Below are 144,179 nucleotides of genomic sequence, written 5' to 3' on the forward strand. Positions count from 1 at the left end.
GTGGCATTGTTTACTTCTTTGTGCCATAAAAAACCGTTTGGTAAATGATTTCACTCTTTCAAGTGCTGAGCACATGGTTAATATGCAGTTTTCGAGAAGCTGCAAGCTATAATTCTTTATTTCTTCTACTTTTTGGTAAGTGGCCTTGTCTTTCAGAAGCAAAGCATTGTGTTTCAAGTGAGAATTCTAACTGATGGTAGAAATTTGCGATGATAGGTGAATGGTCAATTATGTAAGATTCGAGTTTGTTAAAATCATTTGTGTTTTATGCTACAATAACTGATGGAAGTGTGTAAACCAGTATTCCCTTCAACATTTATTGTCAAAGTTGTGGCCGGAACAATTTGTGCACCAAAAAGAGCTAAATAATTAAGTGAAAAATTTACTTTTCAGAGATACTTTATTTGCTGAAATTGGAGTTAACTTTTGTAAAAAATATGATAATTCAAAATTTCCTAGATATAAATTTTTTTTCCCTATTGCAGCTCCATATTTAAACAATTTAGTTGCAAAATTAAATAGATTTAGATTATACCAAATTTAATGAAATTCTAAGAAGATATAATATGAGGATCCTTCATATGGAATGATATCAAGTCAAGCCTAAAAATACTTATATTTGTTCTATATAAAAATAGAGAATGACAAAACTAGAAATATATATTTATTATCCGTAAGGTGGCTTCAAAGCCAGTTGCTTTTTTTTAAAAAGAACCTGTAATATGATTTGGAGGGAGAAGATGTATATTTCATTTTTGTTCATGAAATCACTTAACGTTATTATTTAATTCTAGAGAAGGGAATCTCTGTATAAAGTAATTATAAACGTATGCTCATGAATGACGGAGATAATCATAGTAAATTTGCTCCTTGACAGTTTTATGTGTATGTCTATATTGGACTCGGAGTAGAATTGAGGATATATATCCTTCCTATATTCGGAGTGGAATTTTTGTTTTTTTCCTTCCTCTCACAGATGCTTGCAGCTAATCTAATAGCTCATCATGACAGCTAAGCTACTGTCCTCCCAAACATTCACCAAATTGTCAGGATTACCACGTTTATTTTCGGATTCTTTTATTTTTACATTACGGAAGGACATGTTTTATGCATCGCTAGAAATACACCTATATTTTATATTGAATAGCTATATTAGTTTACCAAAAGATGGTGCCACTCTTTTTCGATTTGTTTACAAAATAATATTAGTAAAAAACTTTTATGTCCCATTAGAATTAGCAATATATAGAAAGTGACACTGTTTTAGTGGACGTTATTTGTAAAAAGTTATTATATTTTATTAAAAGCTAAAAATTTATCCTTATTAGAGTTTTCAATTTACTTCTTCTTACACAGAAAAAATAAATCTAAGTTAGAAAGCCTATTTATGATCATTAGAGACGTAGATTTAAGTATAAAAAGTAGGCATTGTATTTCTGCTATTGCAACATACAAAACATATTGGTTCGTCATTATTATTTTTTCTTATCTATGACAAATTATCTGATGAGTAAATAGAGTGATATATATATATATCAGTCCATCAAAAATATAGTTTATTTAATCCAGAATAATTTTGTAATTATGTATAATGTTAATATCTAAAATATACATATATATAGGGTGGAAACAATATTATGCCCAAAGATCAAACGTTACAAAAACCCATATATTTTGGTCAAAAATAAAAATAAGTCCAAAAATTATTTGGAATTCAAAGCAGCCTCGGGCTCGACTGTATGCCTTTATAAAGTCCTATTTAACTGCTTCACGAACACGTCCATGGTGGAGCTGGTGAGGGAGTGTTTGGTATGGGGGGGATCTGGTGGTGTCTCTTTCAGCAACAAACCAGTCCTGTGAGATTATGGGAGCCCATATTTCCTTTTCACAGAAGTAGATTAGCTTATCCTGGCACTATTTCGGAGTTGTACAAGAGTTGTGCAATGGTGCACCGTCATTTTTCTTCCTTCAGCAACCCTATCCATCATCTATGGCTTGAATGTAGTCTCCAGTACGTTTTTGTACACCTCTGTGTTGACTTTCAAGGCCCTTCTCAGACACTATTGTTAACCTCTACTTGTTCTTTCTGCTGACTTTTTGATCTTGGGCGAATTTTTTCTCATCTGAGTAAAAGATTAGAAAGCCTTGAGTGACAAGGGGTGTGCTTTATCCATGCCAACAGGGCGTCCACTTTAGTAAACTATCTCTCCTTGGTTACAGTGTTCATAGGATGACCTCTATGGAGGTGGCAACTCTTGTAGCAAGTGTCCTTCTTCACTATTTTTTTACACGAGTGTGAGAGACTCCTGCCTCTTATGGAATCTTCCTCAGGGACTGCCCAGGGTCTTCATCAATGAGGTCCTGAATAGTTTCGACCATCTTACAGTTGTGGGCGTGATGTTGGAAGTCACTGTTGACTTAATAGTTCTAATGGTGTATTGTACTATATTTTGAATGCTCTAATCATAGCAATGATAATTCAGGAGACAGAAACATTATGGATAATTTATTTCGTATCAAGCTTTGAAATGTTTTGTTAATTGCAGGAAGCAACAAGATTTCAACTCAATTATAATCAAGAATTATCACATATGGAACACCATTTCATTATCAAAATATGACAAATGAGAAGGCAGTGAAAGATATTGGGCACTCATCAGTGATAGAAAAAGTGATAAAAGAAAGAAGTTTATAAGTGTGGCTCAGGCCTGCAGAAGATTCCATAATCCCTTTCCGACTCCTCCTGAAGAATGCACAAGGTCTTTGAAAGATCATGTTTTTCTGATACCTAGCCCTTATCTATCAAGACCTTAAATGTAAGTTGGAGGGAAAAATTGGATAGAGAAGTCTTTTTCGTGATTCCATCAAGGGAAAAGAGGAAACAATACGCAGTGATAGCCAAGGCATAATATTTTATATACCTAATTAAAGTTAATGAGAATAAAAACAATGGCTTGATTTTAAACATAGCTACAAATTACATAGGAAATTTAATGGATGGTTTATTTCAATACTTTTTATTTGTAAACAAGGTATGCAGTGTTTTAATTTATTATTTCTACTCTTTTAACTAAAATATTTTATTAATTCTGAGTATAATTAATGTGAAAGGATGTGTCTTAGTCAAATTTATTCGTTTTTCAGAAATACAAGGTGTTGCAACAAAACTTCATTTTCTTAAGCTGTAAGAATCAGGCTATAGAAGAAGTTTTTTCAAAATTATTTGAGTGGAAATAACTCCAATAAAAATATATTTAGAAAGATAAAATTAAAACTATTAGATACGATGCCATACAAAAATTTAAATTAGTACGATTGTTTCAAATCGAGTATTTGAAGCCTGATTTATTTGGGAAAAACAAAAATTTGAAGACTTTTCTAAAATAGCTTATAAGTAATTATTTTATCTAGAAATTATCTGCAGCTATTAAACGAGATATAGTTTTTATTACATTTTGTTTCCCTCTAAAACCTCGCAATGAAACGTTCTTTATAGACAAATAAAAAAACCACCCGGTATTCAAATACTGATGTCCAATTTATTCAAAGGGGGTATCCCTTATGTGATTATATTTTGTTTAAATTGTTTTTAAACAAAACATTAAATGTGCACTATCATTATGAATTTAAAAAAATTGATAAATAAAACTTCTTTTATTGCCTTTAAAAAAAAAAGAATTTATGTTATCGCACACTGTACAAATTAGTTATTAAAAAAAGACAAGGCCAGACTACTTTTAGGACTAAAATTGACGTCAGTTTTTGTACTGTTGTTTTTTTACTTTAAAGACATTAAGTTTTTTTATATATATTGTGTATATGTATAATACCTAATACACGTATCTACTAACTTATAATTATTACATGCAAAAAATGCTTGAAAAATATATGTAAGCTAAGAGAGGCGCTCACTCGTTCCCCACTCACTTCTGTTATATATGTTACATATATGTACATTCATTAGATATCCATACATTTTATGATGTTCTAAGATTCTTCTTTGTGTGAGTGTGTGTAAAAATGCCAAAAATATAGAATGCGCATAGTTCAGTTATGTTTTGAAACGGGGGATTGTGAAAGATAAATTATTTTGAGTCTATTACTTTTTGTATTAATCCTTTTTTTATCATTGAGCTATATCAATAAGTGTTTAGATGGATTGATTTGAGTATTTTGAGTTGTAATAGTAAAAGAGGTGAGTAAAATATATTTAGTTTTAATACAGAGCCATTGCTTAAGGTACAAAAAAAAGATTCGTTTATCAATTTACAAATTGATATATATTTTTCAACATTTATAAAAAAATGAATTGTCTGCTAATTATGTAATTTTCATCACGGGGGCAAAATTAACATAATGTATTCTGATTAAAAAAGTTTTAACGCCCAAACAAATGTTGGCATGTAAATATTACATATTTTCTCTTATTTTATGAAACATCAAAAAGTTACACCTGCATAATAAATTAATTAATTAAGGGAAAATAATGAAATGCCTCAACTGAATAACTTTCAAAAGAAAAGTAAAAATCAAAAAGTAATGAATTATTAAAAAATTATTTAACTAAAAAAATGTATGGAACAGTTTTACAAAATCTTCTGTATCCCCATAAAGTGTGAATATTTTAAAATACTAACCATACTTTGAAGGATTACTCATTCTATTTAATTTTAAATTAAAGAAGTTAAAAAAGGAAATGTTCAATTACTTACAAAGTTTGAATGCAAATTAGAAAGAAAAAAATTCTAGTAAAGAATGGTTTTGATTCTTCCTAATTAAAATCCAAGTTTTTCCTTATATCTATGTAAGATATATATAAAAAATGAGCTGATTAATTAGGTTTCTCATAATCAAGATTTGTAGTTCATTAGGAACTATTTTACGTATCATGATTGACCATATCAAAAATAAGGAATAAAAATTATAGCTATAAGGAAGAGTTACATATATCATGAGAATAACAGGAGAACATCTTAAGAGCAAATGATTATTTTCAAACATTGTATTAAAATTTTTTGAGTGCGTTTGTGATATACACTTTAAATTATCCATACAACAAAAAAGTATCTCGTGAAAGGTCTAAAAATTAATGATAAATCGTTTAAGACTTTTTCATATGTAAACGATCTTACAATTTTTACAACAGAATCACAAAGTGAAATCAAAATCTCATTAATAAACGTTGTGGATGAACTTACCAAGTTTGAAGTTACATCAGGATTGTAATTAAATATAACTAAAACAGAAGTACTCGCCACTATAAAAAGCGAGCTTAAAACGTAATTTCCCAACTTTCGGCACGCAGCCTCAAGCACTCTCCTTGACGTTGTGGGTTGGTCAATATCCAAGAACATGCCATTAGAGAGAATTAAGAAAAAATTGTGGAGACAGTGACAAAGGAAGTTAACAAATATATTTAGTTGAATATCACAAAATTAGAAAAACTCCGAATCTGGCATAAATTGGTGGTTCTCAAAAATGTCCATCTCTTAATATACACAAAAAAATTCAAAACACATCAAGAAAATAAACTCTTCTAAGAAATAGCTTGTCTGGGGATACAAACTACAGTGTATCTCCAATGACCACCTTATTACTTCACTTAATAGCTGGGATCGGAGTTCCCAGTTTTTCCCAGAGTTTTGGAAAAATTGAAACCTTAGTTGGCTAAAAAGACTCATGAAAAGTGAAGACATTTGGGAATAAGAAACAAATACGTGTTCGAAAGATCAACTGGATACAAATTCTCAACAGAATATTTTCTGAGCCGAACGAAGTTTTTAAAGTAATAAAGACCTTGGGCAATTATTGGTTAGAATGGCAGTTTCTTGAGAAGGTTCAATCGTTGGTACTTTCATTGCCTTAGGTCCACATGAAATACTCAGCTAACCCACGCCTTAGGACTGCCGATCAGTTCTTATAAGAAACGAACATGCCCTAACTTCGACAGGGTAGCTGAAAAGATTCTCAGGAAACATTGCAGATTGAAATCTTCACGTGTGGGGCACTTCCATCACTCATGCTGCTAATTTCCTATAACAAGGCCTGCCAATCCCCTTCTTTATAAGAATTGGTTTAGTGGAAAGGAAAAAATGGAAAAAAGCATTCCCAAAAAAATTCAGCACCAAGCTTGTTGGTGGCAAAGCACTGGAAGAAACTTAATATGGAAGAAGAAGCAATCAATCCAAGAATAATACACTCAAACCCCTATACAGTATTATCACAGAAGTGGTTTCCGTACAGGCTGGCAACATTCTCGATATACAACAACAAGTCAAATAAAACAGACCTTGGATGTTCTTTTCTGTATAGAAGGTGGAGCCTTCGTACCACCTATTTTGTTTCTGTGATTGAGTGAGACCTCTACTGTTGATGGTTTTTTTACTGTTTTTTGTATTTTAAATTATTGATCTTTAGTGGAAGTTTTGTTTATGCGAAAGAATAATGAAAAAACAAAGTGAGAGACAGGGATTTCATTATTTATATTTCGTTAGTTCAAATAAATATAAGACATGAAAAACGAAGCGTTACCTTTTTTTTCTATAGTTCATGTTATGAAGTATTTAAAAAGTTAGAGAAAGGGGATGACTATAGTTATATAAAATATCGGGGTGTGTGTGTTTTTTGTTTGATGGTTTTTTATACAAGGAACCTGTAAAATAGCAAGGTAATGCTGGAAGTATGAAGAATTTTTGGAAGGAGAGTAACTTAGCTGTCATGACGTTATATTAGATCAGCAGCTATGAGAGAGGAAATAAATGCAAATCCTACTCCACCTTTTAACATTGAAATAGGTCAATGTTATTAGAAGAAGGTTATGCAACAAGAAAATTGTAGGACAAACATAGCAGATTTATAAAATGCCTCTCTCTCTCTCTCTTCAGGTGACGTCATTAAGACCTTTGTTTGGGTAAATGTCATAAATAAAAAGTAAAAAATATAGTCATTTCATTTTTTTTTATTGATTCCTTATTTATTAACGCTATATTTAGGATTTTCAATTATTCTATATAGTTATACTCCTGTATTTGGGGTTCCAATAACGTCATCGGTTATGCTAGTAAATTTTCAGTAAGAACTGAAAATATTTGCTGACCAGCTTTGTTATAATAACATTAATAGGGAGGAACTAATCCTTTCTCAATTCTACTTTTACTCTAATAAGGACTAACCCTTATAACTTATGATGAAAATCGTGTGTATTTTGGTCATGTTAAAAAAAAGAAATCGAAATCAGCATGGACACCGCGACAATTTGAATTTTTTTAATGGAGCAGCTTAGCTGTCACGGTCTTTAATTAGATGACCTACAACTAGCTGTGACAAAAAAGGAGGGACTAAAGAAATAAACAAGGGCAATAACCAGATGACGGATGCCGCTCCTCAATTCTACTGTATGACTCTGCAATAAATCCTCAAGCTTACTATCCGTCTTTTATGACCACACACAAATGTTCAATCAGGTTTTGAATATAATTGAATCTAGTAGAAAAATGAGTTCACTACTTAGTAATTAAATAATAATGACAGCAGTTGAGGAATAGAAGATGCATTCTTCGGATTATCAAAAAAAAACTGTGCCAGATTAAAAATATAGACAATTTACACATTTGTCTAATGATAAGAGCTTTGCAAAATATAAAAGCACTATTAAAAAATGTACAACTGGGTAGGAATAACTACTCAGGTAAGGCTACATCTTTATCTACATGTACAGAGCAGTGTAGAACAATTTGGACCAAGTTCATGGCTGTCAAGAGCAACAACAATTATATTTAAAAGTAGTTTCTTTTTATTTGGAGAGGTTCTGTATTTAACTTTCCGAGAAAAAAAAAGACAAAATTTCACTTCATGAGGATGTAGCATCAAAAAAAGTGCGCTATGATAGAACTCCGTTCCGCAGGACACTTTGCCCCTGACATCATCAGACTCCTGATATACCCAAATGCACCGTCTACAGTCTACACCATCATCAAGAAGTATAAAAACACGGGTATGTCCAGCAGGTCCAAGCACAGTCCCCAGAGTAACATAATGAGGACGCCCACGTTCCTGGATAGGCTCAAGAGGTCCATCAAAGCTCACCCAGACAAATCCATTTCCATCCTTACCAAAAATCGCTTCGTTCGCCGCAGGACCATCTCTAGGGCCATCAATAAAAACTTATTTCTCAAGCCCAAGCAGAATGTGAATAAAGAGAAGACTACTTGGAGGTGGTCAAACCCTGGATGGACAAAGTGGCTGGAGGCAGAAGGTACATTTTTGAGACTTAAAGACATGGCTCTCCAACTTTCCTAATCTTAATCCTTGTGATTTTTATCTGTAGGGAAAGTTGGGGGGGGGGAGAGAGAAACCTGTAAAACCTGCCATAACTCTGTGGAGGCCCTGAACTCGTCTATCAAGTCTGTCGCAAGCTCCATAGACGCTGAGGCTGTCTCAAAGTTTGATAAAGCTTTCAGGTCCGTGTGGAGGCATAAAGTATTATCCAGAACTATTCATTATGGATCTTGGTGCCCTAAAACTTGATCCAAAATTTATCTGCAAGACCTTTAAAAGGAGAACACAGTCGACAAAAATTTATTTTAGATTCCATAACTAATTCTAGTTATTATTTGGTACTTTCTACCACAACCACGATTCGATAATTAGATTCTCCTATAAATAGAGTTCGATTTTAATAACTTCAATATTCTTACACTTTTTATAAAATTTGAACCAACTTTTGACTTACAAAAATTAGTTAGGAAAGAACATGTAAATAAACTTGCTTCCTTTTAAATTAGAAGAAAATTTCAATAATGTTATTCAATTCTATTTGAGGCATTCAAATTTAGGGACAAGCAATCCAAATGTCAAATAATACTAATTTAATTAAGGGTTTCATCCAGAGATAATTAATAGCTCGGTTTTAAATTTGTATCTAGATAAACAAAGCTTATTTAAAGCATGAGTAATTTATTTTTTATTTATAAAAAACAATTTATAGATTAAATAGAGGTAGAATATTATATATATAATTTCATAGTTGAATAATTTACCTAAATTGATATTTATTTACATTTTTTTATATATATAAATATTATTAAAAAACTTCAACTCCTTATTTTGAGTTATTTTGTGTCAATTTAATTACAAATATTTTGGTTTTGTTATAACAAACCCTTATATTTTTCCATATGCCCCTTGAAAAACTGCATGTGTGTAAAACGGAAGGAATTACAAAGAGACTCTTGCATAAATTAATAGTGGACTCTCTTATGTGATTACATGTATTATTATAAAGATTAAAGACATTACATATGGCTTATGTAAAAAAGATAATTTAAATGCACTATTAGTGATTACTTGAAGAAATAATTTTTCGGTATGAATAAAAAACACGGAAAATTAACATCATAACCCTGAAAATTTGAAGAATCTGTGAGGATTCATAGTTTAGAAATTAAATTAATTCAAATTTATATTTCAAAGGAAGAACCTCATTTCCCAGTCATGTATAGTCGTGACAATTGTGTGTATTCTGGGCATGCTAGATAAAGAAAACGAAAATCAACATTGACACCCTGATAATTTGAAGAATGTTTGAAAAGAGAGCAGCTTAGTTGTCATGACGTTTCATTATATCAGCTGCAAGTAGCTGTGGCAAGAAGGGACGAGAAGTAGGAAATAAATAAGGATATTGTCAAGAATTACTCTGAAGTAGATCTTCAATTCTACTCTGAGTTTTGAATGCAGTAGGAAATGAAGTTTACTTCGCTGGAGTTAAACAATAATCACAACAACTAAAGAAAAGGAACTTCTTTTTTCAGATTACTAATTTAAAAAAAAAAATAGCTGAGCTAAAAATTACAACAAGTTTTCACCACTAGTCATCATATACCATTGAATATGGATTTTGGCGGCCTAAAACTTGATCCAAATTTATCTGCAAGACTCTGTATTGCTTCTTTAAAAGGAGGACACAGTCCAAACAAAAAAATAATTCCATTCCATATCTAATTCTAGATATTATTTGGTGTATCCATTTCTTCTAGTTTATTTCTATAAATAGCAAATAATTGTATTGTTGTTCTTCTATTTATTGTGTAAAAGGGTGAACTTGACTTTAAATCAATTTGGATTAATTTAGGATTTAAATAGTAAGTTGTGTTACTAAAAGTATGGACTATTCTTCTCAATAAGCAATAAAAACAACTTTCAAAATCAACAGTTGTCAACAAAGAGGCGAAAAGGCAAAGGAACTGTGATTTGCTCCACGCCCAATTGATTGTTGAGGAGATTAGGAAGGTCCAAGGGTGCTCCCAGAATCTTTTTTTATTGTTATTTAACACCAACACAAATGATGAATGATTATTGGAGAAAAATAGAACATTTACTTAATACAATCAATATTATATACACATAAATTAATTAATTTCCGTTAAAACAAATAAAAACCACACAAGCAGTAATAAAATATTTCTAATTACAATTCATAGCTTCGAGGTTTCGTCGATTTCTAAAAAATATTACGAGAAACTAATGGTATAAATAAACAATATCTAAGCTTATATAAACAAACACCTCCATGAATCTCAATACTTTCGCCGACAAAAGACTTCTTTAAAAATATATTCACCTATTGCGACCAGTTCGTGCTGTGTTGGTGCTCTCCCAATATTTTAGAGAATACCCTCCAACAGGACTCCCACCTCTTTCCCTATCCTTTTGCACTCCCTGAAGTTGTTCTTCAATGTCCGCGTTTCATTACTGTCAAGCACGGATTAATGCACAGGCTTTCCTAGGCTACTGTCTTGGGGCCCAACGGTTGAAGGGGCCCTTGAATTGGCCAGACTATTTTTAAGAAATGTAATAGTATGAAAAGAATGGACCTTTGTTCGTCCGTAGGGTTATAAACAAGCAAAAAAGTACTGATTCGGCAAACATGGGTCACTTCTATCAAATCAGCTCATTGATTTTATTTACCATTCTTCCATCACAATACTGTCACCTGTTGTTGGAATCTGGCTACAAGCATATCCGAACATGCATGTAATCATGAATAGAATTACATCACGTGGATTTTCCCTTCACAAGAACTTATTCTTTTTGCCTGCACTGCGTAGGTGAGTTTTTCCCTTTTGTTTCCCCTACCTCACGCAGGAGGGTTTTTTACGTTTTATTCATTCGAAATATACATTGTAATTTACATTGTAATCAACAACAACCACGTGTTTGCGAATCATTGCGTAAGTAATCAATTACGGTCCAGTTTATATTTGTCATCCTTGCTTATTGAGAGAGACTTTAATCCTAACAATATGTCAGGTACTTACAGTGGCTTTCAGTCACTCATTAAACAGATTAACTCTTTGGATGACCGTACGCTGCACACACACTTAGTTTAGTCGGGGTTAAGATTGTTAACTGCTGCCTTGAGACGGAGGATTTTTTTAACTTCGTAGATACTTTTTAATTTGTCCTCCAAAAATAGGCAGGTTATTAAAGTGGGTTAACGGCCCAATGAATAGAATAGAAACTTTAGAAAGTATGTCTAACGCGAGAGGGTCAGCTCACGCACAATTGAGAAAAGCATTGCACCGATGCGAGGATGTACGGGTCCTTGCTGATGTTAAGTTATGACTCCAGCCAAAATCCCATAACTCAAAATGAAGTAAGGGCACTCTACAGTAAAACGGTCAAGATAGAGAATGCATTCCTGTCAAACATGTGGAACCTAACACTGCAACTTTTCCATAAGACCAGTACTGCATGCAAACTGTGGATCTGGATTTATGTAATGCTATCAATTTGATCAGCTCATTGAGGAATTATGTGGCCAACCTACGTGATAATTTTGACAACTTTGAGAACGCAGCAAAAAAATATGTCTCCGACGGCGACAGTGTCCAAGCAATATACAGCGGGCACACACAGATACGGAAGAAGAAAAAAACAAGCAGATGAGGCAACTGAACCGTGAACAGTCGGGCCGTGACAGGTTTAGAGCGACAGTGTTCATTGCTGCCATAGATCGTCTCCTTGCTGAAATGGATCGGAAGTATCACTCCTACACACATGTTCAGCACACATTTGGATTTCTGAACCACATTTCATCTATCTCCACACAAGACCTCTATTCAGGAGCAGCTGATCTCCAGAGGAAATATTCAGGTGTTCTAGAAGAAGGTTTTGTGGATAAAATTGGACAGTTCAGAGAATTCCTTAGGGGGTAGGATGACACCTCACTGCTGAGTCATATAAGAGGACGGAGACTACAGTCAGTGTTTCCGAATGTTGGTATATTACTGAGACTCTTTTTGACTTTACCTGTTACCAATGCCACTGAGGAGCGTTCATTTTCAAAACTTGGACTTGTGAAGAATAAACTGGGATCCACAATGGACCAAAAGAGACTCAATCACCTGTCTTTGATGAGCATTGAGAGTGATGTTCATACAAAACTGGATTTTAACAGCCTCATTATAGACTTCTCATCCAGGAAAACAAGAAAGAGATCCCTGGGAAAATGAGTTGTGTGTATTTACTAGGCTGCAGTTCTGTTACATTACTGCCACACACACACACTGGTTTTCTGCTGCTGTATTATGTTTTTTCTTGAAATTATATCACTCTACCCCACTGCTTGATTTGTGTAAGGGGGTCTGTGATGCTGCTGCAGCAGATGTGTTTTGTTTCCGAAAGCTTAATGTTTGTTAAGCTTGCTAATATACATACTTTAAATGGCTTTCTGAAGTATTTTTTGTTACAAATAAAGGCTGTTATACTAAATGAGTGTTAAATTAATTTTTTCTGGGAGAACATGATACATAAGGGGGCTCCAGAGAAAAAATAGCCTAGGGTCCCATGACGGCCTTAATCCTCCCCTGATTACAGTGACTACATACAGAGGCTCCGCGCATCGGGAAGTATTGTCGGCGTGAAGTAGACGCCCGATGCTATTCTGTACTTTGTAAACCTTTGTTTTATTGTGGTTATAGTCTCTTGTCTTCTCTTTTTTTCATCGCAATCCTCATAAAAGTGAGTCTAAAAATGACTCTCAGAGTCTTGTTTATAAGATTAACGGCATAGCGGGCTCTACTCTGAGTCTAACAAGGACTTATAGTTGTAATATAGCGATACTCTCCGTCAGCCATAAACACAACCACTCGTGGTTGTGTTTTATACTTAGATATTATCTTCTCCGTAAAAGAAAATGATAAAGGCATTATAAAGTATAAAACTCGGTTCTGACGGCAAACAAAAGAAAACCCGCAGCCTAAAAAATACTTAGGATTTACAAGTCTACTTATGAATAAAAATATGTATCTCTCAACTACTAATCTAAATCATTCATTAATCAAATTAATTTATTTCTTATATATAAATTAGTGTTGAACTATAATCCTGGTGAAAAATATAACTTTTAATTAAATTAATTACTTTTTGTGAAAAAAAACTTATTTAAATAATTTTATACAATATATGTATTTTTCCTACTTGTGTTCATAATTTGAGTAAATATTATATTATAGATATATACATATAATATATTAAAAAGTTCAAGGATATTGATAAATTTGAATAATAATTTAATTTTCTTTCTTTTTTCCATCATTCTTAAAAGAAAAAAAAGGAATTAATTAATACGTATTTTTAGGTAGATACAAATAGCTGAAAAAAAATTAATTTAAAAAGTAAATAAATGTTCCAATTTTAGAATAAATAAGGATAGTTTATGTACATACATATCTATGTATTTATTCATGACGTATGAAATATTATTTCAACAGAGAAAAAAAAAATGGATTTCAAACATGATGTACGCATTTATTGTATTCAACTTTTTTTTATGTTATTTTTAATATACTTTTCTTTAAATGTCAAAATATACATAGATACTTACTCTTCTTTGAGATTACCCGACACTCGGTCCTCAAATAGTTCACGATGAATCGACTAAAAAGATGTGTTTTATTCTATATCAGATGTAGATACAATCGTCGACACTACCGTATGATGGAAGTTTCTCAGATGTTTTTTTAAGAAAACTACCTTATGGCTAAAGTCCCCAAGTCCTCCTTCAGCAACTCCCTCATAAGCTTTCTGGTTCACGTTTTTAGGGTTGCCTTCAATCAGATCAAGGGGCACCTTCATCTTCGGAGATACTCTTGGCCTCTTTGTTCTCTTTTTATCTCAGAAAATGGTACCACTTCCTCCACGTTCCCCCTAACCTTGATACAGTCTTGACGTGCACTCTGAATGGCTTAGTGATTTCCTTGAGCGTATCACCTCCCTCGATGCTCTGTGCTATCTTCGTATGAAAGGGCTCCATTTTCAATCGTTACAGCAAAGGGCTTGTAACTTTTGTTTACATTAGGTCAGTGTCTTAGAAAAAGAGTGTCTGGTATTCATGCACGCCCTCTAAAGATAAAAATATGAACTAATAACGTAAAACCCTTAAGCTACTATAAATGAATAATTTAAAACTGAATCAAATACTTAATTAGTTACAAACTAAAATATATTCATGGAAAACAAACAATGAAATTGAAGAATCGCCTCAATAAATTAAAGAGTTTTCCGAAATAGCTTTTCTTTATAAAGTAATTTTAAAGAAGAGTAATTATTATATACTAAAAACATTGAAGACATGACGATTTGATAGTTCTGCGAATGCAATATTCCAGCAAGTGATTAATGACAATTTTTCGAGATATTCGAGTTTGGGCAAACAAATTTAATTTTTTTGGTTAGAGTTAACATTGACTTTCCTAAGAAGCTGTTGAGATATATCCTCCAGATGAGTTGAGGAACTTTCACCTTAAAATATGAAAGGACTGTAAAATAAATATATTATATATTAATTTAAAACAACCATCAACAAAGTAATTACGTCCTGTAAAGTACCACGATTGAAATCCAAAACTTCCAAACGTCTTCTTAATGTCCTTGGACTTGGTATAGGAAATATTTGTCGAAGTAGCAGCTCTTATCCTGTGGTACCATAAGCAATTGTTAGATGCGATCCTTTTTTTATGGCGAAAGGAGACCAAGGGGCGATATTTTTTGTATAAATGCAAAGATAGCTGGTCATCATTCAATATACGATGAATTGCCTTATTCATATCTGAATATGTATATATATATATAGCTATGTCCAAAAAAAATCAATTCTACCTAAACAGTCGATTTGGCATACTCAACCTGGGTTGGGGTGGATTTAATCAGTTTGTGTGGAACACTCTTGTACATTAATCTTGAATTCAATAGTTGGAGTACCCGTCATTTTGTAAAATAGTTCAAAGACAGACAAGTGGGATTGGACTAGATAGGACTGGACCACAGTCTTGTGTATTTAATGATGTCCGATATATTACTAATTCCATATTCAGTTTTTTTGTTTGTTTTTTTGACCGTCCGGTAACAATACTTCAGTCCAGACTTAGACCGTAGAAAGAAATTTAATCGTTTAAAAATTGTAGACCGTTTTTTTTGTTTTGTTTTTGTACTAATGTATGGACGAACAATTTTCTCCCTATTCTTCTGATTTTTAAGTTGTCAATTTTGATGATTTATGTAACACATTTAACTTCATGTGATGTTATTGTGCCAATGTTCACACATGTCATCATCATCAACAAATTCTTTATAGAATCTTTCTATACAGAATTTGAAATGAGACTCAATCCAGACCAATTTTTCACAGGACGAATCAGGACCTATTTTTTATTATTGTTCTTTAAGGGACTGAATTAGTTCGGCCACCTCAAAATGATAACCAGGAGCGAGCTGGAGGAGTTGTAGTCTCCCTCCCCCTATCCTTCAAACGAAAGAGTGTTGTATTTATGCGACAAAAATTATCGTTTTGTGAAAAAGATTTTAAATAGAAGAACATTTTTTACGTGATATCTCTTCAATAGGTTATTTGATCTAATTCAAGGTCGGCCCGAAAAGTTGATACTTAATTTTTATTACAGAAAATTAAGCCTCCCTCCCCCCAAAAGAAAAAAAATAAGAATTTTCGAAAACTTATTTATTTATTTGTCTTTAATCAAAAAAAAATTTGAAGGTATTTTTTTTCAGTTGAAAAATAAAGTATATTCTATAAGTTCAGTTAAGATCACACATATAATTAATATGTCAGCCCGATCATTAAAAAATAAACAAATTGATTAATTTATGAGGATAGATTTAATGTGCCATAATTAATTTTAATTTACACGGGTTGATACGGAAAAACTTATCATTTCCATATCTAATTCTCATAGTACTATGTATTTATATATATATATTTACTTCAATTCAAATCACTATTCCTACTAATCTACACTTTTTAGAAGCAATAAAATCACTTGAATAGAAACAGAAAAATATATGATTCTAATTTTACTCGATTTTTTGGAGGTTAAATATATTTTTCATTAATTGTAATCAAGATAAATAAATATATAATTCATTTTTCAACTGTGAAAATTTTTGAATCAATTTATATTTACTTTTATTTTCATCTATTCAGTTCTTTCATACTGAAATATGGCACTGAATCGTAACTATACCCTAAAAGCTTGATTTAAAAAAATAATTTAAAGGCCAAACCAATATATATTTAAGTGATTATATATATGTACTACAGCTTAAATAACAATCATAAATGTGGAATTCAGCCTGTGGGGAAAAATGTTGTTGCATTTTGTAATATGTCAGCTCCAATCATTAACAAATAAACTAATTAATTAATTTATGATGATATATTTAATATTCATGATTATGAACCATCAATTATAAATGTTTAATGTTGATTAGTCAAAAAATATATGTGTTCTGGTTGAAGAAATATTTGTATATTTACGTACGTACGTACATACATTTATATGTTGATATGAATAGAGTATTGAAAATTAAAGATAGGTTAAAGCAAAGCAATTTTTTTTTTTTCATAAATAATATATGATAGTGATTATTTATACAGGTCGATACGGAAAAACATATCATTTCCATATTTAATTATCGTAGTACTATGTATTTATATATATATATATATAATTTCCACTTCAGTTCAAATAACTATTCCTCCTAATCTACACTTTTTAGAAGCAATAAAATGTACTTATTTGTCTTAAAAACAAATAAAAATTTCAGGCGTTATTTATTTCGACACAAAATCCTATAAAAGTGAAGTTTTTACTTTCAAATAAATTTTTTTTGAGAATTGTAAGGTATTACATAAGACATTTATAAGCCCATATTTGAAAATAATAAATGGTTTTGTACAGAATCGATATAATTTCATGTACATTACTGATTTTTTATCAAATAAAAAGTTATTTCAAACTTTTAAAAATGGCAAAAATTATTTTAATAACTTATGTACCAGTAAATGTGGATTATTAATTTGGATTCTCGCCCATTTAGGTGAGTGATATTTGAAATATACTAGTCCAGACATAATATCACTTGTTCTAGAAAAGGTTTACTTGAATTTGTGAGAGGGCAAATGTTGAATTTTCTTTCTCTGTGTACAATGCGTTTAGGAAACTCTGAAAGATTACCTATCTACGACAATTGACCATTTTTTGAGAACCATATCGTCTTCAAGCCCAATGCATAATTAGAGTTTAAATAAATCTTTGAAATGATGCCATGTTATTTGGGATTTTAGTTCTAGATGATACTCCAGGCCATATCAGATTTTATGTTCTCCGGCTACGCCAGCTACTTTATGTGACAAACAAGCAATCATTTCTTAAATTGTGTTTTAAACGTATTAGGGAAAAATACTTTTTGGGTCCGTGGGTCATTAGAGTTAGACACCCGGGTCCAAGAATGTTGAAATTAATAGTATTTTACAGCTTTCCTCTTGACTAAAGTTTTAACCGAATTTATCTTAGAATAAGGTCACAGCGTATATTTGAACTTTTAGCCCGGTAATAATACAAAACGAACTTCATTCAAATCTCAAAAACCGGCCAGAAGTTTGATCTTACCTACTTGGGCGTCATATTAAGATCTATTTAGTTTCCTTTAAATGAAATATGATTGGGCTTTGTAGGTCTTCGGGTTTTTAGTAAATGGTCAATTTTCCACATTTTGTAAACGTACCGTAGAGGATGGGCTTTTTAAATCCGGAACATTGGAAGATAATGTCATATTGCAATCTATTTCCGTAAATAAATTGAGTAATTCATAAATATTTCACTCTCACACAAAGGGATCCATAGTGAAGTCAATCACTCAAACCAACCCCCTCCAGCTTCAACCATAGCCTCCAACATAACACAGCCTTTGATGAGGATCTGTTTGTACCCATGTTGGATACTGCCTCGAGAATGTACGTCTGCAAGGAGTCAACAGGGTTATGTGCACGTTTATTGGACTCTTTCTCCAAGACACCCAACCTATAATTGTCGAAGGGGAGAGAAAGGAGGTCACATAAAGGTATTTAAAATATTAGGTTTGCCGGAATAAATCCAGTTTCAATTACCCAATTTGGACAAATCGCACGAATTTAAAATTCTAACATAACACCAGATCTTTTAAAATCAAGTTAAGTTCTCCACATGTAGTTATTTGTATCTTTGGGCGTGCATCCGGTAAGGAAGCATACAATAATGGTAACGCAGTATTCGTATATTGTAGACATCTCAAGCATGTTATATTTTTTTCTCACAGAGTTTCGTCAGCTAGATCTAATGAGCACATTTTTAAAAACATAGATCTTGAGTTTGCCAAAATATTTAGCTTTATACTTGTTCTTTATTAAAATTCCCGCCCTGTATATATATGTATATTCAATATGAATTATTTGACTTATATTTATTACACTTTTGTCTCTTTAATATGTTCATACAATGTGCTATATATTATCTATAATATTAATAAAGTGTTGTTATAAATAGTAAGACATTTAAAAAAAAAATTAAACTTTCTTGATTTATATGTGAAAATATATTCTTTTTAATTAAATACCGTACGTACATAAATTATATCCTACATATTAATTAACAAGATTAATTCATCTTATATATTGAGAAATGCCTCATGATTTTAATTATAGGATTGTTATTTGAAAGAAAGATTTATAATATGAACGGAATTGTGTGGGACTGGGGACATTTTATTTATATACATACTTTTAAGCATGGTTATAAATATACATAGTTTATAAACCGATTAATTCTTTCATGTTGTGTCAATGAATATATACAATTAAATAACTTATTTTTGTTATTTTTTTTTTAAATGGGGGTTGGGGGGCGAATAGAGGTATATTTATTCTTTGTAGCTTTTATTCTATTTTCCAGTGCAGTTATTTATACCGGGCCCGGAAGTGAAAAGTAGAGATATTAAAACTGGAATTTTAATAAGCTTAAAATCAGAAACTACTTTAACTAAGCTTTCTACAGATGTTTGAACATGTGTTACAATTTACCATCTTTAACGTAGGCTCCATCTTATTTCATATGACCACGCTTTGCCAGTGCAAGCTCTGATAGGTAGATTTAATATAATTGGGGATCATGGTGTTCTAATGCTCATCAACGGAAGTTTTCAGAGATTGAAGATTTGCTGATTTGACTGACAAGCTCTGTGCTCAATAGGTGGAGAGAAAGAAAAGTCGAAAAAGTTGGCATCTGGGGATTATGGTGGCCACAATGTTTTTGGCTATTATGAAATCTTGATTTCCAAAAAGTATTGTCTTTATGTAACCCTTGCTGTGCGTGCAGGTACACCATCTTTTTTAAGGTCTTTTTGATGGCAGAACCGTCATTAATGGCCTTCTTGGCATTGTAATTAGTCAAGTTTCGAATCTATATTGTTGAGCGTTCAACACAGGTAAAGCAGCAATCTCAATTAGTTTCTCTCTTTGTTAGGCCAGATTTCGATGGACTGTGTTAAATTTTTTTGGAGGGGGACGCCAATACACTTAGTTTTTCAGCAGATGTTTTTATCCCATGTGTTTTTTTTATTCTTCTTTTATAAATGTCCAAATATCATCTATGCACCCGATAGTCAGATTTTTTTTTCTTAGAATACAAGAAATATATTCATTTAATATTTATGTAAATGATAACTCAATTTACCTTCATTAAATTTCCATTATTTTAAATCAGTTATTTGTCGTACAAAAATAAACTTCATATTAATACATTGTGTAAAAAATAAAACACATTCATTGCATTGAAAATTTCTGTTAACTTTCTCAATTGGGCAAAAAAAAAGTTATGTTAAGAACTATTCACTAACGCAATAGTATTGTCATGATGTTTCACATTTAAAATAAAAATACATTTATTTAAATCTTAGAGACAAGTACATACAATATACATAATATTGTCATTAAGGCTTTCTATAGCTGTATAAATTTAAGAAAGCATTTTTTAAGTAAGATATATGTATTGTAACAAAAATGTTTAGTTATACCTACATAGTTGTGAGAATGAATTATGAAAAAAACAAAATTTAAAGAAACTATTATTGGAAAATATTGTTCATTATGAATGTATTTTTTTTTTAATTAGCATTAGCATTATTTATGAAAATAAATCAAACATATGTTATCAACATCTGGTAAATATTTAATTAAATTTACATAAATATACTTTTGTATCAGTAGACATAACGTATTTAAACGAATGTTGGTTATTTTTTGTTTCTATTTAAATAAGATTTTCGTAGACTTAATCAGAATTCAACGTTATCGATAATTTAAAAACATCGATCTAAGATTTCTCGGATAGTATGAGTATACTGCATAACGTATAATGAAGTATCTTTGAGAGATTGCATCTTCAAAAAATTGGATAACATTTGTCTTAAAGTAATAAAAAAATTTATTTGATCTTTTCTTTTGTTCATTCTTTATTAGATCGTTGTGGTGGAAGCATCTCCTTTTAAAAGAAAAATGGAAAAAGGAAAGTTTCTTAAGTGTTCCATCAAGTTATCAGCATTCATAACCTAAAATACATACAGGGCATAATAACAAAATCCGGTGCTTTTGATCTTTCTACTTTAAATTGACACAAAATGAACATCTTTTAAAATTAACTATAAAGAAACTGAGCAGCATATACAATCATTGGAATTTATAATACTCAATATATCCTCCATTGGGCTCAATAACGACTTTGATTCGGGTCTTGAACCGTGCACAGGCCCCGGAAACTAGAGCCTGATATAAATTCTTGTATTTCAGGATGATGAATTCGATCAAGGACTTTTTGATGGTGTGAGGATCTCTGTTGATCTTTGACTCAAGGTAGCTCTAGATAAAATAATCCATTATATTTAGGTGGTGATGGTAGGATAGGAGGCCAAATATACTTGAACACCCAGCCGTAGCATTGCTTATGGAGCCAATCGTGAATCATTTTGATATTGAAAGGATTAAAGAATTGAGTCAATAAATGATAGTGAATCTAGCATATGAACAAGTGAATAATATTTAAAAAAGTAAGGTAATTAATTACAAAATATTATTCCAGGGTTTGAAAACCAATATACGTAAATATAGGACAGACTAAAAATAAATATGAATAGGTATTAAGCTACTTCAAACTAGCAATCATTTGGTCTATCTATTGATAATACATGAACAGCTCTTAAAAATATTTTTTAATTCTCAAACTTGTCCATACAATAACATTCTAATGCCCTAATTATAATTACTGATCAAAATATGATTTTAACATTAATTTAAATTAACTTTTTAAATAAATAAAATCTGTCAACATCTACAATTCAGAAGACACATACAAGGATATAACATGAACTGAAAAAAGAGCCAATAAGAATAAAATATAATAACTAATTCATTATTAAAAATACCAACAGTACCATAGTATTCAATATACTAGGTATGCCCCTATGAAATGAGACTTTCAGCTATTGGTCCATATGTGTAGCCAGCAGTTAGACATTATAAACCGGTCCAAAAACTATATGCTTATTTCGGCATGTGTTAACAATATTTAATTCATTGTTTGTATAGTTTCACTCAAAAACGCACTGTTTTCGCTCGTAAAAATGTCTAATTTTGTACCTACAAACTACGATGTGCAGACATCATTGATTTTCTGTTACCAATTGAAGAAAAACGCTTCTCAAGCCCATGAAATGCTTGTGTAAGCTTATAGTGGACATGCTTTAAGTAAAGCACAGTGTTTCAGGGGGTTTCAAAAATTCCAAAGTGGTGATTTTGACGTGAAAAATGAAGAGCGCAGCCGGCCACCGAAAAAGTTTGAAGACGCCGAATTGCAAGCATTTATAGATACAGAGGATGGCACCTTCCGGTTATCACTTGTTTGCATCGATGAGCCACGCACTAAATGATTTACGCTTCGACTCTCACGCTGAAGCCAAAAAATGGATCGATGTCAGGATTGCAGGCAAAGACAAACAATATTTTTGTAAAGGCATCCATAAATTGCCTGAAAGATAGGAAAAATGTGTGGCTAGCGAAGGCGCATATTTTGAAAATTAAATTTTTAACCATATTTTCACAAAAAACGTTCCAAATTTTTTTTAAAGTCTCATTTCATAGGCGCAATCCTGGTAGGCCCCTTTTACGTCAATAATATTGCAAACGGGAGTAGGTCTTGATGACAGTCTCCTTTCCACACAAAGAAGTCTAACGGTTTGAGGTTCAGGGAGGTTGGAGGCCAAACACAGAGTCTAACCAAGTCAAAAAAATTCTGCCAACATATTTTCTTAGCAGTGTTGCATGAAGCAGAGTCATAATCATTTCCAGACTCTTCCAGTTCCATGTTGGCTTTACATACAAAGGACTTGTCAAGGTTTAATAATTTTGTAATTTCAACATTGTCTCCTGCGGTACAAATCACAATAAGGACAGTTTGCCTTTTCCAGGATTGTGGAATAAATACTTTGTTGATTGATGCCATTTTTTAACTGACGCAAGTTAACTTGTGGCTATAGACCAAAGGAACAAATAGCGTCCTACTGGTGCATGCGCAGCTGTTTCAGGCGCTCAAAGTTAGTTGTTAAACGACAGCTGGACTTTGTATAGCTACACATTAAAATGGGGGATTCTAGTTTTTATAGTACACTTATTAAATTTTCTAACTATAAAAACATTGTATAAATCCACATATTTATGTGTAAGTCTACATATGTAGATCTTATGAATACTCTTGAAGTATATATACGTTTCCTCTTATATAACAGGATTGAATAATATACTATATGTTATTTTGCTGAAAAGTGGTAGATTATTTTGTAGATTACTCTTTTATATATTCCAAAATACATAAAAGAAAATGGAAAGTAAGTTAAATAGTTAATTATTACAATAAACTGATATTTTAAAAAATGCATCAGGAGCCTATGCCTCACCATTTAACTCTAATATGATCCGCCTCATAAGAAAAAAAGACTTACTATAGCATATAAATAAAAGAAAAAGAGAGGAAAAAAACAGAAAGTGAGGGGAAAAGAATTGTCTATTTCTTTGTATTTATTTTCTAATTAAAAACAGTCAAAAGCATTTTTAAGACACTTTGGATGTTGTTGTTTTTTCTCTTATGCTTTTTAGAGCCTACGCATTTAGAAAACAGTCTTGTCAAATAATTGAAGAAAAAGAAGAAAATGAAAAAAAAGGATGGAGGATTTATATTTACGTACATACAGAATAGAAATTTGGAACAAAACTATCATTTGATACCAGGTGTTGCATGTAAATTAAAACACTTATATTAACTCTTATAAGTCGAATTTATGTGAACCCATTTCAAACCTTAACATTGTGACAGAAGCTGAGGAGTTTATGTTTGATTTCCTGGATCGTACGTCACTTCCTTGGTGTAAGAATGTGTTGAGAAAGAAAATTTTGGATTCAGATCCGAGAATGTCTTTGTACGGGAATAATTCCTCCAGAGATTTCTGATCAGCTAATGCAGTCCAGGAACATAGTCTAACTTATAAAGCAGTCAGCTGTAATAGTCTAGAGGAACCGCTTAGACACAAAACCGGAAGTGGGGTTTTGGAAAAAGACTTCTGGACCCAAGTCGATGTGGTATAGAGATATAAATTTTGTGTATTTCGGGCATGTAAAAAAACGAAAATCAACATGATAACCCTGAGAATTTGAAGAATGCTTTAGAAGAGAGAAGCTACAATCAGCTGTGACAATGGAGGAAAAGGGCTAAAGGAAATAAACTAGGATATTAGGAATAATTACTCCGTTGTCGATCCTCCATTCTACTCTTAGTCCAACAAGGACTTACAATTATAACTCTACAACAACTCTTCAAAGGTACTCTCTGTATTTTATGAGGGGAGATGAATGCTCAATCATATTTTGAAAATAATGGAATCTTATAGGAAAGGAAGTTCACTAAACAGGAATTAAATAATAACGAAAACTGTTAAGGAAAGGAATATTCATTCTGGAGACCAACTCAAAAAAAAAAACACAAGACTTCCTTCACCATCCACCACCCGGAAATTGTATCCCTGAGGTCATCCGTCATAGAGTACAGAGAGGGTATAGGAGAAAAAACTATTTGCAACGGGTATGTCGCCTTTAGACGCCACCTGAAGGCCATCAGTTTCACCATGGGTGACTCCATTGAGAATTAATTATTCTCAAGGAGTCTGTGAATATAATTGAAAAAAATAAAACTGTAGCTCATTTTTGTTATTAAAAAGTTTCCTAATACCCATGCAACACCCGCTACAAATTCCGACAAGGCGTGTCTAATCCTTTGTGTTATTATAGATCATATAATATGTATGAACATATATAGGTATATAATATATGCTTAAAAGTGTTTATAATTTTTTGATGTGAAAGATTTTTTAAGGACTAAAGAAAAATCAAATTAGAAAGTAGGTGAAATATGTGTCACAATATCTTATAATGACTTAGTAAATACTTTTATGTAAATCCCAATATTAAAATTACATCCATGCATTATTGAATTTATTATTCAGGGTGTATCTAAACGCAAGGTTTCATTGTATACCATATATATATATATATGTATAAGAACCATGATTGAAAATACAAATTGACAATGATAGATGAGTTCAAATAAAGAAGCATTAGTTTCCATTAATAATAATAATAATATTTGTTTGGATACATTATTTCACTCATTCGTCAAAATATGCTACATATTACAAACTCATCAATGCAAGTAAATAACGCAAGAATTGAAATTTCAAAGGTACTACACCAATATAAGTAAAAGCTTATATTTATGCTATTTGTGTATTCATATAATAATTAATAAAATCTTTTACAAATAAATATGATATTTAGAAATCTGGAAGTTGTTTATCTTGTAAAGAAGATTATCAAAATAATAATCCATTAAGTATATTTTATGAGTTAATTTGTTTCTATAATTACAATGATTATACAATAATTGAAATCTATTTACTCACTTATCACAAGCTAAAAAAACAAAAAACAAATTGGTGCCACTTTTTTTTATCTTATAGGTTTTAGTACTTGACCTGTTTATAAGAATTTTTACTTATTTTTTGTAGGTATCCTATTTATGCAGTTTTATCAGCATTTTTTTTAGTAATTTCAATTTTTAAATGTGGCCTGTTAACACAAAATTAAGTTGAAATAGTTTTTCTTTGAAATGGAGTGTATTTACATTTTTATTCATTGATAAATTATCCTTAACTTATAAACTTAAAATTATTCTTATTAATTATTACAGTCGGTAAAATTGATTTTCACAATATACCAAGGATATATTCTTATATTTTACATAAAACACCATATCCAGGCCAATATAAGTCTCCTAAATAGACAAAAAGTTTTAAATTATATTGAAGGAATTTATGTCTCCTATCTCATCCTGCAAACTTAAAAAAAGCTTATTGTTGGGTAAAATATATCTATGACAAATTTGGCTATTATTATACAGTGTGCGAGCTAAAATCGTGGACTTGACTTTAAATCAATCTGGATTTCTTTAGGGTAAATATGTAAAACTACTTGGCTGCGTTTTTAAAAGTAGTGACTATTTAGGTTAATAAGAAATAAATAAAAAACTTTCAAACATCAACAATTGTCAGCATGGAGGCGAAAGGCAAAGGGTGTCTGATTTTCTCAACGCCCAAGGGAGTCTAGAGGAGATCAGAAAGGTCGTAAAGTAGTCTAGGAATCTTGCTAACAAGATTAAAGACATTGGCAGGTTCAGGGCAGAGCTTGAACGGTTCCCTGGCAGCGGTAAATTCCAGAAAATTGAGTTCAGGGAGGACATGTACACCAAAATTACCAGAAGTCCGGCCAAGTCGATGGTGCAGCATCCCAAGACTCTTAATGTCAGTGATTGGATCCTGATAGTGTATGTGAAGGATTTGGAGAAGGCTTCTTACGTAGGATGACATTTGCAACCACTTTCAACTGCGACCAAGGCCAACTGTGTACAAAGAGGTAAGAAATTGTTGACTAAGTTAAAGCATAATGGGTCAACAGCTCACCCAGCCCCAAGTTGGAGGCCTTGGTTGTAGCCAAAGAAAATCACTTAGAAAAATAGAAAGACACATCAATAAAGAAGTATGCCTCAATGCTATACTCCTTGTCATTCTTTCAAAAGTTTAGCCTATACGTATGTTCATTATAAAAAAAGTTCACGAATTTACCTCACACAAAGTACATGGAAATTAAAAAAAATCATTGAGACTTTCTCATTTTCTTAATATTTGCTCAAGATTGTTTCTATGATGAAATACATTTCACTACATTTTTAGTCACTTTTTAGTTATAGAGAAATAAAGAATACACGATACCTTTTTTTTAAATTTTATACTGAAATAATGAAATTATACAAATAAATATATTTCATGTAAGATCATCAATCTCGAGATGGTAATTTTTTTTTTCCTCGGTTTTTTATTTCATTAAATATCACAAAAAAGTATTTTTATAATTGAATATTCTCGACTAATCATACTTTTTTTAAATTATTAGAAAGAATGTTCAATTTGAAAGACTTTGTTGTGTGTATATTTCATACTCCTATTAAAATGCTTCCAAAATTTAGAAAAACGTGACTTTTGTAAAAAGAAAAAGTTATTGGCGTCAAAGACAGTGGCATTCCTAGTCTGTAATTTTTAGGGGAGCTCATGTATATTCTTTGCAGGTGTCCATCTCTGACACATTCTCAAGCAATATTGAGTCAAACAATCACAAAACTGTAGAAAAAGTATTTTTAGTAGGACATCTTATCTTTCTAATACCATCTAGGGTAAGCCGATTGTACTACCATATACATAGTGATATAAATCGAGTGTATTTTTTACCTGGCCCGTTTTTTTGGAATTGGTATTATGAAGAGTGAAATTTCTATTCTTAGCCTGCTGTCATTATTTATTAATTCCTGGGTAGTGAACTTCTTTTTTTACTACATTCAATTATGTTAAAAATTGGATCGAACATAGTCATGTGCACATAAAAGACAGAGATAAACATTGAGAATTTGTTGTAGAGTTATAAGTCCTTGTAGGACTCAGAGTAGAATTGGGGATCGACCCTGGAGTAATTCTATCAAATGTCCCTGTTTACATCATTTTCTCTTTTCTATCATGTCACAACTGATTTGAGCTGATATAATTAAACGTCATGACAGCTAAACTGCTTTCCTTCAGAACATTCATCCAATTGTCAGGATTGTGATGTTGATCGTCAGTTTCTTTTTTTAACATCCCCAAAATACGCACGATATGCATTACTAATTATAGAAAGCGTCATATACATTACTAAAGGCATCTATTAGAAAAATAATGGATTTATTTTTGCTATATCTAATGTATTTTAAATTCTAAATGGATTGATGTGGTATCACATTTTGACAATTATAATAATGACTAATTTTTTTGATTTTGAAATGGAGTAATATTACATAAGTAAGAGAAATTGAAAATTAAACAATCAAAAATTTTATTTAGGTAACACGGGCTCAATAATATAAACATATCTTTTTAGTGTTACTGTATCAAAAAATAATTTTAAAGGTGCCCTAATCTATCAATTTGCAATTTGATTACCTTAAACTCAACTCCTGATAAATCTTATAAATAATAAAAAGAATTAACATAAAAATTCTACATTTAGTCATCATGCATCTTTACATGAAGCACTTTACAATGAAGGAAAGACACGCTCCCAAATGAACCGGACCCTAAGCGACTTGATAAGTCTTAGAACCATTGAATATACGATCCAGAAGCTTGTTAAAATTGGTAGCTGAAATAGCATGCCAAGAAGTGGTCGTCCAAGTTCAGCGAGCATCCAAAGGAGCATCTAAATTGTTCGATTATGAATTTATTGGAAACGTAAAGGATCCATGTCCAAAATAGCTACAATTTTTCAACCATCAATGCATGGGTTAGTCCGAAATGACTTTAAAATGAAATTTTTTAGACTATGTTAGGGTCAGAAACTCACAAAGGCTATATACCAGTCAAAAGAATGGACAGGTACGATACATTAAAATCAGAAATAAAATGATCGAGTAATGGTTAAAACTTCCCAACAATTACCTTGGTACAAAAAAAGTAATCAATTGCCGAGTCAACAACTTATTTTTGATTGTCTAAACAAGAGTTGCAATTTCTAGTTATATGATGCCTTTAGTCTTTCCATTGGAGAGTCATCGTATTAAGCAGGAAGACTACATCTCGAAAATTTTGGAGTCTGTTGTCCTTCTTTAGCTTAAAAAATATTCCTTAGATAGTAAGAAAAACATTTTCACCAAGATAGACCTCCTATTCATACTTATCGAAAATTTAATGGCTGGCTAGAAAAAAAAAAAAAGAATTCAGTTTGTGGAAAAATTTATACGGTCTCATTCACGTCCAGGTCTCAACCCTCTCGATTCTTTTGTATAGAGTTATTTAGAGTCAAAGGATATCCCTTTATGACTCAATGTGCCAAATTTGGTACATTTGGAAAATTACAAATAAGTCAAATTACTGTGGATGTATCTGTTGGAAACTTATCATACCAGTTAAGTACACGTTTACAACAACACTGATATTATGTATTACACAAAAACACGCATGGTATTTCAGTTACATCTAAAAATTAATAGGTGTGCCTGTATTTTTATTGCTCATCATCCTCTCTAACAATTTTGTGGGACAAATCTCGTGAGTTATGTACTCATACAATCATTATTTTAAGTATTATCGACTATTAAATACTTAATATGACATTTTGCATTTGTATGAACAATGTGATATATATGACCATTTCATTATACATTTCTGTGTGCCTGATGTGCCAAATTTGGGATATATCAATTAAATACAGGTTCATTTTAAAATATTTTATTTTATGCTGAATATGAGTTAGTTATACAGAATATACTTCATATATGCGAGAAAAATTTAAAAATATAATTTGGGTCACAAAGGGATAAGGTTCATTCCTATCATAACGTAGTTTCTTTCCAAACTGTCATCGAAGAAGTGTGAGTGGAACTTCCGCAAAAATGCATTCATACAGCATCCAACTCTTTTAAATTTATTTTGTATTTGTAAATTTTATTATATATCAGCCAAATTGTATCACTGTGATATACTAACAAACAGATAGATTGCCGGAATAATACATTTCATTTACATACAATTATCGCTCTTTTAGAAAGGTAAAAACTTAATGTTTTTTTATAAATCTATAAAAAAAAATCGATAGCCGTTTAGTTTAAATATATTGATTATTTGAACCAAAAAGATTTAATGTAGATGTAATTTATAGTAAAATATAATTATATTTTTTTCTTTGTAAAAATGTATGAAATTTCAAGTATTCATCAATATTGTTCAAACATTGACATTTGTATTTTTTACTAGAAGGATCATTTTTAGTGTAAATTTTTATTTTTAACAAAAAGTATAGTGAATGACACCCGATTGAGTATCCTGCAAATACATGTATTAACACAGTATTTTATTGCCTTATTTAGAAAGATTTCTTTAACATTTTTTCAATTAAATTTTCACGACTTTTAAGCTCAATTTGTCCTCAACTATTGAATAAAAATTAGTTACAAATTACATACACTTTGTTTATATAGTAAATATGTACATACAGAGTGGGGACCCAAAATTTCCAGTCACATTTAATTACAATTTTGTGCTGTTATTTTTTATGACAAAGTTTCATTACGCACTCAAACGAGAACTGAAATAAGTCAATAGGTAATTTTTCTTGTTTTCTTTTTTTTTGTACAAATATGTTTAAACCTGAGCGTTAAATAGTTGATAATGTATGAAGCTTTATTTCCAAAAATATCTCCTTTGAACGTTGGACATATGTGACTCCTCAACACAAAAACAAACTAGAATTATTTTTCTCAAAATTGAGATTGGATTTGATTGGTATTCTTCGAGGAATTATCATCAATTTCTATCAATAAGTTATTCTTATCAACCCTATGGGTGTGTTTCAAATTTCACTTTAAGGAAGTCAAAAATTATCGTTACAATAAAAAATAATAAATTGATAGATATTATTTAAAAGAACTTATCGGGGACAATATAAGTTTATTAAATCTTTTTGAGTGTAGCCAAACTTTTAGGGTATCTTAACTCATCCTGCAAGTTTGAAAACTAAACCTATAATTTATTCAAATATTTTTATAAAATATTGGGGTGTTTTGTACTCGTATATATGAAGTAAAAAATGGACTTTTCTCTTTTACTTGATTTTTGTTGAAGATTGTTTTGATGTTGATGTATATTTGTTTGGTATTGTTTGGTATAAAAAATAATTTCAATTTGAAAATTTATGTTTTTGTGTATACAACGTGCCCCAGCGAATTGGAATGATTTCATTGACTTACTAAATACGTTATCGATCTTTTTCCATAATATCTACTACTAGAGAAATAAAAACAAACAATTATTATGAAACAAATTTATTCATCAGACAAAGGGCAACTGTGATGAAGTCCTAAATAAATCGTGTATCAGGGTTTCTTGATAAAGACATGAGTTATGGCGAAATCTCCCGCATCGTTTCCTGCTCCAAGAGCCTTATTACCAGGATGAATAGGGAAAAGATGTCAAAAAGTGCCTTCAGAGGAGGCTTGGAAGCGTTGGATAAAACTGGAAAGGGACAGCAGATTTCCTGGTTTCCAAAGAGCCTCAAGATCACTGAGGATGTGTAGCTGCAAGTAATAAAGACAGTAGTATGCCCCTAGTTGAAGTCCAACTAACCAAAGGGATATCATTTTTTCCAGCAAAACTTAGCCCCGGCCTCATGGCTAAAAAAACCTCAAAGTGTTGTGACTACAACTTGGCGAATATCTCTCCCTAGTCAATGTTACCTCTGTTCTCACCAGACTGCAGAAAAATGAATTTGTTCTTGAGCTCTGTACATCTCTATTAGTAAATTATAATCAATTTTTTTTATATCTTTACTACTACATATCTTTTATAACAAGTAAAGAAAAAATACTTGCATTTAGATATATTTTTCGCAATATATATCTAGTCTCATGGAGATTTACCCATGAACAATATACATCTGTCAACCTTTTGTCGAAAAAGGGAAGGGGGAAAAGCCTAAATTAGATGGTAGTTGGTCAATTATATCATTCTTTCTAACTGCTCATTAGGTATTAGATCAATGATCAGAATAGTAATAAATAATAAAAGTAAATAATCAATAGTTGACGTAAAAATTAGCAGGAGTCGAGATTTTACCACTTTGTTTTATTCTACTCATTTTATTGTCAATTATTGTTACCTAAACTTTATCAATTTCATATTTATTTTGATTTGTAAATATTCAAATTTTATCAAATGTAACATACCTGCAGTCTCCAAATAGGTAAATAAAACATTCTATGAAGTGCTTAAATTTAGAGCCAACTCATTCTTCAAATAGACTATGCACTTCACTATTTTAAACGACATTTGAATTGTTCATTAAAAATAAATAGAATTCTATGGACTGACTGTTCGTAAATATCTGTTTTTTTATACAAAAGACTATTCCTACCTGTTGTAGAAAATATAAACTAATTTTTTTCGACAAATTTGCAGTATGCTAGGAAAACTGTCAAGAAGTTTCAAAATGATTTTTTTTTTTTTTTCGAAAGTAAATGTTGCTTATTATGCTGATGCAAAATTTGATGACTATGCACGTACTAATAGAGTTATTAAAATATTTTAATGTTCCAAACTTATATCGCATTATTACTAATTGAAAATGGATGCATTATTGTCTTTTGCTTCTAATTGGATTTTTAAATATATTAGTAATATTTTAATGGAAATGATATGAAGCATCACGAAACCTCTTATACTTATTCCTACTTGCAACATAAATAAATCACATGATTTATGATTTTGAAAAAATAGTTGATGTGATAAACCTTATATGAACCCCTTTCATCCATTATTAATATGAATTCATATCTATTCATAAAACTTGGATATCTTAACCACACACTTGTGTTTAACTTGAATTTTAAGGGCCTACTCTCTTATGAAGTTTTCCTCGCGTTTCACTTCCTGAATAAAATTCCTTTCACGGAGGAATAAATTATTGATCGTGCAGATCCCCTTTCAAAAAGCATTGAATTCAAACATTGTGGATCATCATTTATTGGGTCTCAAATACATCAATTGCTTCGGAATACTTCTATAAAAAATGATAATTAAGATAAATAGTAATTATTTTAAGACCCAATTATGAACACAAAAAGAAAGGCAAAGCTCTTATCCTTGATGTACTTGGCAAAAAAATAAGTCAACTGTATTACAATAAATCCATTTATGAGTCTAAATTCTTGCTGTCATTCCTGACACTTCAAGCTTCTTTTCTAATCTCCTGATTATTGTTAACTAGTAACTAGTTGGCGTAATTTTAATAATATTATATTTACTTAAACTTAATTTGTGCAACTCCATCTAACCAATAAAAGGAACATTAAATAAATAAAAAACTATTCCCTTTTTGGAAGGCATAGATGAACGATACTTATTTATTCTGTTGTTGTAGACCATGTATCCGTTCCCATATTTGGAGTTTTTAGTGATAAGGCTACATATCTCGTGGATGCGGCTAAAATTATAGTTTCTCTCTTCTTCAACTACAATAAGTTCATATGACGTCAGTCTGCTCGTAATAATGGTTTTTGATTTTAACAGAGCGAAGGCAGAGGTTTCGTCTTCGGGGTAACACTTTTTTTTTTCATCGTTAAAGTCTAAAAAGTACAAGCGCTTTATTAAATTCTATCACCACCTATCAAACATTTGACATATTATTAACTAATTGCTGTATAATAGCAATATTCACAACAAAAAAAAATATAATTAAACAAGATAAATGTAGTAATTTTTACAAGAATGCTTCTAATAGAAAATAATGTTACAAATAAAATATTGAAAAAAACATAATTATTATTGTAAATATTAGTAAATACCTTTAAATAAGAACAATAAATAACTTTAAATCATAAAAGACTAGATATGGGAAACAGAATTAAATATATTTATGAATGAAAAAATTAGCATCATATAAAGGTAAAATAAGTCATTATTTTCGCCGACTAACCCATTTCACAATACAGTATCAAAATAAAGAATAAAGACCATACTCAAAAAATTAAACATCAAAAATATCGTTGAACAAATCAGCGTTTGTGTGTGTATTCGTCGTCGTGAAATTTGCTTCTAAATGTTGAATAAAATTATCTGGTATTAAAGTTCGAGTACTTATAAGTTTATACAAAATGATGAAAATTTTTATAATAAAGGCATTAATTTATTCTTGATGGAGACCCATGTAAATAAAATAAAAGTGTCTGGAATGTAAAATAACGCTATACGTATGGAAAACCATGAGAGATATCTTGTTTCTTATATCTCTTGTTCCTCCACATTCGGACAAAAAATGAACAAGTGTCTTTAAACAGGTGTTATAGTAAAAGTAAGGTTTTGGATCTTTCCATAAATACTTCCCGTCCTATATGTGTGTGGTTTACAATCCTATATTTAAACCAATAAATGAAATATTCCAATTTTCCATTCGATAGACTTTTAAAGATTTTGTGGGTCGGTGAATCTTTTTTCATTGCATCTCTCTCTTGCAATGAATCTGTTATATTCATTGAGTTTTGATGTGTTTATCAATTTGTAGAATGCGAATTGTAAGATTTTTAACCCCTTTTATAAAGTTGAAAAAGGTGTCTCTGGGACATATTTCTAATCTCTGAAACATATATTTTTTTATAATTCTTCACCTTTCCAATTTTTGAGTTAAAAATATATTGAAATCTCACCAAGGTACTCTAGCTTCCCTTTGATGGGCGTCCCATTTTAACAGCAACTATTCTAATAAAAAAATTGTGAATTATGTATAATTGTGGTAACACTTTCTGGATCCTTTCAGTTAATATTCAACTGAATATTTTGAAAGGAGTCTTCAACATTGTGAGTGATCTTAAATTTTCAATATGTTTGGAGTCTTTGCCCTTTTTTGAATTCAAAATTAAACTTCCCATGGTACAGTGATCCTCAGAAATCCCTTTCGAAAATGCTTCCCTGTAGACCTGCTCTAAAAATAACACAGTATTGACCAATAATTTTGATCAAATTTCATTGGAACTTAGTCAGAGCTTGGCAATTTGTAGTCACAAATATGAAAGTTAATCTCATTCATAGATATTTTCTCTTCTTATGACAGCTTCAAAGTATTAGACAGCTTTGGAGATACTGAGATTTTATATTATTTTGTCAACAAAATCTACTGCACAACATCTGCATTTCCAACAAACATACATCTGCCTTCATATTGATATATGTACTTAGATCTTGATAGTAGCTCGTTATTTCTTGGTGAATAACCATTAGGTTTTCTATGTATTAGCATTCCATCTTTACTGTATAGTACACACCTGTTTATTTATTTGATATTTGACTATTTTCAAATTTCTTTATTACGTTTAAAATTACATATTCTTTGGGTATTTTAGGTAGGTCAGTTCTTATTATTTATTCCTTGTTAAAAATATAAGATGTATTTCGTCATACTTTGTCCATAACAGCTCCTGTGCCTTCTAAACCTCTCCTTTCAATTATGTCTCCCTCCAACAGTTCTTCTTCCCATTTTTCTTAACAACCAATTTGATAAATTCTCTCCTGGGGCAGTCTACTATTAATTTCAGAGCATGTAAAGCGAGTTTCAATTGATCTGGATTCCAATTTAGAGCAGATATCTGTTATTATGATAGCAACTCTGTTTTCCGTATCTTTATCTTCCAATAAGATTATATTTAGTTCCCAATTTTTTGCTTTCAAATTATTGGGACTCTTTATACTCGAGGTTAATGAATTTGGGTGATGATAAGAGTAAATTTTGGGAAGTATAGAGTATTTTCTAACATTGCACCTCAAATCCTCTGAGACAAGAAATATGTCTAGTCTTGACTATTTTATCACTTTGTTACTAGATTTTACTTCAAAAGTGTGTAGTAGTACATTGTGCCAGTGATTTTTATTATCAAAAATAACAAAATTTACAGTAATTTACTCTATAATTTGCATTCGATACCTTTTCTAATTAATAACACTGCACCTCTTGATGGATGTTTTTCTCTCAGGGTGCAGTAGGAGGGAACTGCATTATATTTGTTACTAATAGAAAAAAAATTAATATTTTCCTTGATACTTGTGTCAACAAGTCCCACTATGTCAGCGTCCGCATAATATTCTACATATTTCAATATTTTTCTTGTTTACTCATAACTGACTATAAGATTCACAATTAGGGATATAATATTCATATTATATTTACAAAACAGGCTGATGGCCCCTTTCCATTAAATCTTAAGAGACACTGTTTTATTTGGATCTATTTTCAGTTGAGTATTCACTAGTGTTTGATGTTTTTAGTGGTTTTCGACTTGGGGGATTTCGGTTTCTTAATACACTTTTCTAATCATCTCTAAGACGCATGACGTTCTTAGATTTGAAATTGGAATCAGTTACTTCCTCTTGTATATTTCAATGGGATTTTTAACATCCTTTAACCCTTCTATTGAGATTTGACTTTCTATATTTGTTGAGACCTGCTCAGCGTTCTGTACCGAGCATTCAAGTTCAGCTTCATAGCTGGTATTCTATGTAATGCAACTGACAATAGACGATTTAGGATTCTGATGTTAAGAGTCTTAACACTCTACCATCATTCGACACTGCGAAATTGAGAGTCACATTCTCATTGGCATCAGAATTCGCATCCGTTGCTGTCTTATTGGAAATAAGTCGCTCTTTGATTTTTAATTTTTAGGATAAGTAAAGGACTGCAAAAGTCTTGCATTACAGGTTAGTTTAATATGGCCCAGGCTAAAACATTAATGACACTGCCTTTTATCACCGCCAAATTTTAGGATGAAAGTTTACCTCCAATTGATATAATTTGAAGAAAAGCATTTGAATCTGCTTGGATGCTAATCAGATCATTTGGACCTCTGATTTTATCATAGAACTGCAAATTAGCAGCTTTTTTGTAGGTGGACACTTAGATACACCATAGTCTATAATCTTTCCGAATTGATATGGTCATGTAGTTATATTTAATTTCCCCTATTATATTTACCGCTTCAATGTTAATACTTTTTGACTCTCGTCTCGTTCAGTAGCTCAAAGCCTTTAATCCTTATTTTTAGCATAGTGTCACAACCATTTATTGATGGATAAAGTTTTAATATACCTGCTTGAGAATTAGAGCCCCATTTATCACATCAACTAGATTGTATTTGTAAAAACTTGCTTGACCAAAAGAGTGTTTATGATTCACACCGTATATTTCTTTCAATTTGAATCCAAAGAATATTGCAGCTTTTACACAATCCACAAAGTCAAGATAGCTCTGTCTAAAGGAACTATCATTATCATCTGTTAATACAAGGACAAAGATGTTTTATTTAAAATCAACATTTAAATTTAATTTTTTCCGACGCATCTTTCATCATTTTCTTGCGTGTTGCAGCAATACTAGCGTCACTCAGCTTTTAAAGGGGATTGTATTGGATGAACCTTTTTCCGAGATGACACCTTATCAGAAATAGGAATAATATTAAAATAGAAACAAAGAATATTTGTTCATCAACTCAGGATTTAATTGACTAAGGAAAAACAAGAGCACTCGGTTAAGGATGAAGAAAGATAGCGGTGTTCAGATAAAGGGAAAATGAGATTAATATATTAAATACGGAGTCCTGGGTGAAGATAAACCCCTATAAATTATAGATTTAGCACAAACAGTAGACTGCTCAAAAGAACACCCAATTTAACACTAAAACTTTACTGTTATAACTATTAACTCTAGAAAAAATCTCCAAAACACAGTAAACGAATTTTTATGCAATGCCGTAGACTCACGTGTCTTCACTCTAACAAAACATTACATAAAAACACTTATTACGAATAATTATCGATTTTAATAATAAAATATGGACAAAAACATAATTATCATTATAAATAGCTTTAAATAAAAACAAAAGTACCTTTAATTCATAAAAAGACTAGATACAGGTATTCAGAAGGAAACATATTTCAAAATGGAAAAATTTGCAACATATAAAGGTAAAATAAGTCATCATATATAATAAAATTAATTAAAGTCGTCTACTTGATTGATACATTTGATCTAAATCCTTTTGATAAAATTCTTGAATAGGTCTGCGTTTAATTTTAAAGGCCGCGGTGACAAGTCCGGTTTCAGGGCTCCAATTTTCTTTGCATAAATATACTGCAACTGGTATTTCAAACCTTTGCAATTTATTTTTTGAACAATGCAATCTCACTTCCTCAAGAACCATGGTGATTACCCTTTCATCTTGACAGCACTTTGAAAATGCATCACTATTATGTTCAATTTCTGTTTGAGAATACATTCCAAGTTTTTGATCGGCCCATTTTCCAAGAACAGTTTTATTGGGAACAATGAGAGCGACACAATTTGATTTGAATGAATCTCCATAGATGCATATATTGTCTACGACTGGACACGTTGTTAGAGCAGACTCTACTTTGCCTAAGGATATGTATTCTCCGTACTGGAGCTTAACTAAATCTTTTTTCCGATCAATGATTTTTATGGTCCCCAACTCTGTAACTTCTCCAATATCACCGGTCCTAAACCATTGTTTACCCTTTTCTTCAAAGAAGTCTTCTTTTGTCTTCTCATGTATTTTGTAGTAACTGTAACAGAAAAAGAAAAACTTGCAAAAAACTGATGGAAATTGTCAGAGTTGGCTTATAGTTACCCATTGGAGACGCAATCTCCTCCAATAAGAATTTCTCCTCTTGGGCGTGGCTGATCTGTGACTTTATAATTACCGTCTTCCCAGTTAACAAGCTTAATATCAATACACTGATTGGGAGCACCTGCCGTTCCCGTTGAAATGTCGCTGCTATCCATCAGCGTAGCAGATGCAGTAGTTTCCGTAAGTCCATATCCTTGAATAATATCCACTCCCAAACAAACCCGTATAAAATCATGCACTTCATCAGAAAGAGGAGCTCCACCCGCAAATATAAATTTAACCTTACCTCCTATAAGCTTATGAAATTTCCCAAACAAAATTTTATTTAGTACAGGAGTTGGTAAACCATTACGAATAGACTTTAAGCGATAGTCATAAAAAAAACGGAAAATACTTTTGAAAAGTTTTCCACGAGTATCCATCTTCTGATTAATGCCGTTATAAATTCTAGTCAGAACAAGTGGGACACAAGTCATCAAAGTAGGTTGTAATACTGTAGCATCTCCATGAGTACCAGATTTAATCATTGTTGAGGTATCCAAAAGAGTATTTGGACTTGAATACCCAATTCTTATCCCCCTTATAACCATCATCATTTCACACAGTAGTTCTAACACATGGGCTAAAGGCAAAAACGCTATATACTTGTCATTGCTACTAGTTTTAATGTCGATTGTGGAATTTATAGATATCAGGGTAGAAACGAGATTTCTGTGTGTCAGAAGAACTCCTTTGGGGACTCCAGTAGAACCTGAAGTGTACATAATAATAGCAATATCTTCTGGTTGTGGAGGCTCACTCTTGACAGGCTTCCAATTTGAGCCAGCGTCAACCAATTCATCGAACATATAGATTTTTACTTCCACTTCAGGTACTTGGCTATTACTTATTGATGTATGATCAGGTATAACAATTACTTTATTAACATTAGGTAATTGAGGCAATAGATTTAATAATTTTGGCAAAAGTTCATTAGAGGAAATAACACATTTAGCTTCAGTTTGATTAATTCCATGAGTAATACCCTCAGGTCCAAGGTTTGTATAAAGAGTAACGATTGAAATATTCTGCGAAAATGCACCTAGGGTAGCTAAAAGACCTTGAGCACGAGTTTCTGCGTATACTGCCACCTTGTCTTTTGGACACAAACCAATATGTCTAAGTCCTCTTCCAAAATTCTCCACAATTATGTCACAGTCACGAAAGCTCTTCCAGTGATAGCTCCCTAATTCCAGCTTTTTGAACACCTTACCGTTAGATTGTGTCTCGTCTTCCATGGATAGGACACTACGACTTCCTAAAATTGGGCGTTCTCCATAGACTTGCAAAGCCCATTTCCAAACTTTATCCATTGTCATGATCCCTTCCAGTCCTATGGTTAGCTTATTTTCTTTCTCAGGACTCCGAATCAAGACATAGGAATCAGTTTTTTCAATAATTTCGGATCGAAGCTTTCCAAAGTTATTGCGTTTTTTCCAAGGTTTATATATCACCTGATATATTGGATAAGTAAAAAAGTCCCATAACCGGACCACAAACTTCAGAATACCCAAAACTATTCGAACCATGACGCCGACGAAGTTGACCCGTGGGAGATAAAAAGGATACTAAACTTATCTATTTAACACATAGTATTCTTCTAAGATGTCTTTTAAGGTACTTAATTCCCATTATCACGACGAGTTAAGAATCCAGTCACAAAAATATCCTTATCTCATCAGGGCATGCCCGAAAAAATTTATTTCATAATTTTCATGAAACTGAAGAAATTTGAAGACTTGTATGAAGATTAATATTAAAGTAAATATTGATATTATTTGCGTAATTTAATAGAAGAACACAAATCACATTATTTATCTTTGAGTTACTCTGATCAACTTTTAATCATTTTTTATACATAAATGACTAACCAAAAATTACAATATTATCAAAAATATATTATCCCTCTGAAGTACAAATTACAAACTCTAGGAAATGTAAAAATGAAAAGCCCTCCTTATGAGTTTCATCTGTCATTGCAAAAAAAAAATATATATCCTCTTTTTAGAAAATTTTATATACAAAGCATATTCTACATTTCCAATCCATAGACAAATATTTCTTAGGAACTTTTTCAAGATTAATAGGATGCCCATTAAATCATTTTTTGTAAAGAAGTAAAATAATTAAGGTTCAAATGCGTTCCTTTTGATAAAAAATACGATTTACAAGTTTGAAGATTTTCTATCAACATTTAGAGGTAGCTCAACGGCCATAAAGTTTTGAAATTTTCAACGTTGTTGAAAAAAAACGAGATTTTTTCATCCGTATACTACACACTACAGCTTGTTAGTAAATTTAACAAATTTAGTTAAGTTAAACTGCTATCAAAAGTTTTTTTCAAATGTTTATTTTAAATTTTTTTGTTCGCCTTAAAGAACGATAAAAATATTTAAATGAAAGGTAGTCTTTTTACCTATCTGTCAGTTCACAAGCGTATCACAGACAATGAGCGGCTACTGATATCTAAAAAAATTGCAAATATGTTTTTTTCTTTACTTATATTAATAATAAAAAAGTACCAATTTTGATGACCTTAACCTTGATTACCTTTTTTATCACCTTTTTTGAGGAAAACTTCTATATAGCCAAGTTTTATTTTTTGGGTTATTTGTTATTTTTTTAAATTCTTTATTGCTCAGAAATTATATATATGACAAGAATAATAAATGAAATCATAAGGGAAATATAATTTTAAAAATTCAAGCAAGATTGAGGCAAGACTTGGGATGAAATGATCTTTCATGGAACTTACGATTCAAGTAAAAGTTATAATTCCTAAATTATTATTATAGACAGTAGGATTTATGACTATCCACAAATATAAGTTGTGAACCCACTCTTATAAGAGTTGTATACTTCTTTTTTTTATCATTCGTATAAAAGATATGTTTAAGAGAGCTTATATTTATACAATATTTATTCTGAATATTTGTTAACGAATTGAAAATAAATAATCAAGAAACGAATACACAGTCCCGAGTTTTCGTTTTTTTCTTCTTTATCATCGAATACATAAGCTAAGTAGGTTGTAAAATTATTTTATTCATAAGAAAATATAATATTAGCATATTATAATTTTTAAGATTATGATTTTTTTTTTTTATATTAAGTTCCTTGATATTAATATAAATATAATAATAAAGTCAAATGATAAATAAAAAAACATCATATTTTATATATATTGTCCCAGAGTAGAACTATATCAACTATAAATATACAAGTCAAACAAATTCATTAAAATAAACTAAAAACTTTAAATTAAAAACAACACATAAAAGTGAAATGATTAAAAAAATACAGCATGTCAAGCTTTTCCTACAATTCTTTATAATTATGTTAGAAACTATTCCCTTGTTGGAATATATATCTCGTGGATACAGTCAAAATTACAGCTCTTACTTTTTCCACTACAATAGGTTGATACAACGTCAGTCTGCTCATAATAAGAACTTTTGAGTTTAACAGAGCAAAGTCAACTACTTTGGTTTTCGAGGTAGCTCTTTTTTTCTATCGTGAAAGTCTAAAAAACAAAACCACTTTATTAAATTTTTCATCACCACCCATTAAACTTTTTACATTTAATTTTACTAATTGTTTCAGAATGGTTAGAGACGAGCAATATACAAAGGCATGAATTGTGTCGTTACATGGAATCGAGAAAAAAATACAATTATCGAAATCTGGAATTAGACTGTTAAAAAAATTGTCCTTTATTCCTCTCAACGATGATCTAATTCCGCTCTTTCAGTTTTCAAGGAGACTGAAGTATGTTAGTATATCCAACTCATCTTTAAAATTAGAAAATACTGTTTTCAAATTCCATGGGCATGGCATAATGTAGAGACGAGAAGTCTTACCAAAAGAAAACTTGAGTCTCCCGTCATTGAAGAGATCTGATGCTCAATTGTCCAGATAACTCATTGAGCAGTACCCCATACTTAAGACAATGTCGTTTTTACATTATTAGTGAGATTGATTGCCATCATAAACCTTATATATATTCTGAACGGAGTAATGTACTCTCTCCTTTCAAGCAAGGGTTTGCCCGACATGTCTGCAAAAATTTAACGTTATATTCGCTGAAAGATAACTGATAACTGGGCTATTCCATCCCCCAGATGAGATTTAATTATTTTAATTACATTAAAGTAGTTTCTAAGGAAAAGTATACCAAGCCAAAATTATTATTCTTCTAAAGCTTTATATATTACTGCCGGAATTACATGAGTATTGTAGAGGTCTATTGTTTTTTGTTTATTTTATCTCCTCCAGACGTTTATTTTTTGATGTACTGTTTGGTTTCAGTTATCTTCATGGATACCATTACTCTCCTATGGGATCTCTAAAATATCTACCTCCCTTTTTATATTGTACCTCCAAACTCTGCAGGATTCCATAAGATAATAGGTAAAATATCTGTTTCACATAAATTCGACTCCTGTTCGGAACGTTCCTTAAATTTTTCAAATAATTTAAATAGTACTTCAAGCCTCTTTATTTGTTGAACCTCTGAATTTTCTTACACTGTCAGAGTAACAACATCTACATTTCAGTCAATAAATAATTATCTCTCTCAAAACATAATCCTAATCCACTTTTAAAGCAGATCCCGAACTGAATTCAAAAACTGCCTAGGAAGCAAACCCCTGACAGCTCTTAGAATTTCTTGCTAATAATTCGAATCAAAACATTTATAAAAATCAAGTGCTAAAATCGCACCAAACTTTTCTTTTTTCTTTACAGAGTCAATAGCAGCCTGAATACTGCAAGAAGCATAAAATATTTTCCAATGCTTTTATAAATGTTTTGGACAATTCCAATACTTTTATTCAACGAGTTAGTAGTCAGGAGAGAATTCTGTAAGGTTTAGTAAAAAGAAATACATGATCTTTTCATTAATTTCAATGTTTTATTTAGCATAGTCATTTTGAAGGCCTCTCGTTCCTATTATCAAAAAACTGGGAGAGCCGATTTTCACAAGCCCCTATTGAGCAATTTTTCCACCAACAAAATCATTTGCCATAGAAAAAAACAGTTTGTAATCATTTGGTGCCAGGACCGGATTATAAGGTGGATGCATAAGAGCCTCCCAACCAAGCTCCCAGAGCTTCTGGCGAGTCCATATTGATGTGTGTGACCTGGTGTTGTCCTGATGAAACACAATTCATCTTCTTTTGGCCAAAGATAGCCACTTTTGAGAGATGGCTTCCTTCAGAAAGTCCAATTTTTGACAAAACAACTATGAATAGGGAAGTCGCTGATAGTAGATGTTTCCCTGCCAATCTCACCAAATACACAGCAAAACCTTTCTGGACGTTAATTCGAGCTTGGCCACCCCTTGAACCGACTCACCACGATTTTGTAGTAAGTGACTCACTTTTCATCACTAGTAACCATCTGCTTAAGAAATGGATCGATTTTGTTTCGATAAAGCAGGGATTCGCAGACGGAAATTCGGTCCATGAGATTGTTTGAGTTTACTCATTTGACACCCATACATCGGGCTTCTTTTTGAATTCAACTTTATTTAAGTTGTTCCAAACGAATTTTTGTGGAAAGTTTAGCTCTTGGCCAATTGAAACAGTGCTTACATGACTGTAGGATTCGACTATTTCCATAATTTTATTGATAGTTTCGATAATTGGTATTCCGGTGTGTGGCGCATCTTTGACATGAAAATTGCTGGAACCAAAATATCACATGATAGGTTGTTACAGTATATGGATCATAAACATTATTTACGTTTTTAGCTCCTGGCTTGCTTTTTCGCCTTTATCAAAGAAAAACTGTAAAAAATAGCGTATTATCTCTTTACTTGTGTCCATCTTTCATGCTCGATTAAACAATAATGAGGTTAGCAATATTAAAATTGTATAGGAAATAATTTTAATACACCATCATTTCTTTCTAATGCCATCTAGCTTAACACAATTTGACATATACAACGTGAGATCTAGATCACTAAAGAAGATATAACAGATTATTTTTTACTATACCTATTACAAGATGCAGAGGGAATTTTAATTATCCTCGAGTGATTAAAGTTTGTTCTACTTCGTTTTTTAGAAATTAATGCAATCCTTTCTTTTGTCTGAGTTTTGTATTTTCCTCTGTAGAAGGTTTGGTTCTTTTTATCTCTATGGGCTGTAATGGACTTATTGATGTTGAAAACAGTGCGGATCGAGATGTAAACGGTGTCTTCAGGATTCTTGGCACTGACACTGTTGCGGAGAAGAGCACAAATGAGTTCCCTTTTTTGTTTTTTCTCAGACAGTAAGAGACATAGACAAAACTTCTTTTTTTTTTTTGCTGTTATTTGATTGTGTAATGAAACCTTCTAATTAAAAATAACTGGAGTAAATCGTAATTAAATTCTATTGTATGATTTGAATCTCTTCCTTCTAATGTATATATATCAAATCAATAAATATTGTTAATTATTTATTGACGACTTAAAGTATCACCTTTTGCACGTCTGCAATAGCACTTATGTTATTGAATGAATGAATTTTTGAGTTAGGAATCATTCAATCTCTCTTTTTTTGCATTGTTTTTAGACTATGAACCAAAGTTCAAACGTTCTCATACTGTATATCTTTATTTAATCGTTCTCAAACTTATGAGCAAAAATATTCTGGTCTCACAACAAAATTATTCATTTTAAGTCATTGTAAAACGTCGTTGATGTCACTATTGCTCATCTGAATATTTGTCCATACTGAAGTTTTTTTTATAAGAATATTCCAGAAGGAGATCAACCCTCACCAAACTTGTTTGCAGGATTGGCCCAAAAAAAAATTATAACAGTATTAGCCCGGCCCAAAATTTTCATATGGAATTGCAACGCTAAAACATATGTACAGCTTACAATGGGAAAGTATTGTTGTGAGTTTTCAGTTGCTTATTACATATATTTTCTCACAACCCACGTATGAATTTATAAAATATTTACATCCTTTTGAAATGATTCTAAAAGCCTCTCTTTTCCTTTCCCAGTTTTTTTCTCCACTTTAAAAATAAAAAAAACTTAGTGTAACAATGTCCTTTAAAACGTCGTAAACCTTTTTATTTAAATATCATTATAATCTTTTTTTGACAGCTGCTTCATTCATTTTTATTTGAATAGTAGTGTAAATATATGTAGTAGGGTTTCTCATTTCCCGGGAAATTTTCTTTGATTCGGATACCGGGTTTTTATTATTATTATTTTTCTCTTATTCATATCACATGTACATGAGATATACAGGATCATTCAGATACTCGTTGACGAAGTTCATTTTTGCCACCATAAACCATCCCACCGACTATATAAGTCAAAATCAGTTTTCATTCAATTAAGATGGAGGCTCGAAGAGAAATAGTTATTGAGTTCCCTAAAAAACGAATGAAGTCACCAGAAATTAGAAACGCCCTTAACATTTTCCAGCCAATTCATCCACAAGGCTATCAAATTGTATGAAGAGACTGTTAGTATTCAAGATCGGCTGCGAGCACCAAATCATAGGACTGCAAGATTTATAGGAACCCAAAAAGATCAGATCCGAAATTGCAGCTGATTTTTTTTTAGAGGGGGGAAAGGCGGTGTCTGTAGTCCAGAAAAGAAGAAATTTTTAGTTTAACTGTAATTTTCCTGTTTGTCAGTGTTAAAAAAAAAGAGAAACCCACAATTTCGATCCAAAAGCAAAGTTGAAATTTCGTTTACGAGCATAATCTTTAAAACCTAGTTTGACAAACATCTTTGGGGAAAATGCCTTACAGCCTCTTTGTTCGATTGTGCACCTTAATCCAGAATCCAATATTCAAAACTCAATTTAGTAACCTCGGTTTTAATTATCTAATTGTATCACGTAGTTTTATATTAGAATCAATATTCATAGTATGATATCACTTGCAGTAAGTAGATTAAAATAGTTGGTTATCGTAAGAGAAATATAGGATCTGCGTAAGTTTTGTTAAATGTTTATTGAAGTGCTAATTACATATAATTCGTATACTTATAGAACTAGGTCGACACCAAAAACATGTGGCATAACTTTCATTCGAAATGGTCACCCTTAGCCTTGAACACACCCAGAAGACTCTCTGGAAAGGACTTGCACCCTGTCCACGGGGATGGAGTCCCAGACAGTCAGCAGTTTGGCCTTCAGGTCGTCCAAGTTCTTGCTGGGGATGGTGAATTTACTTAAATAGTAGAGAGAGCAGGCTATCCAGTGTGTCTAATATGCAAGATAAAATTACATTGACGAAATGGTAAAATATAATGTGGCACTTCGACATATGCCATACTACATTTACATCGAAATATCTAGCAGGGTACAGCAGGAAAAAATCATGTCAATAGCTAAAGTACAGAGTACAAGCTACTCAAACATCTTTTCAAGTTCATCTCACATCTACACAAGTGGACAGTGCCAAGCTGAGTTACATTCTTACTATCTCCGTCAGAGATTTTGAGCAAGAAGTTACTGATCTCAAGGTATCATACATGTGGGTGAATAAGTTCAAGTCATTGAATGAAAATTTGGAAATACTTTCACGACAGCAAGCAGAGTTGACAAGCAAAAACAGGTGGGGAGAAATGAAAAAACTTCAAACCGTAGACTAGCTGATTGTCAACGTATGCATGTGAGCATTTTTTCTCACATATAAAGATTATTCAGACCAACCTACGGGTGGCAGTCTCAACGACTGCATTAAGCTTAACCTTACGACATATCAACCAGTCTATAAAACCATCAGCACCAGAAGTCGCAATAACGGTAAGAAGCACTTTATTAAAAAGAATTCCGATACTTATTATACTTTATTGTGTTGGTCTTCCAAAAAATGCATACATTTACTTGCATTTAATGATAATCATATTGTAAGGCTCACGCGGAAATACATTTTAAAATATGTTGTGTTTATGGCTCCTTCCCCTAAAAAGGTTCTTGATCCTTTCTCTAGAGACTGGACACACCTGTGATGAGTAGGACACACCCTCTTCTCTAGACGCATAGTCCAAGGGGTTCGCTTCTGGAGACTAGGGCGGCCACATGTTGAGGTACTAATAGTCCGGAAAGTTGTCTCTAAGGAAGACCTGGGGCTATGTGGTCAATGAAACGGATCTCTGTCTTGACTTAAAACAAAATTGTTCTAGAACTTTTCTGGCCCAAGGTAGCACTTTCTAATACAGTAGTTCGATGTAAGCATCTGCATGGAGCTGCTCCTACCTTTCCACAAAATAAGAGGGCAGAAAAGCGGGAGTTCTGCTTATGCACAGTGGCATCAAAGGTGAATTTTTTTTTAACCAGAAAAGAGTTAAGCTTTTTCCAAATTTTTGTGGGCCTTGAGAAAATTTGGAATCTTCTCTTTCCAACCGTTTCAGCTGGCTCTGTTCAGAGATAAGATGTCTTGTTGTCCTCTTTTGTGATTTTGCACCAATTTCAATCCGAATTGAGGATAACAAAATGTCTACCAGTAGATGAGAACAACCCTGTATATATTTTAAAATCGGGCCTCTCCATTGATTTTATAATTAATTGCTATCTACAAATAAATATTCCTAATAAAACTACTATGATTTGATTTTATTGGGTTCTTCATGAGAGTTACACTTTTTTTTTAATCACACTCATTAAATGAAGAGTTATTTTTTTCCCAAGATATTATGTAGTCTGATGTATGTGTATAAAAATATTGTATGGAATGAGGAATTAATATTATTATTTAGTAGTTTCCTTGTACTTTCTTCTTCTCTATATGTATATGCTTACATATATGCAATATATTTCCCTAATCCATCTTTATTTCATGTACCATAGGAGCATAAGCACATCAATTATTGTCAAAGTAATTTATTCTCCATTTTGATAAGTGTATACAAGTATACAAACATACATATAGTTCCAATAAATATATAATATAAACTATCTATCTATATACTCCTTTTTTTTAAACTTACAATCATTTGCCTATGTTTTTTTATTTAGGTAGTAGATATTTTCCAGCAGAGCACGTGCGGGATTGATTTATTTAGAAAATTCTCAAATATAATTTGTCAAAACTTGTTATTCTTTTTTTTTAAAGAACAAATCTTTCAAAAATACTTTAGTAGCAGTTTTTTATTCGTTTATCTTAATATACAAATAGTAAGTAGATAATAGTGAATATACACAAAGTGTTGAAATCTTAGACTTGTTGATGTATATATACGTCTATTTTATTATGTAAACGAAATAGTGAGGGCACCTTGAATACGTATATTGTTTATATAAGTACACTTAGTATTTGTTGCCATTCCATATTTGGCTAGACATCATTATATTATACAGTGTGTGCAAGCTATATATGCTCCCACTTTGGGACGTGCTCTCTTGGGCAAACACGGGCAGTTATGCAGGCACGGAGCCCTCCTAGTAATCTACTCCGGGAGCGATAGTATAACAATTGTTCGAACTGTGGGACAGTGAGACATTCGTTCGCAAGATTAGGAGGGAATTTGAGGGCTCTAACGAACTCAGCTCCTTGCCACACAGCGAAGAAAAAGTATGAAATGGTTACATCACAATTTTAACGACTTCATCTCGCCGGACTTTTGCACTCCAAACTCGCCGGATCTGAAACCGATATATTTTTTTGTGTCGATTGAATAACAAACCCACCAAATCTCCTGCAACACCAAAGTCAAACTTATCAGTAGGATCAAGAAGGAACTCCAGGATTTGCCAAGGAACCATCTGGCGAAGGCCTGCTCAAACTTTTGGCTCGTAAAGAGACTGTAATTGAGTCTGGGGGTGATTTCATTAATTGAAATAAATCAGAATCCATCAAGCTCTTAGAATTTGTTTTTACTTTTTTTAATATGGTTACTGGTAGGAGAGAAAATTGCGTTACAAAATTTTTTTTGAAGCACCACTTACTTGTGCACCCTGTATACTAGCGGTAAAATCGGGCATTTCATGGAGTAATTTGGCGTCGAGGAATGTACAAATTTGATTAAGTAATGTACAAGATACCGCCCCCCAAGAAATTATCAGTATTACTCTCTGTTTTTCAATAGCACACTCACACGTAGCTACTCACTTTTTACGTAGACATCCTCTCCAGAAGAATAAAATATAATAATAACAGATACAGGGGGGAAAAATTAATATGATTTGATGAGCCAGGGAGTACTCGTTGGTAATTTTTTTAATTTTATATAGAGTACTTTCGACTTTTTCTTTTTCAATAATATTTGAACTCAACACCAGCAAGATTTAATTCATTTTATACAGTGCTCTATGTATTATATACTCCCTTTTGTATACTGTATTGCTATATGATATATATCGGGAAACACTATAGATAGATAGTGCAACCGGTGACTTCTTTTCAGACATACATTCTTTATTTTTTTTACTCACTAGATGGCCATAAAGTAGAATTACTGTTACTTTTTAACGATTTTTCACTACAATTAACAAGAATTTTAGCAAAAGAACTGATGTTTCACTTAACTCTGTCTAATTGCATCAACTCATTGAACCCTCAAATTGTATCTCATGGTTACACAATGAAATACCCTAAATCCCTTAATGAAACATCCTTTTAGATTTAAGGAAGCAGGAGTAGATGTTTTATCAATACCTAGGGGTGAAACTATATGTCATTAACATAGAAGAAGATATTAGATTGAGTCTTAAATTATTTGTATGTATCATAAAAACTCCAATTTTGATAAAAATGCAAAAATAACTATGTTACGTAGTCATCCTGGGATGCTATTACGTCGTTGTAGTTGTCACGTAACTTTTTAAGTTGGTCCAAGAACTCATCTTCGGTCACCTTCATCATCCCCCACTGCATGCTAGATAAAACCTCTCCATGACCGTCTAAATCGTCCTGAAGCCTGAAACGGTCATTCAGGCTTAGGTCGGGGATGTATACCTTTTTTTCACATTCCGGGCACTCCTAGAAAAGTTCATTCCAGTACTTCACTCGTATATCTCTGGCAGTTAGTAGGGTATCCAGATACTCAAGAGATGTTCGTACCCTATATTTTCTGTTAGGATCCGAAAACAATTTTTAGAGTAGATAAACGTCTTTTGCATCTTGTCGAGTCCTCAACCGAGTGTGGGAGTTGACCATGTAACGAAAACGGACGATGTTGTCCAGGCTCTGATCCTCTCGAGGACTTCCTGGAGTATCCTTATTCTTCAGAGCAAAATTACCATTCCCATGGTTCTAGTTTAAAACAGGTTGTCGAGTAGAAGAGTTTTCTATCTGGGTATTGAAGCATTAGGGGTAGATCTACGGGACTGATTTTCCCATCTTCTATCGAAGGTAGACATAGCTGTAAAAAAAAATCTCCATCGTCCAGCGGTGAAATGAATAACTAATACATTTCACGCTCATGTACCTTGATACTTGAAACCCCAATGAATCAAATATTAATTTCATTTCACTTAAGGCATAAGAAAAACAATCATGACATAATTTTTCATCTACTTTTATAAGTATAAAGTGATGGTACTTGCAAATTATTTATGGACCCAAAATCTAATATGTAGGGTAATATTTATTTATATCGTTGATAAACTTATTCCAAAAATAGAACCTTTTGGAAAATACCAAAAAAGAAAAATCATTATCAAATAGTAAGTACATCAATGATTTATGAGAAAAAGTTTTTTTGTTTTTTTTTATACTAAGAGGAAATCTCTCTCTCTTATAGTTATAGGTAAGCTTAATAAATATTTTTTGTAAAAAATTATATACCATTCTTTTATAGAGAAAAACATGAGGAAAATAAGAATTTGAACTTTTTTTTATTAGTGGTACTTAAGTGAAGTAGAATCTGCTGTTGAAAAAGAAGGAATTACACAAGTTAAACAAATTTTACTTTTTCGATAATCTTTTAAATTGCATATTCAGTTATTGTTGTAGTACATGGTGCACTAATTACAAATCTATCATCAGTCTTTTTGTTTCAAATCTGGTTTTTCTCCATTTTTAAATTGAATTTTTGGAGTACTTTTACAGGTTTGAGCCAACTTTTTTGACAGAAAAACATCCTTAATCCTTATTGCAAAATTTTGAGTAAATTTGAATATCTGCTCACACTAGTACTAGAATAATTGCCAGAGGCAGAACACTTTTTTTTCAAAGAGGGCTATGGAACAAAATAACAATTGAGACACATGTATACTCAGCTCAGTTTTTTTGTTTTTTTTTCATTCTACGTATTCTTTAAGTATCCAAAATATAATAGGAAACTTGTCTTTTCTATGAACTTCTGAATGAGCATAAAGATGCAATTGTTTTTGTCAAATGTTAAATATAAGTATGAATTTGAAAGATCCTCCTTTATTTTAAATCAAATTTTATTCAAAAGTGTAAAAGAATAGTACAATTAGAAGCTTCTATTGTAAATTAAGACTTTTAATTATAAAATCAAGAGAAGCAAATACATTTTCCAAAAACTAAATTGTCTGTTAGACAAAACTTTATTGATTTCAGGCAATTCAAGAGTTTTATATGTTTAGTTCTTATGTTCGACCCTTACTAAATTTAAGGCATTTTGATGGCAATATTCCGCCACAGTCAATTTTCTTAATACAGCTCATATTTTATATAGAAGCATACAATCTTTTTTTTTTTAAGTTAAAGATTAAAAACCGCCATTTCTTATAGGTTTTGTTAGAAAAGGAATAACACCTTTGTCTTTCAATTATTTTTACACCAAAGGAGTTTATTTGAAGCATCAATAACTAAGGTTTCATTTACATGAGAGCATTTGGTTCTTAGTAAAAAGGTTCAACTCAACTGCACTATAGTTTTGTTTTCAATTTCATTAATGAAATAATCAATAAGAGGTTGAAAAAAAAAACTATCTATAAAAAATCAATTTTTTACCTATTTCTATTTGGATATATTTTTTTACTTTTTTATACAATATAAATAATTATTTCGGAGTTTATAAAATTCCAAAAATCGAAAAAAATTCTGCTTTAAAAAAATAAAAATCAATTCCGTATTGTTACTGAACTAGACCATTTAGAGGAATTTACCGAGTTGTCTATTAAAATCTGAACTTTGAATTTTATTCTTCTACGAGATATAAGTTTATCAATTAACGATAGAATTTAAAATAATAATAATAAAATAAATAGATGTGTGTCTGAGCTCTCTTAAAAATTAATGTAGCCACCCTCAGCAGGAATGATGGCATACGAGTGGTTATGAAAGGTCTGACATCCGCTGCAGATGTAGTCCCAGAGCTGGCTGATAGTGGCTATGAAGGGCTCAGTGTTTGGATGACGGACACTGCAGGACTTCCCCTCGACATGCGGCCAAAAGATGTAGTTGAAGGAGTTAGTATCAGGGCTGTAGGCCGGTCAAAAAAGAGTTCAAAAAAACTCTAAAAACTCATTCAAAAGAATCTTGCAAGGAGGAGATGGGTTCTTTTATGGAATTTAAAGGATTTTTGTTACCTTGTGTTATTAATCATTTTTTTTTTTTTTTTTTTTTTTTTTTTTAAGTCTAACTCACCTTATTTTTATCTACAAAGAGGTTTTTGATAGAGTAGTAACTGTCCTTAATATGTGGCATGAATTGATGTTGTCCCTTATATTGTTCATTTAATACAGCCCAAAGTTGTAAAGAGCTCTCTGCAAAGTATCATATTCACTAGTAAAATTGTTGTAAAGTACCTTAGGTAGCCTATTGAATGCGTTTAGTAAAACTTAAAGTATATTTCATGCTGAAGAAAAGATAGGCATTATTCTTCATTTAAGTATTCATTATTCTTATAAACATTGGATTATTGATGGTTGAAATTGATTCATGATGGTGATACTGATTGACATCTATGATGACGTCTTTTAGCAAAGTTTACTTTTCTAGGACGGCTTTTCCATTCAATTTGAACTGTTCCTTAAGATTAAGGAAGAAACTGTACGTCAAAATTTTGGGACCAATACATCCCTAGTTCTCAAAAAAAAAAAATGGAGGAACAGCAACCTTGAATTCATGATTCGTTAGATATTAGCTTTCACTAAAGCCTATATTAGATCAATTCCGGAAAAGCAAGGAATGATATGAGAAACGTTTATTGGATCTTCTTTTTAATATTTTTTTAATTGTACTTCTAGTTAGGTATGTTTCTCTGTTGTTGTTTTTTATGGATTTTGTGATTTTAGAAAATTATTATAGACCCTTACGTGGTCCTTATATGGGATCGTGCAAAAGTTGTGAGAAGATTTTTAGAACTTAATATCTTAATATGCTAATTAATTTTTTTTCCCTTCTACAGAGAGTCCGGAGTCTCTTCTTTTTATTTACGTTAAATTCAAAACATTAAAGTTTATAAGCATGTTGTAAGAAAGATTATAACCTTGCTTGCTGCACAGAATGCCCATAAAATCAGTTATTGTGGCCAAATAAGACTCAGAGGCAGACGACCACTGTGTCTAGATAAAGATGAGGACCCCGGAGAAGCCAAAAGGAGTGGCCGTCCAAAAAATGACTACTGAAGCTGTAGTCAAAGCCTTTAAAGAGGAGCCGAATCTCTTTATGACCGAGATGTCCATGGACATCAATTTATCAATGTCCACCTTGTAAAGGTGCAACAAAGAAACTAGCTCCAAAAATGACATTCCTGACAGCAGAGATGGTTTAGTGCAGTTTTAGTTGTTTTTTATGAACTTTTGGCCCTCCCAATCATCATATTGTTATCTCCTTGATAATAGTATCTGATGGGAAGTAGAGTCCTAGGCCTGCAGAATCCAACACCCAAATATTGAAACCTAAGAGGATTATCTCAATGAGTAGTGGTATGTCATATCAAAGGTATAAATCCAAAGCAACTTCAGCAAATTCTACTGCCACTTGAAGGACCTTATTGTTGTCATATTAAAGATTAATTATACTTGATATCATTTTTTTTAATTATATTAATAAATTGTTTTGGATATTAAATATAGATTTTATTTTAAATCCGGAAAATTTCAGGCTAATGTATTATACAATTTATTTCGCAAAATTAAGGCAGCAATTCAAAAAATCTTTTGTTCATACATGACGGGATCCATAGTGAACACTTTGGCACTCTTTGGGGCCTGTCTGAGATCCTATCCAGGTGGTCTTTGATACGGTAGACGGCTGCCTTTGAGTCACATTCGGCCACTATAACTCCTTTTAGGGGCATTCTGGTGGTAAAATTACACATGATTGTTTAATTTGTTCATTTTAGTTTCAAAACGTTTGCTCGACCCCTTAATGTATTTTAGCTCTCTCAATTTTGAGAAAATTGTTTTTCACTTGTTATAAGTTTCAAAGGAATAAAATTGATATACTAAATTATGATGGAGAATTTTAAATTACAATGTTTAGAAATGATATTGTGCTTCGTAGTTACTCTTAATTATTAAACACCTCCCCCCTTCTTATTGTTCAGATAAAGTTGCATTGATTCGGTATTAGTGAACACTGTCGTACCTCAAGTAAACCATTGGATCTAGTAAATATTTTGAAGTGAAAATACAAATCACATGTATATTTTCTTCTCAATGAGCAATCGGGAAAGAAACTCACAAACATTGACTTCAAGAGAATATTATTTCATAATTTATTTAATCATGATATGTAATAATTGTTATGTATTTTTGTGAATCCCCTGGCAAAAAATCATATGCATGTAATTTATTTATTTTGTTAAAATCATTGCTTTATAGCTACCCTCACATTGATTCAATAAGGTCATTATTTATCCATTACTTCTTTATTAAATTCAATAAATATAGGCCAAAAATATACAGGATAGGGTTTTTAATCTGGTAAAAGTTTAAACCTAAAATCTATGTTTGTAAAACTGAGCTTTTAAGATTTAATTGACAAAAAAAAATTCAAACTCCTTGAGATGTCTTCCAAAAACAAACGCCGTGTAGTCATCATTGTGTGCCTCTGTGTCAGTTGCATGCCCAAGGAGATTATTGATTTACCAAGCTGCATAAATCAACTGTTTACGATGTTGTCAAGGTCTCAAAAAGTTTGGTGGTTGGAAATGTTTGCAAAGAAGAAGCATGATCGTTCTGTGCTCAAAAAAAAGCACTTCTGACTTCCTGAAGCAAAAGGGTAACGGAAATGCAGCCTCATTTATAGCAGTAAATGAACTTATTAGCTACTATGTGTGAGGTGTCTTTGAGAGACTCAAATAAACGTTCACATAACAGTGTTGACTCCTTAAGGGCTTCCATTTTTGAGGAAGTGGCCTAAATAGACACAGAGTTCCTCATCAAAGCATGTTTAAGAATCCGCACTCCGTTTATGAATGTTATACATTATCCAGTTATGAAAGAATAACAAAATATTTTGCTTCTCAAAATGGAAAATGGATGTAGGTAATCATTGGAAAACCTTTGTATAGACCTATTACATTTATAAACATATTTGTAATAAAATACGTATTTTATACGACTACTGTTATCACCACAATATGAAAAAATAGATGTCCAATAAGAGCTAAGTAACAATGATACATTTCTTGCTCTTAAATGCAATATGATATTTTTCATGAGGGGCAGGGGGCATCTTGTCTTATAGAAGATAATTAAGATTTATAGATAGAATAGCTTATTTTAGAAGAAAATTGACTTCTTTGCATATGTTTTGAATCAAAGACATACTATTGATTATTCCATCATTATATTGAGGATGAATTTAAAGCTGAACAAAAAGTATAGACAAATAACTGTTAGAAAAGGAAAAAGGTTGTTGCGGCTGATCTTTTTTTTTTCTTTTAATTTTATTCTTTGTCAAATCATTGTTGTGATAACATCACCCTCTAAAAAATAATTTATAGCTTGCCGCTTTCCTTTGTGCAACATAACTAATATTAAAGATTTTAACATTAAGAGCACTTCAACTTTTTTAATAAATACACACACGGTTAAAGATTTTCCCAAATTTATTTTTTCAGTAAAAATTATAAACATATACACTTATGTATTAAAATCAATTTCTCTAGCATGATCACTACAAGAAAGTCTCCAAATTCCAATAGTTGAACCCAATTTTCTACCACTTTTTCAAATAAATTAACCGATATTGTATAAAACTTTGCATTCAATATTTTCACGGAGCTCTTTTAACGTCGCCAGCTTATAGGTGTAGACCAATAACTTCACGTAACATCAAAGAAAATTATCTAAAGGCGTTAATTACACGATTGAGGTAGCCAATCAACTAGTCCATTTCTCAAAATTACACGCTCACCCAAAAATATTTTTTTTGGGATGCAATGATGTCTTGTGGAGCACTTGTGGACTGCTGCCTGACCAATAACACATATTTTGCTTATTAACAAAGACATTGAGCCAAAAATGAGTTTCATCACTGTAAATGATTTTGTAATGAAAATCAGCATTGAACGGTTATTTGATAATAATTTTGGATAATTTGCAATCCCTGATCAAGTGTATATCGTTCCATTATGAAATATGTGTATATTTATGAAGTGTCTAAATGTCAAAGGAAGAAAAAAAATATGGCGTAGTTTTTTCCCTAACAAAGATCCCTTTATTTTTGAAATGCCTAAAAAAAAAAAACTATTTTTATAGTGATTCTCCCCTAGTGTAATTTGAAATATAGAATATTCTCATTTCTTAAGCAGAAACACGTCATATGCCATCCTCCAAAATCATAACATCATAGGCGTCTGATTATTAAAAATAAATTTTAATCAATAGTACCGCTCCCTCCTCGCCCATACACCCAAACCAAAGAATGATGTAACGACTAATAAAAAACGAATGCTTTGTTAAACTCTTGTTGGTTACATATGATGAGTCTTGTCAGTAAAAAAGTAAGATAGAAAGATTTCTCCTAAAATTGGTTTAAATTACATTAATTATGTTTTTCAACTTGTTATTATTTTTATTTTATTTATATAAGAAATTATTCTGGTGAATTCCTTGGAGGGGTCTCAAATAAAGTTTAAGGTCGCAAAAATTATCGAATATAATTATAGAAACATAAATTATTAGATTCAATGCTTGAAATGTTATTTTGAGGGCAGTTAAAGTATCTATAATCAAATGAAGGCTCTAGACCTTTGGTTTACAACCAAGGGGGGAGAGAATTGGGATATTTAAATTTAGAAACTTTTATTAGAAATCAAGTGGCAATCTATCAAGAGGTCAAATAAATACTTTCAGTCATAACAAAATATTGACAATAGTTTTGGTTTAGGGAGATGACTCTATTGAGATTCTGATATTGAAATTTGACTATATCTATATAAATAAAGCAAAGCAAAAAGAAAACAGTCACGGGATACCCTGTACATGTATAGTGTCCCATATACAGGGAGCGGGGATCAGATTGTCGCCTACTTTAAACCTTGATAACTTGAAGACAACATTATCAAATAAAAAACCGGTTACCAAATAGGAAAGCTATTCTCGTCAGCTGACGATAGGTAGTTCAGTTAGCATCATGTCGTCATCATATGAGGAGATAAAGAGCTATAAGTGGAACGAGGAGCTTTCGAGGTCCGCCGTAGTCATGGCATTGGTCATAATGGAGGTTAAATCTCCAATTCAACGATTGCTTCAACCTTAGGAGTGAATTTACGGACTGTTCAGCGTATCCATAAGAAGCTAGAGGACACCTGGGATGTAGATGTCACCATAAAGAGGGCACCCAAGGAGGAGGGCGCCGACAGAAAGGTCAGGGACACCGAATTTGTCGACAAGGTGAAGAAGATGGTTGAGGATGACCCTACCAGGTCCAAGAAGGGCGGAGACAGGTGTGGCAACAGGACTCAGCACCCTGCCATGTGTCCAAAATCTCCATGCTTTGGTTAACCGACAACTTTTATGACGTCGTAACCAAGGATTTGTGGCCTCCTAACTCTCCCGACCTTAATCCTTTGGACTATTTTGTCTGGGGCTATGTCGAGACACATACCAACAGACATCCCCATAGTACCAAAGCCAGCCTGATGGACTCCATCAAGAAGGTATTCGGCAACATGGACAATGAGATGGTCAGAAGAGCCTGCGGCCGGTTCAGAGGCCGTATTGAGGCCGTTATCGATGCCAACGGTGATTATATCGAATGAATAGCAACTCTATACCATATGCTCGTCATAGTTTTGATTTTCAATAAAAAAGTTAAAAAATGTATATTTTGTGTTGTTTTTTGTAGAAAAATATTTTGGCGACAATTTGATCCCCGCTCCCTGTATATATTTAGTATACTAATGCAGAATTACAGAGGGGAGTATACTATTGAGGGAACTCACTTTGTTAAATCTTGCAGGCGTTTATTCTAGCTCATATTAAAAAAGGGAATTACTTTATATAAAATTCTAAAAAATGAATATGACTTTAAATGAGGTTTTAGCAACGAGTTAAAGAGCTACCTGGATCATCAGTCATAACGTCATATTTTTGTTCCCAATCTTTCATTATTATTATTTTATTTTTGATGAGAGAAAGTCCAAGTATTGAGTAAATAGCTGGTTGGGAGTGTGCTAATAAAAATGGAGAGTAACATTTTTTTAAAATTCGGGAGTTATCTTGTATATTGTTAAAGCAAAATTTATATGTTCGTCGACACATTATGAAAATGAATTGAAAAACATATTTTTGTATATTATAAATTGAAGCAATTAATTGATTTTTATAAATCATACTAATGAAACATCAGGCGCTAAATTGCAATAAATTTAATTTATAAAATATTATCTCAACCCATTTTTAAGGAAATAATTACTTTCTAAAGCAAAATCAAGTTCTTCACTATTTCAACGCATGATAACAACGGTCTGTAGTTCAAAAGAAAGCTTTAGAATCTGGTCTTTAGAATAAAACCACCCTTACCCCGATGCTACTTATACAGCCTGATTGTATTGCATTATAAAAAAGAAGTTATGTTACTGCGTCCTATAAATTCAATGAGTAATTATAGCCTTTTATGAAGTAAATAAATGTGGAAGTAAATTATAGGATCATTACAAATTCGCTTACTACAAATAAATAGCTGAAAAAGAACGGTACAAAGCTGTTAGAAGAGGATGATATTCATTTATTCCTGAAGTGTCCTTATTTACAAAATGGAAAAATGAGACTTGGAAAATGTTTGGGGATCGTTGAGGAGGGGAACATCTACTTGTCGTCGGACTTAATAAGAGCTAATATAACAGTTGATGGACTAAAAGCTCTGTATAGAATTTTTACCAACTATATTGCTTCATTTTAAATGATAAACTTATTTTAGATATATAAATACTTTATTTTGGGATTTTAACACTGCATTTTAATTATTTTAAATGTTTAGTTGTATATTTTATTAGGTAATTATGTTGTTGTTACTTTAACGTGTTAACTTTGAGGATAATAAATCACTCGAACTCCCGCCCAAAAATAAATAAATTGGTAATTTATCATTTTCATGATTATTGTTCAAGATTGTTCTTGCATTGAATCCTTATATAATTTGGAGAACTTTCATTATATATAAAAAAGGAAGAAGTATGCAATAATATGTAGTTGAATAATTATTTTCTTTTCATTCTATTGATAAAAGAAATTATTCAAGCATGCCATATCAGTCATATACAATTATTATGAGAAATATGACTAAAGAATATTTATTCAATGCTCCTATGTATTTGTATGTCATTATGCCTATATCTGTAATTATAATAATACTTTGTTTCCATTTAATTGACAGACAATCAATTTGATAGCAAGAACATAACATTTAATAAGAATAAATATGTTTTTCAGTGAATTTACAGGGAGAAGACTCAAATTTTAAAAGTCTTTTTCACTTCTACATATTTTTACTTTGTACCATTTTTACGGCAAATTTTTGAACTAAAAGTTATGGGTTCAACAATTTTCTACACTTTTTATTCAATATGTCCCCCTCCATTCTGAATAATAGCTTCAATACAGTGACGAAAAGATGCAAAGCTGGTCTTCATTGAAGTCCGAGGACAAGTTGTTTCACTTCTCCGTGATCACGGCCTTCAGGGCATTGGCATTCACGTGAGAAACTTTGTTCATCTTCCCCTCCAAAACACACCAAACGGTAAAGTCCAGGGGTTCACGTCGGATTAGGAAGGCATCTTTCTGCCGTAGGAGCATGAACTGAGCTGAGCTGGATGTAGAGTCCTGAAGTTTCCCTCGACCTGAGTTCTTGATTCAGCCAAGATGCGATCATTTCTCCTTTTCAGAACAGCGTTCACTGAGAAGATCTTCTTGTCAAAGTTCGACTGAACTTTTTCTCAGTTCTTTCGGCGTAAGGTCAGTATTGTCTGACTTTTAGAACGGAAGCTAGACGGCCTCGAAGAGGATTCTAATTTTTGAGTCATCACCCTGTATAGTAAAGGATATTTGTAAAGTCTCAGGGTTCATTCAAAAAGAACAGACAAGAATATGATTTTTTTGCTCAGCTAGGGTTTTTATTGAACGACTTAAATATATTCCTATAACTTGGAAGGGAGGGGGGTAAATCAAATTTAATTTTAGCCTAAATTTATAAATATCAGCCAAAGAAAAAAAAAGTACAACTTATGAAATTCAACATCATAGCTTTAAAATTGGAATCTATGAATATCTTTAAATATAGAGAATGTCGTAAAAACATCATTTTCAAATGGCTATAAAGGTTCAAAAACGGCTTTTGAAGACTTTAAATTTTTCAAAAAAAAACTTTTTCAAAATATAACATTAGGAGATCGAATTTAAAGATAACCCTAAAAAAGGGACGCCGTAGAAGACATGCTAAAATAAAAATTTGGTTAAGTTGATCTTTTTTGTGACCAGTGACTTTTAATATGAGCTTCAAACTATACTTGATTATATTGAAGATATTGCTATTGATCACAACTTTCGCGGTTTTTTTTCTTAATGCATTGAAAATAGGTAAAAAACAGATAATCGAGACCGAAAAAGTAATTTACGGGTTAGGGGGAGGGAAAAGATTCAGCAACCGATTTTAGTTTTTTTTTTTGTTTTTTTTTTCATAATTACTACCAAGATCATACAAAAAATTGTCACACTAAAGTCAGGCCATGCATTTGGCTTTGTTCAGAGTCAACGCTCTCATTGCATCAAAGCTAAATATGTGTGAAAATATTTGCAATGATATATTCTGTTCTTTATCTCAAAATCCCGGATTGGGATGGTAGCTCCTGGGGCTTCCCCCTTGAGGTGATTCGGTATCGTATTTCTGATTCCCTCCGATACTATTCGGATCGTCCGACGGTATGAACATATTATGAAGAGATCAAAGTTTTGAATTGAGGAATTTTTCACCAGTCTTACGTTGTTTTATCTTTGTTATTATTATTTAGTTAGTCAAAATCTTTATTGTTGTTAGGTCTTGGTTAGGTAGTCTTATTTTAAGCTATAATGCTATTTATATTTTTTTAGTATTGCAATTATTCCTAACATTTTATATTGTTTTAATTCTGTATGTACATTATGAGCAATTTAAATAAGGACCTTATTAAAAAAAAATATTTCATATATGATGTTTTTTTTTATTGGTATTTCCTTTTTTCAATTGTTAGTTTTTAACATGACGGGCGCGTACCAAGATTCAAGCATTTTCAGTATGTAAAAAACAAAAAAGAAACCGAAAATTAACAAGATAATTGTGAAAGTGACCGCTAAAAGAATGTTTGAGGGTAGAGTAGCTTAGCTGTCTTTACGTTCCATTAAATTTGCTGCTAGCAACTGTGAAATTTAAATATGTGACATTCAAAATACAGCCATTTAAAATAGGATAGATGGCGTCGAGCCCACAACTTTAGAAGCCTCTAAATCCTGTACCAGAGGACAAAAATACTAAAATTTTGGATTTTTAAGTCTTTCAATAATATTAAAATATGTGCCAAAATGGAAGATGGTGCTGTAAAAAAGTTCTTTTTTTGATTAATTTCACTTGAAATGACTCAAAAATATTTTATTTATTTTTAAAAAATGTACTTTAAAGAGCTGTTAGGATTATTTTCGACTAATAATACAAACAAAAATCTCGTCAAGGGCAAGGTTAATAGGAATACAATATTAGACCATTTTGTAGTTGGGTTTCGTAGAATTTTCAATTTGTTGTACAGTACCGAGTGCTGGGCAAGACAGACAGATTTTGACGTCATAGAGTATTACAACGATATATTAACAGCAAATAATAATAGAAATTATATGATTAACAGTCACAGTATATCCTCATTGGCATCACTATCAAAAAGCAAGGTGGAAGTTAAACATCAGTCAGAAAAGTATTATGGTATAACCTTGGTTAAGCGCAAATTTTATGCCCTTAATGGTCTGTCAGCAGGATTTTGGTTTCCAATGGGGGTTTTGGTTGCCTCAGAAATTTGATGGCATTATTTAAGAAAATTATCATTATTGATAAAAGAACCGGGGAAAACCGGTATATCAAACAATCTCTACAATACGGAATAAAAATCTCTTTGGTTCTAGTTAATTAGTTATGGGTTCTTTTAAACACAACTAATGAAGGAGTGTCGTCAAAACCTCCAACTATGCAAAGCTCATTAAATATAATATTATTGTAAGGGTATGAAAGAACAACTCATTTTTTAGCCAATAATAAAGGCATTGAACATTAATACATAGATAGATAATTGACAGAAGAAAAACAAAAGACAAGACATATTCTTTCATTTTAGATTATTATAGGAGTGAGACTTCATGTAAATCCATAGCTTCTATTATTTCATTATTTTCTTTGTTAAATTTATTAAAACAAAATGGGCAATGTCATCCTTCTTTGCTTTTATTTATTTTGAAAGGGGGGGGGATGAATAATTAATGTTGAATTTTTCCTCTTTTTCTTAAAGTTATATTATGATAAATGTTTTGCATATATTTCATTAATGGAATAGATGAGTTTGGTTATATGCAAAGCCCAAAATATAAATAGTTATGTACAATGTTACTTATTTTGAATTTTTGAGTAAACTTCTACAATAAATATACATACTCAGAGACGTCAGGAAAAAAATATTTTGTGATTGATTTAATAACTCTCCATCCCAAAAAAAAATGTTTATTATAAGAAATTAGATTGCGTCCTAAAATGTTGGGTGTCTCGAATCTAATGTTCTTTCTGGGATGTTATCGTCAGTTGTCGTAACTTTAACCTTGACTGTGTTGTTATATACTTTGATTTCAGCAAGGCCTTCGACAAAGCCCCTCATGGGGAACTTCTCTTTAAATTGTCTAACATCGGTATAAAGGGTCAGTTGTTACAGTGGCTCAGTTCCTGGCTGACGAATAGGATATAGAGTGTAGTGATCAATTCCACTATTTCTGAGCCTATTGACGCTACTTCATCTGTTCCACAAGGTAGTGTACTTGGACCCTTCCTCTTTGACATTAACGACTTAGTAGAAATTTCCCAGAAAATACATTATTATACATAGATAATACGAAAATCATATGTTCAGATTTAAACTCTGTCGACGATGTCTATATCACATTTATTAAATGGAGTATAAGTTGGAAAATGCCTATAAATATGAATAAATGTTTCTTGCTTCGTTTCTCCAAAACCAGAGTTCATCCCCACAAGTCTTAAGGTGCTTTATTACTGCTTGGATTTAGGAATCTACATCTCTCGTGATTTCAAATTTAAGAGGGATATTCAATACATTATAAAGAAGGTCAATCGTAACCTGGGAATTATTAAAAGAAGCTTCAAACTCGTAGCCCTTTGTCTATGGTAAACCCATATAAACTTTATGTCTTCCCAATTTTAATGTACGGATCTGAGATCTGGAATCCTTTAAGAAACTACTTGATTGATTCCTTAGAAAAGGTGAAGCCAGGTTTGTCTCGTTTTTTCCTTTATTGGAGAATAACGAAAACTACGAATGCAAAATCAAATCAAAAGACTTGGCCTCATCACTTAGTCTCGTAAACGGGCAATTAAAGATAAGACTATACTACACCGAATTGTAAGCAAAAAGATTAACTTATCTCTCCCAACCTGGATACTAAATAAAGGCTATCTGTTCCAAAACCAAAGATTGATATTCTTAAGAATGGTTTATATTACAGATCTATTATTCTTTGGAACAAAATACCTTTTTGCTTTCGCCAGGGGAGTGAGGCTGACCTCAAGGGATTTGTAATAAATTATTTTTTTGTGTGACACTTGTTTGTTTTTTTTCTCTGCTTTTTTCCTCTGCGCTGTCACTTTTTGTATGTTTTTGTCTTTTATATTTTAATATTTGTATTATAAATGCATCATTATTATTAAGAACGATAACTTTTATATTTTATAAAATACGTCGACCTTTATAGGCTTTGTTTATCGCCGTAAATAGGAATTTCTACGATATTCATGATTGTTGAAGTTGTTTATACGTCAATTTATATCAGAGCAAGAGGTTACTCTCAACAGGCAGCCCACAAAAAATTTGGATGACAATAATAAAGTTATAATAAAAAATCTAGAAAAATTGACAAAATATCCATTATTTGCTTGAATTGATGGATTTGATGTTGGTATAATTAGCCGAAATTACTTATGGCAAAACTGACAAACACTGCCCCATAATCTTGGGAGGGAGTGAATCAATTGCTTTTACCAGGTCCAGGTAATATCGTCCTTTTTTCATCACACGCCTTTATTTCAACTAACATTATCTCCACACTAAATTGTTCACTACGGAAGTTGATCCAACGACCGATTTCAGTGTTCCCTAGTTTGATTCTATATTTATTCAAAAAAAGAGCAGCTCGCTGTCATGACGTTTCATTAAATTAACTGCGAGGTGAGATGAAAAAAATAAACACAAGCACCTCTCCGTATTTAGCAAGGATAAAGGTAGGAATGACTCCGATGTCGATCCTTAATTCTACACCGAATCGAAGAGTTTAAATGATAACTCTGCAACAAATCATTAGCACTACTTCTCACCTTTCACATACAAGTGATTATAGTGGCTATATTTTAAAACAAATTAAGCCATATTAATTGTTATATTTTGGCCACTAGTGATATTGGCCCATACTCAAAACTCCTTCACCTAAAGGATTTATTCCAGGCAGTCTTTATACCGTTGTATGAAGGAAGTCTTCAAAAATGTATTCATTTTTGTAACATTGTTAAAACTCAAAAGTTTAATGATTTATGAAACATAACTGAAATTCTGCAGGATCTTATTGAAAAAGAAACAACAAATATATCCCTACCCAATTGTCATAATATTGAAACAAAAATTATTCGAAAATATTGCTTTCGAGAAAGTTTTGTTAAAATGTACATAAAACTTTCTCGAAAGAGACGAACAGAGAAAGGAGGAATGAGGAAAAATGTTCGGGCTAGTAAAAAGTGTAAGCATGCATGAAACTGTACAACCCATGTCTTGATTATTGGACACATTTAATTATCTAAAAGTATTAAAATCAAATAATATTATTTAATTTTATAGTGTAAAGTTCACTTAAGTATTTCATATTTAAAAAGTAAATTCGGTTATTTTTTAACTTTATATTTATTTTCAGATAAATTAAATTTTTAATTGAATTCTTTAATAAAGATTATAAAAAAATAAATTAACAACTATTTTATAAAAAAAAACATTTTAAATCATGAATCATGCGAGAATAACAACTATAGATCAGTCGGTGCAATAGCTGTAGATGAAGTCCTTATTTTTTTCCCTAATATTTTTTCTGATCGTTGTAGATTTTTTGTGTGTCCGCTCTTTCCCTTGAGTCCTTTAATTATACCTATATTTAATGATAAAACCAGGCCGTACTTTATTGCCTTCCCGTTTTATGGAGTTGAAAAACTTTTCTTTTCCTATGCTGCTATCATTATTATTTAATTCCTGAAGAGTGAACTTCAATTATTTTCAAAATCTGATTGAACATTCGTATGAGAACATAAAAGACGGAGACTAACATTGAGGATTTGTTGCAGAATTATAACTCTGGCTTATGTACTTTTTTACTTCATTCTGCCCTCCTCACAGTTGCTTGTAACTGATCTCATGTAACGTCATGGCAGATAAACTGCTCCCGTTTAAAGCATTCTTCAAATTGTTATGGTTACCATGTTGATTTTTTTTTTAAAACACGCCCAAAATACTCCCAATTAGCTTCACTGGATATATTCTATAAATATTTTTGTACCCTAATTACATGGATTAGGTTATAAATCAATTGGAATACATAATAGTGTATATATGTATATTTAGCTTTATAAAAAGTAATGCTACAAGAAAATCTAATCCAATCTTATTATTATCTATTTTGCAATATTAAGTTTTTGATTCTTAAAAAGATACACTAGATTTAGGAATTTCAGATACATACATATAAACATATGAAAAAAAGTATATTTCGTTATTTACTATTATATCTATATACATATATATATATATATATATAGATAAAAGGTGTGTTTGAGGGATGATAAGGTATCAAAGTCTTTTTTAGCTTGAAGTATAGTATATTCTAATGTATGTAAGATATAGCCATTCAAATTATATTAGTTCATCAAGTTGTATTATAGAAATGAGAAATTTTTTTTTTTTTTTATTTCAGCAATTTGATTTTATCTCACCTGCACAATGTATAGTACTGGTAAAAACCGTGATGAAATCTGCATCAAATAGTAATCTACCTCAAAGCACAAAAAGTGTTTTTTAATGAAAAAAAAATAACATTAGAAAAAATAAGTATATTTTAAAACTTAAATGTGGATTTCGTAGTAATGAATCAATCAATAAGAGATATTCAATTTTGATCCATTTATCATCTATATAAACATACATGAATAATCTGTACACATTATACAATCTTTAAACAAAAAAATACGTAGTACATTTTTCGTTGTTAAGAAATAAAGCTGTGATGATTTTATAGACTATTTCGGTAACAATTGTATCCCTCATACAAAAGAAACACAGCGCAGTTTAAATAATATTTATCATTAATCCATTAATTAATTAATTATTAAGGTTCTTAAAGATGGGATTCAACTAATTACAAACAGAAAAACTTGCTGAATAGAATCTTTACTTAATCTTAATGAACCAATATTAATATACTTATTATGTATATGGATCAAATTTTGATCCATTAAGACTGTATGCATTAATTAATCAATAATTCATATAATTAAACATTTATTTAATTTAGTTTTTGCTCAAATCTCCTTAAAAATATTCATGAAGGTTCTAATATAATTATTTACCCATTTTTGCATACTAAATTAGAGAGATTTTTATAGAATTTATTGAAAAGTTCCCAATAGTATGTTTATCATCAGCTATGATATAATTAATCGAATAATTCAAATTGGGAATTGACATTACGACAAACACTAATTTTACAGTACTGTAGAACCTCCTTAAGTAGAAAGTTTAATGTTTTCAATTGTTTAGAGGCCTCTATTACGTTAAACATTATCAGCGAGTCGTTCGCATGATTTATGTAGTCATTATAAATTTACATTTAAAATATTACTAAACTATTTATTAGGTGGTTCAAAAAAATGAATATCTCGTTTAATATTGTATCATCGAAGTGGAAGGAAAAAATCAAATATGTATGTTATCTGTTAAAGAGATGCATCCGATTGACAAAGAGAGATAGTCGTTTCGTTTATATTTTATGATAATGGACTGAGTTACATTCAACGACATGGTTATTAGTTTTAAACTGGATTTGGGATATATGGATTATTCTTTTAAAAAAAAGAGATTTTATGAGTTAAATACATTGTGGGATATAGCACATTTAGAGAGTCCAAACAAGAGTACAATACAAAACAACTAGAACAGTCGTTCTATGAGAGGATTTTAGATCTTGTATATAAAATATATTAAAAGTCACTATATAATACATTAGTGGAATACATAATTTAGCCTAAAACATTATTGTTATTTTTTTTATTTCAGCCAGAAAGGTACAATTGTAATATATTGTAAATAATTAATAACAGATCATATCAATATTTAATTCTGTTTTCCCGAGCCACAGCCAGAAATCTCTTGACAGCACTGGGACGTACCATCTCCTTCGGTATATCCCGCCATCCAGAATCAGCTGCAGCTATTAGCTGGTCCTTATTGATCCTAGAGAAAGTATTGGTCTTCCTCTTCATGATCCTTTACATTGAAAGTCCAGGGGATTCCAATCAAGTGAGGAAAGAGACTAAAATTAGTATGCCCAAAAAAGCTCAAACGATTTTGGAAATTTGCGGGTACCCCATCTCCTTGGAAGTAGATAGATATATCCTGAAACTCTTTTTGGATCTATGGAAGTTCCTTTCTCTTTAAGAAGTCCATTGTGTCCTTATTGATCAAGAATACGGAAAATATTTGATTTTTTTTTTCGATTTGATACAACCCCATATTGAGGCTGATTTTTGGGGTGTGATACAAGATCCTAGTGTCTGGAGAGATGCTGGAGAACCAAGAATCTGCCATTTTGGAAGTTGAATTTTTTGGCGTCTTCAACATTTTCTCATCTAAGAATATCACAGATGGGTTGTATACCAATCAAGGGATTTTTCAATCTTACCTTCTTTTTAACCTCAGGAAAAAGCTCTTTTTTTGTGTGTGTGTGCTTGTAAAGCTTCATAAAAAGATCCTCCTTGACTACCCTCATGATACTGTACTTATACCTGGTATTTTTGGTACATCTGATTTATGAATAGGATCGTATTCCTCATGATCTTGGCCCCTATGCCATGGGTCAACTTTTTGGTCCATACATTCCGTACAGTTCTTGAGGTTTTTGCAGTTTCCTCCAAAAAAAAATCTGCTAGATTAATATCAGGCTGACATTGAGGTACTTGATTGTATTGTTGTGATAACCATTTTCCAACATTTTTTATACGCTTACTTTCAAGCTTTATTACTTCAATATTATTGTTTTGATTTTAATAAGATGAACTTAAGACTTAAGTACTTAAGAACCATTTCTCTTTATTCCTGCAACCCCAAAAAAAAAATCACTCGTAAATGATTTTGAGTTCATTGAACGGATTTTTTTACTAATTTAGAACAACTCTGAAATATTAAAGAATAAAAAATAGTTTTTTTATAAAAACTAAAGGCATTAAAAAGTTATCTTACTCAATTCCTTATGTCATTGTTGGTAAATAAAAATTTACTTTTTACTAAACCCTTTATTTTTTCCAGAAACTCGTACATAGATATAATTCAAATCATATAAATGTTATACTTAAATATGCAAAAGGAAAGGAATTTTCAAATAATGGCAAGTATGTTTTCTCTCCAAATGCGTTCCCTCTTTTCATTTTCTGTATGATGATTTATTACCAATACGTGAAAACTGAATATGATGTAAAGGAAAGATTCATGAGCATGATTCATAGATTATAAATGTATATAATTTTTGTGGCACCATAAGTCACTTTGATATGTCTTAATTTTTCAAATATGATATATTCAATTATTATTTCAATCTGTAAAAGAGTGAACTAAGAATATACGGAACTGCGTGGGCGAACTATCGGGCATTTTTTTTTTTTTTTTTTTTTTTTTTTTGCCGATAGACCGTTTGGACAGTTTCACTAGACTCATTCCACCCACTTTTTTGATAGCTCTCTCAATATTCGGATGTTAAATCCAGAGATCTCTTGCGTGAGCCATCAGGGACTTGACGGGATTGGCCTGAACAGTTTATTTTAAATCCTTCGGGTATACTTTGGTCTTTTTTACAGGGCCCTTCTTCCTCTCCAACATTTCGGACTTGCTGACGGCATAGACTGATGTCCTGGAAACGCAAAATTTCTTGGAGTGCTTGTATGGAAATTCGTCGATCACGTACAAGTGTCATTGTCTTGACTTGTACGTAAGTTAAAGAGCTCTGGTTGTTTTTTGTAATTAATTATGAATGCTTTAATATATCCAAATATGAATTAATTTCAATCTCTCAACCTTCATTAATTATTGAATTAGTAAGTCTTCAGATTTCAATGGACCACACGGTATGTGTCATATAAGGTAAATTAATTAATGTTCTTTTGTAGAAAAAATAATTTTTATTCATTATATTTATTAATGGTAATTACATAAGTACAACACAGTAGGATGTGGTTTGAATCTTTACCATTGAAATACTTTAAATAAAATAATGATAAACAAACAAAACAGCAATTCGAATGGAAAAAGTGATAATCACTTCTCTGCTATCAATAAATCATCATTCCATATGATGAATTATTCATATTAGAAAATACCCATGGATTAAAGAAACAAAAGGCCAGAGAAGTGTTTTCCACGTTGTTATGATCCATGATGTGTAAGAGAAAGAGATTGTGGGCTGTAGTGAGGCAACCCCCTGAGAAGATTCGAGGAGACACTCAAAGGAAAAGTCGTAGGAGAGCACGAGAAAATAAAAGACGTAAGTGAGGAAAACTTTTGTTGGAGCAATCCTTCAGAAAAGAAAAATGAGAGTGATAGTCTACGTCTCTTTATGACTATATTTTTTGTCCAAAGTGTACGTAACTATCGGTATTACGTAGTCACTAAAGGCACTCGAATCCTCGAAGTTGTATATATACAACTATCAATTCATACCTCCAATGTATCTCAAGTCAAGTTATAAGAACCATAACAAGTGACTTATAGGCTTCTTCAACGAATTTTTAAATTTATTTTTCTAATATGATACAATGACATTTGAATATGTAACTTCGTTTGTACTAATTGTCTTTAGAGGTATTTATTAAATAATATAAATATTACAACTCTATATATTCCTTTAATCCAATTTAATATTTAGAATAGGAATCCGGTTACAACTTAATTAATTTGTTAACTAATATTCAAGTAAATTCCTATGTCAGTGTGTAATTCAATCATTCTATTTAGTAATTGAATAAATGTACATATTTAATGACTAAACAAACAGCTCCAAAAAATATTCAACAATTAATGTAATCATCTAATTTGGTTTGCAGTACGTATGGTTAGAGCCAACTCTATGAAAAGGTCACTGTTCTTACGTAATATTGTGTTTGTTCGTCAAACCAATTTGAACAACGTATAATCAAGAGTGATAATTAATGGATTACATTCGAGTTGCTGTCGTATTTGTGTATTATTTAAAGTACTACAACGGTAAAAATTCGAACTAAATTCAACCCAAATATTACTTTGTTATGCTAACATAATTGTCATTAATGAATATAATTGATGAAAAAAATATTTTTCTGCAAAAAAAACACTAAGTAATTTACATATACTAGCTAGCGGTTAGTCGGCGTTGCTCGGCCAAGGTGAGAGCAGGAAATCATATTGACAATGCTGAATATTATTGTTTTTTAATGTTTAAAATACATTGGCACGGGCAAGCATTATGATACATTGATACATGTATTATTCATTAAAAAATATATATAATGGAATTTAAACTTCAAATAATATACAAACATATTTGCATCAAAAAATTATCTATATAAGAAGTCCATTTTTATTTTTGTCAAATGATTGTCAAATCAAAATTCACGAAGAAAATTGCAAAATATGTTTTTGCACAAAAAAAAACACAATAATAAATAGTACTTATGGAAATTGTAAAGAAGATCACAAGCCTAAAAATATTTTGTTCGTACTTGCAAAAACAAAAAAGTTATGAAGAATAATGTTGTCGAAAAATTAACTCTTGACAACAGGATCTTTTTTGCAAATGTTCTACAAATTATGTAATAAAATGATTGGAGAAACTCAAAACGCATATATGAATATATTAAATATCATTTTTGGCCAAACGTATCAAATGGTCCTTCAACAAAATGTATTTTGGTAAAAAAAAATCGGCCAACTGTCCTACAACCACTGAAATGTTTAAAATCCATACATTTGCACATAACAGACATTGTTTCACGGCTCTTAAAGCCGTTTACCAATACATTGTGCGTGTACACTTCTAAGGGTATATATACTATATATATAATATACATAAATATAAATTATATTTTTGTTAGAGCAACTCTTCTCCCAATATAATTTATACATCAATATATACACAACAGTTATGAAAATCCTGTGTAGAATGGAAATGTTAATGGTGTTTCATTAGATCAACTACAGTCAGCTGTGACATGAAAGGAATGATAAAAGGATATTTGCAAGAATTACTCCGATGTCGATCCTCAACTCTACCCTGAGTCCAACGAGGACTACAATCATAACTCTGCAACAAATCATCAGGGTAACGCTATGTCTTTTATGAGCCCACACGAATATTCAATGGGGTTTTGAATATGATTAAATTTATTTATGATAGGGTGTTCCTATTTAGGAATTAAATAAAAATGACAACTTCTAAAGAAAAGAAAATTTATGCTTCAGATTACAAATTCAAAAAAAAACTAGTTAGCTGCAATATACACCGGATTTTCATCAGTGATCATGTATATAGATTTTTTTGTACCTATATGTATACTTATACGTGTATATCACCCTTTATGTTTGTTTTCATAAGGAAATAAGTTTAATGGCTATATTTTTACTCATATTTACTTATTTTTAAGGAGTGTCCTTCACCTTTTTATTGCTCTATTTACCTTTAAACACTCGTATATGTATGTAATTACGCACTTCATACATATAGTTTATCGAGATTAAATGTTCTTCAAAGTAAAGAACTATATAATTATAGCTCCCGATTAACGTCAAACTCAGTTACAATAGTAGGGCTGTAAATCGTAAGCATTTTGTACATGTAAAAATGGAGACCAAAAATCAACAAGGGTACTTTAACAGTTTGAGGAATATTATGGAGAAGTGCGGCTTAGTGACCTTGTCGTTTCATTAGATTAACAACAAGCAACTATGAAAGGAACTAAATCCCCATAAATACCACTCCGTGTCTAGCAAGGGAATAGGCAGGACTTACCCAGATGTGGATCCTCAGTTATACTCTGAGTTCCATAAAAGAACTTTTATGTATTACTCACCAACAAATACTCAACGTTTTTCTCTCCGTCATTGATGAGCACACACAGTCGTGATTACAGTGTACACTTAAATGTTATCTTCTCAAGAATTAAATAACATTGATAACTAGAGGTTAAAAAATATTAAATTTGAAGATTACGCTTTTTGTCATTGCTACCTGAAAATATTATTTTTATTTACCAAAGGTGTCATCTTTATTATTTTGAGAGAGAATATATATGTATAACATAATCACTGGTACATGAAAAACGAAGAGAACTTCTGTTTCCAATAATATTGTTGGATCGGTCTGAAATAAACTAAAAAGACTGCCGTTCTCTATATCTAGTCCTGATTATTTTTGTCTATCATAGGACCGATATCTTTCAATACTACGTCAATTCAGACGTTGAAGTTTCATCAACAGCTGCGATCATTAACCATCATTCATAAGAAGGACATTGATTTCATAATAAGGTTTTGAATTAATTTTGCATTTTCCTGAGTAGTCAACAATCTTTCCTAAATGGATTTAATTATTTTCAAACATGTTTGAACGTTCGTGTGTGCTCATAAAAGACAGAATGTAACCCTGAGGATTTGTTACAGAGTTATAATTTCAAGTCCTTGTTGGACTCAGAGTAGAATTGGGGATCGACATTGGAGTGATTCTAGCAAATGTCCTTGTCTGTGTCCTTTTTTCCTTCCTCTCTTGTCACAGCTGATTGTAGCCGATCTAATGAAATGTCATGAGGATTATTCTTTCTCTCATCCATAACATTCTTCAAATTGTTAGAGTTACCCAAGGTTATAGAAATACAAGGTTATACCATAACACGTGTACGACTGATGTTTGACTTCCATCACGCTTTTAATATTGACGTCGTAGTAGATGAGTGGTTGCGTGTTTGTTCAAAATCTGTTTTTCTTCCACAGCAGTCGGTACTATATATCAAATTGAAAATTTTAGCAATAGTGACGTCATCAACTATGATTGGTTGCGTGTTTTGTCAAAATCCGCTATTCTTGCCCAGCAGTCGGTACAATACATCAGATTGAAAATTCTAGCAAGCCCGATTACATGATGGTCTAACCTTGAATATCTATTAACCTTGGGGTTAACTTGTTGATTTTCATTTGTTTTTTTTTAATATGCCCATTCCAGACTGGATGTTCACCTTTGCATATAGCCTATGGTGTAGTATTATATGATCTATCTATCATTTATTATTTTCTCCGTGTTTTTTTTTTAGTCTTAAGCTTGTTGAATAGGAGAAAACAATTGGAGCCATTTAAAAAAATACTCAAAAGGGGAAGAGAATAGACTGATTAAGAACACAGTTTTAGAACCAGTTCAACACTAGCCAACAACAATAGTAAATCGTAACCTAAAAATGCTTCATATTTACTAATTCACTATTCATAGGTGTGTATTTGTGATACAAAGGTTGACTTTTGCCTGAGCTGTGTATTGTCAACCTATAATTCCAACAAATAACATATTCTTCATATCTTAGTAGTTAAGTTTTTCTTACCCCTTAAATTTCATATTTCTTTCTAAATTAAAGTGTCTCCGTTCCAAAGCTCCATAGGGTCAAGAATACATCTGTTGCTCTTGATTTTGTAAGGAATCATCCTCTTCTCCGAATACTACTGTAAGAAGTAAGAACTGAGGAGTATGATAAAGAGAATAAATATTTGAATAAAAGACACCGTGAGGAATAGTGTGAGAGTTCTCATCCTCCATTCACGGCTCCTTCATTGAAAGTCTCAAGTCTATTCCTACTAAAATTCACCCCATTTCATCTCCTACTCCAAGAAAGTTACTCCATTGATTATAGTCCTTCAGTATCCTTGATGTACAAAACGAACAAATCACTAATCTCTATCATACTAATATTCATTCAATTTATATGGGTTATTTCGTACTGTGTGGTCTGTAGTCTCTAAGAATAATTATGGAACCTGAACTAGTCATTTTAAAGCTCACTCCTAATTTTTTTATTACTTTGAATAAAAGTGTATGACGTTCTTATACTTTCAAAGGTAATGTGAGTCTCTATTCTGGATATTTTTATTTACATAGCAAGTATACGAGTATTTGCATTATTTTATTCATATAGGTATATTAATATTTTTGAGAACTGTTATGTGATTATGTGAGTGAGAAAATATGAGTTACTTCCATTGGAAAATCTGAATATCATTGCAATTTCAAAAATGAGTTAGTTGGGAATCATCTACTTAATTACTGAAATGCTTGTCACTGATTTGAAATGTTACCCTCGTGAGGAAATTGTATCTCCACACAAATAAATTATTCATCGACTATAATTAAATGTTTCCCATAACCCTTTTTAGAGCATGTTTTATAGAAGAAAACAATTAAAAATGTTACAAATAATAAGATTGTTCCAGTATTTATCAGAAAAATATAAATAGCTTATGGCATTACAGATGCTAGGTCGATTTTTAGAGGAGCAACTGGCAAAGTACCTAGAACTATGTCTTATTGCCCTGTGGACTCTTCCCTATTGTTTTTGTGGATTTTATGGAGTAAAATTTCATGGTTCTACTTTGCCTCTTTGCCCAATACTCCATTACAAATTAACCCTAAAGACTCACCGACAAACGATACCCGCAATTAAATAGGGTACATATGGGAATGAGGCATGTTCTACTTTCCCCGTTGCTATACCAAAAATCACCCTATTATACATAATATAGATACATTTTCCCGTTAAGTTTGTTCAATATACTTGATTATTTCGACTATATTTTAGATTTTTAAATGTTGTGTTTGCATCCTTCAGTGTTATTCAGAGAATATAAGGTCCAAAAAATGTAGGAATTATAATTCAATAATTGTTGAAAATTGTTCACAGCTTACTAAAAAAGATAATTCTATTTCAAACCAATGTTACTAGAACAAGGTTAGGCAATAAGAAATGGCTGTGCAAGCACAGCAGATTTATTAAATAAATATATCTCTTTTTTTGTTTCTGGTGACGTCATTGGGAGGAGTCTTTATTATTGATACTACATCAATTTAAAAAGTAAAAACTTAAATGAATGATATTATTATCATAAAAGGGGTTGCTTTATATTTCTTAAGAGATATTTTACAAAATATAATGCCAAAAGTAAGTTTTTAAATTTAATAAACTATCAAACAATAAGAATCAAAATGATGAGCTCAAATTCTGGTTTCATCCGTATTGAATTTTTCTTTTCTTTGACAAGCCAAAATCCAATCCTTCTCTCCATCAAGGTATTTCAGGAATCGGCGGTATGAAAGGCCTTTTAGGTTTTACAAATAGCCACTGCACAGACTCTTTTGGTCTTAGTTACCTAATTAAATTAAACATATGAAAAATCAAAAATATTATAATATATTATTTATTAACATGTGTTCCGTTATGTCTTAATAATTTATGAAATTTAAAAACTTTCTTTTGGCATTATATTTAGTAAAATATTGCTAAAGAAATATCGAGAAAAAACAAATTTTTATTTTATTCGAATTCAAAAAGTTTAGTGTTCACAAAAGGAAGAAATCTTCTTAATTCAATCCCTTTAAGAATTTTAACTTAACTAATGAGAATCTTTATTCTTACTTATTAGAAAATAATTTCTTCAATCAATTTCTTAATTTTTTTAAACTGATGCAACCAGAGAAGGGTAATTAGTGTCTGAAATATCGACTCCAAATCATGGAAATTTTGAAATATCGACTCCAAATCCTGTTTGTCGATAACTTAAAAACAATTAAATACTAAGGTACCTTATCAGGATAAGTTTAAAATAAACGAGACCTGTGGGAATCATAAAAATACGGGGGGGGGTACCTTTCTTTTCTTCTCGTTTAAATCTGAACTGAATTTCAAATCTTATTTTCCCAAAGGAAATTTTGCACAAGACCCCAAGTTTTTTTCACGAAAATGTGGGCATTAGGGCTTGGACGGTACGCTTAATTCACGGTTTGGTTCGAACCCCTGTAAACCCTTCATGGTACACGGTACAGTAAATAAGCAAAATGGTTTTTTTAATATAATTAATGTAGTTTTTCAAGTTTTTTCGATATTTTAGTCCTTAATAAGATATAAATCTGCAAAAATTAATTATTCTTAAATATACTTAACTTTTAAAAAAAAGTGGTTGAAAAAAATATACACGGTCTATTTAATACTATTATTTTTGAATTTATTAATTTTTATTTTTTTTTGCAAAAAGATGAGCTGGTTTACAAAAAAGTAACAAAATTTTGTATAAAATCAAAATATCTCATATGTGATTATATATTTATACGTACCGCAACAAGGGGAAAAACGAACCAGACCGTTGTACAACCCTGTACCGTATCACTCCTTTTGGGTATAAACCTCCCTCTAAACTCCACCTTCGGCTGAATCCTAAATGAAAGCAGAAAACCATTTTTTTAACATGATAGGAAATAATAAGGAGATGGTTTCACTATTGAACAGGTCGTAATCAAAAATAATTTTTTTGAAATATTTTATTGAAATCATTTATAAATAGATTCAATCAATAAAAGGAAAAGGTAGACATGGAGTGTTAAATGAAAGAAAATAATTGTAATTGAAAGAAAAACAAAAAGTTTTAGTACAATAGGAAGTTCAGTCGTTGGGTCTCTCATTGCCTTAGTTCCTGATGAACCACTTACTCAACTTTAACACATGCCTTAGAACTAACTGTCCATAAGTACTATAAAGAACATGCCCTAACTTCAACAGGCGAGCTGAAAAGATTCTAAGTAAACACTGACTCCTCCTTTTTGCAGGTCTAAACACAATAATCGTGAGATATATAAACTAAATGGGCTTTAAAGTTGTTACACATTTTATATTTTTATTTGATAAAAGGGACTTCTATCCCATCTTTTTATAACTTTTAAATCTTTAATTCTTTTTAATTAAACTGTAGAAAACTCTTTTTTTATTATTATTATTTTTTTTTTTGTAATTTAAATTACTAATCTTTAGTAGGATACTTTTTACATGTGGAAAAACAACAATTATTTGTATTTTGTGACAAGAAGTCGGAATAAACTATAATAAAGGAAAAAAATTGGGGATTTCGCACAAATTTTTAAAATGTTGGGTTTTCTGGAATAAATATGGTTCCAATAACTTGATTAGAACAAACTATACCAATTTAGAATTTCTGTATGATACCAAATCTGATTATAAAAAGTTTTAGCACTCCGGTATAATTATTTGTGGAGTTATTTGCGTTCAAATAATTTTGCAAATCATAAATTAGAAAAATGAATTGTAAAAATATTTTTTTGTATTTTAGAAATTGAAGCAATTAACTGATTTTCATAAATCCTACCAATAAAACTCAAGATCTAAAGTACAATTAATTTCATTTAATAAAATGTCCTGTCAAATCGTTTTTTTCCAATATTTATTTTCGACAGCAAACGAACGTTTCTCACTACTCTAACACATGATAGCAGTTGACTCTTTTCAAGAGAACTTTAGAATATTGCCTCTAAAATGAAACCAGGCCCACCCAAATATCACTTCTACAATCTGATTACGCTATAGAATAATAAAGGAAGTAATGATGTTGCTTGTTTCACCTGGTACATATTACTATTGCGTTGGCCAAGAAATTTGGTGAATATGAGCTCAATTAAAAAGATTTGGTGTAAAGAGAGATAGCCAAGAAATATTAGATATATGAAATTCTATCTTTTTTATTATTTGTGTATTCCTTAAAAAAGAAAAAAACACGATATATATATTTTTTACTACATCACATGCACATTAATTATGAATCTGGCCACCATCAGTCTCAATGACAGATTCCAACCGCCTCCGGAACCCCATGCACAAGTTGTCAACGTAGTAGTCCTTTTACATGATCCTCCACTGCTGATTAACGGAGGTCTTCAGGGTATCAATATTCGGGGGGGCAGACTTTGTAGGTTTTCTTCTCAATTTTCTTCTTAATGGAGCAATCCAGTGGATTCAGATCTGGTCTCTGAGGGGGCCGAAGGTTCTTGGAACAGAAGTTCATGTTGCTACCTACCCACTCTTGTACGATATTAGCTGTATTTGCCTGAGCCCCGTCCGGCTGAAATAGCTACGTGGTCTTGTTGGACTTTTTCATGGTCTTGGTGATCTATGGGACCACATTTTCCTTCAGCACCATCAAGTAGTCGGCCGTGGGTAACCGGTATCCAAAAGAAACCCAAATTGGAGGCATTTTTTTCTCCAGTTGATCCCACAACCACAAACAGCATCACAGAGGTCGGATGTTTGGTCGTGGTGACTCTCCTGATGCTGTTGTCAACCTTGCCAAAGCATACTACTCGATCATTTTCCTTGTTGTTGACGAGGTCAACAGATATCGATGAAGACGGAGTTCTTTTTGACGTTGGGGCAGAAGTTACCTCTCAATTTTTGTATGCGACCTTCCTCCAGCCTTTCGGATGGTCTTGCCTACAGTAGACCGATGCAAAATCTTCTTCTTGCCGTACTCTGATATCTACATCGTTGTGTTGATCTTAAAGGATTCCATTATGTCCGATGTGGTCCTCCCGGTGCGGATTAAATTCTTATGGGGGTTGTTCTTCCCTCCATCGCAACATATACGGAATTTTTTGTTTATACCATGCACATCAATAAAGGCTTAGAATCTAAGCTATTCAAAAATAATTGGAACATTAAGATTTAATCAACAAGACCTATTCAAAACTGTATTTTTAGAAGTTCTAATTACTTTTTCTACATCCGGTCTACCTACAACATACTTCGACACAAGGCCGGAACTTGACATTGAATGAATCTTCTTCTTTTTTTTTTCTAAGCCCACATTTATTCAGGTAAAATAATAAAAACTATAAATTAAAAGCAATACTTAAATTATCCTACAATAATTCAACTAATAAAAATGTTTATAGGATCACTATTTAAAATACTATAACGAAATACTAAAAAAAAGTTCAAACAACAATTTTTAACACTCTACTTATTTGTATATATTTAACAAGTATCCCGAATCTTATCAAAACTGTGCATCATTGATATTACTCTTGAGGTATTGCTTTTTATTAGTCCTTTTACGTACATGACTGACTGTATATTTTCTATCGAGGCTTCTATTTTGAATTTTTCTGGGTGACTTCACGCCGTTGACACTAGCCAATTACCCTTTGTGATTCTACAGTTCCATTTTTTCTGCAGTACCTACCTCACTCTGTTAATTAATTGCTGCATGGATGGAAGAGGTATTGAGGAGAATGCTGATCATAGCTTTCAGGGATCTTGTGGTGTTGTGGGGACCTTCATTGGAAACTCTTTCGACATTGCCCCAGACTATATAGTTTAAAGAGTTCAAATCCGGTGAGTTAAGATGCCAAGAAATCCGGTGAGTTAAGATGCCTAGAAATCCCGTTCTCAGAAGCTGTCCCATGATGTTAGGATGGAGAGTTTAATGGGACTCTGTGATGATTCTGCCAGCGATCATATTCATCGATTGGGCAGGATATCTCTCAATTTTTTTCTTATTTTCTTCAACAAAGTAGGACTTTGGACTGTTTGGGCCGCTTTGGGCTCACCAGACTTCCAGGAAATCATTGTTTTCTGATTTTTTGGACGAATGGAATAGTGCACCCGACCGCTTTATCCAACCTACAATGTCTATTTCACCATTTAAATTGCACAAAATACACAAAAGTAAACAACGTTTTGTTCATGATTAAAAGAAGACTGGGAAGACTGTCTTAAGAAAGGTTACTGAGCAACTGAAGTGGTAGAGTGACTTTCGTATTAGACCAACTCTATATTAGTATATGTGTGTATTAAAATCGGTTTGTGAGAAGATGGGCGGAGGCCAGAGAAAATTGCAAATGTTTAAAAGATGTATCTTTTATGTATAATGGATCCTACCAACTAACATGGTGTTGTAGTGATCAAGGCTTCCTGGAAAGCTTTTTTTATAATTATATGCACAAGCTATACATTTATGCACCTACTGTATTTATTATGTACTAACAGGGGGGATTTTCTGAGAATTCATAAACTCGAGTATGTATTTATGGTGTATGCACTTATTTAATGTAGGACTTGAATGTTTGAACCTCGTAGTAAAATCTATCCATTAAGTTAATTTCAAAATGAAAGGCAATCAAGAAAATATACTACTTACAATTTGCATTCTGTGTACTTATTTCATACGGATATTATTATCTTATTGAAAAACAGAAGAATTATAAAATTGAATCAGAGAATGGAAATTTATAGTAGTATTTAGACACATGAAATTTAATTAGAGGGCTTGGAATTGAAATATGTATATTATCATATTGGAATAATATTTATATTGTAAGTATTAGGAGCTTTGCAATATATTATATTTAAAGTAGCGCTTTCTAATTTGAAAAAAATATTTCTATATATAGTACATCCAGTGTGTCCCAGCAAATCGTGAATGAAACTTTGTAAAGATATCATTATAAGTTAACAATTATTTCCCGGAGTGGTAGAGCAATAAAAACACACCACTCTTGTGAAACAAATTTCTTCATTAGACCAAGAACAACTGAGATAGAGTAGAAAGAAATCGTGGTTCAGGGTTTCTTAACGCGGGAATGAGTTGTAAAGAGATCTACCTCATTGTCATCTGCTCATAGGATCTCATTATCATGATCAAAAAGCTCTAGTACGATAACAAAAGCCTTGAGAGAAAGCCAGGAAGGAGTAAACTCAAAAGTGGTGTGAAGAAAACTTGGCGAATTTCCAGCCTTTATCAATGTGGCCTTCGTCTTCACCAAACTGCAACCTCTTGACCATGGTATCAGGGGTGTCATCTAGAGAAAAGTATATGCCACCTCCTATGTGGATTCCCTATAGGCTGTCGAGGAAAAGAAGTGGCCTGACATGTCAGAAAAATACGCTAAGAAAATTTCAAGGCTTTAAGCCCTAGGATCGAAACAATGCAAGAGGCCAAGGGTAGCATTTTTGCGATATAATTGTTAATGTAAAGTAGAATATAGATGTTCACTGTCTTACTACTTTTCCTTTTTGATAAATCTGACCTGGAGAAAGTCTACAGGTACACACTGAATATTAGGTGAAAATTTAGTAGATACACTATCAATTAATTTCACTAAAAGTAATTACATATAGCAACTACTACTATATATATTACATTTATACGATCTAAATTTTTATATTTGCACAAACTTGAATAAAAAATAACATATTGGCTGAACTTTCTAAATCTCATAAGTTATTTTTGTGTTTTTTTCCGTCTATTTTATCACTAAATACAGAGGCGTGTAACATTTATAGTGCTCTAGAAGTGGCGAATTTAACTTTAGGAATATATTTCATTAATACAAAGTCATTTTTTAAGTGGATAAAACTTTTTTATCTATTACAAAAAAAGTGTAAACATAAAAAATTTGTTTTTACTTCATAAAGAAACCTTTACGGACAAAAGATGGGATTCGAGTAGGGGCCACAAGCAAATTCATTGAAGTAAAATAATTTATATTCACAAATGCCAACTTTTAAGATACCTTAGCCCGTGATTGGTTTTTTCCCCCTTGATACCACGGGAACAGTATATTACCCTATATTAAGCTATTCATTAATGTATGTATAAATGTATAGTCTATATTTAATACTCAGAGATATACTTTTTATGTATTTTGGTCTAAAAAGAAAATAAAAGCAGTTTCTAAAAAATATTCCATGGTGAAAACTCTGTATTCATGTTGAACATGTAAGCATGCTATAGAAAGTGTTAATTTTTGTTGTTATATAAAAGTTATTCACCAATGGAGGAACCTACAGTTAAAAATAAAAATACTAACTGTAAAAATATTGTACTCTTAAAGTTTTTTGTCAAACTATATTTACAAAATAGTTTGTTCCTGCGAGAGAAAAAGTTTAAAAAGTTTCACGCCTGTAATGTTCATATAAGGTACCTATATTTATATTGTTTTTTTAGGGAAAAAATGTTTATTTTTTATTCACAAAAAAGGTTTTCACATAATAGTATTATAAAAGACTGAATAAGGTGTTTATTTACTCAAATGGAATTGTATGGAAGTAAAGGAGATTTTTTCATGATAAATGGATCTAGATATTTCACTTGAAATCATTCAATGGTTAAAATCCCAGCATTTCATATTTTGATGAAGTGTTATTTTTCGAACCAAGTTTTTTTTTCATCAATTAGAATACATGTAGATGTATTTCTAAAAAAAATTATCAAATCTGTAGTATGCACTAAATTTAAAATCTCTTAATCTACTCTGAAATATTTTTTTTATACAAAAAAAAAATCTAGAATTAAGTGTTTTTTCTATTATATCACCACTAATATCATCTGTTTTTAATCATGCCAGTTCTATAGGTTTTGACCTTTATTTTAACATAGACGGATACACACTATAATTAAGCTGAATAAAAGAGGGGGGAATGTAATTTGGTAACTTAAGACGTTGTTAATACCCTTATTGTAAACTGTATATTTTTGTGTTAGTGATGTAACGTCGAGTTAACAACAAAATCTAACAACTTGGAAATCATTATTGTATTCGTTTTAGAGTAAATGGGATTGCAAATAATTCTAGAATATAAAAATAATAATTGAAAAATACTCGTCTAGTGACGTTTTAAGTATTTTTGTACCTCTTGAAAAAGTTCAATATTGCAAATTCAAATTATCTTCGCTATCGATTCATAAGAACAAATATTTCTTCTTAACATAAATTTTATCCATGATTCTTAAAGATTTTTTGTCAGACATATTCGGATATCTAAATTATTCATCTCTTTGTCTTATAGGAACTACGTTATGAACTATCGGGGGTTTTTCAACACAGGACTCCTACCAGACTCAGGGCATCTCCCAGGACCACGTGGAGAGAACCCTGGATCCCCAACCTCAAAAAGAAACCTATCCTCAAAATATTCATATGATGCTCGCAGTTCTGTTCGATCTCGAAATTCAAGTTCCAATAACTCGGGGAAAAATAAATTCAAAATATTTCGGAATTGCCTACGAAGAGTTTTGGAGTTTACTTTTACCCAAGTCGGAGTTGGAGGAGTGGTTATTTGTTACACTATTATTGGAGCTTTAGCTTTTCAGGTCTTCTTACCTTTTTCTTCTATAATATGTGTGTATATTTGTTACCAAATAAAAAGTAGAAAAAATATAGTCATTGCAACAAGTTGTTCTCTCAATACACAATTCTCTGAAGGGGGGAAATCTATCAAAGTTATGTTTTATCCTTATTTGTACCATCCTTTAATCGAACACTTATTTCCCAAAAGAGAATTTCCCCATTTGTTAAATGTCATTGGTAGTATAAGAGAGAGCATTTTTACATTGAAAAGTCAATGGTGTTGATATATTAAAAAAAACAAATAACAATGTCTTGGTACAAAATTTAGATATCCTTCACTTTTGTATTAGTTCCATAAAGTTATGTAAAATAAAATAAAAAATATATAATACAAATAAACACATATTATAGATCATCATTCAGTAGGCTATCGAACTTTCTGCTCCAGAGGATCCACCTTTGAAAAAAGTAGAGATACATAGACTCAAAACTGTTCAAAATCTATGGAACTTGACAAAGTATTTCAATGTTCTTAATCAAGGTCGATGGAATGGAGAAGTGGATATCGTTCTGAAGGAGTATCAGAATCTTATGGTGAACTTTATCAAGAGTGGATATGATCAAAAAACACTCGAGGAAAGATGGACGTTTCCAGCAGCTCTTATGTTTACTCTGAGGTATTTACACCCACCTATTTATTAATTTGTGATATGTGGAATTTTTTTTTAATCTACATGGAGACTGAAATTGACGGTTTATGTCTTAGACTGTCAGGATAATAATGAAAAATCCTTGTAAATTAAAAAAAAAAAAAAAAAAAAAAAAATATTTTAAATATTTAGATAATTGCTTGCAATTCAATTATTGGTATTGATCTAATGCTTCTAAATATTTAACTTACATCTTAATCAAAACTATGATTGATGTAGTGTCATCACCATGATTGGCTATGGAAATCTTGTACCCAAGACGCAGTGGGGGAAAATAGGAACGATGGTCTATGCCTGCATTGGAATACCAGTATATATCCTTTATCTCATGAGTATGGGCAAAGTATTTGCCTCCGTTCTAAAGTGGGTCTACACAAAGATGTATCGATGGAATGTTCGTCGTAAATGGAGACATCTTGAAAAATTTGAAACGATTCAAGATGAAGAACAGTATTTTGATGAGTTGGAACAACAGGTGAGAAGAGAATACCTAGATTATATAATAATTTTCTTTGATTCAAATAAGAATCTGACGCACATATTTATATTTTATAGGTGATTGTTCCCTCAACCACTTGTCTTTGGGTCATGATGCTTTACCTCCTCATCGGCACCGTTACATTTGCTGAATGGGAGGGATGGAATTACTTGGACTCTGTGTATTTTTGTGTTACTTCACTTGCTAAAATCGGTTTTGGAGACTTTATTCCGGGTACATCCAATACACTCTTTGCTACGGAGTCCAACTCAATATCTCATGACGAAATTCTTCGAAATGAGCAAATCAAACTGGTCATTAATTTCGTATACTTATTGGTGGGGATGGGTATCGTGGCCATGTGCTACTATTTGCTCAAAGAAGAAGTATCTGTCAAGACAAAAATAATCAAAACACGAATACAGAAAAGAGTGACAAAAGTCAAATCTAGAATCATCTCCTGTCTTCAGTGACCAACAAAACACTGAATTAGTTTCTATTCTTTTTTTTTACGTCATTTAATTTGTAAATTCAATAAACTATTTTATTTTTTAATGAGAAAAAACACCGAAGTTTCATTCTTACATATACAATGGTATTGATACGAGGGTTATGATTCATTAAAAACTAAATTATAATGGGTATAACTCTATTTTTCATAACACACCTGAGCCAGGAGAAGGGCAGAGGAATCTTAATCTACTCGACTAACTACTTTTAATCAATTTTTTCTTGACGTAAGGAAGATAAATTAAAAATATGTTCGTTTCTTCGTGGAGGGCGATATATGTAGCCAATCTCTCATATTTTTTAAGATGTATACTTAGTACTTCACAAAATTGAGCGTTTTTTCAATTATTTTTTTTATAAAAAGAGTGTATATAATATACGTTGTCCAGTGATGTAAAAAATGTATCCTGCTTCTATGCAAAATTTTAAAAAACTGAAAATTAACGTAGTGATCTTGAAAATTTGAAAAATGTTTGAGAGGAGAGCAGCTTAGCTGTCATAACGTTTTATAAGTCATGAAATAAAAGGAAAAAAATACAAATATCATTACTTATTGTATATCAAGGAAATATAGGCTGTAATTACTCCGATGTCGATCTTCAATCCTACTCCGACTCTAACAAGGAGCAAACACTCAATATTACCCTGCATCTTTCATGAGCACAAGCACTAGTTATTATTCTATACTTAGATGCTCTGTCTTCAATAATTAAATAATAATGATAACAGCTTTGGAAAATAAAAAAGTCTGTTTAGATTGCCAAATAGAAATATGTGTTCCCACTTTCTAGGATATTCTTTATGTATGTACAGTGATATAAATCGTTTGTACCCGTTTTTTTGTTTGTTTTTTTGGAGTTGGTAGTCTGAAGAATGAATTTTCTATTTCTCCGCTGTTGGCATTATTATTTAACTCCTGAGTAATGAGTTTCATTTTTTAATTATGTTCAAAACCTGATGGAACATTCCTGTGTGTTTATAAAAGACGGAGCGTAACTCTGAGGATTTGTTACAGAGTAATAATTGTAAGTCTTTGTTGGACTCTGAGTAGAATTGAGGATTGATAGAGGAGTCATTCTTGCTAAAGCCCTACTTTATTTCCTTATCTTCCTCCTCTATTATCCCAGCTGATTGTAGCGGATGTCATGAAACGTCATGACAGCTAAACTGTTCTTTTCTCAAAAATTCTTCAAATTGTTGGGGTTACCAAGTTGATTACGGTTTCTTTTTTTAACATGCACCAAATACACACGATTTTCCTCACAACTTATACATATCTAACCTTGTCTCTAAGTATCTGGCTCAAACTGTGAGACCCTTCATATAAGGGATCGTGGAGTTACTTCAAGTATGAATCTTAAACTTCTTCCTTTTACGCCCAACATAACTTTTCTAATACTTATTTTTACTAAATTAGTACATATTTTAAATAGGCTTTAGAACTGAATATTCAAAAAGCTGATTCATCATTTATTCAAAATGAGATCTTTATCAACCAATCCCTCAAATATAGAAAAATCATTAAATTAACTTGTAGCTTTTTACCACACTAACTAACTTTCTTTATTTCAAAGTAGGAATATACTACACTAATTTAATAATATAACATTCCAATTAAACAAATTGAATACAAATGAAAAGCAATAATATAGTTCATCAAATAAAACAAAGTATGGTTTTATGATATAGTAAGATAACGCCGTACTTTATACTAACACCCTATAATTGCATACACTCAAAGGACAGAAACTAATACAGAAATGTGTATTTCTATATAAATTATTGTTGATCCTCTATAGTTTTATTTTTTGTCTTCAAAAGGTGTTGCTCGATAAGGCATACAAATCCTTTTGATACAAAAAATTCCCTTCATTTTCCTACATATCATTAAAAAAAACATACATATAATTAATCAAAGAAATGTGAAAATAACCCGTATTTGAATTGATAGGCAATGTCCACTAAATATACAACATATCATTCAGAAATAAATATTAACCCATTAAAGGTAATAATTATTTAGAGCATAGTTTATCGATTTATGACTCAAATAATAATTTTAATATTTTTAAATCGAAAATGACACCTAATAAGAGCTAGTTAATAGATTAACCTATCGCCAGTATCAATAATATTTAAATGCAAGAGGAGATACATATATGATTTGGAGAAATATTTTTTATTAAATTATAGGATTCAATCTTGAAAAATTATGTAAACATATTCAGATAGGAACAAAGTTACTAATAATTGCTATTATTTGTGATAATTGTAGATGCGATGAGGATGTAGCCAAATATTGAATCTGGAACACTCAAATTTTGTCTTTCCCTTACTCATTGAAACTAAGCAACGTCTTAACGGAGAGGTAGACCTTAAAAATTTGAGCCCATTTCCACTTTTCATCTTTTACTAGCCTCTACTCTCAAAAATAGATCGAGACTTGGCATTTTCCCTGTGATCCCTGCTTGATTAGGATCTTTTGTGCAATATAGCATAGAAATTATAACTCAGCAAAGATACATTTGTTCTAACCTTTATGAGTGACCAAGCTAGAACAGAAGTAGCACAACTGTTCAGTTAACAATAGACCACCACCCATGCTTTCATATAATTATCCCTCTATAGTTAGCTGTTATTGCATTCAACACGTCATATGTCCTTGTGATATTTAGAAGCACTATCAAGAATTGTCAGGTGTACCTACTTCTTTTCTACTCTATTCAACCTCTTGCTTTTGAATACGGAATAACTTTGAAACTGTCACTGGTTAAGTTACGTAATAGGGCATGTTATTTTTCCACAAGACCCTTTTTTACAACATTTTTAAAACATGGAGAATATAAAATAACTAGAGTACGATTTCTGTTTTCGTTATCTGAGTCAGAATATTTTTGATTGCGTTGATCTAAAATATTGTCAGCAGTAATATATTTCCTATGAAAACAATATCTTCTTATAAATCAAGTTTACCCAGTAATATATATATATTTATTATAGGGCTAGTAAGGTACGGGGTTGTACGGATACATATACTCACATATTTATTATATTTTAATTTTATAAAATTTTGGTTATAATTATTTTTTTTAATAGATTTTGATTGTGAATTAAGATTTTAATCCATAAGCATTCTATTATATAAGAAATTATTTAAGTAATTTTTTTAATACAAAAAATAGATAATGACTTACAAATTGATGAGATGCATCTCAGTTGACGAAAATTCAGTGGTATGTTGGAGAGATAATGTAAACAAATTTCCCAATGTTTCCAAGTTAGCTTCTCGATACCTCGCAACTACAAATACATCAGTGTCATGCAATATATACTTTTCAAAAGCTGGCGATATTTTGACTGCTAATCAGCCTTGTTTATTATCGAAAAATGTAGACAAACTCATCTTTTGCAAAAAAAAAATATAAATTCATGAATAATAGTATTATATAACTCGTGTATATTTTATATCAAGCTTTGTTTTTTTTAGAGATTTTAGATGAATAAAATATCGAAAAAAAAGCTTCAAAAACTACATTAATTCTACTAAAAAAATATTTTAAAAAATACCCTACCGTACCGAACCGCCTTCCCTGAAGTGTGTACCGTCCAACCCATTATATATAACTAGTTTCTAGTATTATATTGCTGATCCTAGTGAAGAGAGGCTAAATTTTAGCCAACAAATTTAAAAATGAAATAAAATCGAAAAAATGAATCAAAGTGGTAAAAATCAACCCTGAGCGACATCCGTTATCCCAAAAACATTTTCAACTGACCTTTAACACATAGACTTCATACTCTACGAGATATTAACCTATTTCTAGTAGTCATAATTTTGCATTGAACAACACTCTCGAATCGAGCTATACTTTTGAGTAATGTGGTGCTTCAGTAAATAATTTATACTTTTCTTTTATATATAATATTAGCAAAAGGTTACCCGGCGTTGCTCGGGCTAAGGGAGGAGAGGGAAATCACATTGAAAATTGTCAAATAAATTGAGAAAATTAAAAAAATATTCAGAAAATACTTCTATATACTAATAATTATAATATAAATGTTTTGTTGTTGTCGAAAAAGATCCTAATAACTCAAATTATATTTCTCTTGGATTCTTAAGACTATATCAATCCGGTTAAGTAAGGTAATTTACAACGTCTCATCATAGGAACTACCCCCCCCCCCGCGAAAAAAAAAAATTACTCTTATTATTGCCTCTTGTAACCTTAGTATTATTATTATGAATATAAAAAAAAAATAATGTGTTATAAACTTCAAATAACATTCCAACATATATGCATCTAAAAAATTGTCCAGATGAGAATTCCATTTTTATTTACTTCAAATAATTCGAAATTGGCGAATAAAATTGCAAAAAACTTTTTGCACAAATTTTACAGAAAAATAGTTAAAAGCATTTATAGGAAGTGTAAAAGATACAGAAACCTACCATACTTTTTTCGTACTTGCAAAAACAAAAAAGTTATGAAGAATAATGTTGCCGAAAAAATAACACTCGATAACTGGTTCATTTTTGCAAATAGTGCAAAGTATTGAGAGGTAGCATCGGCATTTCTTTGTGTAAAAAGCATCATATTGCGGCATTTCTTCTTAAAAAACTGAAAATTGACGTTTGATGAAAAAAGAAAGAAAAAGAGAGAAAAATAGAAAAATTATGAAGAGAAATAAAGGAATTTCAAAACATCAATTTTATTAGGCAAATTTAAATGCAAACGAATCTCCAGACAAATTTCTACAAACTTTATTCTATTTAATAATCCTATATTCCATTGGATGTTAGTTCATTTTTTTTGCACCTGAAATAAATGAAATTGCAATTTTCACCGATTTCTTTTTTAGCCTATAACTTTTTTAATTTTCAATAAATTTAGAAGAGTAGTTATTCGTATAATTGTTTTTTGAAACGTCAATCACTTTTTGTAAAATAACTCACCCCTCTATTTAGTCTCCTTGAGCTGTAAAAAAACAGCTTTTAGGTATAGTATAAGCCCCCTATAGGACCTCCCCAAAAATCGATACTCCATCTTAGCATCTCCAAGCTCAAAAGGGGGACCCATGCAAAACATTAGTCTCGTAGGTTCATCAATGTGGGAACGTATATAGGGCATTAACAAATACACCACTCTCTTTCAAATATATACAGATTAAAAAGTACTTCGAGAAAAACAGAAACTAATTAATAAATGTTGTATGTAGATTTAAAAACTCATACTTATATGTAATGGTAAACGAATTAACCTTTAAATTGCCATTAATGGTTTAATATATATATATAATAACAAAAATTTTATAAGTCTAATCTGTTTTAATAACTAAATGTTAACAACATGTTTGACTATGTCAGGAGTTCTCTATTACAAACGTAAATGTCCCACAAATGTTCTTCTAAATAATTAAATTCTCATGTGTAGAAAAATATATTTTGGCACAAAATTTTGTTTTTTAAGCCCCTTGTGTTTCTTTCTAGACCAACTAAGCTAAGACCAAGACTTTGAGGGATCGATAATTAAAGAAAGTAAAAATATATCTCCATTGATTTCAAGACCCAGACAAGACCAAAACTTTTAAAAAGTTTAGACCAGAAATGATCTTGAGAACTAAATCACTACCACGAATTACAAAGCTATGGTCCACCTTTAAGAAACTTTATGTTTTTTTCAAAAGATTTGGGAATACTTTTATTGTCTTCATACTTCTAGTGTCTCTAGATGTATAGGTAGACTTAATTTTTGGAGGAGCCTTAGTTTTTGGAATTTTTTTTGAAAAATAAATAAATTCTAATAGTTAATTTGGGGGGAAGAGATAAGTTCTCCATTTTTCTACATAGAACCTCTAAAATTAAGAAGGTAAGGCAAAAATACATTCGGGAGAAGAGTGAAAACTTTTCCACCGATTTCATCGGGCTCTAAAGCTTCATCACTCCTAACTTTATACTTTATATAGTTTCAAATTTTTTTTTTATGTAAAAACTGGAATCTAATCATTTCTTGTGGAAATAATATCGTTGCTCACTAAGTATATTTTCGAATTGTTGAGGGAAATATTAAAGAATTTAAGAAGGCTCCACAAGAACTCTGATGGAGAGTTCTTAAAGAGGGAACCTCTTCTCTTGACAATAGCATTATTTTATTTTTATCGTTTTCTTTCCATTTCTTCGCAATATCAGATATCCAGCATGTGTTCAGTATATCGATGACGAAAGATCTATGAAAAAAAAGACCACACCCTAAAATGTTACCAATATTTTCAATAAAAATTTCTTTTCTTTTTCCTTTAAAAAACAAAATTGCTGAAGTCTTGATATTATAGATGAGTGAACTTGACAAATTATGAAATGTCTGGAGAGGCTTATAAAATAATTTCAGTCTTTATTTAAGAGCTTAATAATTGTAAAAGTGCAATTACGAATTCATTTTAAAAATTGTCAAGAAATAATATGACATTAATAGTATCGTAGTAATTAAAAGAAAAATAGCAGTTGGTATGTCTGACTTATTTTGCTAACTACCAGATAATTTCAGGCCACTTTTTTAAAAAAGATTACATGAAACAATAAAGGTAACGACATGTTTCATTTGCATAAAATTTTGTAGGTGTAATATTAAAAGTTTATCAATATACCAAAAAATATTTAAAAAATATAGAAATTGATTGAGAGCATCAGTTTTTATAAGAATTTTTAATTTGCTTATAAATTATGAGAGGAGTATCATATTTGTGGTATGCTCATACTTTTCTGGTCACTCAACCTCGTACAAATCAAATCTAGGGATGTGTAGGTTTCGTGATTCAAACCATGACAGAAGGACATAATTTGAGTGAGATAATAATAACAAACTCCGTGCGTCATATTTAATACGCCATTCTTAAGAAACCAGGTCTCAATACGTGCAATTTAAGAAGAAGAAGGATTAAATTTTCTACCACGAATCTCCGGATTTCTCAGTAAATTGCCAATGGATTTCAATAATTGAGGTATTTATGGGAAGAAACACTCCATACACAACGTAAGAGTCCCTTTTCAAATTCATGTTTTGACTTTTTTCAGACTTTGAACATACCTAATTAATGGGAGAGTCTCCCCCCCCTGGCGAGTTTTATCCTATACGAATTTTCTCAGTACGAGTAATCCCAGTACAAACTTTCCATATACACATTTTCCGTATGCGACACTTTATACTCGAATCATGAAAAATTGTCTTATTTCTCCTCTTTTTAGGAGATAAACAACGGGTTAGGCAAAAATCTAGAAAAAATTATTTGGACAATTTATTTATATCGAGAAATTTCATTTTATAAAACATTATAATAGTCAACCAAGAATTAAAGTCAAAACAAGGACAAATTATTAATTTTCGAAAACTTTGAGCAAAATGTGGTACCTGGTGATAAAGTTATAGAACAATTAAACTATGTAAATATTATTTTGATACCCTAAGGCAATTTTTCCGTACTACCCTCAATCGATATTATTAAAAACATGAAAATCAAACCGGTCTGCATGACATCATCCTCCACAGAATCTTTGAGGTTGGTTATGTATGCTACCATATTGATAAGTCCAAAGAATTCAGGTCAGGGAACTGGTGAGGCCAAAAAACTTTGGGTCAGAAATTCATGCTTTCTCCCATCCAGGCTTGAACACTGTTTTCTGTATGGCAAAGACTTGGCTCTTCAAGATCTTGGCGAAATTTTATCACCTTTTGAGTCTATGATCCCAAGTACCCAATTTGTAGCGTCCTTATACGTACACCTGTCACGGAGACACATAATAATGGGTACACAGCATTCGTATTTGGAGTACATCTCAAGAATATTGTATTTTTCCTTTAAAGACTTAGAATGCTAAATCTGATGAGCACACTTACATAAGCATAGATTTAAGGTTTCCCAAGATATTAAGGTCTTAATTTGCTCTGGATTTAAAATCCCCACCCTCTATTTGGGCAATGTTATAGTTTCTTTTATCCTGTCATAAAGGAATGTAATACATTCAAAATTTCTAAGAAGTATATTTTCTAAAAGAAGGATACTCCTTTACGCCTATGCAAAACCGATACCGTCACAAAACTCGATGACAATTATCCTCTAATTTTGTACCTCAAATTTCTTTACCAGTGGCGCCGAAACTATAAGAGTCTTTGCTCTCCACTTTTTAGACTTGTTAATGTAACAGTTATATAATAAAATTGTAAGGTTGTGTCACTATAATTACAACCCCCCCCCCACCCCTCCCCACACCCACCTCCACTTACAAATATAGACAAAATATGGTATTACTTCTACTCCAAGTATAATATAAGATCCGTGTATAGAAAATTTAAGCTAAATAAGTATCCAGCTCGTGCACATTTCATTTTTTCATTCAACCCTTAGTTAAATAAGTTCAGGGATCTCTAAATTGGAGAGGATGATACTTTCCATATCTATCCAGACCTAACAACTTTTCTGTAACACAAATCAACTATCAGCTATTCACAATTTACAATAAAACTTTGGCTTCCCAATAGAGGGAGGAACTTAGATTTGAAACATAAAACTCAACGCTACAATGGACCTGAAACGATTGATCTGCAAAAAAATTATCCATCATTACAATTTTTTTACTGGGTATAAAACACCTACTGTTCAGAGTTTAGAGCAAATTATTCTAAAAAGGTTTGCTACATAAAGGTATACTTTCCATATTTTTTTTTTTTTTCATAAAACCATATGGGGCCAGATATAATAGCTTCTTCAAAAATTTACTAAATTGGTTGGCTAAAACGTAGGAAAATATTTTAAAAAATCAGTTTTGCATAGTATTTTTTTAAATCTTAGATCCCAATTTTCCTGAGCTGTGAGAATAACGCGTCTAACTAAGGCAAAATTTGGAAAGTTACCAACGGATAGAACTTCTTCATAAAATCGAAGTAAAATTGGTGTTAAACAATTAACATAGTTTTTTATAAAATTCAAAGGTAAAATCAGATTGTCCGAGTTATCTATTGACTTTAGAATTCGTATTTATTGAACATTGTATCCCCCCTTAAGATGCTGCTCGCTCTAATTAATCAATGTCACACTCAAAAATCGGAAAGCAATTTTTCAGATGAATATCTTCATTCCTCACTATCCATTATTTCTTAACCTTGCACATATAGAGTTGTTAGTACAATCAAAGCATTTGTTAATTTGAGTATAATATTCTTTAATTACTTGGCAGATATATTACAGATTATCTCATATTTTATCACTCGGTGTGAACATTGATAGATTTTTCTTTTTGTTCTTTCTAGTATTCTCTTTAAGACATCGCTGCCGTGAATGAGATAAGTTAACAATAGATTCAATTTTGAATTTGGTTCTATTTAAAAGGTCTGTTCATAGAGAAAGAAATACATAGAGGCGACAAGAATCTGATATATTTGAGTAATATACTCAAGCTTTCAGAGTGGGTACGTTCAAAGAAATGACGTCACAGATGATTTTTAATAATAGAAATTTATTTTAATGGACTTATATTGTATCCGGTGGCGTCTTAGGTTAGAGCTATTATGACTTGGACTCATCTCAGAGCATGATAACTTCGACTTCGGAAATATATGTGCTATGGACATCTAAGGATCTCTATGTGACTGGGATCACAAGAATGATGTATTGCATGCATTGGAAGAAGTCAATTCCGATGTGAATAGATATTTGTATGTATATTAAATAAATCAGCAGATTATTATAATCTCAGAGCGTTATAACAGACACTTTAGTCAGTTTTGTGGTTTGAAATTGATAATATATAGTAAATTGATACATGTTTCATTTAGTCTGTAAAGTGATAGAATCGTCTCCATGTATTGCTATGAAGTTGCTAGTTGGATTCTCAATAATAAAAATCCAGTGTAGAATGGGCATGTTAAAAAAAGAATCCGAAAATCAACATGATAACCCCCACAATTTGAAGAATGTTTTGCTGGAGAGAAAGAACAATGGTCATGACGTTTGGTTAGTTCAGCTACAATTTTATTAGATTATAATAGAGCATGAAACGATTACATCCACAGGAAAGAAAGCAGATTATGTTTTCAAGTCTTAATTTTCTTAACTCGCATGTATACCTGGTGATATGTTTGAAAAAAATGAAGAAAAAAATGCATGCGTTCTTTCTCATGACACAGGAGAAGAAGTTTCTTCTCTCTTTCCTTGATGCAAAGGTGTTAATCAAACTATACATGTCTTCATGGACCACCTTTTCCACCATCACACTTTCCATGTTAAAGAAGGTGAGGGAGGTGAGCCTCTCCTGGCCCATGGTGGTTATCATGTGGTTCTTGAGCCTTCTGAAACATGAGAATGACCGCTACCCCTCATAGATGCTCATGGGTATTGATGCCAGTTTCACGATCACCTTGTATAGCTCCGGCATCAGGCGGATTACTCCCGAGCTTATCAACTCCGCAGCAATATGTGACAAAGCCATGTCTTCTGTGTCAATATTCCCCTAGAGAAACATAAATTTCAAACATATGATACGAAATGAAATATTATAATGCTAAACCTTGAATTGCTGGAAGGTAGCATGGTCTGACTGGAGCTGCTCGAGATAAAGTCTAGGGTGCTTGGCGACACTCTCCATAACACAGGTATCAACCTCACTAACATTGGCGATTGCAATGATATCCATTCTGATGTATGTATCATAGGTGGCAAATCTGCTCTCAAGCTCCGATACAATCGGATTGATTGCAACATCGAAATGTGTTTCACGGAAGTACGATTCACTTGTTCCTCTACACTTTACTCTCCTTGGAATCTTCGCATCCTTTAAGTCCAAATCAATTGAGTTTTCCTGGTCAGATACTGATTTCAGCTCAGACTGCATAAACTCAGCAAGTTTCCAGATTGATTCAAAGCATTCCTCGTCTTTAAGAGTGCTAATCACTAGTTTGACTTATTTTCGGGCCTTTGCTAGGTTGAAAGTCTGCCTTGAAGTTCATTGGGCAAGCTAGGTGTGTGTCTGAGGAGTGTTTTCAACAGAACAGTTCAAAGCCTAAAACAAGTTCGTCACTAAAGATGCTGTTGAGCAGAGAAGTTGCTTTTGAACTCGACAACGTATTATTATCTTTTCTCATTATTATGAGGGTCTTCATGATGTGGCCATCTCTAGAGATACAGCATGTACGGCATTGTAGCAGAGACTCCAGTGGGTGGCAGACTGGTTCTTCAGGGTCCTCATCTTGGCAAGCTCCTCATTTTCATTGATATATTGACCGACTTGTAGATTGCTGACCTCTTTGGTGACCCTTCAATGAAGTTTTATAAAATGTGTACTGTCCCATTGTATTTCTCAACAGGGTAATATCTGAAAGAAGATCCTTGACTACAAGTAGTGGTGGATGTAGACGCACAGGGGCCCGCCTCCTTCAGCCTGGTGGCAAGATTCTGCTTGATGCCGGATATGTTGGAGGCTCCGTCAGCGGCAAGGGACACAGTGCGAATGGGGTTAAGGCTGAGATACTTGACAGCCTCGTGAAGCTTCTCAGATATCCCAGTGACAGACTGATCTCCTCCGTGTTTGATATATCTGATGTCTCATCAACAATCACAGAGAACCAGTAGTCATCATCGCCGGCATAAGTCTTGACATCTTCAATTATATTGTCCGTCACTTTGGAAGCTATAATTTCTATCAGCTCATTTTGGATGTCAGATGAAATCCACTTGGCATAACCTGCCACAGCTGAACCAAATTTTTTGACCCCAGCCTCTGGTTTATCTTTGAGAATCTGATTGTCGTTTGAATGTAGGTACAAAAGGACCAAGAAGTTTCATCGATTGTTTTCATTAGATTCCGTCAACTTTGCCCCTGTTTCAATCCTTGCTTTGCGATTAACCCAAAAATTTGGAAAATATACGTCAAATAAGTTCTCCCCTTCACGACTTCCTCAGCATGTTGAGACTGAACCTATCCGAGAACCGAGGTATTCTTTCTCTTATGTGAGGAAATTGATCCACTTTTCCATCGACAGTTTGTGTTTTTTGTTGTTTGAATGAACTTTCAACGAGGAACTGCTTTTTTTATGTTGTTAACTGAAATTTCCCATGTTTGGAAATGGGAAATTTGGAACAGGCAAAATACTTGGCTGACTTCTCAACCTTGTCAAATTCTAGCCACGGGAACTTACAGAACCAGTCATATTGAAAGTATCTGGAGTAATTGTCATCTATAGTCGGGAATCCTTTTCTAAGCAGCTTCTCCCCATATTGGACTATGACTCTTGAAAAGATCTATGATATAGGATTCACCGGGCGCGAACGTACACACATCATGTTTAAGAGAATAAATCCCGAGTGTGTTCTCCATGAGCTATGGCGATTCCATTGATCATTTCATGTTTATTACATAATATATTTTTGTCATAATAAAGTCGTCAAAATACTGGAGAAATAAGTAATAGGTGTATTAAAGTTGATCATTTCATGTTTTTACATAATATCCGATTAATCTTGATATACCTATTACTTATTTCTCCACTATTTTGATGACTTTATTATGACAAAAATATACCTAGTATTTAAAAAATAATGTTTATTCGTAACTAAAAAAAATATATTGAATATATTCATTAATGATTTGGATGCGGTCGATCAAAGTTACATTGTAACTAAAAGTAGACTACCATGTTAATAAACGTTTTTGCAGAATAATCACTTTATACACAATTTGGTACGTCCAAGGTTACCTAGGCTAAATTAGGTGTTATCCCTAGTGAATGAACATAACGAATATTAATGCTATCACATCCCCCAAGATCCTCTTACAAAAATAATGCATCACAGGTGCAAAAGAGAATATCAGATACTTTTGTAGACTTTCTCTTAGTCTATAGATTTAAAGAGTAATAATATGATTAATTTCAGCTGAAATCCTTTTGTCTGGTGATGGATGACTATCACTTGGGGATCCTTCCCTCTTCTACTCAAAAAATCCGATATATGTTGCATTTCTCACACGCACACCTATAATCACTAATATCATAATCGTACTTCTGCATACGTACCTTAAATATCTGCATTCTTAGAGGCAAATAAGGTAATGGTCTACCTCTCAACAGACACTCTAAAGGCTTATGACCAGTCTCGATTTGAAATTTCTTCCTCAAAATAAATTCGGCAAAATATTCGCAAGCCCAAACCACCACCAGAGTTTCCTTTTTTACAGGAGCATACCTCTTCTTCGCTTAGGTAAGAGTCCAACTTGCATACAAAATGGGGGTCCATCCTTCTCTTTTCTTCTGGTACAGCACTGCACCTAAACTATGTGCAGACGCATCTGTATTCACACGATGCTCTTCCTTTCTGCCATACCTTCCCAACACGTCTATTTTCGAAAGTTCCCTTTTATAAAAAAATTTGAAACATTCTAGATGCGACTTGTCCAATACATAATGCACGTTTTTTAAATAAACCACGAAGTGGTGTCGTCAATTCCGTTATATTAGGAACAAACTTTGCAATTTGATTTACCATTCCAAATGTGATCTCAACTCTCATACTTTTGACTGTGCTCTTGCCTCTTGAATTGCTCTTATTCTTGCAGGATAAACCTTGATTCCATCTGCTGGTATCACGTAGCCCAAAAATTTTACTTCAGTAACTCTTCAGATAGAGTTATCCTCATTTAGCTGGACTCTATTTTTATTTAGAATATCTTGTACTTTCTTTAGCCTCGCATCGTGGGACTCCTTATCAATCCCAGTGATCAAAATGTCATCAATATATACAAGCACGCCTTCAATAGGATCTAATAACTGTCACAGTTTTGCCTGAAAAACCTCTAATCCATTCGAAATTCCGAATGAGAGACAAATGAATTTATATATACCTATGGGGGGGGATGAATGTAGTGAGAAAACTAATCTTTTTCTCTAAACGAATATGATGGAATCCAGTGACTTCATCCAGCTTTGCAAAATAACCTTCTTTTGTTCGAGCTATAATGCTGTGACATGAATCTATTGGATACCTAGGAATCCGAATATTTTTATTCAGTTTTTGATAATCCACACACAAACGTATTCGGATTGGTGTTCATCTATTGTTTTAAATGTACAATAGAGGAACACCAATCCGTTGGGTCAATAACTTTTTCAATTTTTTTATTTCCACTTTCTTCCTCCTCAATGGTATCTAGAAAATACTGTGGGACAATGTTTATCTCTTGAATATCAGATGGTTCATCCACCACTTCCTATACTCTTCTGTTTTTATCCTGATTCTTCCAGTACATCCTTGCATAGTGTCCCAACAATCCCGGCTTACAATTTGCCTTGTAAGCCGGGCATTCTGTTTGTTTGTGCTGTTCCCTAGCTCCACACCATCTACATAGCTCTCTTTTCTTATCCATCTTATCCACCCTTAACGGCAATTATTGCTTCGAGTAGGGGCAGAAGGCCTGGCACCAACTATATATGTAGTCCTCTCGGATCTCTTGCATGGGCCGTTATGGACTTGACGGAATTGGCCTGAGCTGTTTTCTTTCACTCCTCCGGGTCCATTTTGGCCCTTTCAGCAGAGCCATTCTTTTTCTCCAACGTTTCGGATTTGCTAGCGATATAGATGGGGATCCTGGAGACGTTGATCCCGTTCAAGTGTCATTTTCTCGACTTGTACGTAATCTAAAGAGCTTAAGTCTGGTTTATTTTATAACTAAGTGCTTATGCTTTATATATCAAATATGAATTAATTTCAATAACTCAACCTTCATTAATTATTGAATTAGTAAGTGTTTAGTAAGGATTTATGTTTATTTCCTTCCTCTCACAGCTGCTTACAGCTGATCTAATAAAGCTGTTCTCCTCACAAATATTCTTCCAAGTGTCCAAATTACCACGTTCATTTTTGGTTTCTTTTATTATTTTTACATACCAACATGCCATATTTATACCAGGGGATGGGGAGTGTCAATTTATGAAAATGAGCAAATTCTTGATTAGCACGTTTTTTATTTAATTAACTTGGGAGTATTGTGGTAGGGAAAAAATCAAAATCGACCATTCGACAGTCAAGTGAGTGGACTGCACGCAATGAACCGAATCCAAAATTTGCAAAGGTGCAACTGTCAGGTGGCAAGAATATGGCATCAGTCATCACTTAGTATTTTGGATGCACATGCTATAATATCCATCAATAATCTCTGAAAAGGGCCAGACTATCAACAGCAATTATAACATAGCATTTTTGGAACTTTTGAAATATGAAATAACTAAACAAACGTCTACATTTGAATGGTTTCATCAAGACCGTGTCACAATTCACTGAAAACGATATTAAAATTGCTACGAATGGCTTACCCTTTTCCTGTATTTTCCAGATCTGGCTCGTAGATACTTTTTCCTGCTTGTAAACTTTAAAAAAATGCTTAGTGGAAAAAAATTCAGCGGTATTGAAGAAGTAATCACAGAAACTGAGAACTATTTTGAGATAAAAGAGAAATCGTACTTTAAAAATGGCATTACAAAGACTGACGACAGCTATAACCATTGTATCGCCCTCGAAGGTATAAATCAATCAATTAATCAATCGAATTTTGCCAAATAAATGTATTTTACTATGTAAGCCTACGAACTTTTCAGCCGACCTGTTGAAAATTAATTTCTCAGATGGAATCCAGATTAATTCTGAGTGAAGATATATATTGTTACATTGATAGGCGATCAGAAACCTTCTTGCATAGAATAGGGGTAGGGTCATCCCCCCCCCCAATGTCTTCTGACTTATTTTCTTTTAAAAGCTTATTTATCAATTTTCAATATTTTTAAATAATATATAACTTAAGACATGATTCAGAATGATTTATTGGTTCCAGTTGATTATTATTCTACTTTCAATGTCCAGTTGAGATATGATATCATACAAAAGTTTTCATTTCATGATCGTTTCAACTTTGTATGTAAATATCATAAAGGACCTTTGAAATTGTATTTAATGATGCTCCTATTGCTTCTTCTTAGAAATAATTTAATACATTCTTGAACTTCTTTTAATTAGATATGATCTGCTTACATCAATATCTCCAAATGTTGATTTACTTTGATTACTCAGAGGCTCAACAATACTGGCATTGGGCTCCTCATAAAGTGTACAAACCCTAAGTTGAGACTTTGAGATCATGGATCATGGTCTTAAGGGAAAAAAACTAAACTTAAGTTTGGAATACCTATGGTTTGGAGAAAACCAAGCAATCATTTAGTTGGTTGTTATTTATGCCTTGATAATGTGAAAGGTTTCAATAAGATTAACAATAAATATTTACAGTACCCAGGATTCTCTTCGGTTTTTTACCAGTTACACATAGTGAATGAAAACACTGCATATATTTTTCAGGAACATGATGAAGATTGTAACAAAACAATGTTTTCTCAATCTACTTTGAATAATTTGATTAAAGAAGCAGAACTGTGTTAGTACTTCCCAGATGTATATTGTTCTGATGTAGTCGGACTACTTCTTCATTCTGTCTTACAAGTATGAATAGTAGACATTAACTAAGTCGTATTAATATCATATTTTATTAAAGGTGTAGCTTTACATTTGTAATTCCGTTCTATCCCAGCTATTTCAGAAACAGACACCAAAACTTTACAATAAGAATCTGATCACACTGAATCTCAACCCTCTACGACATGTGTTACTTCTCTTACATCATCTTCTTTCTGTGTCTACCCTTTAAGAGTCAATACGTATAAATATAAATAACAATTGTCAAATAAAAATTACTTAAAAGTAAATCTATATTTAATATTTTGAATATGGTTATAAACCACAATTTTTATCTAAAGAACCTTCTTATTCCTATGTGGTACGCAATTCTCCTTTATACTCTGAGGCTACACAAGCAATGGATAACGAAGTTGCAGAAATGTTGTTTTCTGCAAGGTTACCTCTGGTTTTTTGGAGCTTTTGAGATAGTTACTGAAAGTGATCAGTCTCCTTTATTCATTTTCGGAATATTCGCTATTCCTAAGAAGGATAACTATCGATGGAGAGTAACAAGAAATCTCAACACCTTTAATAAGTTTATTCTAAATTTAAAATAGAATCAGTTGATTCATGAAGATTTTGGCTAAACCAAGATTTTTTTTAATGCTCTTTAGATCTGTTTGATACATATCGGGTTTTTTTTCATATTTCGATGGAGAAACAATATATATCAATTTAACGTTTTATGTTTTGGTCTGACATCTGCTTCGATAATTTTTACGAAGCTTTTGAAACAAGTGATTTCATATTTAAGGTCACAGCTTAGGATAAGTTGTAGCATCAATTTAGATGACTTAATTTTGCAGGCCAATATCTTTGTGCATGCCTCGCTCTCCTTGTGTTTAGCCTCGCTGTTATACACAATCCTTGGTTTCAAGGTCAATTTGAATAAGAGTTCTTGGATTTCAAGGACGCAACTTATTCATCTAGGGTTGTTTTGGGACTATGTGTCTATGGCTCTCAAGCAGATGCCTTAGATGCGTACTCCATATGGTGGAAGAAGAAGGGTAACTTCTTTCCTCCAGTTCCACTGCTTCCGAGAGTTACATGCAGATGGGAAAAACAAAATTGCTCACCAGCAATTATGATAACTCCCTCATGAACAGGGACAAAAATGGTTCCTACACTTGCAGGAGGTATCGAGGGAGTCGCTATGATAGGGGGCAGCGAGGAGAATTATCTCGTGCCTAGACACTCAGAACCTCGCACAATTAGGGATTTTGATAGCATGGTTGATTTAGAGGTGTCTTTATTAAATCAAGGTTTATATTCTAAGGCAATCCGGGTTTTAAAAATTCCTGCAAGTCTTATTTAGGGGAGGGTTTATCTCACTGTAACGTGTCAGGGTATATGTTAATTAAATACTTAGCACCACATCCCGCATCTTCCAATAGCGCCCTTGTAACAACAAAAGCGGCTTTAGTAAAGAATCAATTAAGGCCGGAGGTGTTATCATCAGATAAGTTGTTGACCATATTCTTGCAAGGTTCATTCAATTTAAATCCTACATTACATAAATATTAAGATACGTGGAATGTAAAAATGATCCTTATTAAATATAGAGGTTTCTGGTGTGAGGAATCCCGAGCTTTTCATCGGTTTTATAATGTTCTTTTAAGGAAATAGTTAATTTATAATTGATGTTATATTATTTTATTCGTTACAAGCGGGTATTAAAATTCGAGGTTTACAAAGTATCGCAAATGGATATTCAGTAAAGTATATAATAATTGTTTTAATTTGTGTTCCTCCATTCAAACTGGTTTGGAGTAAAAAAACTTTGTAGGATTACAAATGTATAGCTACGCTATGGCCTATGACATAAAATAGTAGACATTAACCAAGTATACTGTATTAATGTCATATTTTATTAAAAGAGTAGCTATACATTTGTCAATAGTCCCTCCCGCCATCCCTTTTACTTAGTTGAAGTTACGGCTATCAGCAGAAAGAGGATGATATAAGAGATAACACATGTCGAAGAGGGGAGAGATTCAGGGTGACAAGATTCTTAAATTAAAGTTTTGGCGTCTATTTATAAAATAGCTGGGGTAGAACGGAATTGCAAATGTATAGCTACGCTTCGGCATAAAATACAATATTGACAATGTTTTGCAATTTTTATGAAATCGATAATTTTTGACTCCCTTAGCCTTCGATAGTCCCTAATTTGTTTCTATAATCACAACCAAAAAGACTAATTAAACGAGATACACGTAGTAATTTTTTTTTTAAATACTTGTTATAGGTAATAACGAAAATAATAATAAAGTATCGACAAAAACATAATTATCATTGTAAATAATAGTAATAGCTTTATATAAAAACAACAAATACCTTTAATTCATAAAAAGACTAGATATGGGTATTCAGAATGAAACATATTTACGAATGAAAAAATTGGCATCATATAAAGGTAAAATAAGTCATCATGTGTAATAAAATTAATTAAAGTCCTCTACTTGATTGATACATTTGATCTAAATCCTTTTGATAAAATTCTTGAATGGGTCTGCGTTTAATTTTAAAGGCCGCGGTGACGAGTCCAGTTTCAGGACCCCAATTTTCTTTGCATAAATATACCGCAACTGGTGTTTCGAACCTTTGCAATTTCTTTTTTGAACAATGCAATCTCACTTCCCGAAGAACCATGTCGATTACCCTTTCATCTTTGCAGCACCTTTCGAATGCATTATTATTATGTTCAATTTCTGTTTGAGAATACATTCCAAGTTTTTGATCGGCCCATTTTCCAAGAACAGTTTTATTGGGAACAATGAGAGCGACACAATTTGATTTGAATGAATCTCCATAGATGCATATATTGTCTACAACTGGACACGTTTTTAGAGCAGACTCGACTTTGCCTAAGGATATGTATTCTCCGTACTGGAGCTTAACTAAATCTTTTTTCCGATCAATGATTTTTATGGTTCCCAACTCCGTAACTTCCCCAATATCACCGGTTCTGAACCACCGTTTGCCCCTTTCTTCAAGGAAGTCTTCTTTCGTCTTCTCAGGCATTTTGTAGTAACTGTAACAGAAAAAGAAATACTTACAAAAAACTGATGGAAATTGTCAGAGTTGGTTTATAGTTACCCATTGGAGACACAATCTCCTCCAATAAGAATTTCTCCTCTTGGGCGAGGCTGATCTGTGACTTTATAATTACCGTCTTCCCAGTTAACAAGCTTAATATCGAGAAACTGATTGGGAGGCCCTACCGTTCCTGTTGAAATATCGTTGATATCCATCACCGTAGCAGATGCAGTAGTTTCAGTAAGCCCATACCCTTGAAGAACATCCACTCCCAAACAAACTCTTATAAAATCGTGCACTTCATCAGAAAGAGGAGCTCCACCCGATATTATCAATTTAACCTTACCGCCTATAAGTTTATGAATTTTCCCAAACAAAATTTTATTTAGCAAAGGAGTTGGCAAACCGTTACGAATAGACTTTAAGCGATAGTCATAGCAAAAACGGAAAATACTATTAAAAAGTTCTCCACGGGAATCCATTTTCTGACTAATACCCTTATAAATTCTAGTAAGAACAAGTGGGACACCAGCCATCACAGTGGGTTGTAATACTGCAGCATCTCCATGAGTACCAGACTTAATCATCGTTGAGGTATCCAAAAGAGTATTCGGACTTGAATAACCAATTCTTACCCCCCCGTATAACCATCATCATTTCACACAGTAATTCTAACACATGTGCTAAAGGTAAAAATGCAATATACTTGTCATTGCTACTAATTTTAATTTCAAATGTGGAATTTAGAGATTTCAGGGTAGAAACGAGATTTCTGTGTGTCAGAAGAACTCCTTTGGGGACTCCAGTAGAACCTGAAGTGTACATAATAATAGCAATATCATCTGGTTGTGGAGGTTCACTCTTGGCGGGTTTCCAATTAGAGCCAGCATCAACCAATTCCTCGAACTTGTAGATTTCTACTCCCCCCTTCAGGTACCTTGCTATTAGTTATTGATGTATGATCAGGTATAACAATTACTTTTTCAACATTAGGTAATTGAGGTAATAAATTTAATAACTTAGGCAAAAGTTCATTAGAGGAAATAACACATTTGGCTTCAGTTTGATTAATTCCATGAGTAATACCCTCAGGTCCAAGGTTTGTATAGAGAGTAACGATTGAAATATTCTGTGAAAACGCAGCTTGGGTAGCTAAAAACCATTCAGCACGAGTTTCTGCATATACTGCCACCTTGTCTTTTGGACACAACCCAATATGTCTAAGTCCTCTTCCAAAATTATCCACGATTATGTCACAGTCACGATAGCTCTTCCAGTGATAGCTCCCTAACTCCAGCTTTTTGAACACCTTACCGTCAGATTGAGTCTCGTCTTCCATGGATAGGACACTACGACTTCCTAAAATTGGACGCTCTCCATAGACTTGCAAAGCCCATTTCCAAACTTTATCCATTGTCATGATCCCTTCCAGTCCTATAGTTAGCTTATTTTCTTTCTCAGGACTCCGTATCAAGACATAGGAATCCGTTTTTTCAATAATTTCGGATCGAAGCTTTCCAAAGTCATTGCGCTTTTTCCATGGTTTATATATCACCTGATATATTGGATAAGTAAAAAAGTCCCATAGCCGGACCACGAACTTCAGAATAGCCAAGACTGGTTGGACCATGACGCCGACGTAGAAGACCCGAGGGAGATAAAAAGATACTAAAGCGATTTTTCTAACGTATAGTATTATCCTAAGATTTCTTCTAAGGTACTTACTTCCCCTTTATCACAAGTTAAGAATCCAGTCACAAATATATTATTATCTCTTCAAGGCATGCCGGAAAAAAATTCATTAATAATTTTCATAAAACACAAGAAATTTGTAGACTCGATTAAAGAATAAAAATAAAGTACATATTATTGTTATTGTTTCCCATAATTTGTCAGACGAACAGAAATCACATTAGTTATCTTTGAGTAATTCTGAGCTACTTATATATATATATATATGTAATACTTTTCATAATTATTTACAAATATATGACGAACCAAAAATTGCGATATTATCAAAAATAAAGTGCTTTAAATTGAAGGAACATCAATAATTTCCTATCTTTACTAACATCCTGTGAATAAACTTTAAGTATAAAAATAGGGAAATGTATGATATTGATGCTTCAAAGATCGAATAAATTCATTCAACATTACAAATAAATTTCCCTAACAAAAAGTAACATCAGCAGTATATAATTCACACTTCCAAATAACCCTAATATTTTCAATTATAATTCCGTTAAACAAAAATTTAACAATTATATCACAAACTGAATTAAATTAAAATTAATTTCTTTTTGATTTCACGAATTCTCAAATGAAAAATCAGTCTAAATATCTTACAAGACATGAAAAATGGTAAGAATGTTGATTTTTTACTACGTATACGTATATTTAAAAAGGAAAAAATCTGAAATACAGTAGCAAGTACATACTTGATTAACAATAAAAAAAAATAGTTTAACTCTTATGATTATGAAACTTGTTTACATGTTTTACATATGTAGGGGTATCACTCTGCTAAAAATCGTGTTGGTTTTTTTTTATCATAGCTCCCACGGTGGGATAACAAAGTTATGTTACTTTTCTACGGAAATTTGGTCAATTTTACGTACGTGTTAATAATTTAAACCTGTTTTATGATTTATATAGAAGGACAAAAGAAGACTAAATTACAATAATTTATACTATTAATTAGAAGTTGATAGATTTAAAAAAAATGATTGTTTTTATTATATCAATTGTTTATTAAGCTAAACATAATTTGAAAATAGTTTTGTTCATTCTTTTCCGAGACTTGGAACTGTCGTCATTTTGTTCTTGTTGCACAATGGCATCGTTATCCCCTTTTTAGGGATTTAAAGACCCCAAATGTTTCTTAATCCTTGAAAACCCTATAGTAAGTTCATTACTTTTTTGAAAGTGGAGCAGGTCAGTATAAGAACTGTAAACATTTTTTGACCCATTGCCACCATTTTGATGACTTTGGTGTTAGATATTCCCAGTTCATCTTTGCCACAAGTCACAGTAAATCACATTGTGATGGAATTGTTTGAACTGTGAAAAGATTTGTAGAATGAGCTGGTCTGCAGCGACCATTCGAAGATCAAATACTTTACCCAATTTGTTTTTTAACTTTTGCCGAGATGTCATAGCAGGTATAAGTCGTTTATTTTGATAAAAGTGATGTGGATCAATGTCGAGAAAACATGCAGAAGAAATGTTATGAAAATGCAAAGACCATTCTAGGTACAAGAAACATTAAATATGTTTGCCAATCTTTGCTAGCAAGAGAATTAAAGAAGAATAAAAGTAATGTATTAAGCTTGATTTTACTTATCCATCTGCAGTTATTGCAGAAAAAATGTCACAATTTGTTATTCAGACTTACGACAATGTGGTATGGATGTTTTGGTTACAAATGAAGATGACGAAAGCAACGATTTATCATTTAGGGCTCAGTCCCAAAAATTATGAACAAAGCAATATAATTACTTATATAAATAGGTTTATTTATTAATATGATTTGGGGGGCGGATGAGGTTTTTAGAAACACTGGGGGCCAGAAATCGCTAAAAAGGGGATAGCAACCCCACTGTGATAACAGCAGCAACAAGAATAAGGGACAACAGCTCCAAGTCTCCAAAAAGAATGAACAAACTATTTGAAAGTTATGTCCAATTTTATAAACAAGTGATATAGTAAAAACAATCATTTTTTCTGAGTGTATAATTTTTCGAAAATATTAATATCTTTCCACAAAAAATGGGGAAATATAAGATAAACGAACATTAATAGATGGTTTAGTACTACCATCTGCGCAACTTAGCGTTTTCTTGTCACCTTCTTTGTTTAGAGAATGAACTTACTTCTGAACTAGTGATAAAATTTTCAACATTTAATTATTATATTAATAGTAATAAGTCTTCTTAATGACTATAGAATCAACAAAAATAGATAATTATAGTTGAGCAATCTGACGTAATGATCAGGTTACTAACACTATAATTAAATAGTACTTAAATATTATTTTTTTATCGAGTTTTGAAAGAATTACTCAGAATATGTATACTACACATTTTTCTAAGAAACACTGCTCTCTAAATTGAGAAATGAAACGATGAAAAAGATTGGAAATAAAGTAACACAAGTAGATTTTAGAAAAGAATTTTGCATATATTTTCCAGGATTTCACTTATGATGAAATACATTAAGGACATTAGATCTTTCGTTAAAATTTTCATTATAAAAAAATGAAAAAAGTGGGGCAAACAAAATATTATAAAATTGAATGGGGATGAGTCAGTCTCTCCGAAAATAGTTAATCCTAAAGGAACAAAAAAACGCTCCGAACATTTCAATTCATCATAAGTTAGCGTGCTGCGTTAGAAGTAAAAAAAAAATATATATATATATTCAACAAAATATGACTGCAAACTTTTTTTTGTAGACTCGAAAACAATGTCGATGCCATTAGTCGACCCAAAAGATTAAGTCGAGAGGAAATAATTAACTTAGATTTTCATGCACGAAAAATATTTGTAGTAGCTAATAAAATACTAGAATTTATAGTTAACTTCCAGGGAATTGCCACTCTCCATTCATTCCATTGACAGAGAGAATCAATATTACTAAAAACATTCATCCAATTGAAGAATGAAATCTATTACAATTTGGCTAGACTTGCAACACATTACTTAAATACGCAAAATGTCTTAAATTTTTCCACTTAAAAAAAAAAAAAAAATATTTGCAACGTAAAGAAACTTAGGGAATGCCTTTCACATTAACAGAATACAAATTCAGAGTAAAAAAATAAGTAGAAAAAAGAAAAGGGAGCAAAAGAGTTTATTTGCTTGATTCGATATTTCTGTATGAATCCGAGATATTTTTTTCTAGACATAGATAACGGTGAGATGAAGAAATATACACAGTAGGAAATTTCTAAACAACGTTTTTGAAAACTTATTCTAACTTTGAATACATTTACATATGAACCGCATTCACACTCTCTCATGATAAACGAACAAAAAGCACACATTATATTTTTTTAAATTGAGGTTGAAAAAAAGTCCCACTTTATCATTTTACAAAGATATCAAATAACTTTAGGACAAATAACTCGGAGTTTGGGAGTCGTTAAATCGCTGCTGAATTTGGTGATCAACAAATTTGACGAATGCGTCGTATTGTTCAGTTAACTTTTGATGTAAAATTTTATCATACTCTTCACGAACTTGATCCGTACGTTCCTATAAATAAAGTAATATATATTTTAGGTCAGTGTTAGACATGATTAAAATACAACAAGATAAAAAAAGGCAATATGAAAAGAGCATGTTACAAGATAAGGATGATAACATGGCTCATTCTGATGCATCCTAAAGGCTCAAGACAATGAATGAATGTAAAAATGGAGGTTGAGTAGGTCTAGCATATTATTTAGGGAATGCAACATTAGAGAGAGAGAGAGAGAGAGAGAAAAAGAGACTTACTTTGCACATCCGCTCACAAATGAGAGTCATCTGCTTAAGAGTGAAGATGGGCTTCTCCCTGGGGGATGAGGGAGCCGAGGGCGAGGAAGGTGTGTTACTGAGAGAGGATGGACTCTGTGGCTCCATCATGCTTTGTTGTTCCGATGGCGCGAGTTGACGCCGTCTCTTTAATCTTTTGAGTTCATCTCGTAGGTTATTGGCAATTTCGCCAGCTGACAAAGGAGACTCCCGGAACACGGAGTTGCACTCCCTAGGAAAAGAAAAGAAAAGAGTATTAGGTAAACAAGTGTCACTCTTAGCAGGGATCCTCCTGCCTCTCAAAGGATTTATAAATACCTCGAGGAGGGGGAAGCCATGAGCGATGAAGAAGTCTCCAAGGATTGGCGCGGCATGGGAAGACATCTTCGAGGTCTTTTAGTGGGAGGTCGATTGGGTGAGTGTAAAGGATCAAAATCGCAGGGACGTTTAAGAGTAACACAAGCCATTCTTCCTGTCTTCTGCTACTGGCTACTGGCTACTGGCTACTCCTCCTTCTTTATCTTCTCCTCTCTTTCTTTACCTACGACCCACTTTCAGCACTCTACAATCAATCCTGGCTCTCCAATCTCGGGAATCACTATCTTCACTTAAATCTCCCTTCTCACAGTCTAGACTGTCTCCAAGAGAGAGGATTCAAGCTAAGCTAAATCAAAGAAGGAAGGAATGAAGGCTAATCGCTCGGAGTAACAGAAGAAGTTCAACTTGAAGAAAGAAAAAAGATCTACTCAGACACAGAGACACAAACAGACAGACATACACCACAGTCCACACTCCACACCAGGCAAGCAGTAATCACTACAAAGGGAGAAAAAGAAAAACACTCCATTACACACGTACATGTCCGCCCCTCCTCTTACCCACACCAGCCACACTTCTTTCTTATTGTCCTCCTCCTCTGCCTTCATACAGCCGATCTTAGCCTCACTCCCTGCCCCATTCCTCTTTCTATTTAAAGAAGACAAAAAAAAAGTCCTCTCTTTCATTGTTCACTTTTTTCTCTCTCTCTCTATATCTATGTATCTATGTTCATATATGTGTCTTTTTGTCTGCATTACATTTGCGCACTTCTAATAAATATTGAAGGACTTCAACATTGGTACACATAACATAAAATAATAGGTTTGTGTAGTTTCTTACTACTGCTGCTGCAGATTCTGTATCTATCACTATAAAAGCGCACTTTGTAGGTTAATTGAGCTAGACCTAGTGGCTACAACAAGTAAAAAACAATAACAAATTAATCAAAAAATAGGTTCTTTGCTTTTGTCAAAGATTGCTTTTGCTCGAGATGAGAAGTCGGTATTAATTTTATGATAATGAAATGAACAGGGTTGGGTCATTTGTGTTGCGTGGGGGTATTGAGTACATTTATAAATCATTTTGCTTAGCTCATCAAAATCACTCCATAAATATGTAAAAATACATTTTCAAAATAAGTTATTCATGCCATTCCATGGATATAAAATCATCAAACTTTGAGAGCCAAAGTTAAAATATCTTTAAGGACTCGGGGTTATCGTTCTATTTATTTTTTTAAACAAAAAAACATTTCAATAATGGCAGCAGTCTAAAAATATAAAAATAGAAACATATATACAGATTATAACTTAAAATAATAAGTAACTCCACTGAAATTTAATAGATCCACAGAAAGTTATTTCTAACATGAACGTTATATGGAAATGATGAACGAACCTTTTTTTATCTTCAAAAACAAGCTTTGACCTCTTTTTACTATCTTACGCCATTTTGATTCCAAAAGATTAAAAGTGTGCAAATGTAGGGGCAAACTGAGCTGATACACTGTATTTGTGTAGCCAATCTTCTCCCGCCTTTCCTTGTCTTTTCATTATTCATGAAGTAGGGACGCCATTGGGTTCTAACAAAGGAACATTTTTTAATGTATTAAAAAAATATTATTTAAATGTACATTTTCAAATATAATTTATATATAAATAATTTGGTAGCAGTAATTTAAAATGTATAACTTTATTTTTTTTCAGCTGTTACATCTTATACTAGCTAATAAATAATAAATATGTAGGTAATACTAATTTGTATCCATATTATTATGTAACATCTTTTGTCATGAATAGAAAACATTCAGGCGTTTGAGTTCCTTTCAAAATTATTGTACAAAAGGCCAATTCCTTTTTTTTAATAACAAAAGCAATGTAAATAGAAATAATATTTTCTAAAACGTTAAAAAATGAATCAAATCGAGATTAGAATTTCAACATAATAGACTGGAGATGCTACAAAAATTTCCCACGAGTGTTCAACCACTTTTTAAATTTTTATACAAAACATCACTTTTTTGTAATTAAAACTTTATCCAATTAATATTAAGATATGATTGTTTTATCCAATACATGAAAATAGCAGTAGTCAAGTAGTAGTATACGGCCACTTAATAAAAACAAAACTGTTGGGCCAAGTGCATATTATACGTGCACAGACACACTGCCGAATGATGATTCATCCTGCAATACTATGTAATTATCGCAATGATTAAATGTTATTTAATTAAATATAGTATCTCACTTCAAAATTATACTAAACAAGGAGCAAAAGTCCCTGCAAAACGCAACACGGAAAGTAGTCACCAAAAAAATCCAATCATGGGCAGTTGACAATAAAATACACTTTATATTTTTGTGTTAGCGATGCAACATCGTGATTTATTGTTGCGATTGTCATGATTTTTATTACGAAGATTTTAATAGCGATTCGAGCCAACTGTAGTAGCATCTTCACAATGGAATTAATTAATCAACAATAAATCATTGCAATTCGTGGAAAATAATTGATCATTTTATCTTTTAAAATTGGATTAACATGAAGGGTAATCATAATTACATATAGTATTACAAAGTGTCCGTTTGGCAAAGTGATCATTCGTCAAAGTGTCCTAGAACCCATATTATATTGTATTGAGCCTATGAATCTGAAGGGTGAATAATGGATACTAGTAGAACAGTAATCACTGGAGGAACATCGGCCCTCAATATTATTTTCCGTGGTAGTATTTATCTACTATATTATGGGTGAGTCATCCCCCCTCTATATTCACTCCAACAGCCCCCTCCAATATCAAAATTAGCCCCTTAATAAGAAAACTGTAAATACAGCACTATTCTAGTGTTAGATTTCTGCTTGGAAATTCTAGAAAGATCTGATACCGTTGTAATTTTTTGAATAGAAATTGAAGAATATTTGGAAGAAGAGTAGCTTAGCTGTCATGATGTTTCATTAGATTAGCTACGAGCACTTATGAGAGGAAGGAAATAGCACAAATTCCACTCTGGATCTATCAAGACCTGTTTTAACCACCTCACCATGATTCCCAACGATCAAATCAACAATTATAAGCGTTTGCCCCATCATTTATTCAGACTCCTTTCTCCAATATCAATTAATAGAAAAAAGTAAAGAACAATTTATTACAGGTTTCGTAACATGTCAAATTACTCAACCTATCCTATCTCAGTGTTGGTTTCATGAATATGGTCATGATAAAAATAATACTATAATGAAAGAGGACCCGGGATTTTGTAGTTGCTACCTGAATATATATTTTTTATCTTATAAAGCTGTTCTTATTATTTTTCCATTCTTGAAGAGAGAACATATAAAGTACTAAGTCTAGCCACGAATGTGTTTGCTCATGAATGATGGAGAGTAATGCTAAGGAGTTATAAGTGTAAGTCCTTGTTGGACTCGGAGTAGAAGTGAAGGTCGACATCGGAGTAATTCTTGTCTTTATCATCATACGATGTAGGGTTTGTATTTATTTCCTTCGTCTCACATCTAATATAATGAAACGTTATGGCAGCTAATCTGCTCTCCTCCAAATCATCTTCAAATTGTAAGGGTAATCATGTTAATCTTCGATTTTTTTAACATACCGGTGGATACCATTATTTGCATCTATAGTCATGATAAATAAAATAATAATATCCACCGTCATTTAAATATGTCAGGTTTACCTGAGAGACGTCCTCCTTCTTCGGAATCCATACCCCGTCCACAACTCTTTATCTGTCTTTGATAATTACCAAACTATGTGTAATTGAACTTGCGTGACTCCCTTTTTTTTTCTTGAAATATCCTAATAAATTCGCTTCAGGATGATAAATCAATGAACTTTCACCATACCACACGATCACTTCACAAAACTCATGGTCACTCTGAAACAGCTTGCAACGAGAAAATGGCTCGCCAACTTCCCAGAAAATAAAAACACCTAGCTTCTCAACATATCTTCACTCAACTCCATATATATACCACCAGGTTTCATACATTCATCTCTTTGATTTACCATTAGAGGCTCTATAGATTCCAAGACCAAGTACGATTGTCATATCAATCTTATGTTCTTATATAATTACTAGCAGAAGTCAAACTTTTTGTTAATAATATTGATTTGTTTTATTAATATAGAAAATAACTCCTCCACAAATCTTTAATGTTACTCTCTATTTTTTTAAGCACATTCACATGTAATTACTCAGTACTCATATATTCTCTCCTCAAGAATGAAATAATAATGATAATAGCTTGAGAAAATAAAAAAAAATATTGTTCAGATTGCCAACAATAAAAACACTAAAAAAATGCTTAAGATTTACAACCCTAAATAATATTGCCTTTTTTTAATATGACTACATGTGCTTCATGTTCACCTAGTGACGCAGCCAGTGTTGGGGGGGGTGAGGAGTGAAGGAGTAAGTTTTTAATTTTTAAATCAAATGCAGGATCTTTTGCAATTTTTATTTCTCCTAACTGCCCTTTTCATAAATTTTTTTTTTTCAAATGCCTTCTTTTCAGAAAATAAATATTCATTTTTTCTCAAATAACCTTTAATGAATAAAAATGGAATACAATGAAGAATCTTACTAGAAAGATAATAAAGTCCTAAAGTTAAATATATCTATGCCGATTATATGACCAAATAAGTAATAACTTACTTTGGATATGAAGCAAATTTAAAGTGTTGCTAACTATTTATTTTAAGATCATTTGTCATATAATTGACTGAATTATATTTAATTTTGGAACTTTATTCAATACAACCTTGTATTGTTTATATATTATATCAAGAAAGCAAAGTTTGTCTGTATGTATGTAAATTAATTATTTTTGATTGTGTACTGAATATTTTAGAACTGTTAAGCTACTTAATCTAAAAAATAATAAAGTAGCAAAGAGTGTGTGTGATGCTGAGCAAGTCATTTAAAAAAAAGATAATATCCAAAAATTTAAATTTAAAAAAAACATGACAGTTATATGTGTGATGCTTAGTCGATATCAAAAAGGGGTTATATAATCCGTAAGACGGAAATACTAAAAATGTTATTTAAAAAAGAAGTGTTTTAGTAATGGAGTTTGAGAATTATAATATTTTAAAAAAATTATATATTATGTATCTATTTAATTTTCTTTAAAATAATTTTAATTTTTAAATAAATCTTTAAATATAAACTTTATCCACACATACATATATTAAAAGTGAATCTGAATGATTAATTCCTGTCTACTTGCTTGATAAAGTAATCATATATATATTTATACATAATTTTACAATTTTTTACCTGCACTAATGCTATTTTAAATGCTGAAGGTTCTCCTCTCTATTGCAGTAAAAAATTTCTCCTTCCAAAACAATATAACAGGTAGATGATTTTAACAAGGGTCCTTATTAAGAAAAACCCATAAGTATCGCTCCCACCTTCTCTTCGCTCTCTACAAAATGTATATCCGAATTATTAGATGGTTAAAAGAAAAATAAATTATAGCACCAAGGAGTCGAGAAGTTGATAAAGTCAATGAAGTTATTTTGGGTAAATGCCAGAGTGCTTAATGAAATTAGCTTCGAGCATCTATTAGATGAAGGTAATAAAAACAAACATCACTCTGTATCTAGCAATGATATAAGCAGGAATGACTCTGATGTAAATCCTCAATTCTACTCCGAGTCTAACAAGGACATAAACTTATAAATTCGCAACAAATCCTCAGTGTTACTTTTCGTCTTTCACGAACTAGCGGTTACATTATACTTACGAGTTATAAGTTATCTCGTCAAGAATATAGGAACAATAACAACAGTTTCGAAAAATAAAAAAATATATTCAGGTGGCAACTGCAAAAAGCTTATATTATTATTATTTTTATCTAAAGGCGGGTTACCACATCTATCGTGCGTGTTAGCGTATGCGTGTATATATAACTATATCTATTAATATTAGTGTTGGATCGGTCTAAAAAACTAAAAAGACTGCAGTCCAGTTCTAATAAAATTTGTCAGTCCTAGGATCGGTCCTTATTGGTCTTTTATGGAAACTACGACAGCTGAAATTACGTAGTTACTACTAACTACGTCATTTGAGTTTTATTATAATTCATAACCTACTTCTAAGAGATAAAGTAGGAGCTGTGTGACTAAAAGCAGAGGCTTATAATAATTATTATAGGCCTCTGACTAGAAGGAGAACTTATTATTAATAAGGTTGTACCAATGCATCAGAATCGGCAAGAATCGACCTTTTTTGAAGAATTAGAATCGGTTAGCTCAATAATGCCGATTCCGCCAATACCTGTGATGACTTAATCATATACATTATTAATCAAAAAAAAAATATTATTTCAGATGTTCAATGTTCATTATTTTCTTGGTCCTTATTCTCTTCAATCCTAGCTAGAAGTGAAGAAAATAAAAAGATAGCTGTAGGAATGAAACACCCTAGTGTCCTTAGGAAAAACTCTAAAACACTAAAAAAGATTGGACCGATAAAAAAGAGACTACAAAGGGGAGGGAAGACTGTTTAGGAAAAGTTACATCTACAGAAAAGATAGCAGATTATGTTCACAAGTCTTAATGTTCATAACTCACATGTAAAATAAATAATTGAAATAAATGAAGAAAAAATGCCCGTGTTCTTTATCATGAATGATTCATGACTTAGATGGTCACCTTGTGCACCCTCACCCTCTCCATGTTCAAGAGGGTGAGGGAGGAAGGCTTCGCCTGGCCGATTGTGATTTTTGAGTCTTCTGAGACAGGAGAATAACCACTCCACCTCACAGCTGCTGATGGGCATTGAGGCCAGTTTCACAATCACCTTATATAGCTCCGGCATCAGGCGGATCACTCTTGGGCTTATCAACTCCGCAGCAATATGTGACGAAGCCATGTCTTCTGTGTCAATATTCCCCTAGAGAAACATAAATTTTAAACATATGATGAAAAATGAAACATTACAATGTTCAACCTTGAATTGCTGGAAGATAGCATTGTCTGACTGGAGTTGCTCGAGATAAAGTCTAGAGTGCTTGGCGACACTTTCCATAACACAGGTATCAACCTCACTAACATTGGCGATTGTAATGAGATCCATTGTGATATCTGTATCATAGGTGGCAAATCTGCTCTCAAGCTCCAATACAATCGGCTTGATTGCAACATCGAAATGTGTTGCACGGAAGTACGATTCAGTTGTTCCTCTCCACTTTACTCTCCTCGGAATCTTCGCCTCCTTGAAGTCCAAATCAATTGAGTCTTCCTGGTCAGCTACTGATTTCAGCTAAGACGACTTCAACTCAGCAAGTTTCCAGATTGATTCACAGCGTTTTTCATTCTTAAGATCTTTAAGAGTCCTAATCCCTAGTTTGACTTGTTTTCGGGCCTTTGTTAGGCTAAAAGTCTTCCTTGAAGTTCATCTGACAAGCTAAATGTGTGTCTTAGGAGTGTCTTCGACAGTTCTATGTCGAAAAAAAAATCGTGACTAAAGATCATGTTGAGCAGAGAAGTTGCTGTTGAACTCGACAATGTATTTTATCTTTTCTCATTATTATGAGGGTCTTCATGATTCTGACAATCTCTAGAGATACAGCGTGTACGGCATTGTAGCAGAAACTCCAGCTGGAAGCAGACTGGATCTGAAGATTCCTCATCTTTGCAAGCTCCTCATCTTCACTTGACCTCTTTGGTGACCATTCAATAAAGTTGTATAAAATTTGTTTGCCCCCATTGTATTTCTCAATAGGGTTATATCTGAGAGGAGATCCTTGACTACATGGGCAAGGACATGGGCGTAACAGTGGATGTATACACACAGGAGGGCGCCTCTTTCCACCTGGCGGCAAGATCCTCCTTGATGCCGGATATGTTAGAGGCACCGTCCGCGGTCAGGGAGACAGTGCGGGCGGATGATACATTTATGATAATAAATAACTTTTTAAACTCCTATTTGCTTCATCAATTAACTCTAAAAAGTACATAAATAGTATTATGCCCCTTTTAAGCAGTAACAGTTTAATTTATCTTGTATTCAATTAAACGCATTCTAACGCTCTTAATTATTTCAAAATTACATTACATCCCAAAATAAGAAACAAATACGCACACAACATTTTTCATATGGATTTAAAGTACTTCACATTGAGTGGATATTTGGGTTAGATATTATGTTTAACGTTACTGATTGCAATTAATGTTAAAAGTATTTCTTTTAATCTTAGCTGAAATGTATTTTTTCAATATTGCCTACATGTCAAGGTTTAGTCAAAAGAACTATTTATTTTTAAGAAAAATACACGAATCATATTCAACGGTTCAATCTTTTATATTTATAAAATGACAAGCAATATTTCAAAGAGATGTTATGGTCAATTATAGGGCTTAAATTCAAATTTCTGAGACGAATTGAGATACCTGAGAGTGTTAACTATGGTTTAAAATCTCCGTTTTATCTATTTGACCCCAATATTGTCTTAGACACCTAATTTATTAATTTCCTAATTCTATAACTGTGCCAGTGAATTTTATCTACTTTAAGTACAATTTGCGATGCCTCCAAAGGATTAAGTAAAATCATTTGTTCATTAAAATGAAATATAATTTGTTGGAAAATGTCTTACTGGCAATTTTTGTTCTTAGCCTTCTTACAGACTCATTGTCTACTACCTTAATTATCACTTCCCAATAAATCCCCAGTATTACTCTTAGTCATTCATTCGCATACACTCGTGGTTTCAAATTTATACTTAAATGTTTTCTCCTCAATTACTAAAAAATAATGATAACAGCTTATTAAAAAAAACACTGTTAAGGTTGCCAACAAAAAGTTGCACACTACAAGATGCTCAGGATTTACAACTCTACCCAGATAGAAGCATTCATTTTTTGTATAAAAAAGTTGATTGAAATTAAGAGTTGTTTTTTGTCAACAACTTTGTTTTTATTTATAATAATAATATATTTTAAAAAGGACGATACCCTGTGTCCAGCAGACATAGAGCAGTTCCCATAGAATGAAAGGAGTTGAGTAAATAACTATGTATTAAAATAAAATAATTATTCATGTTGATCATAAAAAATAAATAAGTTCGAATACATATTTGATCTGGATAGTTTTTGAAATGAAGTTTGGATGTAAAGGGTTCACACCTTGTTAGATTAAAATGGATGAACAAAGATTTTTTTTAAATAAATAAAAGATGTTTTCGAGAAAGGTTTTTAATTAAATCCGATTTAGTTCGCTTTGTACTCTAAGGTATATAAAGCGTGATATTAAGACATCATGCTATCATTTATCAAAAACAACAATATGAAGCATTACAGCAGCATTCCAGCTATCTTAGTAATTATTTCTTTATTTTCAATGGTCCAAAGCGGAACCTCAGATGCGAAAAATGAAGAAGAATTCAATTGGTATATGTCAAATGAAAACGGGGATCCAGTTTCTTTTGATGAAATACAAGATCATTATCGACCTCTTAGAGCAATTCGAATAACAAGAAACGACGATTCCCAAAACCAGAGGTTCCCTCGAACTCCAATACGAATCACACGTGCCCCACTGAGAATAACAAGGACACAGCCAAAACCTATACGTTCACCCATCAGACTTACGAGGGCCTCATACGTGCGACTAACCAAGTAAATTAATATTTGACTCATATTACTAATAGTCATACATACATCTAAAACTAACATCTTTAGTTGTAATTGTGTTGAAACTCAAATAATTATTATTTATTAGTCACTGTTAATATAAATTTTTTATTAATAATAAATAAAAATATCGAAAATAACCAACTAGCTCTTATTAAATGCATTACTTTGACACAAGAATGAAACTTTATTATTGGATAAAATACTTCGAAGGTTATAGGTAAAACAAATATTCTAATATTTTAAAAAAATCTAAAAATATATTCATTTCAATAAAGATGGATATAAACCAAGTTCTTATGATATAAGAGATTATGATTTTAAGCGGTCATGAAGTGTGATACATAGTGAAAATTTATTCACACCTTCTTTTACACCTTATTAACAGAAATGCAGTTAATTGAAATATAAACATTCAAAACTATAAAAAGTATGTACAAATTATTATCATAAAAACATGTAGTGAGACTGGATATTTTGAAAATTTCAATTTTATTCCATATTACTACTTAGAGTTACGAAAAGCAAGCAGTTTTTCAGAATGAATTTGTTAGCATACTTGGGAAAAAATGCATCCTCATTTAAATAAAGAATTTAAGTAATATGATCTATTTTTTAACTTAATGAAATAAAAGTCTCAGTGATGATGTAAACAATCTTTGATTTAACATATATAGCTTTAAAACTCAATTTATAAAAAAACAAAAAAAGTCGTGAAAATTGAATCAACGATTACTAACACGAATTTCCGGATTATTCATGGGGTCAAACATGGGGCTATCATTAACTCTTCGATCACCCGCAATCACAGAAAAGAGAACTATTATGCTTAGAACACCAAAAAGAAAGATTAAAAAATATAATAAATATTTGTTCCGACCAAAATTTCTTCTACTTGCATAGGGGAAAAAATTTCTCCACCAACGGTAAAATGCCTCAAGAGGACTTCTTCGTTTATACTTATCGTCATCAGGATCATTTGTTACTCGAATAACAGTCGACGGTGATGGTGCTCTATTTGAAGCTAATGTAGCATGGTGAGGATAGTGTGTCAAAGTAGATTCCATATTATTTGATCGAATCTTTAAGTAAAAAGAATCAAAGTACATAATTATAAGCCTAGTGAAAATAATGAATGATTTATGAACATGCTCACCTGCAGACATTCTCCTTCTGGAGAGGGACGAGGGCCAATTTTTGCACTTGGCCTAATTTCAGACTCATTATCCAAAAGTTTCATTCCCAATCCAGCTCTAGCCCAATTCACATCTGATAGAGTCTTTCTGAGTTCATCAGCTATTGGGGACACCAAATTATCTGGTGGAAATATGCATTCACTACAAATTTGACAAACATATCCAGCAGGTGCCGTGTCCGAGGGTAACGAACGAGCATATTTGTCAAGACAGGCCCAATGAAATACATCTTTAAAATAAAATAAAGTGAAGAAATCAATCTTAGTACTATAGTATATAAAAACATGAGTTCAATTCATTCATCCATAGAATTTAAAGAACAAATGAGACTGGGCGTTTCACGAGGAAAAAATAAAAAGGCTACTGGATTAATTTAAAAACAAAAACGAGTCTTTCATTTTTGAATGAGCAGGTGGATCGACAATAATTATATTTAGAACGTATGTTACCCACATTGATCTTGAAAAAGTATGCCTCATTTTTGCGAAGAGAAGATCAGATGTTGCCATTGAAGTGGCTATGGGCTACAAATGTGAATGGAGGAATTGTAAACAGACTTACGATAGCAGACTAAACGAACACAGACTTGATCTGTCAACTGATGGGAACAGAATTGACATCTCGGGCTATAATCAGAGTCCTGTAACCATTGAAGATAACTTTGAACCACACACTAGAATCAGATAAAAATGAGAGAAGAATGAATGAAAGAAAGGGGTGTGGGAGCGACGGAAAGTGAACCTTTTTATGATTGTCGACCATACAATTCTCGCAAACGTTGACACGATGTTCGTAGCAGAACTGGTTGGTCATATTCCTCTTGGGACACTTGCAGAGGCCCATGTTGGAGGATTAAGGTATTTTCTGGAGGAGTACGAGGTGCTTGAGAATGGGCAATGCAATGGAAAAGATGACGTGTACTGTCTATGTTCTTGAAATTTTTTTTTTAGCAGTAAGCTGTCAGTACGACTTATGAGGAGTACGTATGACGATTCATGGGCTCAGTTATGACGTCATCTTAGTTGTTCTTCTCCTTCTTGATTTGCCCGGGAATTGCAAAGCTAGAGCTGGACATTTCATATTGATATTCAGTTTTCTATTCTGAGCTTTATAGCTTGAGAAGTTCGGAGTTCCGCTTGATTTCCTATCTGAATGGAATTTGCCAAGTCAAGTCAACGGAGAAACCGATTGGCAGCAAAACGCTCCCAACTGGACTGGAAAGGGTCCTCCCTCCATGAGCTCTATCCTTCCGCCCTCCAACTCTACGATTCCGCTCCTCGTGATGACATTTCTCTTGAGGAATTTGAGGGGCTTGCCCTTGAAAGACTCAAATTACTTCGAATCTTTGAAAAGAATTCCAGTAATCACGGATCGGAATGGAGACCTAAAGTAGAAGCGGATCTGAAATCCTCAGGACTGGAGTCTTTCATTCAAGTCTTTGGGCATTGTTCGCGTCATAATGAGAATCGTAGAAAGGATCATCTGTCTCACTTTATTCTTCGCCTCGCTTACGCTAGAACTGAGGAGCTTCGAAGATGGTTCATTACACAGGAAATGGATCTCTTCCGCTTTCGCTTTCAATACATGAGCTCTACAGAACTCGAAGAATTCATGAAATCTAACAAACTCAATTACAGTCCTCTGGACACGGATGAACAGGTTCTACTGGCCGACAAGCTCAAAGAATCCAATCCCTATGCTGCAATGGCCTCACAAAATTATTTTAAAGTGCATTTTACCGAAACACTGGAGCTTGTTCGTCAACGCCGTGCATTTTTATCCAAGGGCTTTGTTTATGTGCCAGATTCAGAGATCATATCACTTCTTAACTGGACTTTCAAATCTCTCTTGACTCAAAATCTTGTTTTGACATGCAAAACATTGCCTAATCTTGATGAAGATGAACGTCTTGTCAAAATGTTAAATGACTTGGATAAGCGATATGTTGGAAAGGATTATTCAAACGTAGCATCAGATAGAGTTTTACCTGAACATATAGCTCCACTTTCTGAAAAGTCATTTCCACTTTGTATGAAGCATATTCATGATACTTTAACTAATGATCATCACATCAAGTATAGGGCTAGGATTCAATATGGATTGTTCCTAAAAGGAATTGGTCTTACCCTAGAGGATGCATTATCCTTCTTTAAGGGGGAATTTACAAAGTCTCACGTCAAATTGGATACTTTTGACAAGGAGTATACTTACAATATACGCTACAATTATGGTCTAGAAGGTAAGAAGGTAAACTGGGCCCCCTGGAACTGCATCAAAATTATTAAAGAAAACGTGGGTCCGGGTGAAAATCACGGATGTCCTTATCGACACAACGATCAAAATTCACTTCGATCACAACTTGTCTCAAGTGGAATGAAAGAAGAGGATATACAAGAAGTTCTAAGACTTTCTCGTGAGGGACACTATCAAAAAGCGTGTTCTTATCAATTCCAAGCCCGTAAAGGCTATGAAATATCTACAGGCCTCGTTAATCATCCCAATCAGTTTTATTTAGAGTCACAGCAAGGTCCTAATAAGGAAAACACAACCAAAACGAATGTCAAATCTGAAAGGGTGTTAGTTTTTAATAATTCTAAATAATTTTATATTAAATCATTATATTATTTAGTTTATTTTATTTTGAAATAAAAATGTTAAAAAATCTTGAACTCCTAGAACTAATGGATCATCAATGTTATTTTTAATTTCTTCAATTGGAAAGTGATTCCATTTGAGTAAATTTTTTAAACTAGATCTTTTTTTAGGCTCTAGCATGGATGATTGCTTTTGGCCTAACTGACACTTACGCCTAGTGGGCTCAGGTGATTGGTCCTTTGTATTTGATCTTCCGTTATGACATGACTCACACGATAACAATACATGAGTTTCACAGTCATTCTCCAAACCTGAGGTCAAACTAAATAAGTCTTTGAGTTCCTCTTGTGTAAAATGATTAATCGCAGTTTTTGCATCAACCACTCCATCTCCAAGACCTTGTTTAGTAACTTGACGCTGGAAAATTTTCTCTTCAATTGTCCCCGTAGTAATTAGACGATATACAAAAACCGGCTTGGTCTGACCATCACGCCAAACTCGGGCCATGGCTTGTATGTCATGAGATGGATTCCAATCAAGATCATACATGATAATTCGTGAAGCTCCAATCAAATTAAGTCCAGTTCCACCGGCTTTTGAACTTAGAAGTAGAACAAAATCATCAGAAAATTTGTTATTGAACCTATTAACTATAGACTGTCTTTTTGAGCCTGGCGTTGAGCCATCAAGCCTAAGGGATTTGAAATTAAATTTCGAGCAAAGTATCTCCAAAACGTCCAGAACTTTGGTGGATATGGATACAATTACTATTTTTTCTCCAGTAGATTTTAACGTATTAAGCATAGATGATACTATTTCAATTTTACTACCCCGATCTTTATTTGCAGAGTTGCTATCCGACTCATTTTCCAAAATTAACGATGTGTCATTGCATATTTTCCTTAGAGTAATTATTGTTGTAAAAACACACTCTGAATTGAATCCCTCACAAAAAATTTGGTCGATCACTTTTTTATATAATTCCTTTTGTAGTGGCGATAGACCACAAAATAAAACATTTTCTGTCTTCGGCGGAAGAAATGAGCTTATTACATCCTGAGTTCGTCTTAAAATAAATTTTTCAGTGATGCTACTCAATTCTTCTATTTTTAAGTTTCCAACTTCTGCATCTTCTTCAGAAGAATTGGGTTGCTTACTTCTAAGAATGGGTGTTTCAAAATTTCGAACAAAGTCATTACTAGAACCAAGAATATTAGGATTAACCAAAGAAATGAGGGAGTAAAATTCTTTCAAGTCATTTTGGACCGGTGTACCCGTAAGAATAACTCGTTTCTTTGTACCATTCATGGACTGGATAAGTGTTGATGCCTTAATAGAACTATTCTTTAAACGGTGACCCTCGTCAGCAATTAAAAGCTGAAAATCAAGACGCGAAATTTCATTGAAACATCGTACAAACATCTCATAGGATATGATCACAACAGGTTCATTGGGATATTTAAGGTATTCCGTGATTTTACTGGAAGATGATTCCCCAACATAAACTTTCAGTCTTTCTGGCCCTAGCCATTTGTTGAATTCCTCTTTCCAATTTCCAAGTAAGGAGCTAGGAGCAAGAATAAGACATCGCTTGATCTCAGGCATTCCGTTCCAAGGGCCTTGTTTGAGGAGAGTATATACCAAGGAAATAGTTTGTAGAGTTTTACCAAGACCCATCTCATCAGCAAGAATAGCTCCATAGTATCCTGGAGTACGATATCCCATTAAACATTTGTAAATAAAGAGAATACCATCCTTTTGATGAGAACGAAGCACCTTAGTTAGACGGGAGTCAACACAAACATCTGTGACGACTTCCTCTCGAGAAATACATAAATCAAGAGGAGGTCTTGGCATGACAAAGGAGGCTACATTGTCATCTTGCAAGGTTCGTAGCGTTGACGCCTTTCCAATACGACGTATTCTTTTGTATTTAATAGGTATTGGAGGCATAGAAGAGTTCTCTGATTCTACGTTGTCTGAAGAGAAGATCTCTTCGTTAATTTGTACTTCCCGTCCACCAAATGAAAGAACAGTAACTCCAGGCTCAACATTACTCAGTTCTGCAAGCTTCATTCCAGTGCCTCGAGCAATTTCAGAGGATCCATCCAATGACTTGAGGATGGCAAGTCGCTGGGATGCTTCAAGGACAAGAAGAGCATCCTCCTCCCACTTTTTGTTTTTTCTTCCACTGGCTTTACACCAGAGGACTTTGAAGGTCCTCAATCCATTTGTATTCTCATTGACATTGGGTGTTGCCGTTGGAGTAATAACGGCATCAGTAGAAGTATTATTAGAGTCAAGGTTTTCTTTAGACAGAGGAATAAGTCTTTTTCCCGCGGGTTTTTGAAGTCCGATTCTCCGCTTATACATTGCAGTTGCTGTGAGGTGGGAGTGGAGACTGCAGACTGGAGACTGGAAAGTGCTCCCTCCTCCCTCCCTCCCTCCCTCTCTCCCTCACACTCAAACGGCAAGCTGCTTCCCTCTTCTCATTTGACATCTCACATCTTAGTTATTAAGCTGTTATTACTTCAGCTCACTCTCGAGTCTGGAGGGCCTCAGCATCAGCTGACGTCTAATCAAGAGATAAAAAGTGGAGGCCGGTCCTGGACAGCAAGATACTACTTATTAAGTTATTAGTTAGGAAATAGGAGTGAGTGGACACTATCAGCTATCAGTCTAATTTCCGCTTATCATTGTGGGTCTTAGTGATAGCTTGATTTCTTTGTCAGATCTCGCCACTCTCCACATTTCCATCATGGCTCAATACGGGTTCATTGATGATTTGATCAAGGAGTACCTTTTGTTCCGAGGATTCTCCTCCACTCTTAAAACATTTGAGCTAGAGTTAAAGACTGAAAAAGAAAAGGGATTTCGTGTAGACCGGTGAGTGAAAATAACTGAAAAAACTCCCTATTAATTTGAGCATATTCATTAATATAATTTGATTAATCATAAATGATATAATTTATATATCTACTGTCTCTAAGAACGAGTTCTTCATCTTATCTTATTCATTTTTTCAGACTCGTTGATCAATTTCTCTCCATGATCAATAATCATGATCTCCATGCCTTGAAGGAATTGTGGTCGCATTTGAGTACCCGATACTTTTCTCGTCTGGATCCGGCTCGTACGGCTGCGGCAAATCGATTGGAAACAAGTTTATTGAAGTTATATCTCGTTTCTTGTGTTCAAACTCGACATTCCGACAAAGTGAAGGAATTTTTTGATAAAATGACGCCTGAAATACAGGGTATGTCTGAATGGAAGGAATGGTTTGCACTACCTTTTATTAAAAATCCAGAGGAAGTACCCACATTTGCTCCATTTTTTAGTCGTACATGGCAAGATACTCTCATTTTGTCTCTTTTTAATTTTTTGTCAATTTTGTACTCATGTCTACCTCCACCAAGAATTGCAGAGTTTCAAAACACTTCTATCAAGCTCCGAAAACTCAGAGAGGATAATGAAGCTATGAGAAGGAAAATCCTCTCTTTTGGCCAAAAGGGATCCTCCTTCAAAGACGTTGAAGAACTTCCATTTAGAGCTACAATGAGTCCGCCTCATGTGATGGATGACTTTTATATTATTGCACAAGAAGCACCCACATCCAATAATCCGTCCTCCAAATCTCTTAAAAGTTTTCTTAAAAATTTTACGACTCCTTCTTCATCGCAAAGTCAGGTTCTTCATCCACAAAAAACGGTACCTTTATCAACAAAAAGTTCACCTAATGGAAGTGTCGCGAGAAAACGCTCTTCATCTAAAACACGGCATGTTCCTGTTAGACGAGTTGCTGCCATGCCCTCGGTCCATCAAACGGAATTTAATGTGGCTTCTGCACTAATGGACGATGCTCTTAAAGAGCCTCTCCTAGGTGGAGGTTTAGCTTATCTTCCTTTGAGTCATGGAGAATTTGTAGAACATCGTTCTGAAGTGACGCAAGTTAAATTTTCCTCTTCTGGAAGAATTATCATATCTGGTGATGTAGATGGAATAATAAAAGTATGGAGTCCCTCTCCTGAAGATCCTCAAACCTTAAGTACTTTTATATCCCCTTCTGGAATTACAGCCCTTGATTGGGTAGGTAATTCCGAGAAAAATTTTGTTTATGGAACTACTAGTGGTTTGATTCGTATTTGTGATCATATAGATAGAAGTTCGGTCGTAGATTTTCAAAGCAAAGAAAATGGAAGCATTTTTCATCTTACTTCGAGTCTAAGCGGTTCTGTTTTTGCAGTTTCCTCTGTGGGTCATGAGAAAACTGGAAGTAGTTACTACATTTATGACATGAAAGTTGGTAAAGTAAAAAATGATTTTATTTCTATTACTCCAACTCCTACAATTACATGCTCTGCCTTTAACCATAATACAACTCTATCCATAACCGGTGGAATGGACGGAAAAATAAGAGTTTTTGATCTTCGAAAAAACGATTGTTTATCTTCCTGGTCTGTTAAGGACGCATCTCCAATTACGAGCCTACAACTTTCAGCTGATGAGAATACCGTGTATGTTTTAACACAAGATGGATATTTTAGTCAATGGAGTCTTGCCCAGACGGGTAGTAAATTGTCTGAGCAAATGTTACAGGACTCTTATTTCAATGAAGGTATGTACCCACGGTCAGCATGGGGAAAACAATTTGCTATTATGGGAAAACATCTTTTGTGTTGCTCTATATCTGGTGGTGTAATTTACGAAAAGACACCAACATTAGTCAAAGTTTTAGGATTAAAAGGTCATGAGAGTCACGCCACTTGTGTTGACTGGTCAGGTGCTGGGGATGGTGGAGGTCCTTGCATAACAGCAGACGCTAATGGTCGTGTTAGAGGATGGACATTACTAAGTCGATAACAGACGTGTCAGTATTTGCCACTTAGTTAGTTTTAATATCTCAAAAATTGAGTTTCTAAATTAAATCAAAAACAAAAGTAAGAATATCTTTATTGATCAAACTAAAAAAAAGGAAATAAGTGTCATTATGTAATAGATTGGTTGATAGAAGTTCTTTGAATATTCTACTTACATATGTTCCTTATCGAAAGGAAATTTTTCAAGTCATTCCACAGATAAAGAATAATAATTATTTGTACTTGTAACATGTCCTAAGATGTTGCAATCCATTTTATGTGGATTTTTTTATTAGATATTTCATTGTTTAATATAAATGATTATTTTTTACTGTTTTATATTTTCAATAGTTAACGTACCTGATGTTAAACGTCATTTTGAATAAACAACTTATTTTTAGTTCAGTCTTATAAATTATAAGGAGTACGTATTTTATTTCATACTAAACTATTATTATCTTTTGCATTCACACTCTATATGATTTATTAAGCTAAATATATTTGATACAAATTAAAAGCCAAAACGTTTTTTAACAAAGTTTTCATTCTTGAATAATTAATGGCAGAACAATCTCTGCAAAAACAATATTAACAATGTAGATTTTTATTCAGAAAATTGTTTAGGTTCTAGAATAACCTTTTCCGTCACTTTTCTAAACTTTTTTATCATTCTCCGAATAGGCAAAATTATTTCCAGAGTATGAGTGTAAATCATGGAACGATTTGCTCCATTTATAACTAAATGCTGGCATCCAGGTACTCTTGAAACTATATCTTGCGCACTTCTAGACCATGCTTGGTTAAGGAACGGAGGGTATAATTCGTCATAATAATTTCCTGTCATGACTGTTATATCATCAATACTTTTGGATCTTTTAGGTGCTGTATTAAGGGTAGTGTCCAACTGATTAGTGCTTTGTTGCAAGTTGAGATATTCTTCCAATGCGGCTTCTAAACGACTTGGATTACACAAATGATGTTTTTCTCTTCGTAACACTTCGGAGGGAATTAAATGTTCAAATCCTTTGAAAGGCCTTAATATACCACTAAGAACAGCTAAGCGATTCAATCCAGCTAATGCACCAAGCTTTAACATACGAATCCATGGGATAATGGTTGAATCCCTAAATTCTTGCCAAGAGTGGTCTTTTCCAATTGTATCGAACATAGAATTCGTCATCGGATTAATAAGAACGAGACCAGAAACTTGCTCGTTATGAATTTTAGAATACATTAGCATATTAATTGCTCCTACTTCTGCACCTACCAATATGAATGGCTGTTTTTGAGGAAAACTAAAAATTAAAAGAAATATCTCATTACAATAGTCATATCGAACATTTTAACTCTAACCTGTAAGTAATAAGCCTGTGTAAATCGTGAACCATCCGAACGGAAGAAAAAGGGGCACCAGCCACTTTAGACACAATTAATTCTCCTGGATCTGAGACATTTAGAATTTTAGGCATGTCACTTCTTCCTAATCCAGCTCTATCATATATACAGACTTTTGTGATTTTATTGAGTTGATTCAATATGGGTAGCCATACATCTGAAGACATTCCTATGGGAGAATCAAATATCACCGTTGGCAATCCTTCTCCAGAGCAATTCATGTACATATTTTGACTGAAGCCAATATCAAATCTTTCAGATTTCATGTCTTGCTCTTCCCTTTGTAACGCAGCGAAATTTAGGATTGGAGGAATTATTATGAATATACCAATCCACTTTAAAACCTCAAATTTGAAACTACTATCTACATTTCGATCATTTGAATTTGAAGAATCTCTTTGGAAGAGGGATTTCAAAGAGAATTGTAGCCAACGATTTGATGCTCTACCTTCCATTAGATTCTAAATAAATTTAAAGAAGAATATGAAAAACAATAAGATTAAGACAATTTAAAAAAAAGTGTTCTAGAAATTATTATTACAGTGCATTGACGAAGATTCCATACGATCTTTAAAAAAGTAATTTTTTACGTTAATTTTATAGTCATATTTATTATGTATGCTCAAAAGATGTTTTCCATACTGAAAAGCAGAATTATCTCTGAATTCTTCACAATAGTCACAATTGTAAACATGTGTTTGATCTGAATGAATTTTAGTTTTGAGTATATGTTTCCTTAAATTCTCTATTGTAGCACACTTGAAAGAGCAAAAACGACATTGAAATAAGTTTTTTTCTATAGTATGCGCTGTCATGATATGTCTTTTCAAATGTTGAGATGAGAGAGTTGAGTAATTACATCTAGAACAAGATTGGAGTGTATTAAGATTGCCATGCTTAAGTCTTTTATGTCTATTTATTTCACTTATTCTCTTAGCTCGGAATGTGCCACAGTCTGAACATATTAGGGGCTTATTCGATGAATGAATAAGGAAATGGCTCTTTAATTCAGAGGATGTTGCAAAAGTAGCATTGCAAATGGAGCACATATTATCCTGATTCATGTAACCAATGGTGGTTATTTTGTTTGATTTATAAGAACTATGATTTCTCTTAAAATGTAAGTCTCTAAGAAGTCGTTTCTTATTTGAATAAGGACATTCTGAGCATACAAAATCGCCCTTTGTTGAAAGATGGGAAGTTTTAATGTGTTGACGGAGTTCCTCCGCCGTTAAAAATAGTCTATAACATTCGTTACAACGTGATGTGTCAGGATCGTGCACTTTTAAATGCTGCCAAAGTTTTGTCTTGGGAAATGTCTTGTTGCATAAGGGACAGTTTGCACGAAATGGATCACTATTGGTCGAATGCTTTAAAGCTCGATGAAAATAAAGCATGGCCATTGTATCACAATTAAAATGAGAGCAGTCCTCACACTTGAAGTTCCCTTTCTTTACATTAGATAATGCCTCATCGGTATATTTACATGCTTTATTTCGAACATGAACCCCCAAATCTTGGGAGCGTGGAAAACGTAGCCCACATAATGCACACTGTGAACATAAGGTCGAGTGAACGTTTAGAACATGATCTTTATATTCATCACTAGAAAAAAAGAGATCCGAACAAAATTCACATTCCTCCACTTTTTTGTTTTCAAGAGTTTCTGATGGATGATAATGAAACAAGTGTTTTTTATATGAGATCCTAAGTCGAAAAGCTTCATCGCAGTGATCACAGGGAATAAGAATAATTTTTCGTATAACTATAGGTACAGATCGATTAATAACAGCAACAATTTCCAAGTGATTCTTGGAATCCAAATGATTCAACATAACATAACTACTTTGAGCTCTAAATCGACAAAAAGAGCACCAATAATGTACATATTTTCCCAGTACATTTTCTGAAGGACCATGAGACGTTTTCCAATGAAGAAGGAACTCCTTATGCCAATTACAGTAAAAAGAACAGGACTGGCATTGATATGGAGCTTCTTTAACAATATCCGTGATATATTTTAAAACTAACGCATCATTGTCTGTCCTTTTTCGTTGATGGTGATGATGGTAATGACTGATCAAGTGTTTTCCAATTTGATGAGACTGAACATTAGCTTTACAGGAGGGACATTGGTCCACTGAGTGTGAGGAGAGGAGTGGAAACAATTGTTCAAGTTGATCCTCTGCATCCATGAGGGAAGGAAGCTCCTCGCTCATCCCTCCTATCTCAACATCATCAGCATCCTTGAGAAATGAGAGGAGATTCAACTTCTTGTTGCCCTGATGGGAGTCGTAGAGGCTTGAGCACAAAACATCCTCTTCTGGTTGATTAGAAATTAAGTTGAGGGATAGGAAAAAATCGTTGGCTGAAATCAGCGGGCTTGAACTTCGACAACCCTCGCGACGATGCTTTACATAATTATCAAGCCCGAAAATAGTTCTTCGGCACTTTAAACAGTAATGAGAGTCATCCTCCTCGTCATCCATCCTTGTCTTGATACTTGATTGACAGTTACGATTAAATAGGCAACACAAACACGAGTCACAACTCACACCCGTTGTTAATTAATAATTCACAATTGGTATTTATTTTATTTTATTATACGTGTGATCGAACAACAGCTATTTAGCTGGAGATAAAAACTGAAAAATATAGATAGAGTGATGCCGCAGTCAATACTCCGGCCCCATCATCGTTACATATTTATTGTACCACGCAACCTGTATTCCAAAAAGCAAATAAAGGCTCAAAAACTTTTGGTAGTTAGCCATATATGTCAATTAGACCAACTGCTATTTATCATTTAATTATTAACGTACTTTTCATATTATATCTCCACAATGTTTAAGAATGTATAAGTCAGAGAAGAAATTGAAATCCCGTACATGCGTTGATTCTCCGAGGAGAGATCATGATCGTAATCTGTTCTAGGACAGATTTTCTTAGGAGAACAAATAATTCTACTAGTAGAGATTACAATACTATTCTCTTCCAGGAAAAATTACAATTTTATTGAGGGAGATAGTAGCATTGAATATGTGAAGAAGTTGCGTGTTTTCAAAATATGACGCCTTGTTATACGCTATATGGTATTGTATATTGCAATATTGTACAAAAAGGATTCTTTCATTGCCGGTTTATTTTCTTTTATTTTTTGTGAAAATGCTGGGAATTGTGATTCCTGTTAGTGAACTGACTAAAAAGATTTTTTCACTGCATGAATCACTTCTAAGATAATAAGGGGGGGCCCTTAAATAAAAATTATTTTTTACCATTTTTTAGAATGATTCAAACTGATCTAAAAACCCTGTATAAAATCGGTGTCAGGAAAAAATGGCAATGGAAGAAGCGCCAATCACTTAATTCTCCGTTATTAATTACAATATCATAAGACATGATGGACTATTCATATTGGACGAGATTCCCCACCCAAGGAAGGAGTCGATTAATTAATGAAGTATATGAAAAACACTTCTAAATTAAAAATGTGTCACTTCATTTATCCCATTGTTTGTGTGTATTATGTTTGATATGTTTCAACATTAAAATAATAACTAATATATCATATTCATGCTTTGATAATTCTAAGTAAACATATTTATTTTATCACAAATTGATAGATGTAACTTTTATGATTTTTCCTATGGAATAAGATCTAAATTACTTGAAAATTACGAATTTTTTAACATCCATAAGCCGAAAATAACGATTGAAATTACTAATATGATGATATATATTTTATTCATAAAACTAACTTTTTAAGGGCATTTGAAAAAATATTAGTGTATTTATGATCAAAAGAATTGGACTAATACCCACCATGATCAAAAGAAATAAAAAAGATTGTATTTCTCTGTAATTGTAAGGTAAACCTGAGTTAAATAGACACAACAGTTTCACAAAATGGCAAACTTTTAAAATACAATATAGTTAAGAGAAATATAAGGCACCTGAAATCATTGAGGGCCTGAAACCTTCCCATAGAGTTGGCTCTAACTATACGTGCCTAAATTAACCCAATTAGATAATTACATGAGTGTCGAGTAATATTTTTTAGAGCTGCATTGAATCCAAATTAGTATTAAGGAATACAAGCTGGCTCACTTTAGTTTAGCTTAGTTCAATATTCCTTACATCCTAAAACTTACATATCGCATGAATAATGTTGTAACTTGTCTTGTAGTTAACCCAATATTAATGTAAGGGTTCATTTTAGTTCATAAATTATCTTAGTTAAGAAACACCGGTGGGACGGGGTGCATTTTTGGATATTATATGATATTTAAGATGCTCAAGGAAGCGGCTGTGGAATAATTTTTTCATTTCATACTTTGAGTAGACCCAAGTGAACTGCTACCTGAATGTACAAAATACGAATAATCTGTAAAGGATTCATTTCTTTTATTAAATAAGTTCTTTTAGTGACTCAGTTATTTTAAAGATTCAATTCTTATAGTGAATCAGTTCAGTTGAATGATATATTCTAGAAATCTATTACTAGTCCCAGCATTATTCTATGAATGATGATGATCGTTGTAACTTGTAGGATTCAATCCGGAGTTGAGCCTGAAGCAAGGGAGAGTAAGTGGTCCTGGAGAAGGGAGTGAGGGGCCCGTGCAATTAGCTTAATTGTTTACGTAGATTTGAATTGTGGAAAGAGAAAGAAAAGAAAGAGAAAAGAGGATTATTAAAATTGATTCGATGGATGAGAAGAAGTAGGATCGAGTAGTAATACAAATAGAGGATGAACAAGAGCAGTAATGACAGGATTTACTCATATTTCGCAAGCTTTAAATAATAATAACGGATTCCATTTTTATTCACTATTAAAGTTTTATCAGGACGTAATTTCTAATTCATTAACACCATAGATCATTTGTATCTGTCTCCCATCCATGACTAATCATCACTCATCTAAATTGCTCATTGGCCACTCTACATTCTTACACAAAAAATTAATAAGTAGTGTAGAAACATAAATCGCATGACGTAATTAAATATCCTTCTTCAAAGTGGGAATAAAATGTCCGGGAATTAATTTTACGCGGAAATGAATTTACTAGGAATGAAATTACTACGAATGAAAAGACACCAGATGAATTTACTGGGAATAAAATTACCGGTCACAGTACCATAGGCTGTATGACTTGGCGTCATATTTTGAAAACACGCAAGCTCTACAAATATTCAATGCTAGTATCTTCCTCAGTAAAATTGTAATTTGTCCTAGGAGAGAATAGGATTGCAATCTCTACTAGTAGAATTATTGATTCTCATAGGAGAGATCATGATCATAATTTGTTCTAGGACAGATTACGATCATGATCTCTACTATGAGAATCAACGATTCTACTGGGTTACAATCTCTACACCCCAGCCCACAGGTTGTACAGGTGAAGTGCTGTTCAAAATATTGAAGATGAAGCTCCACTGTCATTAGAAAAAATTATAAATTTAGTATATACCATCAGACGAATAAGGAGAAATAACTGTACTCCTCCATCACAAGAGTCTAGGTGTGGATTTGAAACCCCAGCCAACCTTAGAGTTACAAACTTAGGAGAATCTATTTTATTGTTGATTTAGAATCAATTGATGAAAATCGAACAATTATTTATTTAACTAAAATGAGTATGGAAATAATGAGCAGATAACCTCATTTGTTTGTGAATGTAAATTTTAGAGAAACCTTATATTACATTTTATCAATTATTTACGGTAGACGTACTTGTCATGGATACAGTAATTCCATGTGTATTTGCACTTCTTTCAAACAAAAGTCGTGAGATATGAAGTAGATTTTAGGATGGATTAATGAGGAACACATATGGAGTTACATTTTATCCCATCACTGAATTAGCTGATTTTGAAATAAACACTATATCTACAACTAAGGATGTTTTCCCTTTGACTAAAGTTGTTGGATATTTTTTTCCTTTGGGTCAGTCGTTGTGGAGGCAAGTTCAAAAGTCAACTCCCTCTGGTCCAGATTCCTGACATCTGCCCCCGTATACCCAAAGATATATTTCCCTGATTTACTCAGAGGAAGTGTTTTATTAGGCTCGTCTTTAGTAATAGGGGCCATCTTAAGGGCGCCAGGTCCACCATACTTATAGCAGTCAAGGGGTCATTTTTCGTCATTAATTGATTCCTTCCCAAAGATTGACATCCATTCATGCAGTATCGTTGAATCCATATTGATTTGCTTCCCGTACAGGGTCAATGGTACACTCGACAATAGCCTTAGTGACCATTTTAAAATACTTTTTCAAGCCTTGCAGGGTATTACGGAACGCTTTTTTAAATAAACAGACCTTCGTCTAGACCATTACTATGAATATATACGTAGATTACTTAACCCCCATGTAATTAATTAAGTAATCCATGTTATATATAATAGGTTGGGTTACAAAAAAAACAAAATTTTCTGAATGAAGGACTTTAAATTGGTTCCAATTATGTATGTTAGGGTGACAATAAAATCATTTTTTTGGAAAAGTAAATAAATGGCTTAGGTTTAATTGTTCACAAAATAAATTGAGAAAAATTTTAACAGTTTTAAAGAAATATTTAGAGTTAGCTCAACGGCCCTTAGGCTATGAAAATTCACAGCTTTAACGAAAAAGCTGTGTACTTTCTTAAATTATGTCCATATTCTTCAAATAATAGTTTCTTTGTTAAAACAATAAATTGAGCATATTAAATTTACAAAAAAATATAGATTAAATAATTATTTCAACTAAAATAGTATTTATATTCTTAAAAAAACGTCAATTGAAGTTGACTGAAATTTAGTACATCCTGTTTTTTTTTTTATACTTCTTTAGCGTATTAAAAGCCAACTATTGAACTGATAAACATAAAAATTTGCAATTATCTTCCAATTACATTAAATTCAGCTAAAAAATTAAATTTTTAATAACAATGGGCGTAGTGACCTTTTTATGACTTTTTCACGAAAATTGACCACTTTAATTGAAGTTAACACTTAAAACCAGCAATTAAAATCTAAGTCACCCTTGTTGAAGATGGTACTAACAAAAAAAATCATTTGGATATATTTTTATTCCTTTTTTTTTATTTTATGATATATCAAATAAATGAACAAGTACTTAATTTCTTTATTTTTACATGTTTAGACACAAGATTTATTTCGTTCAAATTATTAAATTTTTTTAGAAATTTATTTTCAAACTAGTATATTCATATTTTCTAATAATATCATAGATATGAATAATTTCTAATTTATTCTAAGTTGAGAGATGAGATGCATTGATCCAAGTTTTCATACATACTCTTACTTCCGTATGTCATGAAGATTTTTCGGTCCACTTTACAAGGGTGAACGGTTGATTTTAGGTGGTGAACGCGGAATATTTAAACAGGACAAATGACAGATTAGATCATGCAAGAATATCGTTCAATGGATTGTCTCATCATTATTTTCTTCAGGCAAATATTGAGAAAAATAAAATCAAAAGGAAAAACTCTAGACGTAAAGTCAATGCTGACCTATTCAGAAAGGAAGGAGTATAAAATGCACGGGGAAATAATGAGAGCCAAAGTTTTGAACTATAAAATTAAGCAACAATTTATACCTCCTTAAATATTTGGAAAAGAATAACGGGTGAAGTTTATGAATGAGATTATAATAGACCATGAAACGGTACATCGACAGAAAAGAAAGCAAATTATGTTTTCAAGTCTTGATTTTCTTAACACCAATGTATACTTGGTGATATGTTTGAAATAAATGAAGAAAAGAATGCATATTGTTTTCTTTCTCACGACTTAGAAGAAGAAGTTTCTCCTCTCTTTCCTTGACGCAAAGGTGTCTTCATGGAGCACCTTCTCCCACATCAGACTGTCCATGTTCAAGAGGCTGAGGGAGAAGAGCCTCTCCTGCCCCATGGTGGTTCTTGAGCCTTCTGAGACAGGAGAATGACTCCTTCGCCTCACAGCTACTGATGGGCATTGAGGCCCGTTTCACGATCACCTTGTATAGGTCCGGCATCAAGTGAAACACTTCCGAGCTTATTAACTCTGCAGCAATTTGTGACAAAAGCATGTCTTCTGTGTCAATATCTGCCTAGAGAAACATAAATTTTAAACATATGATACAAAATGAAATAATAATAATATTAACCTTGAATTGCTGGAAGATAGCATGGTCTGACTGGAATTGCTCGACATCAAGTCTATAATGCTTGGCGACACGCTCCATGACACAGGTCTCCACCTCACTGTCATTGACGATTGCAATCCATTGTATGTATCGTCGGTGGCAAATCTGCTCACAAGCTCCGATACAATCTTATTAATTGCAACATCGAAATGTATTTCACAGAAGTAGGATTCAGTTGTTCCTTTCCACTTTACTCTCGTAGGAATCATCGCCTCCTTGAAGTCCAAATCGATAGAGTCTTCCTGGTATTCTTAACAGCAAAGTTCAATGCTTTCTGCTTCTTATGATCAATTTCCACTTGATACTTGGGAGCTTGGGGCATTCTTGTGGAATTTAACTTGGTGATCATTGTGAATTTTCTTCTGACAGGGAGAAAAAAATCATCAACTCTCTGTTAAAATGAGTTTTCCACTTTATGTGCTAATTTTTCTGATAATAAATTACTTTTTAAACTCCAATTTGCTTCAAAAATCCACTCTAAAAAGTGCATAACTATTATTTATGTCCCTTTGAAGCAATAATAATTTGATTTATCTTGTATTCACATTCTCACACTCTTAATTATTTCAAAAGTACTTCAAAAGCCAAAAATAAAAAACAAAGACGGAGACAGCATTTTTCTTATGGATTTAAAGTACTTCATATTGAGTGAATATTTTGAGTTAGATATTATTTTTTTAAGTTACTGGCAGCAATCAATGTTAAAAGTATTTCTATTAATCTTGGCTGCAATGTATTTTTTCTATATCGCCTACTTGTCGGGATTTAATTAATAAAACTATTTATTTTTATGAAAAATACACAAATCATATATACAAAGGTTTAATCATTTATATTAACAAAATGACAGGCAATATTTCAAAGATATATTATGGTCAATTATAGGGTTTGAATTCTAATTTCTGGGATGAATTGAGAGTGTTAACTGTAGTTTAAAACCTCCGTTTTATCTATTTGACTTAATTTGACCCCAATATTGACATATAATTTATTAATTTCCTAATTCAATAAATGGGGCGGGAAGTTTGTTCATTGAAATGTACTTTAATTGATTGTAAAATGTATTCCATGTTCAATTTTGAGAAAAATTATTCTAGCTTCCTTTTGGGCGGACTTGCTACAAATGTGTAATTTTATTACAACGACTCAGTACTATTAAGAGTTTTTCATTAGTTATACTTATATATAATAAATTTTAATAATGAGATTGGTAGATGGTTGGGTAAGGTTTTTTTGTTTTTTTTGGTCCACTGAAGCGGGCATAGAGCAATAGTGACTTGCGGTGATGTACTCTTGCAATGGAAACATAAACATCACGTATTCATCGTTCTTCCGAGGGAGTCAGTTTAAATTAAATCTAAATATCCTAATTTTGAGACTATATATTACTTTTGAACGACAACAGACATGGTGCATTACACTAGACGACATGAACTCATTTCCACACTCAGGGGCATCACCGAGCTAAATAATTATCTATTGTCGTCTTATTAATATTTTTATGATTATCTTTTGCAAATTCAATAGAACCATCTCGTATTCCTTCCAAAAGACTGGCCACCTCTTCATCAGCAGTTCCAGATTTATAGTTAGTTTTGTTGATTGATGACCAATTTTCTTTGAATCTTTCGAACAAAAGAACATCTGGTTTGGATGTGGCACCCATATACTCTTGAAAAACAATTCCAATATATAATTCCGATACATGGTGTCTTCAAGAAAATTGTGGAAGTTTTTTGCATAGTAATTTTTTAAGTAGAACCCAAGTTCCATTCTTGTTGCCGGTATTTGAACTTATAGAGTCAAAAGACATTGCATTGTTTTACTAAATATATAAGCACCCTTTGTTCAATTTAAAACTCATTCATAATTTATTTAATACGTCATCAAGAAAAATGTATTCAAATGATATATTTATTTGTAGGTACCATCTTCGAATAGGATGATTTAGATATTTATTTTTGGTTTTATGTGTTAAAATTGAATTAAAATGGTCCCTTTCCGTGGCCATGGTAATTAAAAGTTTAAAATTTTTTCGTTGAATTTAATGTGATTAAAATGTAATTACAAATTTTTATATTTATCAGTTCAATAGTTGGGTTTCAATATGCTAAAGAAATAAGAAAACGTTCTAGAACTAAAATTCAATCAACTACAATTGACGTTATTTTAAACATATAAATATTATTTTTGTTGAAATATTTATAAATATATTTTATTGTAAATTTAATAACATTAATTTAATGTTTTTAAAAAGAAGCTTTAATTTAAAGTAAATGGACATAATTAAAAAAAGTACTCAGCTTCTTCGTTAAAAATGTCAATTTTCAGAACTTTAGAGCCGTTGAGTTACCTCTAAATATTTTTTTAAAACTGTTCAAACTTTTGTTAAATGTTTTTTGTACAATTAGGAACAATTTTTCAACCTAAGCCATTTACTTCAGCAAAAAATTGATTTTATTGTCACCCTAATGTATATTGAGCTTAGAATGATGTCGACACCAAAATGACTCCTACTTGTTGGATAAGCACTGAGTTTTTGCACTTTTTCAAAGCCTAAAATTAAATTTTCCTCAAAAAATGACGTCACGGTCCTTTTGAATTTTATATTTATAGAGGTAGATGCCAAATCCTTTACACCACCCATCTGTTTACATTTATTTTGCTATTTATATTTCAACGCAACTTTTAATTAAATTAAAGAGGTTATAAATTAATAAATATATAAAATACAGTTGGTAATCAAAATTTTAAATCATAATTAAAATATAACTATAACATACGAACATAATTCCTTAAAGCATGACATCACACTTTCTTTTGATTTTTTTATAGATGACATCACAATGCCTTTTTTATATTTCAAATTTTGTTTATCAGACATTGGGAACAAAATTTCACCCGTCCAATAATAGTAGTAGCTGACATAAAAAGTATTCGTAACTTTATATAAAAATCTGTTTTTTATGTCTTGTAGCCAACTAAATTTGTGATTACGAAACATCATTTTTCAAGTGCAATAATGTCTATGTCAGCTGAAATAATTTTATTAAATTTTGCTAGTTGATAGAAAACTACCTTAAGTATACTGGATCATATCTGTCTTTCACCGGAAATATCTGGATATTTGACAAAAATTTAATTTAAAAAAAATCAATTTTGAATGTCTTAGAACTGTTGAAGCAAAAAATAATTTACACAGAGTTGTAGCTCGGTTCATGAAAAATAGTTAGGTTAAAAAACCGAGAAAAATAATTAAATTTGACTGAGTATTTCTCGATAGAAGAAATACATACATATATATATTTTTTTAAACAAGAAAAACCTCTAAAAGTAAGAATAACAATATGATGGTGGCGCCCTCTAGGCTTTAACCTACCCATAACAATAGGTGTGTCGATAAGAAATTTCTTTGCTTTTATTTATGTATATTTATTGTACTAGCAATTTTGATGACGTAACAGAGGAGTCAATTGTGGAGGAAATTAAAATTTATATAACTAATTGTATTAATAAATCATATTATACTATTTTATTTTCTTATCAGAAAATTCTATTAATTTAAATTTTTACTCTTCGACGATTATGGTAATAATAATAATAAAAAAAATAGATTAAAAGTTGTTTTGAATTAAAAAAAAATAGTTCAAAACGTACATTTTTAAATAAAAATAGCGAAGAAATCAATAATATATTTAGAATCAGTGGATATTATGCACTAAATATCAAATGCTCATTTGAAAACTATAAACTAACAAAAAGATCTGAATTTGTAATTTATCTTGAGTATAATAAAAATAGAGTTCAATGTAATTATCTTGCTAACATAACCGAATATGATGCCCTGAATAAGCCTATTTTTATTTTGCCTTGTGATTTTGACTTTTCTCTCTAGATATATATATATTAATACTAGGGAACTCAAGTTTTCCAAAGCATCCCCACGTTTATATAGCATGGAATAGTAAGTAATACAAACCAATAAATTATTTAACTAGTAATAGGAATTACTTTAAAGTCTCTACTCGCCTAACAAGAATCTCAATAATGAAATAGTATATGCAAGTCCTAAATAAAACCGAATGAATCAAATAATCGTAATATAATTTTGATACATTTGAAATATTGTTTTCAATCAAACAACTTATAATTAGCTCGTATGGCACACACTTAATTAATTTATTTTTCGAGAAAGTAATATTCCAATATCTTAACAAGCAATTTAGCTGCTTATAAGAGGATTCCTGAGTCAATCAGTTTGGAAATTGCAACGACGTTCAAATATTCCAATAAAATCTACAGAAGTTAAAAAGTAACTTATATTTTTTAACATATAATCAGTTAATAGTTCCCAATAACTATTTATAAGAAATAGCAGAATATTATTTTGTTTGCAGACAAAACTATAAAGAAAAGAGAGGCACTAAAGTCTAAAATAATCTTACACTTTTTTTCCAATCACAAAAGGGACTCACAAGTAATAAATAAATTACTAATAAGTTATCAGTAGTCAGACTTAAAGTGGCTAGGTTATATAATTCTCCATATAGACCATACATTTCTGGATTATATGCATCAAGGACACTTATCCATGAAATTGTTTTCTTAGAACTTCAATTAAGGAGCATTGGATGGAGGATGATAACTATCCATGTTCCTCACTGGATCTTTCAGTCGATTGTTCTGTCGTTTTTTTTGGAACTTCATAGTTCTTATATGTAGAAGTATACGATGATTCCATAAAATATCTGCAAGAATTTATATATTTTTTAGGATATATGGAATGATTCACGAGGTCAGAAGTCTCAATCATAGAGCTTGATGTGAAG

At 32.2% G+C, this 144,179-nt stretch overlaps 9 protein-coding genes, 1 long non-coding RNA gene and 1 other non-coding gene across 15 annotated transcripts; 4 read left to right on the plus strand and 7 right to left on the minus strand.

Annotated features, from left to right (window-relative positions):
- Positions 1–4,017: 4,017 nt before the first annotated feature.
- LOC121121401 (potassium channel subfamily K member 15) lies at positions 4,018–86,102 on the plus strand. Its single transcript, XM_040716311.2, has 5 exons — positions 4,018–4,195; positions 84,069–84,372; positions 84,776–85,026; positions 85,279–85,534; positions 85,615–86,102. The coding sequence occupies exons 2-5, from the start codon at positions 84,079–84,081 to the stop codon at positions 86,008–86,010; spliced, it is 1,197 nt and encodes a 398-aa protein (XP_040572245.1). The 5' UTR covers positions 4,018–4,195; positions 84,069–84,078; the 3' UTR covers positions 86,011–86,102.
- LOC121121400 (long-chain-fatty-acid--CoA ligase 4) lies at positions 37,405–40,014 on the minus strand. Its single transcript, XM_040716310.2, has 2 exons — positions 38,253–40,014; positions 37,405–38,187 (listed from the first exon to the last, which is right to left on the minus strand). Exons 1-2 carry the CDS (start codon positions 39,818–39,820, stop codon positions 37,602–37,604), a joined length of 2,154 nt encoding a protein of 717 aa, XP_040572244.1. The 5' UTR covers positions 39,821–40,014; the 3' UTR covers positions 37,405–37,601.
- Positions 86,103–104,907: 18,805 nt separating the features above from the next.
- LOC121121450 (long-chain-fatty-acid--CoA ligase 4-like) lies at positions 104,908–107,298 on the minus strand. The gene is given in 4 exon segments (XM_040716385.2): positions 104,908–105,620; positions 105,686–106,263; positions 106,265–106,562; positions 106,564–107,298. Coding segments are annotated over 4 exon segments (2,154 nt in total). The 5' UTR covers positions 107,256–107,298; the 3' UTR covers positions 104,908–105,034.
- A 2,485-nt stretch (positions 107,299–109,783) lies between these two features.
- LOC121121278 (akirin-2) lies at positions 109,784–117,265 on the minus strand. Of its 4 annotated transcripts, none has more exons than XM_040716174.2 (6): positions 116,757–117,226; positions 112,858–113,041; positions 112,020–112,107; positions 111,460–111,957; positions 111,124–111,373; positions 109,784–110,880 (listed from the first exon to the last, which is right to left on the minus strand). In XM_040716174.2, the coding sequence occupies exons 4-6, from the start codon at positions 111,606–111,608 to the stop codon at positions 110,737–110,739; spliced, it is 543 nt and encodes a 180-aa protein (XP_040572108.1). In that variant the 5' UTR covers positions 111,609–111,957; positions 112,020–112,107; positions 112,858–113,041; positions 116,757–117,226; the 3' UTR covers positions 109,784–110,736. The 4 variants fall into 4 exon arrangements, with proteins under 4 accessions (XP_040572108.1, XP_071746276.1, XP_071746277.1 ...); XM_071890175.1 differs by lacking the exon at positions 116,757–117,226 and adding an exon at positions 113,093–113,177; XM_071890176.1 differs by lacking the exon at positions 116,757–117,226 and adding an exon at positions 113,093–113,156 and having other exon boundaries at positions 112,024–112,107.
- Positions 117,266–118,382: 1,117 nt separating this feature from the next.
- LOC139906060 (uncharacterized) lies at positions 118,383–121,279 on the plus strand. Of its 2 annotated transcripts, XR_011781267.1 has the most exons (3): positions 118,383–118,521; positions 118,582–119,621; positions 119,686–121,279. It is a non-coding gene; the product is annotated as an uncharacterized lncRNA (long non-coding RNA). The 2 variants fall into 2 exon arrangements; XR_011781266.1 differs by having other exon boundaries at positions 118,582–121,279.
- Positions 121,209–123,200, minus strand: LOC121121546 (zinc finger protein-like 1 homolog). The gene is made up of 4 exons (XM_040716501.2): positions 123,058–123,200; positions 122,878–122,989; positions 122,277–122,545; positions 121,209–122,202 (listed from the first exon to the last, which is right to left on the minus strand). Exons 1-4 carry the CDS (start codon positions 123,157–123,159, stop codon positions 121,846–121,848), a joined length of 840 nt encoding a protein of 279 aa, XP_040572435.1. The 5' UTR covers positions 123,160–123,200; the 3' UTR covers positions 121,209–121,845.
- A 268-nt stretch (positions 123,201–123,468) lies between these two features.
- On the plus strand, positions 123,469–124,985 carry LOC121121545 (DNA primase large subunit). The gene has a single exon (XM_040716500.1). It carries the CDS (start codon positions 123,469–123,471, stop codon positions 124,915–124,917), a length of 1,449 nt encoding a protein of 482 aa, XP_040572434.1. The 3' UTR covers positions 124,918–124,985.
- LOC121121544 (DNA repair and recombination protein RAD54B) lies at positions 124,918–127,415 on the minus strand. Its single transcript, XM_040716499.2, has one exon. The coding sequence runs from the start codon at positions 127,282–127,284 to the stop codon at positions 124,942–124,944; it is 2,343 nt and encodes a 780-aa protein (XP_040572433.1). The 5' UTR covers positions 127,285–127,415; the 3' UTR covers positions 124,918–124,941.
- LOC121121542 (WD repeat-containing protein 91) lies at positions 127,371–130,182 on the plus strand. The gene is made up of 2 exons (XM_040716497.2): positions 127,371–127,797; positions 127,938–130,182. Exons 1-2 carry the CDS (start codon positions 127,670–127,672, stop codon positions 129,769–129,771), a joined length of 1,962 nt encoding a protein of 653 aa, XP_040572431.1. The 5' UTR covers positions 127,371–127,669; the 3' UTR covers positions 129,772–130,182.
- LOC121121543 (uncharacterized) lies at positions 130,162–133,806 on the minus strand. The gene is made up of 3 exons (XM_040716498.2): positions 131,704–133,806; positions 131,121–131,623; positions 130,162–131,062 (listed from the first exon to the last, which is right to left on the minus strand). Coding segments are annotated over exons 1-2 (1,950 nt in total). The 5' UTR covers positions 133,652–133,806; the 3' UTR covers positions 130,162–131,062; positions 131,121–131,621.
- Positions 133,807–138,281: 4,475 nt separating this feature from the next.
- LOC121122110 (uncharacterized) lies at positions 138,282–141,486 on the minus strand. Its single transcript, XR_011781169.1, has 2 exons — positions 139,312–141,486; positions 138,282–139,254 (listed from the first exon to the last, which is right to left on the minus strand). It is a non-coding gene; the product is annotated as an uncharacterized protein (transcript).
- Between the last annotated feature and the right edge of the window lie 2,693 nt (positions 141,487–144,179).

This window comes from Lepeophtheirus salmonis, chromosome 7 (genome assembly GCF_016086655.4).
Source record: "Lepeophtheirus salmonis chromosome 7, UVic_Lsal_1.4, whole genome shotgun sequence".
Lineage (NCBI taxonomy): Eukaryota > Metazoa > Arthropoda > Copepoda > Siphonostomatoida > Caligidae > Lepeophtheirus > Lepeophtheirus salmonis.

Excerpts from the sequence above, each read along its gene's own strand:
- LOC121121400 (XM_040716310.2), bottom strand. The coding sequence starts at position 39,820 with ATGGTTCGAATAGTTTTGGGTATTCTGAAGTTTGTGGTCCGGTTATGG. Across the intron at positions 38,188-38,252 it reads GGAGATTGCGTCTCCAATGG|TTACTACAAAATACATGAGA; the intron begins GTAACTATAAGC and ends TTTCTGTTACAG.
- LOC121121401 (XM_040716311.2), top strand. The coding sequence starts at position 84,079 with ATGAACTATCGGGGGTTTTTCAACACAGGACTCCTACCAGACTCAGGG. Across the intron at positions 84,373-84,775 it reads TTGGAGCTTTAGCTTTTCAG|GCTATCGAACTTTCTGCTCC; the intron begins GTCTTCTTACCT and ends ATCATTCAGTAG. Across the intron at positions 85,027-85,278 it reads GCTCTTATGTTTACTCTGAG|TGTCATCACCATGATTGGCT; the intron begins GTATTTACACCC and ends TGATTGATGTAG.
- LOC121121278 (XM_071890174.1), bottom strand. The coding sequence starts at position 111,608 with ATGGCTTGTGTTACTCTTAAACGTCCCTGCGATTTTGATCCTTTACAC. Across the intron at positions 111,374-111,459 it reads ATGGCTTCCCCCTCCTCGAG|GGAGTGCAACTCCGTGTTCC; the intron begins GTATTTATAAAT and ends TTCTTTTCCTAG. Across the intron at positions 110,881-111,123 it reads TTTGTGAGCGGATGTGCAAA|GAACGTACGGATCAAGTTCG; the intron begins GTAAGTCTCTTT and ends CTTTATTTATAG.
- LOC121121546 (XM_040716501.2), bottom strand. The coding sequence starts at position 123,159 with ATGGGCCTCTGCAAGTGTCCCAAGAGGAATATGACCAACCAGTTCTGC. Across the intron at positions 122,990-123,057 it reads TGGTCGACAATCATAAAAAG|TGTGTGGTTCAAAGTTATCT; the intron begins GTTCACTTTCCG and ends ATCTGATTCTAG. Across the intron at positions 122,546-122,877 it reads TGTTCGTTTAGTCTGCTATC|ATGTATTTCATTGGGCCTGT; the intron begins GTAAGTCTGTTT and ends TTTATTTTAAAG.
- LOC121121545 (XM_040716500.1), top strand. The coding sequence starts at position 123,469 with ATGGAATTTGCCAAGTCAAGTCAACGGAGAAACCGATTGGCAGCAAAA.
- LOC121121544 (XM_040716499.2), bottom strand. The coding sequence starts at position 127,284 with ATGTATAAGCGGAGAATCGGACTTCAAAAACCCGCGGGAAAAAGACTT.
- LOC121121542 (XM_040716497.2), top strand. The coding sequence starts at position 127,670 with ATGGCTCAATACGGGTTCATTGATGATTTGATCAAGGAGTACCTTTTG. Across the intron at positions 127,798-127,937 it reads AAGGGATTTCGTGTAGACCG|ACTCGTTGATCAATTTCTCT; the intron begins GTGAGTGAAAAT and ends TCATTTTTTCAG.
- LOC121121543 (XM_040716498.2), bottom strand. The coding sequence starts at position 133,651 with ATGGATGACGAGGAGGATGACTCTCATTACTGTTTAAAGTGCCGAAGA.